The sequence below is a fragment of the Muscardinus avellanarius genome (assembly GCF_963383645.1).
Source record: "Muscardinus avellanarius genome assembly, chromosome: 14".
In the NCBI taxonomy this organism is placed as follows: Eukaryota; Metazoa; Chordata; class Mammalia; order Rodentia; family Gliridae; genus Muscardinus; species Muscardinus avellanarius.
In genome coordinates, this window is record NC_137800.1 from 90,179,243 (window position 1) to 90,320,004 (window position 140,762).

Consider the following 140,762-nt stretch of genomic DNA (forward strand, 5'->3'; position numbering starts at 1 on the left):
ACGCTACCAAAAGGAAATCATCTGTGGACCTGATGATGGGAAATCAAGAACAAAGGAGGTGCTGCTGACAAACCCGGAGGCTCCGCCACAGGTCTGCAGAAGGGACGGCTGGTCCCACAGACGGCGGAGGAGAAGAGATGTTTTCACACGATGGAAAGGCCCGGATGAGGTGACTTGGTGCTGGCAAACCGGCAACTACGAAGTGTCCTCCAGCGGCAAATGCTTTCGAAAGAGGGACTCGCTTGCCATTACTGTCCAGAGATAAAGTCCAATCGTTGTTTGCATTCAAATATAATCTGGAAAGCCCAGTGTGGTGGGCACACTTGTCATCCCAGCATTTGGGAGGCTGAGACAGGAGGATCACGGTTCACAGGCAGCCTCAGCTACTTAGTGAGACCCTCTGCAACTCAGTGAGACCCTGTTTCAAATAAAGAATAAAAAATAAAGCTGGGGATGTAGCTCAGAGGTAGAATGCCCTTGGATTTCATTCCCAGTATCACAACAACAAAAAAATGAGAAAGAAAGAAAGAAAGAAAGAAAGAAAGAAAGAAAGAAAGAAAGAAAGAGGAAGGAAGGAGTATAATCTGGATCTTGCCAGATGTGGTGGTACATGCCTGTAATCCCAGTACTTGGGAGGCTGAGACAGGAGGATCCCAGGTTCAAGGCCAGCCTCAGCAACTTAGCGAAGCCCTTGGCAACTTAGGGAGACCCTGTCTCAAAATGAAGAGGAGTAGTGATGTCGCTCCAAAGTAGAATGGATTCAATCCCCAGTACCAAAAAAAGTTAAAGTTAAAAAGTTAAAAATCATCGAGCCTTGGTTTTTGGCTTACACGTGCGCAGAAATACTACATTCCAATCCAGCTATTTAATGGCACGGTTGGTTCTGAAAGCACCATTGGAAGAGTTGTTGGGCTTCGTCGTTTCGTTTTTTGCTTTTTGTTCGTGGATCAATAATATCACCCGTTACTTTGAACTAATAAAATATAAGATTTCTGTAACTGCTTCCTTTATCAGAAAAAAAGAAAGTTAAGAACTGAATGCTTTTCTGTGAGATCGGGAGCAAGGCAGGATGTCTGCTTCACTGTCCAGCACGCTAGACGTGCGGCCACAGAGACGTGCCACTGGGGACAGAGGAAATAAAACGGTCTCCAGCAGAGACGTACCACTGGGGACAGGAAATAAAACGGTCTCCATTAGTAGACAGCATGGCTGTTCCTGTAAGAAACGTGAAGCCCACCCCCGAAGTCCCCAGAACTAGTAAGTGAGCCGAGGAGGTTATGGAGCGTGCGCTCAACACACACTCGGTCCTGTTTCTACACACTGGCCATGAACACTCGCAAAGTGCAAGGTATCCATGAGGGAAACAATAAATTCTGTTGTAAGAAATCAAAGATAACCGAAATAAACGGAGAGACACACCGGGCTCAGTGGAGCGAAATGTCAGCCCCTCCCAACTGCTCAGACTTAACTCGGTACCAACCAAAATCCCAGTGGGGTTTTTTATTCTTTACTTTTGGTAGTTTTAAACAAGCTGATTCTAAGTTATTAGGAGGCTGGTGGTGGTGCACGCCTGTCATAAGAGGACAGCCTCCACCACTTAGCACGGCCTTGTTTCAAAATAAAAAGGGCTGGGGTGTAGCTCAGAGGCTAGACGCCGCCGGGTTCAATCCCTAGCGCCAAAAATGAATAAACAAATCAAATTTACTCGGAAAGACCACAGAACTAAGATAGCCAAGACATGTTTTTGAAAAAGCGAAGTTGAAAGGTTCACACTGGACAACTTTAAGACTTAATAAAGGTACAGTAATAGGCACAGCAGCGCTGGCAAAGAGACGGCCATAGAGGCCAGTGCATCGGAAGAGAGAGCGCAGAAACACACGCACGAAATACCATCAGCTAATGGTGCGGGGACAAGCAGGCATCTATACATTAACAATAAAATTACCTCAGCCCAAACCCCACAGCTTACATAAAAACCAACTCAAAGCGAATCATGACTCTAAAGTTAAATATAAAACTGTAGGAATATAAGAAGAAAACACGAGAGAAAATCCTCACAGCTTGGAGGTAGGTAAAGATGGATTCCAGAAGAGCAGTTTATAAAAGAAAAGGTCTTCACGAACAGATTTCACCAACATCAAAATCTTTTACTCTGCCAAGGGCATGATTAAGAGGGCGCGCCGGGCGTGGTGGCGCTCGGCTGTCATCCGGTGCTTGGGGAGGCCGAGACAGGAGGATCGCAGGTCTGAGGCCAGTGTGCCGTACTCCGGCAAGACTCTGTTTCAAAATAAAGATAAATGGGGCTGAGGTGTGGCTCAGAGGAGAGGTAGACGCCCTGGGTTCAATCCCCGTCCCCCCCCACACACGTGATCACAGGTACTCCTCAAGACTTGATGCATCTCAGGGCACCGTCCTGCACGGCGTAGCCGGCCTCTGAGGGTTCTCCAGCCATGGAGAACAGGTGGGCAGGAGTCAGGGTGGAGGGGCCTGAGGAAGGACGGGGTGAGGGCTTCAGGAGCTGCAGGCATTGTGGCCGTGGTCACACCAGGCAATGCATGTGTTAAAACACAGGACTCAGTCGTGAGCACACAGCCACCCACCCTCCAAAGGACTCAGGGGTGTGTGTGTGTGTGTGTGCGTGCGCACGCACACATGCTCAAGATGGAACCCAGGAGCATTCTGCCTCTGAGCTACACTACCAGCCCTATTTTATTTTTATTTCAGGAGTCTGGCTAAGTTGCCCCATGCTGGCCTCCACCTGAAACACTCCTGTCTCAGCCTCCCAAGTACTGCGATTACAGGGGTGTGTCACCAGGCCCAGCTTACTACATACTGTTTTAAGATTTTTTTTTTTTTATTTGACCCTGTCACTCGCCTACTGAAACCCTCTGAGAGCCTCCCAGTGGTCTTGGACAAAGACCCCTCTCCTACAAGAGCTCCGGCCCACCTACGGGCCTGTGACCCCCTCTTCTGGTTCCTGAAAGGTAGTTGTTCTCTGCCCAGGCGGGGGCCCCTTTCCTATAGACTTTTTCTTTTCCTCCTGCAGCCAGCTTCTGTGAGTTTGAGAGAAGCGGTGTGTGAAGAGGCCCCCCTGGCTGTCCCCCACGCCACGCCCACCTCCCCGCGCCATTTGCCCCTGAGCTTGTACCATGCCAGGTGTGGTGGCCCTGCCTGTGATCCCAGTACTTGGGAGGCTGAGACAGGAAGGTAGCGGCTTCAAGGCCAGCCTTGGCAATTTAGCGAGATCCCCAAATCAAAATAAAATAGGGCTGGGAGTGTAGCTCGGAGGTCAAAAAAAATCAAACCCGGTGTTCAATCCCCAGGAGTGAAAAGAAAACTAGTCAGCCTCAAAACACATCCTTCACCAGAGGTCTTCAGCTCTGTGGGCCTCAAAGTCCCCGGGGCGCGGAGGGGGCACCAAAGAAAGCAGACCCGGGCGCCTGGACGGACGCAGGAGGTCTGGGCATCGGCATCCCCGCGGGGCGTGGCCTCTCGCCAGGCCCCGCCCCTCCCGCCGCCGGCCCCGCCCACCCAGTCGCAGGCCCCGCCCCTGGAGGGCGGTGGGCACCGCGCCCGCCGCCGTGCGGGGAGCGCCCGGCCCGCCCCTCTCCAGAAGCAATTGGAAACCTTTTCATTATTCCTTTGTGAGGAAAAGGAAAGCAGGGCTGATTTCCCTGCAGATGATTCTCCGGGGCGCCGGAGCGCACGGGAAATGGCAGGCCTGAGCGCGCCAGGCAATTTGCTGAATCTCAGCGCGGGCGGCGCCGCCTCTGCGCCCCGCCGGGCACCTGGACCCCGGGGGCAGCGCAGGGCGGGGGCTGAGCGCTGGCACCTGCCCGACCCCCGGCCCCCCAGCACCAGGGGCGGGCAGCGCCCAGACAAGCAACGGGGACGGCGCGGTGTAGATCCCCAGGCCGCGGCTGCGTCCCAAAGCAAGGGGAAGGGGGCGCAGTCGCCGAGAGGGGGCCTGGGCAGGCCTGGCCGGAGCCCTCCCCGACGGCCCACTTCCAGTAAAACAGCTGGCCGCAGCGGCCGCTTGTGATCCCCGCACTTTGTAGCCGGAGACAGGAGGATCGCAGGTTTGAGGCCAGCCTCAGCACTTTAGCAAGACCCTGGGCAACTTAGTGAGACCTGCTTCAAAATAACAAATGAAAGAAAGGCCTGGTGACCCACAGGCTTGTCACCCCAGGACTTGGGAGGTGGAGGATCGCAGGTTCAAGGACAGCCTCAGGGAGCAGTGAGACTCTCATCCACCTAGTGAGACCTCACTTCAAACATTAAATAGGACCGCGGGAGCAGCGTGGAGGCAGAATGCCCCGGGTTCTATCCCCGGTACCACACACGCAAGGCCCCTCCTGCCACCTGCTCACCGCCCCTTCCCCGTGCCGTCTCCGCCTTTGTTAGCGTCAGCTCTGCGTGGACAGGTCTTTGGGGTGGTCACTGAGGTGTCCCCGGCACCTAGGCAGACAGAGCACACGGCAGGTGCCCTCGCTGCTTGTCAGATGAATACCGGCCACGGCCAGGACTCCCGGGAGCCGCGCTGGCGCCCCCGCCCCGCGGCCTGGGGCTCAGACCGGCCCTCACCCCCAGAATCATTGCCTCAGTGCCCGCCTCAGCCTCTCCTGGTCTCCCTCTGGCTCTCCCAGCTGCACCTGTGGCCAGTTTGTGCCCCGTGGGCCACCCGGAGACCAAGGGCCTTCCGCTGTGCCCAGCTGGGCAGCACCCCCTCGCCGCCCCTCCTGTACCCCGTGAAGTAGGTACCTGGTCCCACTTCATTTATTTCTGTGGTGCTGGGAATTAAACCCAGGGGCATTCTACCTCAGAGCTACACTCCTAGCCCTTTATTTTTTATTTTGAAACAGAGTCGTGCTAAGTTGCTGAGGCCGGCCTCCAACCTGTGACCCTCCTGTCTCAGCCTCCCAAGTACTGGGATGACAGGTGCGTGCAGCTGCACCCCGCTCCCCACCCTGTTTTACAGGTGCCTTGCCTAAGAACGCCCAGGATGCCAGCCCCGCGAGTCCCAGGGAGCGCCCCTCCCCGAGCTCTCAGGCCTGGTTACTACTGCAGCTGTCCCCCGCACCCCCTTTTTCCTTCCCCCAGATCCCCACAGGTGGCTGTGGTTACCTGTAAGGGACAGGGAAGAAAGATTGCCCGCCGAGGTCCTGCCCTGGGCTGCTTATCCATGCCAGGGTAAGTCTCTGCCCCTCAGCGCCCCCATTACACGGATGAGCGGCCGGGCCGCAGGTTCAGCAGGGCTAATAAGCAGGATGGGCTCCCAGCAGGCCCCATTCCCTGAGACCATCTGGGGGGCCTGAGGTTCTGCTGCCCCCCCACCCAGGTGCCCCTGCCCAGGAGCCGCCCCCAGCCCCTGGGAGGGCAGGGGAAGCGAGAGAGGGCGGGGCGTGGGGGCGGCCGCCGTGTTTATTAATTTTCTGCCTCGGTGGGTCTGCCAGAGACCCAGAGCTGCCATCCAGTCTATTAAATAATTCTATCTGGGAAGAACCTGGCATGCGAGGGACCGTGCTGATGGGCCTTTAAAATTTAATTGCCGTGCTAAACGAGATTAGCCGTGGGGAGGCGGGCGGGGGAGGCATGAAAGGCTGGCTGTCACGGAGGGGGGGGCGGATAGCGGGGTCTGGCAGCCCTCGGCTCCCAGCCACACCCCCGACCCAGACCCAGAGGGCCCCACCTCCTCCTCCACAGCGCTGGACCCCCACTTCCCCTGCAGCCCCCACCCCTCCTCCATGGAGAGGGGCTCCAACCCCGGAAAAGGAAGGGGAAGGGCCCTTTGTGGTCCCCAGAAATGCAGGGCCGCCTGTCCACTGAGTTCTTTGGGTAACAATGTGACTAGACAATATTTTGAGAATTTGGGGGGGGGGGTCCTGGAGATGGAACCCAGGGGCATTCTACCTCCGAGCTACCCCCCCAGCCCTATTTTTTATTCTTTATTTTGAAACAGGGTCTCACTGAGTTGCAGAGGGCCCCCCTAAGTGCTGCCCTAAGTAGCTGAGGCTGGCTGCGAACCGCGATCCTCCTGTCTCAGCCTCCCGAGTACCGGGATGACACGCGCGCCCACCGCGCTGGGCTAGCGGAGCTCTTGCTGAAATGGAATCCATAGCAAATCGCAAGGTGTAAAACAAAAGTTCTATTCCGTGAGCGCACACTCACTCAAGTGCTGCCACGTGGGGACTGCTGCTCATGACAAGAAAACAGTCTGAAGGAGGTTCGATGCGATGCAAACAGGGCTGTTTCGTTGAATATAAAGAGAAACACGGGATTATCGGTGCCGGTTTCCATCCTACAGCAGGCTCGGCAGGCTCGGCCTCCGACCGGCCTCTGCCTTATGTGCGTGTTCGGCACTTTACTATTCGCACACAGCCCTTGCCCGCCCTGCCAGGCTGTTTCGAGGGCTGGGGATAGGGCTCAGTGGTCGAGGACCCTTGGGTTCAATCTCCAGTATAGCAAAAAAATTGTTTGAAGATTATAAATGGTATTGAGATTGAATTTTTTTTTTGTATGGTATTGGGAATGTAACCCAGGGGCTTCCTACCTCCGGGCTACACTCCCAGATCTATTTTACACTTTATTTGGAAACAGGGTCTCACTAAGTTGCTGAGAGCCTCACTAAGTAGCCGAGGCTGGCTTCGAACCCGTGCGATCCTCCTGTGTCAGCCTCCCAAGTACCGGGATTACAAGCGTGCCCACCGCGCCCGGCTTGCGTCAAGCATCTGTGAGCTCCAAAATACCTTTAGCGGGAGGGCCTTGGGGCTGCAGACGTGGCGTAGCGGCCAGCAGCTTAGTGACCGTATCTCATTTGGCGACTCGGCCCCTGAGCCAGGGGCCCTGCCCCTAAACCAGGTTACTCCTCCCCAAGGCTCAGACACACTCAGAGTTGGGAAGAAACTCACGCCATGCAGTCCAAAGCCATCTCCTGCAGGATTACTCCGTTCCCTCTGACGGCTAGCCTCCAGACTCTGCTGGAATACCCAGAGAGACGGGGCCCTCACCACTTCATGAGATAGGGGTCCTTGTCAGGCAGCCCACCTGCCGGCCATCTCTCTCTTTGAACCCCTGTCCTTATCAGAACGGGTGTAAGAATATTTACCCAGCGCGGCTGCACAGACGGAATGAGGTGGTGTGTGCCGGGCTCCAGGACGCTGAGTCGGCACATCCTACATGTCCAACGAGGTGGGGTCTCCAGGATGAGGTAGAATGGAAGAAATGAGATTTTAGGTAAGCCGGGCGTGGTGGCGCACACTTGTCATCCCAGCATTCATGAGGAGAAGACAGGAGGTTCGTGGTTCGCGGACAGCCTCAGCTACTTAGTGAGGCCCTTTGCAGCTCAGTGAGACCCTGTTTCAAAAAATAAAAAGACTAAAAAATAGGGCTGGGGATGGAGCTCGGAGGTAGAATGGCCCTGGGTTCCGTCCTCAGTAACACACACACACACACACACACACACACACACACACACACTAGATAAAACGTCCTGGGCTCTTCCCCTCCCTCCAGAAACCCTCATTCCTGATTGGTAGGCAGCTTAGGGCCAGTGGAAGGGGCTCTGTGTGTAGAGTGGGTAGGGGGCATGCGTATCACGCCCCAGGGAGCAAGGAGGCTCCAGGAGCTTTGCCAACCCCACCTCCACCTCACCCGCCACGGCCCCACCCCACTACCCCGGGCCTCATCTGTCTCCTCCTGTCACCCAGGCTGGAGCCTGCGGAGGAGACAGGGGGATTAAATCCCAGGCCGGCCCCCACCCCCGCGGAGGACCTGGTACTTCATTACCTGCCTGCCCAGCTGTCTGCGGCCATCGATCGGCCCTGGCCCCGGTGACCTCCGATCGATGGCCGCATGTTATTTACTGGATTCTGTCCTGAGCGGCTGGGAAGAGGGGAAGGCGCCAGGCAGAGCAACTGCGGCCTGAGCCGCCAGGGCGCGGAGCCCGGGTGGGGCAGGAAGGGGCGTTCTGGTGAAGGTCAGGGGTCCTGGGCACAGCTGAGGTCTCAGCCTTCCCTTTCTGGGCTTCTAGTATCCTCTATTAAAAAGGATTCGAGGAACCAGCAGGACTGACAAGCTGGGAGCCTGTAAGGAGCAGGGCAAGCCCGCGGAGGGCAGCGGCCCACAGAGCCTCCGCCTGCCCGTGCGCAGTGCCCTGGTCCCCCGGCTCCCGGAGGATGGAGCCCCGCTCATTCCACATAGAGGCTGTCCTCCACTCAGCCGTGCTCTGGGGGGCCGAGCTCCCCCTGCAAATCAGGCTGTAGGCTCAGGTTTGTGTACAATCCGTCAGGTCTGAGCGAGGCAGGATAAAAGAGACAGAAAAAACACACAGGAAGGAGACGGAAAGAGAAAGCAAGGACAATGGAACTTGAATGTGAAAGCCTGGGGCCAAATCCCAGGCCGTCCGCACAGCCGGGCCTCAGCCCCGCGGTTCAGAAGAACAAACAAGTCTACTATTACCCTGGGTGCCAGTGAGTGTCCTCAAAAGGGCATCTATCTACCATCTATCTACCATCTGTCTATCTATCTATCTATCTATCTACCATCTACCTTTTTTTGGTGCTGTAGATTGAACTCAGAAGCATTCTACCCCAGCCCTATTATATTTTTTACTTTGAAGCAGGGTCTCTCTAAGTAGCTGAGGCTGGCTTCGAACCTGTGATTCTTCTGTCTCGGCCTCCCAAGCGCGGGGATTACGAGACTGCCACCATGTCTGGCTAAAAGAGTATCTACTGATCAGGCCACAGAGACACAGAAAACATCCAGAAAGGGGGCTCGACTCTGTACTGGGAACTCACAGTTCCCGGGACTGTTAATTGTCCGATCTAGGAACAGTTACGCAGGAGAAATATCTGTTGATCAGAGGACGGAGGTCACAGTAACGGTGACCTCAGACAAGCACCAGGGCACGTGCCTGTCATCCAGTTACTTAGGAGGCTGAGACAGGAGGATCACGCAGGTTCGAAGCCAACCTCAGCACTCAGTGAGGCCCTTTGCAACTCAGTGAGACCCTGTTTCAAAATAAAGAATAAAAAATAGGGCTGGTGGGGGGTAGCTCGGAGGTAGAACGCCCCTGGGTTCCATCCCCAGTACCACACACACACACACACACACACACACACACACACACACACACACATTACTGAGGGCTTCACTGGGTTGCAAAGGCTGGCCTCAAACCTGAGGTCCTCCTGTCTCGGCCTCCCAAGTCCTGGGACCTCAAGTTTGCGCCACCACGCCCAGCTCGGTTTCTTGGATTAGTGAGAGTGAGGGTGTCTGTGTTCTTCACATCCAAAGAACCCGACAGTAGGTCCGGTTGGGAAGGGCGCTCCTCGGCAGTGGGCGCCCCGTGGTGTACGCAGGCGAGAAGGTACAAGGTGCTCTGGGGCGCGGGCTGGGGCAGACGGGGGAGGGGGCAGAGGGGCCGGCCGGTGTCCCTCGGAGGATACCGCAGGATAAGAGGCTGGAATGTGGAGGAACCGCCGCGCTCAGCTGTGGGTCGGGACAGACCAGCAGAGCCTGAGAGGGGCTGCAGGGCAGGGGCTGCGCTGGGGCAGAGGACCCAGGACCCCTGACACCCTGGACAACCGAGGGCTCTCGGAGCACTGGATTCTGGGGATTTGCCCATCTTTATACCAGAAACAGAGCGACTCCTCAATACACATTTATTAACGCATTCAAAATGATAATAAGCTCTGCTGGCGTTAACACAAGCAGTATACGTTTGTGGAAGATAGCTGTTTTGAAAACAAAAGACAGGCGAGTGGGATCTCTTTGCATTTTTGCAAATCTCCCAGATGTCTGGCTTATTAGCAGACGGCTAGGCGCTCCGTCTGCTTCTCCATGAACTCTCCCACATATGTTGTTTGGGTTGGGTGGATCAAGGAGATCTGGCCTCGCCCACATCTGGAGCCGGCCGAGGAGCCCTCCCGCCTTGACGGTCATTGTGGGCTCCTCTAATGTGCTGCATACATCAGACCTCAACACACGGGAGATTGTTGTTTTGTTTTGTTTTTGTGGCAGCAGGGATTGAACTCAGGGGCATTCTACCTCCAAGCTACACCTCTAGCCCTTTTTTAAAAAAATTGTTTTAGCCGGGCGTGGTGGGCACGCTTGTCATCCCAGCATTCGGGAGGCTGAGACCCGGAGGATCGCGGTTCGCGGACAGCCTCAGCTCTAGTGAGGCCCTCTGCAACTCAGTGAGACCCGGTTTCAAAATAAACAATAAAACATAGGGCAGGGGGTGTAGCTCAGAGGTAGAATGGCCCTGGGTTCCATCCCCAGACCTGCAAAGAAAAAAAAAAAGTTGTTTTGTTTTGAAAGAGGGTCTCGACAGGTCGCTGATAGTCTGACTAATGGCTGAGGCTGGCCTGGAATCTATGATTCTCCTGTCTCCGCCTCCCAGGAACTGGGATTACAGCTCAAATGGTAAATTCTCGAGGGTAACTTGCATCCTGGAATCTAAACACCTAACCAACTGCTCATATTCCGTTATATTAAAATCTCTGACTCTGTGCTGGGTGTGATGGTTAATGCCTATAATCTCAGCACCTGAGAACCTGAGACAGAAGGATCACAAATTCAAGGCCAGTCTCAGTAACTTAGCGAGACTGTAATCCCTGCATTCGGGAGGCTGAGACCGGAGGATCGCGGTTCCTGGCCAGCCTCAGCTGCTTAGTGAGGCCTCTGCAACTCAGTGAGACCCGGTTTCAAAAACAGGATAAAACATAGTGCTGGGGTGTAGCTCTGAGGCTGAATGCCCCTGCGTTCCACCCCCAGTACTGCAGTGAATAAATACATAAATAAAAATAAAGTAGAAATGGGGCTGTCCTTAGTAAGTTGCTGATGGTCTCATTAAGTTACTGAGGCTGGCCTCAGTCCTTTGATCCTCCTGTCTCAGCCTCCTAAGCGCCGGGATTACAGGCGTGCGTCACCAGCCTGGCTTCTGAAGGGATCTTTGACCCTTGATAATCATGCCTGCCTCGGCCACTCGGAAATGAAAGTCTTTTAAGGATGGGAAAGTCGGCAAGCTCATAGTAGCAGATAGCTTTCTGAAATTCAAATGATTGCTTGCAATTGCAAACGCTATCGCTGGCAACAAACACCGTCAGTTGTTTTCCTCGAAGAAACATTCTCTCTCCATCCATTTTCAAGGAAATGTCTGCCAAATACCCCAAAGCGAGGAACTGTGGCCGGTCCACAAGTGTTTTTGTTTTGTTTTTTTTCCTCAAGGACACTGGCGCTCCACGGGGGAGAAAATGGCAATTTCAGCTCACCGCTCCGTCTCCCAAGTGCCATCCTCCGAGACGATCGTCCTTCGGTGGGACTTGGTCTAGGACGCTCCGTGTTGTGCGACGTCTGGATACTTAGAAGACATGCGCTCAGCGATAGAGACTCAGCCAAGCTGATCACTTTTATTGGCTTAGCAAGGGCATGCTTGGTGAGACTGGCTCTATTTTGAAACCGGGTCTCACTGAGCCGCAGAGGGCCTCACTAAGTAGCCGAGGCTGTCCGCGAACCCCAACCCTCTGGTCTCAGCCTCACGAATGCTGGGAGCGTGCGCCACCACGCCCGCTGTTTTCCTTTTTTAAATTTTACTTTTGGTCCTGGGATTTGAATCTAGGGGTGTTAAACCTCAGAGCTATAGCCTATATATATGTTTTTTTGAAACAGGGTCTCGCTAAGCTGATGAGGTCCTCTCTAAAGTACCGCACGCTGGCCTCACACCTGTAAGCCTCCAATCTCAGCCTTCCAAGTACTAGGGTCCTAGGCATGCACCGCCCGGCTTGGCTTCTCTTTCCTTTCTGCCAGGTGTGTGGTGGTGAAGAACTCCAAGAACGTGGCCACCGCATCCTTGCGGTGAGGGTGGAGCCCGACAGACACGCAGGGCCAGTGTCAGCACTCTGAGCGCAGGCGTCTGGGTCATTGCGCCCGTTTCGCAGGTCGGGGGACTGAGGCCCAGAGCTGTCCCTCGCTTCACTGCCCCGCCTCTAGAGAGAAACACGCCGCCCTCCAGACGTGAGGCGGGGCAGTGATGGCTCTGCACGTCTGTGTGTGTGTGTGTGTGTGTGTGTGTGTGTGTGTGTGGTACTGGGATGGAACCCAGGGGCTTTCTACCTCCAGGCTACACTCCCAGACCCAATATAGATAGATAGATAGATAGATAGATAGATAGATAGATAGATAGATATAGATAGATATAGAGATAGATTTTTTTTTTTAAACAGGGTCTAAGTTGCTGAGAGCCTCACTAAGTAGCTGAGCTGGCTTTGAACCTGTGTAATCCTCCTGTCTCAGCCTCCCAAGTACTGGTATTAAAAGCGTGCGCCACCACGCCCAGCTGGCTCTCCACGCTTTTCTTTTTTTCTTTTTTCTTTTCAATATTGGGGATGGAAGCCATGGGCATTCTACCTCTGAGCTACACCCCCAGCCCTGTTTTTTTTTTATTATTATTATTCTTTATTTTGAAACAGGGTCTCACTGAGTTGCAGAGGGCCTCACTAAGTAGTAGCTGAGGCTGTCCGCGAACCGCGATCCTCCGGTCTCAGCCTCCCGAATGCTGGGATTTCAAGCGTGCCCACCATGCCCAGCTGGCTCTCCACGCTTCTAACCAGCCCTTCCCGTTCCACAAAGCTGGATACACAGGAACCTCGGGTGCCCTTAGAGGCAGCCAGCAGGTGTCCACATCTCCACGCTGTGCTGAGAGAGATAAGCCCCTGTGTGCCTGGGACTACAGTCCAGGTCTAGCAGGGCCCGGGACCCAAGGCTGCAGACAGCTGGAGAATGGCCCCAGCCCCCGGCAGCAGGGCTCAGCCTGGCCCTGGATTTCCTGCTGCTGGAAGCCCGGGTCACCGCCTTATCCAGAAGCAGCGCCCACGCCCTCTCCCGGAGCCCCAGGCTCTTGTGCGATCCTTCTGATTGCGCTGGGTGGCCTCGGGGCACTGTGCACCTCTCCTCGTGTAGCGGGCAGTGGTGGTGTGGGGCTCTTCTGACCTCCGTCCACCCCTCCGCGCTGTCCTGGAGCCTCCCCAGATTGGCTCTGCGCACCCCGGCCTCGCTCTGGCAGCAGTCTGACAGAATCAGTTAACACTCTCCTGTTTGCAGAGGCCCCTGGAGGCCCCCAGCTCATTTCCCCCCTCCCAGAATGGCAGAAAAGTAAATAACCGCCCCCTAGCCGCTCCAGCGTGTAAACAGTGCGGTGGGCTCTCCAGATCGCCCCCCAGCCGCACCGAAGACTGGCAGGTTTATCTGTGATTCATTCCCCATCGCCTCCCACTGCCCGCACCCCGTGCTGGGGGAAGGGCGCCCTGCCTGGGCTGTCGGGAAGCCTTCTGCACCGGCTACCTGGAGCCCCAGCGTCCCAGCCACACAGAGGACCTTGCAGAGGCTGAGGTGTGGGCAGGCCTGGGGTGCACAGTGAAGACAGATGTGCCCTGGCGCCAGCCGGGACCCGGGGCCCCTGTGTCCAGAGCGGCTCACACAGGAGCCGAATCCTGATGGGCGCCTCTGGGTCTCCTGTCCCCTCCCAGCCTCCCCAGAGTCCTCCGCCCTGCTCTAGAGCCCCTCCCGACTCGGCCCCCACCTTGCCCGCCCCACAGCGTCCACACCTCCCTGTTCTCCTGGGCAACATCCCCGTCTCACTCTGAGGGGCCCAGGCACCTCCTTTCCTGCCTTCGGGGCCCTCTGAGGTGTGGCTATCGGCAGACACAAGTGTGGGCAACCAAGGTCCTGGGGCCCCTGCCCCGAAGTCCAGCCGTCAGAAGTAACAGAGACAGGGTCCCGGCACAGCCGAGAGGGGCATGCTCACGCCCCCGCGCCCTCTGCCACTCTACTGTGGGGACGTGGGCGGAGGGTCTTGCCCAGTGACCCAGCTGGACCCAGGCCTTTGGGAGCCTCCGGGAGGACACGACTGCCGAGACCGGGATGCCTGCAGGGAGCCAGCCTCGACGCCAGCCCCCCCTGAGCTCTGTGCCACCGGAGCACTCCCTGCCACCTCGGAGGAGAAGCAAGCCCTACCTTAGAGAGCCACCCAGGTGGGTATTTAGAAAGCACACGTTCTTACTGTTGTTATGCTGCGACACTAGGCTTATTATTGTTACTAGTCTAAGGACAGTTCAAATCCAAGGGCGGCTTTCAGAGAAAGGTGTTGCCGGATGCACAGCCCCCCCCCCCAGCCCCCTGACTTGGAGGTGGGGGACAAGAGAGAGTGGAAATGTGACAGCGGGATGAGAGGCAAAATCTGGGAGGACAGCCGTCTGGGTCTGGGATCCGACAGCCGCCAGGGAGAATCGCCTAAGAAGATTAAGATTTGGTGTGTCAACATCACCGCGCGTCAGGAGGGTACCGAGGCCGGCTGATAACCTGCTGCAGGGCCAGATAAGAGCACTTGCCTCCAAATCCCCGGCCGGCTGGGAGGAGACCTGAGGGAGTTGTCTGGAGACAGAAATGGCAACTTGGAGCCCGGGCCCAGACACAAGTTGGGCCTGGTCCAGCCCTGCGGTGCAGGAGGCCGGGGCCGTGCGTGCGGAAGGCTCTGCCTAGGCCAGGACCAGCCTCGCCCAGGTCACCGACGGATCTCACTGCACAGACCAGGGGGCTCCTAGGTTCCCTGGAGGCTGGCAGGGGCCCCCGGCCTCATCCGTGGGAGCCCCCGAATCCCAGTTTGGTGAGCTCGCGTGCGCTGGGTCCCTGAGCTGCCGCCGCCGGGCCTGGCTTTCACAGACAGAGACTCCCATTGTCTCGTGTCTGTGACCGTCCACTCAGGCCCCTGCCATGAGACACGGAGCCTGTGTGCTAGCGAGAACTCACGGGGCTTCGCTGCGGGCGCAGGCAGCAGCCTCTGGTCTGGGTGGAGACTGGATGCTGAAGCCTTTGCGATTTGCTTTCTCCAGTAGGCACCGCGTGCACACGGTCCGTTTAAAAGGCACAGGGGTTAGTCATTAGGACCCCGCTGGACTGGAGCGCGGCCGCCGACTGACCGGCTAAAGCAAGGTGGCTGCTAACTTCTCTCCCGCAGGGACGTCTGAAGAGAGTGTGCGCAGAGCTCTCTGCTCCGCGAAGAACTCGGGGTCGGGGCCTCCTGCCTCCTGCCCCACCACCTCTGGGTCCCTCCATCATGGCCCGCAGAGGTGACGGAGGCAGCTACGTCGTCGGAGGAGGGAGCTCAAGTCACAGAAGGAAGACCAAAGGGCCGGCGCCCAGTCCTCCCTCTCCTCTCCTCTCCTCTCCTCTCCTCTCCTCTCCTCTCCTCTCCTCTCCTCTCCTCTCCTTCTCCCCCCTCCTCCCTCTCTATCTCTCTCTCTCCCTCTCTCCCTCTCTCCTTTCTTTCTCTCTCCTGTGTTTTTGTACTGGGGATTGAACCCAGGGCATTCTACCTCTGAGCTACACCCCCAGCCTTTTCATTTTTTATTTTTAAAACAAGATCTCTCTGAGTTGCCGAGGCTGGACTCAAACCTGCAACCTCCCACCTCAGCCTCCCAAGTGCTAGATTATAGGTGCGCACCACCCTGCCCTACTCCCAGGTGTCTTTTATTTCATTTTTTTCTGCCACTGGGGATTGAACTCAGGAGCATTCTACCTCCAAGTTACACTCTCAGACATTTTTTTCATTTTTATTTTGAAACACGTCTTGCTAGGTTGATAAGAGCCTCGCTACATGTTGAGTCTTGTCCTCAAGCCTGCGGTCCTCCTGTCTCAGCCTCCCAAGTACTGAAATACAGGCGTGGGCCACTCCACCTGACTTCAGTTGTCATTTTATTTTATTTTATTTTATTTTATTTTATTTTATTTTATTTTATTTTTGGTAGTACTGGGGTTCCTGGAAGCCCTTAACCTCTGGGCTACACTCTCAGACCTATTTCATATTTTTATTTGGAAACAGGGTCTCTTAAGCCAGTGCGGCTGGCTTCGAACCTGCGCCATCCTCCTGTCTCCGCCTCCCAAGCGCGGGGATGACGAGTGTGCGCCACCACGCCCGGCTTCAGTTGTCTTTTTAAAAGGAAAAGTTTTTAGAAGCTGCCATAAAATGATTCTATTCACGGTCCAGAGACCCGAACCTGATCATATAACTTCGCAAGGCTGTAAGGAAGCCTGGGAGATGAAGCCTTTCACCTGGGCCACCCTGTGCACAACCAAACATCCTGTCGCTGTGGGGGAGGGAAGGGTGGTCCACGATGCCGAGACGCGGCGAGGGTTCCCTGGGAGCCTTCGGGGCGCCAGGGCCTCCTGCACGGCGGCGGAGGGTGGATCACACAGACGTCTGCGGTTTCAGAGCTTATGGATGATCCACTTAGAATTTGTGCATTTCACTTCATGTAAATATTATCTCTACACATCTCTAAACAAACACACAAAAAGAACCGTAAATAAGCATCGGACGCTAGTTAATGAGGCGCGATCGGGGCGTCTAGGAGTGAAGCGAGCCGACGTCTGCAACTTACTCTGAATTCATCACAGTGTGACACGATGGACCCCGCGTGGTGACCAGGCCAGTGACCCCAGCACTGGGGAGGCTGAGACAGGAGGCCCACGGGCTTGAGGCCAATCTCAGCAACTCAGTGAGACCCTGTTTCAAATTGAAAAAAGTCAAAAGGGCCGGGGGTGTAGCTCGGAGACAGGATGCCCCTGGGTTCAAGTCCCAAAACCAAAAAAGAGCTGTCAGTATAATGTTTGGGGGCCCCCACCCCACCTCTAACCACCCAAAGTCTCCTTTCTGCTACTAGTATATTCCATCAGCACGGTCCAGCCACGGCAAAACACCCCGTGCAACAGCGGCCTTCGTGTGACGGAACACGGACCTGCTCCCTGGGCCTTCATTGAGGGAAAGCAAGTCCCAGGCCTGAGCCGCCCCAGGCCTCAAAGGCAGGGCCCTCTGCCCCTGCCCTGCCCCTGCCCCTCACCGCCGCGGCCAGACCCTCCCAGCTGGCCTTCTCTCCCTCCTCCCCTTCTTTTTAATACTGGGGGTTGAACCCAGGGGCAGTCTACCTCCAAGCTCCACCCCCAGCCCTATTTTTTTTTTATTTTGAAACAGGGTCTCGCTGAGTTGCAGAGGGCCTCATAAGTAGCTGAGGCTGGCCTTGAACCTGCGCTCCTCCTGTCTCAGCCTCCCAAGCGCTGGGATTACAGGCGCGCCCCTCGCGCCTGGCTTGATCCCCTCCTGAAGCCTCGCGCCGCTCAGGGCCTTATGAGACCCTCTGGGTCCCTCCAGAGCCACTCTTATCCCCCCACAGTTTAGGATCAAATAGGGTAGGGGTCCTTCGTTCCCCTTGGGCTCAGACTTTTTTTTAAATGTGTGCTGTATTGAGGATGGAACCTAGTGGCATCCTACCACCGAGCTACACTCCCCAAGTCAGAGTCAGTACCCTCCCCACCCCCGGGTTTCGCTAAATTGCTGGGGCTGGCTTCAAACTTGCGGTCCTTCTCTCAGCCTCTAAAGTACTGGGATTACAGGCTGCCTGGCAGGTCAAAAAAAAAAATTTTTTTTTTTTTTTTTTGGTGGTATTGGGGTTCCTGGAAGCCCTTCTACCTCCGGGCTACACTCCCAGACCTATTTTTACATTTTTATTTGGAAACAGGGTCTCCTAAGCCAGCGCGCGCGGCTGGCTTCGAACCTGCGCGATCCTCCTGTCTCCGCCTCCCAAGCGCGGGGATGACAAGCGTGCGCCACCACGCCTGGCAAATTTTTTTTTAAATGCTTTTTTTAAAGGGCTGGGGATCTAGCCCAGAGGTAGAATGCCCCTAGATTCAATCCTCAGTATTAGGGGGGATTTGCTGGTTTCCCATTTGGGATGGTCATCCACAGTCGCCCTCTGGCTGGTGCAAGCAGGACAAAGAAAACTACCATCTCACGGCCAGAATGTCAGAGACATTCCTTCTCTCTCTCTCTCTCTCTCTCTCTCTCTCTCTCTCTCTCTCTCTCACACACACACACACACACACACACACACACACACACACACACACACCGGCACCTGCTGGAGGAGGCAGAATGCCCCCGGGTTCCATCCTTAGTACCGCAAAAAAAAAAAGATGGCGCCCCAGAAACCTGCTTGGGCCAGGGGCTCCGCAGTGAAAGCCCCTCCCAGGGGCCCTAAAATGAAGTCCCCGGGGCCAGCTGCCCCAGGCCTTGGGGCGGGTGAACCCCAAGCCGCGAGCCGCCCTCCCTGGGCCAGTTAGTTCCCAGAGGTGCCTCCGCCTGCAAGACGCCCCGTAATAAGGGGTGAGTGTAAGGGTCAAATGAGATAAGACCGCAAGGTGCTTAGCCCGCGACACGTGCCATAAAAGTGTGTTTTAAATAAAAAGGAAAGTGCTTAGTAAAGTGTATTTGAAAATCGCTCTCTTCCCCGTGACTGTCATTAGAATGTGCGGGAGGCAAAGGCCTTGCCCCTCTAGTAAGAGGCTGAGGAGAAAGCGCCTCGCCCGCGGAAAAGTCGGTGATTAAGAAATAAAACTGGAGTTGCCAAGGGTTTAATTAGTTCCTTTTAGCATTTAAGGCCCAGGCGGTGGCCCCGGTGGCCAGCGGGGAGGGCCAGGCCTCGCCGCGGCCTCTTCCCAAGCTGAGCGGGGCCCAGGCCAGCACGGAGGGGCCCTGCTGGCTGGCTCCGACCTCGGCAGCTCCAGGCAAGGCGACCGGGCGCGAGGCCCGCAGGAGGGGTGGTGAGCTACACACGGGGCACTGAGAGGGAGCGGGGTCCCCAGGACCTGAAGCCAGCCAGCCAGGCCTCCGCCGAGCCGCCTCCCCTCCCTCCCTCTCTCTTTCTCTCTGTTCTGGGGTTTAGACCCAGGGCCTCTCTACCCGAGCCCCAGCCCTCTACCCTCCAGCCCTCTCTATTTTTTTCTTTTGAGACAGGGTCTCACTAAGTTGCCCACATTAGCCTCAAATCTGTGATCCTCTTGTCTCAGCCTCCCGAGTCACTGGGTTTCAGGTGTGCACCACTGCCCCAGCTCTGTTGTTGTTGGGCTGAGGATCAAGCCCCAGGGCGGTCTACCTCTGAGGCACACTCACCAGCCCCCCCCCTTTTTTTGGTGGTACTGGGGTTCCTGGAAGCCCTTCTATCTCGGGCTACACTCCCAGACCTATTTTTACATTTTTATTTGGAAACAAGGTCTCCTAAGCCAACGCGCGCGGCTGGCTTCGAACCTGCGCGATCCTCCTGTCTCTGCCTCCCAAGCGCGGGGATTACAAGCGTGCGCCACCACGCCCGGCTCACCAGCCCCCTTTAAAATGTTTATTTTGAGACAGGCGTGGTGGACACATTTGTAATCCCAGCATTTGGGAGGCTGAGACCAGAGGATCGTGGTTCGAGGACAGCCTCAGCTGCTTAGGGAGGCCCTCTGCAACTCAGTGAGACCCAGTTTCAAAATAAAGAATAAAAAACTGGGCAGGGGGTGTAGTTCGGAGGTCAAATGCCCCTGGGTTTCATCACCAGATCTGCAAAAAAAAAAAAAAAAAAAAATTTATCTTGAAAGCCAGGCATGGTGGTGCACGCTTGTAATCCCAGCATTCAGGAGGCTGAGACGGGAGGATTGTGGTTTGGGGACATTCTCAGCTACTTAGTGAGGCCCTCTACAACTCAGTGAGACCCTGTTTCAGAATAAAAATAGTGCTGGGGTGTAGCTCAGAGGTAGAACGCCCCTGGGTTCCACCCCCAGTACCACAACAAACAAACAAACAAACAAACAAACAAACAAACAGACCTGTGCTTGGTGCGGAGAGCCAAGCTGGGTCCCGGGTGTCTTGTTCCCTCTAGAGACCCTGCCCCCGCCTTGCTCCTCCTTTGGGGCGCCTCCTGGGGCGCCCTCCTGAAGGGCTAAGGCCAGCAAAACCCCTTACAAGTGGTCACAGGGATGGAACTTAATTCCCACCAGGTCTCAGAGCGCAGGGGTTGAAAGATAAGCAGGGCCACCGGGAGAAAGGACGGACGGGAGGGGCCAGGAGGGATGTGCGCCTCATGCGTGCCTCTGCTGCCGGGCACTCCCCGTGAGGTCTATGACTACGGTGCGCCAATCAAAAATAAAAATAAATTTAGAAAAAAAGAAATGATGGGCATGTCAGGGATGGCGTGTAGACTGTCCCCAGACCGCATGGCCGACCAGGCTGCCCCTCTGGAGCGGGACTTGGGTGCTGGGAGGGCCCTGGGGCGGGTCCTGCAGCGTCTCCCTCCGTCTTCCCTCTCCCCTGCTGCCGGGGGCTGATGGCAGCCTTTCTCTCCTCCCACCATCAGCCCCAAGGGCCTGCAGCCCCGGTTCCGCTCAGCAGCTGGTGCGAATGGACTATATGACTGGACTCTCCAGCCCATAAACAAATAAATCTTCCCAGAAACTGTGGTCGTCAGGTGTGTTGAACTAGGGCGGGGAGGAGGCCTCCCGGAGCAAGGTGGTCATAAATGGAGAGGTGGGCCGTGCTCCTGGGCTGGAGGACGACTGCTGGCCACGTGGCTCTCCCCTCCCCAAGACCACCTGTGGATTCCTCGGCATCCCCCCTGGGAATCCTGGCAGGTGTCAGCGGAAGCTGACAAGTCTGGTCTACCATAGGGCGAGGGGTGTGGCTCGTGGTGGGGCAGGTGCTTAGCAGGGCTGTGAGGCCCTGGGTTTGATCCCCGGCACCGGATAAAAGAAAATGTCCGTGAAAATCTAAAGGCCTAAAATAGCCAATCATGAAGAGCAATGGTGGAGGGCTCTGACAACACGATTTCACAATTTTCCGTAAAGCTTCAAGGATGAAAACATTGGGATACTGGTTTAAGAGCAAATAAGAAGCCGGGTGTGGTGGGCATGCGTGTCATCCCAGCATTCGGGAGGCTGAGACAGGAGGATCGCGGTTCGCGGACAGCCTCAGCTACTTGGTGAGGCCCTCTGCAACTCAGTGAGACCCGGTTTCAAAATAAAGAATAAATATAGGGCAGGGGGTATAGCTCGGAGGTCAAATGCCCCTGGGTTCCATCCCCAGACCCGCAAAAAAAAAGAGCAAATAAGATAAGAAATAAGCCATGTAAGGTAATAGAGAATACAAAACTAGGCCCACATATATAGGGCCAATTGATTTATAGCACAAACACCCGTGTGATTCAGTGCAGAAAGATTATCTTTTCCATAAATGGTGTTGGGCCAGTTGGGCCAATGTGAATAGACTTATATAGATATTACACACGGGAAGCTCGACTCCTCCCTCACACCCTCAACAGAAGCCAGGGCCTTGCACGCCGGGGCAAACACTGCCCCTGGGCCACAGCCTCCTGCAGCCTCCAAGGGTGACTCAGCGGGTCTGGAGCCAATGCCAGGGATAACAATACCCCATTGGACAAAAGCACAGGAGAATGTTTGCGACCCTGGAGGAACAAAGGACTCAAACACAGAGCAACGCCATCTGCTTAGGATGATGGGCAAATGGGTCTCCTTGAACTTAAAACGTCTGTTCCACAGAAGACACCCGTAAGAATGGGAAGGCCAGCTGTGGAGGAGAGGACACGGCCAACAGCAGAGGCCTCGAGCCGGGAACCCCAGCACTAGGGAGGCCGGGACCGCAGGATTACAGGTTCAAGGCCAGCCTCGGCAGCTTAGTGAGACCCTGTTTCAAAATAAAAAAATAAAAAGGGTTGGGGAGTGCAGCTCGGAGGTACAATGCCTGCTGGGTTCAATTCCCAGGACCACAGATAATAATAACAAAATAATAATAATAATAAGCCGGGCGCGGTGGCGCACTTGTCATCTCCGCTTGAAAGGCGGAGACAGGATCGCGCTGGTTCGGAGCCAGCCCCGCTGGCTTAAGAGACCCTGTTTCCAAATAAAAATATAAAATAGGTCTGGGAGTGTAGCCCAGAGGTAGAAGGGCCTCCAGGAACCCCAGGACCACCAAAATAAATACATAAAAGAAAAAGGAAAAAGAAAAAAATAAAGAAAAAAAAAGTTGTAGAGCGGCGGGACACTTGCACACGCTGGTGGGGATGAAGTGGAGGCAAAGGCTTCCGGACGTTTCCGGTCCCTCTACTACCCTTGGGCGACAGGCTCGGGACCCAGCAGCCCCTCTCCTAGGCATTCACTCAAGAGAAACCGCGGCGGCGGCGCCCTGCAGTCCCAGGTCTTGAGGCTGTTCTGAGTTCCCACGAGGGTGGAGGAGGGGTCCCGACATCACTCAGCACCATCGCCATCAGTTCAGGGGCTCCCCAACATGGTGGGGGGGCAGCCGGGGGGCGGGGCTTCTGCCGTCTCCATGGCTACGGGTGGGCTGCGGGAGGGGGCCGCTGCCGATTGATCTCAGCTCAGTCAGATTCAATCCAGAGGGAAAATGGATTTTTTAATGCGTCTATTAGCTGCTTTGAAAACGTAAATTGAGTTCAGGGGAGCCGAGCCGCCTTCAGAAAACAATTTGGTGTCTGCGGCACTGGGGGAGGGGCAGGGTCGCCGCTGGGGGGAGTCAGCCACCCAGCTGGAACCTGGGCTTGGGGAGGGTTGAGGAGGGGTCTTTGCGCCCCGCCATCCTGCCCCAGGGAGCTGGGGGCCAGATTTTGTACAGAAATGAGTAAATTATGCCCCCCCTCCAGCCTTCCCAGAGAGCCAGGGACGCAATCCCCAAGGACTTCCCGCATGAGGCGGCTTCTAAGGGGAAAACACACAGGGCGCTTTATAAGGCGCCCTCGCTGCCCCTGGCTCTAGTGCTCCTAGTGACAGCCTGGGGAGGCGGCTGGCACCCTCATACAGGACCCCCCTGCGGAGGGGAGGAGGCTGGTGAGGGCCAGGGAGGCTCAGAGGGAGGCAGAAGGAGGTAAAGGGGCAGGGTAACGGCCAGCCAAACACACAGTGGCTTCCCTCCATTGTCCTCTCTCGGCTGGAGCCCTCTTTGCATATGCAAATGAGTCCATCCTTCTGCAATTACACAGTAATCAGGAACAAATTACCTTCTTGCTGTTTACTTTCAACGTCCTTAATTAATCCGGTTATTAGACGATTAATGGAGCTTGTTTGGCGAGAAATTCATAGCAAGAATGGGTAAGGAGGTGTGTGCGGGGCGCGCGTCCACAAGCCAGGCTCCCCCGCCGCCCGCCATCCCGGCTTCCTCTGTGGGGCAGGAAGTAGCCCTTGCCGTCCCCAGGGTCCCTACAGAGCAGTCCTACTCTCTGAGTCCACAGCCAGCCCCAGACTGGCCCTGCCCTGCAAAAAGATGGCCCTCCCCCGAGCCGTGACCTCCCGGGGGCCCTGGGCCAGGGGTCACAGTTGGGCCCCACTCGCCAGGCCTGGGAACCACCTGGCCCAGCTGGAGGGAGCTGGAGATATTTTACCAGTACCAGCCTGAGCCCCACCTCTCGGGGGAACCCAGCCTCCTCGCTGGCCCCTTCCCCTGGTCGCTTCTGAGGGCCTTGGGGTCACTGGTAATCTGACTTTTTCTATCCAGCTGCATTTAAGACATCTTTTTTTTTTTTTGGGGGGGGGGGTTGCAGCTCAAATGTGATGTTTTTAGATCTGGAGTTTCTCCTTATTTACTCTGCTTAGAATTCTTTATGCTTTGGCCCGGCGTGGTGGGCACACTTGTAATCCCAGCATTCGGGAGCCTGAGACAGGAGGATCGCGGTTCACAGACAGCCTCAGCTACTTAGTGAGGCCCTCTGCAACTCAGTGAGACCCTGTTTCAAAATAAAGAATAAAAACTGGGGCTGGGGGTGTAGCTCGGAGGTGGAATGCCCCTGGGTTTCATCCCCAGCACTAAAAAATAAATAAGAAAAGAACTCGTTATGCTTCCTTTCCAGACCTTGTCTTTTTTTTTTTTTTTAACCATTTTTGAAAAATTCCTACTCAACATGGCAGATATCGCCTCACCCCTTTGTCTAGGTCTCTGGGCTTCCTAGGTGAACTCCTCATGGCTTTTTTTCTCTTGTTCCTATTTTTCCTAATGATTTCTTCAAAACTATTTTCCACTTCACTAACCATCTCTTCAGCTGTATCTAATATGATGTCTCGCCCTTCCGTTGGGCTTTACATTTCGATGTTATTATTTTCATTTCCGAACATATTTGTTCACTTTCCTAGTTGCCTAGTTTTCCTTATAGCCTCTCTGTTTCTTTAAGCATTTTAAACATCTTATTTTAAATAAATTAAGTGGACGCTGTCCGGACCCGATGGTTTCTAATCTTGTCTTGGAGGTCTCGTTCTGCCGTCTGGAGTTTCTGTCGGCTCATTTGGGACCGGTGGTTTCCTCCTGTGCTTTGTAAACGCAGGCGTAGCTGAGCTCTGTCCACGGGGGTCAGACGAGCAGAAGCTAGCTCTGTCCCAAGAGAATTTGTTTTTGGTTTTGATCTTTTTTTCTGCCAGCCAAGGAGACATTTGGTAAGGTCTAGAGACATTTTTTGGTTGTCACACGAGAGGAGGGAGATACAGCCGGCATCTAGTGGGTAGAGGCCCCACAGTGACCAGGACAATCCCCCAAAGGAAGAATCTCTTTTCCTCTAGGGGGCTTTGCTGAGGGTGGGCAGGAGGAGGTGGCGAGGATGACCTCGGCCCGGTGGTCCCGGGGCAGTTTCTGGTGGTCTGGTCAACCTTCGGGTCCTCAGGCTGACCCGGGCCTTTACTATCTGACCAGCAGATGAGCTGAGCGTGTCCTTAACTACAGGTTGTTTCTCAGGATACTGAGGGGTGAGCTAGAGGTGTGTGAGGACCCCTCAGTCCAGGGGTCCCCGGAGCAGCTTCTGGCCAGCTTTAGGGTGATTCCCGAGTGCCTCCTGGTGGCCTGGTCAACCTCAGGCCGATTGGAGTCCTCATTAGCTGGTTGACAGCTAAGCTGGAGTGTCCTAAATTACAGGTTTCTTGAAATATCCTGTCTTGTTATCGATGCACTGAGCAATTAGAGTTTCTTTTAGTTAACTCTAGGATCTAAGGTTTCCCAGGAATTTGGGAGGGTTGGGCCTGGTGAAGGCTGACTCTGGAGTAGAAGCTGAGGCCCTTAGTAGCTCCAGGGGTGTGTGTGTGTGTGTGTGTGTGTGTGTGTTACTGGGGATTAAACCCAGCAGCATTCTACCCCTGAGCTACACCCACAGCCCTAGTTTTATTTTTTATTTTGAAACTGGGTCTCACTGAGTTACGAAGGGCCTCACTAAGGAGCTGAGGCTGGCCGTGAACCGCCATCCTCCGGTCTCAGCCTCCCGAATGCTGGGATTACAAGCGTGCGCCACCACGCCCGGCGAGCTCCGGGTTCTTACATTAAAGTTCTGTTTTACTTTCCTTCCATCCGTCTCCGTCTCCCTCATCCCTTCTGTCCTCCATCACTAAGGCGCAGCCCTGGCCGCGTGCACTGCTCTGCCCCCTGGCAGGGTGCGGTGCGGCTGCAGGAAGTGATACGCTGGTCCCTACAGAGCTGAAGATCAAGACTGGCTAAGACCCTGCCATTTCCAAGAAACAGCCACATTCCTGACACAGCTCAAGGTTTATTTTATTTTATTTGTACTGAGGATTGAGCTGAGGAGTATTCTACCTCCAAGCTACACCCCCAGCCCTTTCTATTTTGAAACAAGGTCTTGCTAAGTTGCTGAGGGCCTCACTAAGTTGCTGAGGCTGGCCTCGAACCTGTGGTCCTCCTATCTCAGCCTCTGGAATTACAAGCATGCACCACCACATCCAGAGAGCTCAAGATTTCTTTGCATACAAAAATAGCCAGCGCCTAGATGAAGTAAAATTCACAGTGTCTGGAATCCAGTAAAAAGCTACGAGGCCTGGTGGTGCACGCGTGTGGTCATGGTACTTGGGAGGCTGAGACAGGAGGATCACAGGTTCAAGGGTAGCCTCAGCAGCTTAGGGGATCCTCAGTAACTCAGCAAGATTTTGTTTCAAAATAAAAAATTCTGAGGGTATAGATCAGAGGTAGAATGCCCCTGGGTTCCATATCCAGTCCCTCAGAAATAGAAAGGGGGAAAACTCGCAGTGCTTTTATGTTCCCTTTATACACTACTTTCTTTGAGATCACAAAGGCACATTATGTCCCTGTCTTTTGTCCCTCTTCGGCCTCCCCGCATCACAGGGCTTAAGCGAGTTCTATACTGAAAAAAAATGTGTGTGTGTGAGTGTGTGTGTGTGTGTGTGTGTGTGTGTTAATTACTGGGGAATTAAACCAAAAGGCATTCTACCTCTCTACATCCCCGGCCTGTTTTACTTTTTTTGTGTTGAAACAGGGTCTCGCTGAGTTGCTGAGGCTGGTCTTGAACCTGCTACCTTCCTATCTCAGCCTCCCAAACACTGGAATTACAGGCATGCACTACCACGCCCAGCTTAAAAATTAGGTTTTTTTTTTTAAGTATCTATATATTTTTTTAAAAATTACCAGGTATAGAAAGAAAGAGGAAAGTGTGGCCCGTAACGAGAAGAAAAAAAAAAAATCAATCGATCGAAACAACCCAGAAATGACACCTTTGTTGGAAGGAGGAGACGGGCTGTTTGAACAGTCGCGATAATTGTATTTCCTGCGTTCAAGGAGCTAGAGGGGAAAGATGAACATTTAACGAGAGATCTGGAAGATATTAAAAGACAAATCAAGTTTATAATGATGAGAACTGGAACGCGGAGACTTAAAAGAAAACGTACCGGAGACCATGAAGGGCCGCTGAGTGGTGCGAAGGGCAGGTGAGCGGCAGGAAAGACGCTGCAGTAGAAACAGCACAAAACGAAGCCAAGAAGAAAAGCGGCCCTCAAAAGAGCGCGCCGCGGGCTCCCGGCGCGTGTGGGTCTCCCCAGGACGGGAGCGGGCGCCTTGGGGACAAGGCTGAAGAAACACTGACCCCAGGTTCCCAAACACCACGGAAACCCTGTGCCCAGAGATCCCAGAGGCGCGAGCCCCGAGATCAAGACAGGCGGGAAAGCAGCGCCCGGCCTCGTGTCCAGACTCTTCAGGCCCCGCCAGAGCAGAGCAGGTGCAGCGCCGCCAGCCAGCACCCGGGAGGCCGGGGCAGGAGGAGCGCAGGCTCAAGGCCAGCTCTGAGCTCAGCACACCCTGCCCCGACAATACTTCATAGTAATAATAATAATAATTTAAGGGACTAGGAGTGGAGCTCAGAGTTAGAACGCCCTGGGAGATTCTAACTCTGTAGTCTGGGGGATTCGTCTCCAGTACTATGACTACTACTAATAATAATAATAAAAATGATAATAATAATAATAATAATAATAATAACTTAAAGGATTAGGAGTTAATAATAATAATAATTTTAAGGGACTAGGTGTGTAGCTCAAGGGGCATTCTAACTCTGTAGTACTGGGGATCAGTCTCTAGTACTACTATTACTACTACTAAACATTATAATAATAATTTTTTTATTGTGGTACTGGGGATGGAACCCAGGGGATTCTACCACCAAGCTAAACCCCAGCCCTATTTTTTATTTTATTTATTTACTTATTTAATGATTTATTTATTCTTGTTTATTTATTTATTGGAGGTACTAGGGGTGGAACCCAGAGGCTTTCTACCTCCGGGCTATACTCCCAGACCTATTTTATACTTTATTTGGAAACAGGGTCTCACTAAGTTGCTGAGAGCCTCACTCAGTAGCTGAGGCTGGCCTCGAACCTCCGCGATCCTCCTGTCTCAGCCTCCCAAGCGCGGGGACTACAAGAGTGCGCCACCACGCCCAGGTTATTCTTTATTTTGAAACAGGTCACGAGTTGCAGAGGCCTCACTAAGTAGCTGAGGCTGTCCGCAAACCGCGATCCTCCGGTCTCAGCCTCCCGAATGCTGGGATCACAAGCGTGCCCACCACGCCCGGCTGATAATAAAAATAATTTAAAGGGCTAGGAGTGTAGCTCAGAGTTAGAATGTCCCTGGGTTCAGTACTGGGTTCAGTCTCCAGTACTACTACTACTGCTAATAATAATAATAATAATAATAATAATAATAATAATAACAACAATAATTTCCTTAGATCAGACACTGTTTCAGATGCAGAAAGTGAAGCTCTGTAAGCCAGTGCTTACTCGGATGCCCTTGCCATGGTACCCTGGCAGACAAAGCCAGCGTCCCCAAGTCCAGACCTCCCGGCCTCCTGTGCCCGCCCCCTCACGCACTCCGCCACGCCAGGCAGGGGCTGGCAGCCGCCCTTATCCCAGGTCTCCACGCTCCTCTCCCTGCTGTCCCCAGGGCAACTTGCAAGCTCAGAAAGGAGAGTATTAGCAGGGCGTGGTGGTGCACACCCCCAACCCCAGTACTTGGGAGGCTGAGTTGGGAGGACTGCAGGTTCAAGGCCAGCCTCAGCAACTTAGTGAGGTTCTGTTTCAAAAGAAAAAGAAAAGGAAAAAGAAGGGGTAGTGGGAGAGACGGTGTTTCCAGGGCCTTCGGGGCCCGCCCTGCCGTCCCACGCTTTCAAGTGGATGGAGGGCGGCTGACCGGGCCGGGCGGGGCTCCTTGCGGGCCTCTAACCCCCTGGCCTCAGTTTCCCCCCTGTTCCTGTGCGTGTCCCAGGCGCTGGTTGCTCCTTGGGCCCCATGCAGCTGAGTTAGTTCTGTGTTTTCCTTAGCAGCAAGCACAAGCGTCAGTGTGCAGAGTCCCACTCTCCACAGGCCCCTCCCCATCCCCTCCTCCTCTTCCACCTCACAGGGAAGGGCCTGATTTGCATACTCAAGCCCCGCCCCTACTCCTTGTGGGCCCAGTTACCATAGCAACTGGCCCCAAAGCCTCTTCTCTGCCTCTGCTTCCTTTTTTCTGTACTGCTGGAAGCTGGCTGCTTACTCAGCTCTGAGAACTAGGGCTCGATTCCTCATTGCAAGGACAGAGAAAAATAAAAATAGGTCCAGAGAGAGAGAGCGACTTGCCCAGGAGTGCACAGCACAGCGCAGGGCCTTACCTAGAACCTGGGTCTCCCGATCCCACTGCAGGCGCCTGGCATCCCAGGAAGGAGGTAGTGGTCAGTCCCCACCCAGTGTCCAGCATGCCAGACCGTCCTCTCCCCAGGTCCTGGGGAGACCTTGGCGAGCTCCGGGGAAGAAACGACCCGCTGAGCTCTGGGCAGAGACTCGGAGACAGAGCTGGGTGCTGGGGAGAGGGGCACGCTAGGTAAGTCCCTCGGTGTCTAGCCTGGCTCCCTCCCACCCCCTACTCACTAAGTAGTGATTGCACCTGCCATGTTCCAGGTACTCTCTCTCTTTTTTCCCCCCTTGGGGCATTCTACCTCTGAGCTCCACCCCCAGCCCTATTTTTTATTTTTTACTTTGAAACAGGGTCTCACTGAGCTGCAAAAGGCCTCGCTAAGTAGCTGAGGCTGTCCGCGAACTGTGATCCTCCTGTCTCGGCCTCCCAAACGCTGGGATGACAAGCGTGCCCCGCCACGCTTGGCTTTTGCTCTTTATTTTGAAGCAGGGTCTCACTGAGTTGCAAAGGGCCTCACTAAATAGCTGAGGCTGGCTGCGAACCGCGATCCTCCTGTGTCAGCCCCCCAAGTGCTGGGATCAGGGGCAAGTGCTACCACGCCCGGCTCTACCAGGTACTCTCCTAGGCCCTGGGGTTCCTCTGCAGTCAAACAGGCTTAAAGTCCTGTCCTGGTGCGGGCTGACCTTGTGGCGGGGGTGAGGCCCAGCACACAGACTGAGTGGGAAGCTCGTTCAAAACTACTTTGCCGTCCCCGCCCCTCAGCTTCAGAATGGCTGGCATCATCACGTCTGACCGCAATAAGGTTGCCAGGGGGCTGCTGTGTTTTGAGTGGACATGCCTTTTCAGTGCAGAATGGGGGGGGGGGTCTGGAGGGGGTCTGGGGATGGAACCCAGGGGCATTCGACCTCCGAGCTACACCCCCTGCCCTATTTTTTATTCTTTATTTTGAAACAGTCTCACTGAGTTGCAGAGGGCCTCACTAAGGAGCTGAGGCTGTCCGCGAACCGCGATCCTCCGGTCTCAGCCTCCCGAATGCTGGGATGACAAGCTGTGCCACCACGCCCGGCTTTGGTGCAGAATTTTAAGCACAGAAGCTGGCCCCGAGAAGATGCTTTGGGGCGGTGGGCTCCTGACCCGCCCGTTGCCTGCAGCCCCCAGGCATGGAGAGTTAGGTATCAGAAGCACCAGGAGGATCAGCCAGCACTTCTCACACACGGATGCGTCTCCCGGTGCTTAAAGACAGCAGCCCTTCACCACTGGAGAGACAGAACCAGGGACCCGGGGAGAGCAGAGTCCAGGCAGTGGACTCTGAAGTGGAGAGTTTTATTTAACTCTTTATTACGGAAATTTCCCAGTATCAGCAGAAGGAGAACAATTATCAAGAATTCCCATGAGCCTGTTCTCAGGCCAAGAGTCGTCAAGTTATGAGCCCGCGTTCTGTTGACTGGGCTGCTAGGAGCCGTGTTACCAGGAACCAGGGCAGAGCGGCAGTAAGAGAGGCCGCCGGAGGGGCCGGCAGGACGTCCTGGACCCAGGGAGTTAGGAAGTCCCGGGGGAGCTGCACCCACAAAGGGGCTTCCAGGCCCCAGTGATGGGGGAGGAGGCGCCCGGCGCTGGAGCCAAGTCCTGCTTCCTGCCCCAGCCCCACCTCTGTTTTCTTCTTCTTCCTTCTTTCCCCTCTTACTTGTAATAAAAACATAATTACGGGGCTTTATAAAAAAAAAAAAAAGGCAAATTATGGTGACATGCTTTAATTATCCGCCGAGCAATGGCGGGCTGAATTACACAGGCAGGGCCTCGGAGGTTACCTAAAAATAAAGCAAGAAGCCTCATTAGAGGCTAATTGCTGCTTTTGCCAACCCAAGTGAGATTCTGGCACACACGCCATTCAGTGCTGGCTTGTCAGAGAAGGCCGAGCCCCGTGAGGCTCGGAGTGCCGGGGCGGTCCGGGCCAGGCAAGAGGGCAGGGAGGGGATCCTGGTTTCAGGAGGAGTACCTCAGTTTCCCCTCCATGCTCAGCCTGCAGATGGGAGCCGGGTTAGGGAGAGGGCGTGGTGGAGCCTCAGGGATGTGCACCTTCTCTGGGGCATCCCAGGCTCCTGGTGGGGCTGACGTGGTCCCCGGGGTCCCTGGAGCCTGGGCCCAGAGAGACGCAGGATGAGTGGGTTAGACCACCAGACGTGAGAACCTGGAGCCGCCCACCGAGCTGGAAGGGCTTGGCCCCTGACTCTGCAGCCGGCCTCGCAGGGCCCCCGAGATCTGCAAAGATGTCCCGTGTGTCCACGTGGCCTGGTGGCTCTTGGGTTCCTGCTCGGCCTGCTGCGGGAGCCCAAGACCGGCCCGTGAGTGGGCATCACGGCTCCCTCCTGGCTCCGACTCCACCAGCCCCGGGTCTGTTCCATGCCTGGCCCACTCACACCACACACCGTCCTGCCAGGGGGCTTTGAAAGCACGCTCAGCCTCCCCCGGAGCCCACGGAGTACGGGCCTCAGGGCACTGCCACCCTCTGCCCATCTTCCTTCCTTCCTTCCTTCCTTCCTTTCTTTTCCTTCTTTTTTTTTTTTTTTTTTTTTTTTTTTTGGTACTGGGGATTGCATCTAGGAGTGTTTAACTTTGAGCTATACCCCCAGCCTTTTTTTTTTTTTTTTTTTGCATACTGGAGATGGAACCCAGGGGCATTCTACCTCCGAGCTACACTCCCAGCCCTAATTTTTAGTCTTCATATTGGAACAGGGTCTCACTGAGTGGCGAAGGGCCTCACTAAGTAGCTGAGGCTCCTGTGAACCGCGATCCTCCTGGCTCAGCCTCCCTAAGTGCGCACCACTCCCCCCCAGGCCTTGTATTGCTTCTTTTTTATTTTGAAACAGGGTCTCACTAAGTTGCTGAGGGCCTCGCTAAGTTATTATAGCTGTCCTTTAACCCGCAGGCCTCCTGTCTCAGCCTCCCAAGGTCTGGGGTTACAGGCGTGTGCTACCACGCCCGACTTCCCTGGCCATCTTTTTTTTTTTTTTTTTTTGTGGTACTGGGGTTCCTGGAAACTCTTCTACCTCTGGGCTACACTCCCAGACACCTATTTTTTATATTTTTATTTGGAAACAGGGTCTCTTAAGCCAGCGAGGCTGGCTTCAAACCTGCGCGATCCTCCTATCTCCGCCTCCCAAGCGCAGAGATGACAAGCGTGCGCCACCACGCCCGGCCCTGGCCATCTTTTGGTCCCCGTCTTATAAAATATAACACCCTAAAGACTTTAACTCAGCAACTGGCTGCCTCTTTGGGGTGTCCCACGGGAACTCAGGCACTAATCTAGGGGTGAGCCGCCAAGTACAGCAGGAGGTACCAGCTTCCAGACAGAGAGCACAGCGCCAGCCTCACCCACCCCGAGCTGCTGAGCCCCTCTGCACACCTCGGGTACTGATGTCCACGTGCTCCACACCCGTATTCAAGGGCTCAGCCTCCCTACTTCCCACACGTCATGGCCGCGGTGATCTCCCTGTGGACCACCAGCTTGCATTTATGCTTCTCTCTATTTCTTTTGTGTGGCACTGCGGACTGAATGCGGGGCGCTCTGCCTCCGAGCCGCACCCCGGCACCACTTCACTTTTATTTGGAAGCAAGGTCTTCCTCCATCGCTACGGGTCTTGCTGAGTTGCTGAGGCTAGCCTGGAACCTGCCGTCCTTCTTCTCAGTCTCCCAAGCACTGGGATGACAGGCCTGCGCCACCGGCCCGACTCGTCAGCCTTTCTGTATTCAGTCCGGTTAGCCAGGCATGGTGGCGCACGCTTGTAGTCCCAGCATTTGGGAGGCGGAGGCAGGAGGACCGCGGCGGCTGCCCACCCAGGCCGCTGCCCCTGACTGGCTCTCTCAGCCTCCTCCCCACTGTGGACGCCACAAAGCTGACTCTGGCCTCTTCCCAGCCTCCTGCAGCCCCCCAAGTGCTGAGGGGAGCAGAGGGCAGCACCCCCCATTGGGGAGGGGTTCACGTCCTGGGCTGAGCTCCTGGTCAGGCCCCGGCCCAGCCAGCCTTGAACCTTTCTCAGAGCGGGGCGGGTAGCCCGGCTGGGGACTGCAGGTCACCCTCAGGGGCGAGCTGGCGCACCCCTCTTCTGAATCCAGAACCTGCCTGGCGGTTGGCCAGGGCCCCTCCAGTCCTTGGTCACCCGTCCTACACCCCTGGCAGCTGGCTGTGGGGCGGCGTCCTCACTGGGTCGCTGGCTCTGTAATTTCACCTGCAGGCCAGCCCCAGCTCTCCCGTTCCCTACCGCCGGCCTGGGGGCCCAGCTGCAGGGACACGTGGTGTCCACTCACACCGCTTGAGTCTAAACAGACGGACAGACGGATGGACATCACGCAGGCCCATCGAGGTCACCGGAGGGGCCCAGCAGAACGCGGCACTGAGGCCAGAACGGACGGGTACATGCATGGCGGGGGTGGGCCGCGAACCCACGAACCCGGCGGTGCACTCAGGCTCCCCGTGGACAGCGCCCCAGCGGGACCTGCGGGACACACCCACATCAGGGCCTGGAGACGAGGCTGCAGGGCTCCCTGGGCCCGATCCTGCCGAGGACAAGCTGGCTGGAGGGAGAGGAGGGTGAGGCAGGGTTATGGGGCAGTCCTGGGCGGGCAGAGAGGTGGGGCCGAAATGGTACCCACCTGCCAATGAGGGTGCTAATCCGAGTGTGTTTGTGTGTGCGTGCGTGCATGTGTGTGTGTTACTGGGGATGAAATCCAGGGGCATTCTGCCTTCAAGCTACTCTCCCGGCCCTATTTTTATTTTGAAACAGGATCTTAGTGGGTTGATGAGTTACACTACCTGTCTCAGCCTCCCAAGTACTGGGATTAAGAGCATGTGCCGCCACACCTGACCCACACCTGACCCTCATTCTGTTAAGGGCTCAGATCCTATGCCCTCGTGTTAATTCTGAATTAATCCTAATTAGCTCTCAAAGGCCCCCCTTTTTTATGGTACTGAGGATTAAACCCAGGGACATTCTAAAATCCTGCCCCCCCCCTTTTTTTAAACAGAGTCTCAGTAAGTTGCTGCGTCTCTGCTAAATAACTGGGGCTGGCCTCAAGCCTGACATCCTCCTGTCTCAGCCTCCCAAGTCCTTACAAGCGTGCGTCACCACACCCGGCTCGGTCAGGCCGTAAGCCCTTACCACCATCACTGAGCGAGAGCTTTTTAACAGGTGGACACGGGGGGACGGACATTCAGTCCCCAACTAGGGCCCCATTTACCTCCCTCACATAGGGACCATCAGTGCGATTTCTTGAATTTTCAGCGACATCCTTGCCCCTGAAACCCAGCTCCTCCCCACTCAAGGTCTCCACACCACCTCCTGCCACCCCAGCCCCGAATCCACCCCCAGGTCCTCCTCCCTCCAAGAGAGCTCCCCCGGGGCCCGGGGCCCTCCCCCACGGGGCCCTCGGAGGATGTGGAGCCCGGGTGCAAAACCATGTGTTTATTTTTATTAGAAATGTTCTTGGTATAAAAACAATCATGCGCTACACATTGTCATCAATAACCATCACCAAACACCCAGGCACTGAACTCCGTGTCAGCGGCGGCGGCGGGCGGGACACACGGCAGACGGGCGGGGCGCGGGCAGGCTTCGCAACACACTTGAGGGAGCTGTTTTTTTGTTCGGGCTTTTTTGTGTTTTGATTTTTTTTTTCTTTTTTTTTTTCCGCAACATGGAAGATTCGGTGGGTTGGGAAAGGGGCGAGCAGAGAGAATCCAGAGGGAATGTAGCCAAGGGGACAGAAAAGAAAATGCGTGAGAGGGGAGACCTGGGGGCGCAGAGGAGCCGGGAGGCGCGGGCGGGCGCAGGTCCTGAGGCAGGCAAGACGAAAACGGGGACGACCAGGAGGACAGCACTGCCAGGGAGAGAGACAGCCGGACAGAGATCAAAGAAGACAGGGATGGAGGCGGACTGAGAAGGTCACCAGCGGTCAGACAGAGGCTCGCTCCGCCCGCTGAGCCCCGGGAGCCGGGAGGGCGGCAGCGAGACGCAGGCTCTGGACGCAGGCTCTGGAGCTGCGGCTGTCTGTCGCTGGGCCTCCCGCTGCCGCCCACCGGTCGGTCCAGCGGGGCCGGGCTCGCTCTCCTCAGCACCAAGCCACACCCGGGACGGCCGTGCCCTCGGAGCGGCCCTGGCCCGACGCGCCGTCCACGGGAGTCGCTCACTAGATTGCGTGGTTGGTGTAGGTGACGTAGGTCTGTTTGGTGGCCAGGACTGGAAGGAGAGAGATGGGTAGCCAGGAGTCAGGGGTCGCCCTTCTTTTCTTTCTTTCTTTCTTTCTTTTTTTTTTTTTGTGTGTGTGCGGTACTGGAGATGGAACCCAGGGACATTCTACCTCCGAGCTACACCCCCAGCTCTATTTTTTATTCTTTATTTTGAAGCAGGGTCTCACTGAGTTGCAGAGGGCCTCACTAAGTAGCTGAGGCCGTCCATGAACTACGATCCTCCTGTCTCAGCCTCCCGAATGCTGGGATTACAAGCGTGCGCCACCACGCCTGGCTATTTTATTTTATTTTGTGGTGGCAGGGATTGAACCCAAGGCATTCTACCTTCGAGCTACACCCCCCAGCCCAATTTTCTTTCTTTTTTGGAAATAGGGTCTCATTAGGTTGATGAGAGTCTCACTGTAATCTTGGGAGGCGGAGACAGGAGGATCGCACTGGTTCGGAGCCAGCCTTGCTGGCTTAAGAGACCCCGTTTCCAAATAAAAATATAAAATAGGTCTGGGAGTGTAGCCCGGAGGTAGAAGGGCTTCCAGGAACCCCAGTACCACCAAAATAAATAAATAAATAAATAAATAAAGCAAAACATTGTTTAAGGGAAACACACCTTCTGGGCGAATACACATTAAGCATGCTAGGACGAGACCTAAGAAAGCGGGAGCAGGGACACAGGAGACAAGGGCCCCAGAGAAGGGCCTCCTGGCTGGAAACCAAGGCTGATCGAGCCCTCGCCCACGCCCAGGGAAAACGCAGGCACGGCACCCCGAGCCCTCTGAGCGGCCGCCCTTTCCAGCTCTCGGGGTCGCACCCTGAGTCTTGAGAGCGCCTGTCTGCCGCTGCTCTGGCCCTTACCCCATGACTGGGCGTAGGGTGGCACATCCGGGTATCTCCCGTTTCCTGGCCACAGCCCCGTGGCACCCTCCCCACCAGGCCCAGCCCCATGTCAGCTCCAAAGACAAATGATAAAAACCGCCCTCACGAGCGCCCCAGACCTCCAGAGCGTGCGCCTGGCAGCAGACCCACCAGGAGGCCCAGTGTCGTCCCACTTCACAGATGGGACACTGAGGCCAGAGGAGGGAGGCGCCAGGCCAGGCCTGCAGTTTTATTCTGTCCCGCCAGGGTGTAGGGTCCCCACAGTGGCCAGGAATCAAAGGCAAGACTGCTGCCCGGTGGGGGCTGGCTAGTGCAGAGGGAGGAAGCTGGAGAGGAAGACATCCCTGACCCTCTGTCAGCTCAGAAAAGGAAGCTCGTCTGCCGGCTGAGCTGGGGGCTTCTGGGCTGGAGAGGAGGAATGTGGGAAGAACACGCGCTGCTCTGCAAGGGGCCCCCGACCTTCTCTGTTTTCACGGGGCACGTGACTGCCAGTTCAGGGACTACGTGTACCAGCCTCCCTTGCAATCCTGGCACACGCCTGTAATCCCAGTACTTGGGAGGCTGAGACAGGAGGGTCAAAGGTTCAAAGACAGCCCCAGCAAATTAGCAAGACCCTGTTTCAAAATAAAAAATAAAAAGGTTAAGGATGTAGCTCAGAAGAGGAATGCCCCTGGGTTCAATCCCCAGTGTAAAATAATGATGATGATGGTGGTGGTGGTGGTGGCAGGGACCTGAGCCTCACACCTGCCCCACCCACCCTCTGGGTACTCTTAAGTTAAAGAGAAATAAACTTCTGTGTGATCGAGCCTCTCTGTTCCGGCCTGGGACCTCTCTGTCATAGCAACATAGCCAAGAGTCCACGGATACAAGCAGGGTCGCCGTGTCCCAGGAGGTCCGCCACCTGTGGGAGAAGCGACTGGCTGGGGATGCGGTAAGCCAGAGGAGGGCCAGCCACGGGCGGCGGGGAGGCTCAAGGCCGGAGTTCTGCTCAACCAAGGAAGACCTTTCTTCTGGCCAGGGCTGAGAGCGGAGCTGGCGGCCTTGCAAGGGCGTGAGCTGCTCTTTGCAGGAACAGTCAAGCAGAGAATAATCACTCGCCTCGAACTCTCTGCTGGGCCTCAGTCTCCCTGCCTGTAACAGGAGTGTGCAGAGTAGCCCCCTTTGCCTAGACTTCTTTTCCTGAGGGGGTGCCAACTCCTACCAACACCTCCATCACACCCAAACTCCCCGCAGTCAGAGGAAGATCTGACAGGCTGCTCTGTTAACTGTCCGCCTGCGGGCCAGGCTGGGGAGGAGCGTACCCCAGGGCTCCATCACCCCGGGCAAACTGACAAAACTGTTTCCAACCCTGTAAGACCCTTCGCTGACGCCTGGCTCGGAGGCGGAAGAAAACCCCCAGCAGCGGGGGCAGCCAAACCCCACATACTGCAGGGGACCCGAGAACGTGCCGGAGAGGACGGACGGCAGGCCCTTCTCCCTTGAAGTCTGCCCCGGGCACCCAGGCTCGTGGCAGGGCTCAACGGAAGCATCCCGCCAGCCGCCGGGAGACCTGCGGCTGGCCCTGGCCTCACCGCTGCGGGGGATCCCAGCACCTGCCATGGGGCCCATTGGTAGGTGGGGTGAGAGCCCTGCAGCTGGCGCTCAACCAAGGGGCAGATACCACCCTCTAACCCCTACAGAATGCTGGCCAGTGGGGAGGGACAACCAGAGCGAAAGGGACAGGACGGGGCCAGGAGCCACGGGAGCTCAGTGTGAGGACGGCCCCCAACCCGCCCCGACGGGCCCTCCCCGCAGACTTCCTAAAGCAGCTCAGATAGAAATTAGCTGGGTGGCTAAGGCGCCCGCTGACAGTCAGCCATTTGTCCCCCGTGTCTACGCGCCCAATCTGCCTGCGATCAGCCCCTCAATTATTTATTCTGTTGTTTGTTTAAAGATATGTGGCCTGCCAGTGACAGAGTGAAAAATGTGCCTGTTCCCCGGAGTGACACTCTCCACTCCCCGCCGCTCCCGCCTCCCTCCGGCTGGCTGTCCTGAGGACTAAAGGCCCGTGGTCGGTCACCCAGCTGAGCGGCGGTGCTGAGGAAGCCCCCATGCACAACCATGCCCCCTTCTCTGAGCAGGTGAGCGGCCAGCAGATACCGAGCGGACAATGTCAGGATGGTCCGTCAGAATCTCTGAGAATGGACCAGAACAGGTCCATTACTGTCACCCCGGGGCTACCACCCTCCCTCTGGGGGTCACGAGTTCAAAGGGGCACGGGGGAGGGGGCTGCACCCAGCACGCAGTGTCACCCTGAAGGAATGGGGCGCAGGAAGGGTGAATTCCCATGGGGAGGAGAGACACTGAGTCAGGTGACAGGAAGGGGGCTCTGCTCAGGACAGAAAGCCTTGGGGACTCTGGACATCCGGAAAGCCGGAGCTAGGGTCCTGTGAGGACCCTCTGCCCCTTCCCATCTTGACATGGAGGACCAGAAGACACCCCAAGGGAGCCCCAGGCCACAGGGGGTACCGGAGGAGGACTGGAGAGAGCCAGAGGTCAGTCAGGGTGGGGCACAGACCTTCCCCAAGGGGAAGGTGTGGAGCCGGGCGTGGCGGCGCACGCTTGTGATCCCAGCATTTGGGAGGCTGAGTCAGGAGGCTCGCCGTCTGTGGACAGCCTCAGCTACTGAGGCAGAAGCCCCTGGAGACAGGGGGTCTTCCCCCAACCGAAGCCCCCAAGGCTCTGCGACAGGAGAGGAGGTAAGGGAGCTGCCAGTCAACCACGTGGGCCACTTCCAGGGTAGGGCAGATGTGCGTGACCACAGCCCCACAGGGAGGACCAGGCCATGACCCAGAGCAGCGCAGTGAGGCCCCCGCAGGCTGGAGACCCGTCCTGACCCAGAGCGAGGCTCTATCCCTGAGGGGCCACCTGCTGGCTCTGCAGCCTGGGGGGCCTGGCCCTCATCTGTCTCCGCTGCCAGGCTGGAAGGTGGCAGGGAACAGGACCTGCCCGTGGGAAGGGTCCAAGAACTGGCACCCACTTTGCTGGTCCCCCCACCCATGTCCCCCTTCTCTCTGGAGGAAGCTATCCTGGCTGCGCCCACACTATCCCCAGCCAGCCCACCCCACAGACCAGGCCCTGACTCCCTCCTGAGACTTCCTGTTCTGAAACCCCCCCCCACCCTCAGCCCAAAGCCTAACTGTCCATGCCAGGCCTCCCGACGGCCCCGGGACACTGTGGGACCTGGGAACCTCAGCCTCTGTAGGTCCCAAGGCCCTGCCCGCCCCCCACTCATCTGTCCCGGAGGCCTAGGACCTGGGTCCCCATCTCTCCGGGCCCTGCTAGGGGGCTGCTGGACAAAGCCAAGCAAGGGTTACAGTGCGCTGGCACCGGCCCCCCAGTTACCAAAAGGCCAGTGGTGGAACCTCTGCACCACCCCGTCCTCCCCGGGGGGTTGGAAGGGCACAGGCTGGCTCGCGGATCCCAGGACAGGGAAATTTCAGGGTCTCTTGCCGCCAGCCCGCACCCAGCTCCCCATGGCCTCATCTCCGGAAGGGCGTGGCCAGAGCAGGGTTTGGGGAGACGCTGAAGGCTCTCGAAGCCACCAGGACACAGGACAGAAGGGGCTGGAACCTAGTGCCTCTCCCCAGGAGCTCACCTGTGACCTCTGCTCCTCCAGGGCTCCCCCAGGTGGGCGGGGCCCTGGTGGGCGGGGCCTGGCGGGCGGGGCGGGGCCGGGCACTCACCTGGGGCCTCCAGGTTCTCGCAGAGCTCAGACTTGGCCTCCCCGTTGGGACGGAAGTTGCCCTTCTGCGTGAACTTGTTGGACATGGCGGCGGCCGTGACGACGGCTTTGAGGCTGCGCTTGCGCTTGGGCACGTTCTGCTCCGGGTGGAAGAGGATGACGTACACCTTGGGCATGTAGAGCATTCCCAGGGACACGGAGGCGCTCAGGCTCACCGACACCGTCAGCGTCGTCGTCTGGATGTAGAGCTGCGGGCGGCGGGGAGGGCGTCAGGGCCAGGCCTGCGGCCGCGGGAGGGGCACCCGAGGGGACGGTCGGCCTGCCTCCTGCCTCCTCGCTTGCCCGGCCCGCCCGGGCTCAGGGCTTGGCGGGCGCCACCCTACAGGCTACCTGGGAGGCACCTTGAGGGCACCCCCTGGGACCACAGCGACCTCGGGAACAGTCCCCACGGGCCGCGGGTGCCCTGGAGTGACCGGGTGGAGGCGACCGCGGGCACCAGTGCCACCCAGCGCTGGGCAGACCCTCGGCGCGGCCGCGGCTCTGCATAGACGCGGCAGCCGTCAAAGCTCATTTCATGCTTGCGAGCGGCTCTAACAGTGACAGATGTTTAGCAAAATGAAAGCCCATTAATCTGGGTGTCGGATAATCCATTCTTCAATAGCGGGGCCTTCCAGGCAGGCCCACACGTCCCACCGCCCCCACCCGGGGCTCATCCCACTCCCCTGCCCCTCCTCTGGGTCTCAGGGGACCTTCTGCCCCCCAGCCAGGGCGGGGCCAGGGGAGGCCCGGTGCACCTCCCAGGTCCTGGGGTACAGAGGCAGGAAACACCCTGTCTCCAGACCCGCTGGCGCTCCCACCACAGGGATGCCCTTCACTTTGGTACCCAGACCAGCAGCATGGGACAAGGCTCTAGACTTGCTTCCTGAGGTCAGCTGGGCCCTGATCCCATCTGGAGGGCGAGGTGTGCCATCGTCAATCCCCTGCCCATGATCTGCCCCAGCCCCACAGCGCCATGCCATGCAGGAGCTGGAGGCCGCACTCACAGCGTCATACCCGGCTTCCTACGTGGCTGAGGGCAAGAGAAATGAGCTCTGGGGCCCAAGAGGAGCTGCTCCTCCAGGCCTGTTTTGCTTTTTTTTTTTTTTAGTACTGGGGATCTGGGGATGGAATCTGGAATCCAGGGGTATTTGACCTCTGAGCTACACCCCAGCCCTATTTTTTATTCTTTATTTGGAAACAAGGTGTCATTGAGTTGCAAAGGGCCTCACTAAATAAGCTGAGGCTGGCCATGAACTGCGATCCTCCTGTCTCAGCCTCCCGAATGCTGGGATTACAAGCGTGCACACCTTGCCCAGCCAAGCCTGTTTTCCCATCCCAAGCCTGTGGTCCCCAGGGCGGACAGCACGCCGCTGGCTGGTCATCACCACTGGACTGTGGAACAGCTGGGTCTCATTCGAGCGGGGGTTCCCTGAAGGTAGGGGCCATCTCTCCTTGCATGCTGGGCTTCCTGGGCATGGGGGGCAGCTGTTTATCAGCACCCTTTGCCCCCACCTTGCAGGTAGGGTGGCGTGCACCTGGGCCCGTGTGGAGTGGGTGGGACCAGGCACCGAGGCCCCTCTCTGGGCAGCGTGAACTCTGCGGGGGACACAGCCCCATGTGACCGGTCAGGGGCCTGGGCTCAGGTGCCACTCCACCCTGGCCCACTGTGGGTGCTGGCACTGCTCTGCTGAGAGGGCCTGCGCTTGGCCGAGTGCCCTGCCGTCGCCGCCATCTTGGATTCTGAATCTCCCTGGCACTGGGGCGCTTTGCCATCATTCCGCCGGGGCCCAGAAACTTTTCTGAAGACAAAATTCAGGAGGGGGATAAGCAAAGAGGCTCCTCTGCTGTGCTGGGGCCCAGCACGGGCCTCTGGGGCTCCGCTAGCCACCCCCAGCCTGAGGCAGGCCAGGGCACAGCAGGGCCGAGGCTGCACCTCAGCTCCCCTCCGCGCCCAGGTCCCGAGGTCCCCGCCTCCCAGCTGCCTCTGGATCAAGCTTTGTCTCTGGCCGTCCCTGTGCAGTGGTCATCAGGAAGTGGGGGCCCATGAGCCCTCGTCAGAACAGCAGTGGCCCCCCAGAACCTGGCAGGCACCCCTGAGTGTGGCAGCCAGGCAACAAGGTCTTACTAAATGGCTGAGGCTAGCCTTGAACCTGCGGTCCTCCTGTCCCAGCCTCCCTAGGTCTGGTATTACAGGTGTGCACCACCACACCCAGCAAGAAGAGGGTCTTCAAGGCAGGCAGAGTGCAGGGTGGCTCGCCCTCTGCCCATCGCCCATCTCCCAGCCCGCTGGTACCGACCTCTCAACATCCCTGCTCCCCGTGTGCAGGCCCCAGCCACATTCCGGCCTTCGCAGGAATCCTGCAGGAGACCTCACCAGCCACGTGGTCCCGGAGGAAAGGAGAGTTGCCAGCGCTGGGCTCATGGCACAGAAGGAGCAGCCGCATGTGTGAAGGGCACGTCTCTGGCTTTTGTGCTGGGCTGGGCGGGTGTGGGAGCCAGGACCCTGGGGTTGGGGGCTGAGGGCTCTGCCTGCTTCGGGTTTCTTCCCTGGCCACTCCCCAGTGGGGACTGAGATCCTTCAATTCTACAGACCAGATAAATGGACTTCCCCATACCCTGGCGGCCTCCACGGCCACGTCCTGCCAGAGCCCACAGGAGCAGGAACCCCAAGGAGAGGAGGAAGCCGCTCGGGACGGCTCAGGGTAATGCCACAGGGCTGCGGTGTTAAGCCCTGGAAATCGGGGCTAATGCTGGGAAATCCATCCGCCTGCTCACCAGAGCGGCACAGACAGCTCTACTCTGCGCCAGCACCCGCGCCAGGGGGACGGGCGCAGCTCAGCACAGCCCCCGGCGGCACACGAACCTCCTCCACTCACACACACTCAGCCACAGCTGCACACCCATCCCTCAGACACGCTCCTTCGTGCACGTGGACACAGACGCCTTCAAACACATCCACGCAGCCCTGCGCACACGCACTGAAGCCCACGCCCTCACGTCCCCACACCTGTGTGCAGTGTGCACACAACTAGCAGCTGCGAGCCCCTGGCACTAATGCTGCCACCCCACTCGGCATGAGGTGCCTCCGCCCGCGCGCACCCGGCAGCCACACCTGAAGCTTGCTCTGGGGCACATCCGGCTCTGGCGTGCCGGGGGCCCAGGTACAGCCCCGGGCTGCCCGGGCCTCTAAGAAGCCTGGGGCCAACCCTCAGGGACGTAAGAGCTCTTTTCTTTTTTCCATATTTGTGTGTGGTACAGGGGATTGAACCCAGAGGCGCACTACCTCCAAGCTACGCCCCAGCCCTATTCGTTCTGAGAAAGGGTCTTGCTAAATTACTGGGGCTGGCCTCAAATCTGTGATCCTCCTGTCTCAGCCTCCCAAGTACTAGGATTACAGGTATGGCGCCACGCCCGGCTTAGCATTTCTCTTCCCTTTGGAACTCCAAGAGGAGGAGAAGATATGCCACACCCCACGTCTGGGGCAGAGCTGGGCGCAATGGCCACGCGTTGGTGGGCCAGCCTGTGATGTGGCCTGGGCCTACTCCATCCCTCTCTAGGATTCTGGAGGGGTCACCTGGAAGGCCTGCAGGGGAGGGACCACAGCCCCAACTTACGATAAAGAAACAGACCACGGTGCCCGCTGGCCTGCCCAGACCTCACGGCCAGACACGAAGCTCAGAGCAGGAACCGGGGTCCCCAGTCCCCCCTGATGCCTGACTCCGTGACTTCCAGTCCATCAAGATAACCCCTCCCCAGTCATCCAGGCAGTGTCCAGATGGGGCCGAGGGTGCGTCTATGTGACCCTGGGGTGGGCAGACCTTCGGGCCAGGCCAGTAGCATGCAGAGACGGCCCCCGTGGGGCTCCAGCCCAGGAGGAAAGGGCCCCGGCGGGGCTCCCGGGCCTCGGGGCAGCCTGGGGCTGGCGAAAGAGGAAGCAAGTACCTTCCTTGTGGTACTTGTGAAGCAAGAACATTCTGTGTGACTCACTCCACACCGCAGAAGCTGTTGTCATTTGGATACAGAGCGCCCCAGAAAGAGTTCGTGTACTGGCAAAAATGTTCAAAGGTGATATCATTGAATCTGAGGGTTTCTGATCTCTTCAGTAAATCCATTAATTAAGGGACTTACTGGGTAGTAAGGTAAGAAGGTAGAGTGCGGCTGGAGGAATAGGTCAGACGGTGTGGCCTTGGGGACTGTGTGTGTGCGTGTCCCTTGCCCCCCGTCCTTTGACCTCTCTGCTTCCTGTTGCCATGCCCTGAGCTCCACAGACACGATCAAGCCTAACATGGACTGGACGAAATGTCTGAAATCTCCAGAACTGTGAACAAACAAATCTTCATCTAAGTTGCGGTCATCAGGTATGTGAGATCATAGCAGAGAGGATGCCGGCTGCAGCAGGGACCTGAGGGGGCCTGTGAAGGTGGACAGAGGAGGGAGAAGACACAGTGGCCCAGAGGAAGACTGGGCTGGCCACAGGGAGGGGAAGGGGGAGGCTAGAAAGAGCAGTGAATAAAAGGGGTTCAACATCCACAGCAGAGAGAGGAAGGGATGGGGGGGGATGGGAGGGACAGGCGAGGATGGAGAGAGAGAGGAAGAGAGGGAGGAGGGGAGGGGAAGAGGGAGAGGGCACAAAGAGGGAGGGGACAACGGGGAAGAAAGGGAGGGAAGAGACAGAGGGGCAGGCAAAGAGAAAGAGGGAGAGAGCAGGAAAAGCACAGAACCCAGAGAAAAAACTCGTAACTGGGGGACAGAAGGCAGAAGGAGGCGTCCCCCAAGCAGGGGGAGAAGCGGCCAGCCTGAGGAAGCCGGCCGCCCCGTCCTGCCCTGGCCACGCCCCTCAGCCAGCACCCACCTTGTCGGCCGACTGCGAGGTGCCAAAGAAGATGGGAATGAAGGCGAGCCAGACGATGCAGGTGGTGTACATGGTGAAGCCGATGGGCTTGGCCTCGTTGAAGGTCTCGGGCACGCCCCGCGTCTTGATGGCGTACACGGTGCAGGTGACCATGAGCAGCATGCTGTAGCCCAGCAGGCAGATGAGCGACAGGTCCGAGATGTCGCACTTGAGCACGCCCCTGGCGAAGCGGGGGTCGAGCGTCCGCTGGTCCTGGAAGTCCACCACCGAGTGGGAGGGGTCCACCACGAACCACACGCAGATGCCCAGCAGCTGCAGGGAGATGAGGCTGAAGGTGATGGCCAGCTGCGAGGCGGGGCTGATGAAGCGCGGGGCGCTGACGGAGCGCTTGCCCTGCTCGAAGATGCGGTAGATGCGGTTGGTCTTGGTGAGCAGGGCCGCGTAGCTGACGCTCATGCCGAGCCCCAGGAAGATCCGGCGCAGCGAGCAGGTGCCCAGGTCGGGCTCGGCGATCATGAGGAAGGTGGTGGCGTAGCACAGGAAGATGCCGGCCAGCAGCACGTAGCTCAGCTCGCGGCCCGAGGCCTTGACGATGGGCGTGTCGTTGTAGCGCACAAAGGTGACCACCACGAACAACGTGGCGGCGATGCCCACCACGGCCAAGAAGAGGGGCAGCACCGCCCAGGGCGAGTCCCACTCCAGCTTGATGATGGGGATGGGCCGGCAGCCCGTGCGGTTCTCGGTGGGCCGCATGTCGTAGGGACACGTCTTACAGGTGTAGCGGTCCACCTGGTACTGGTACCCCGTGCACGGCTCGCAGTGCCAGCAGCAGGGCATCCCCTTCACTACCTTTTTCCGCTCACCCGGCTGGCAGGGCAGGCTGCAGATGGAGCGGGGCAGCGGCTGCCCACTCCCCGGCCAGCGCATCCGCTCTATCTGGCAAGGACAGCACCGTGGGGCGGGTCTCAGGACGTGCCGCCAGTGCCCGGGCCAGCCCGCGGGGAAGCCCTGTTGCCCCACACCTGCATAGCCAAGTCGCCGGCTAAAAGCCCAGCTACCTGCACCCCACCAGAACTTACTGGATCTGACGGCTGGGTTTTTGTTGTTTTTTCTTTGGTTGTTTTTGTTTTTTGTGGTACTGGGGATGGAACCCAGGGGCATTCTACCTCTGAGCTACACCCCCAGCCCTGTTTTTCATTCTTTATTTTGAAACAGGGTCTCACTGAGTAAGGGCCTAAGTAGCTGATGCTGCCGCGAACCGCGATCCTCTGGTCTCTAGCTGGATTTATTTCTAATTGTACTAAGGACGGAGCCCAGTGGTTTTCTTCCTTTAAACTATTCGTTTTCAAATAGGGTCTCGCTAAGTTGCAGAGGGGCTCAGTCAGTAGCTAAGGCTGACCTCCAACCCGTGACCCTCCTGTCTCAGCCTTCCAAGTACTGGATTCCAGGCATGCACCATTACGACTGGCTGGACTTTTTTTGTGTGGTACTAGGGGTGGAACCTAGGGGCTTTTCTACCTCCAGGTTATACTTTCAGACCTCTTTTATACTTTATTTAGAAATAGAGTCTCACTAAGTTGCTGAGAGCCTCACTAAGTAGCTGAGGCTGCTTTGAACCTGTGCGATCCTCCTGTCTCAGCCTCCCAAGCACTGGGATGACAAGTGTGCGCCACCACGCCCGGCTGGATTTATTTTGTTATTATTTTATTTTTATAGTACCAGGAATTGAACCCAGGGGCTCTCTACCACTGAGTTGTATCCCCAACCCTTTTTATTTTTTATTTTTTTATTTTGAAACAGGGTCTTGCTAAGTTGCCAGGCCAGCGTGAAAGCTGTGATCCTCCTGTCTCGGCCTCCCAAGCACTGGTGATAATAGACATGTGTCACTGCACCCAGCTGCACAGCTGGACTTAAACAAGCTCCCCACACATGACTTAGAAATTACTAACCTAGGAGTCACCCGAGTGAATCCAAAACTCTCAAGACTCATATGGAGAAACTGAGTCCAGACAGCAGCAGTGATAACCTAGTATCACACAGGCCAGAGAGAACGCGGGAGCCCCGGCTCTAAGCCCCTCAGGCCTTGGGACCCGACACAATCAGCATCTCTGGGGCGCCTGTTAGGAATTCACACCTCAGCCCGCAGCCTCCCCACCCCGGCCCCACCCCACACGATGTCAGAGTGGGGCCGTGCTCCGCAGAGGCGGCACACAGAGATTTAATCAGAGAGCACTTCCTGTACCCGGGCTGGGTTTCCATACTTCCTGCTCTATATTAGTGCTACCCACAGCCCTGTCTCTGAAGATACAATCGCTGGGGGTGGAGAAGGCACGCAGGTGTTGTTGCACACCATTGGATATGTTACAATGTTCTGGAGAGTAAGCGAGCCCCCGGGAGCTGTGGGCGCTGGGCCGCTCGCTCCTGAGAAATGGCACCAGGATCTCAGAGCTGGAGAGGGTCGGGGGGGGGGGGGGGGGCCCTAAGCTGCCACCGAAGAGACAGCAGTGGCCGGTGCAGCAGTCCTGCTGGAACGAGGCCCAACGGTCCCCGGGCACTGTGTGCCTGCACGCTGCCTGGAGGGGTGGCCTACCCCCAGGACACAGGGTGGTAGTGCATGTTCTGGAAAATTCTGCAGTAGAGTAGAAAGGGTAGCAGAGGTGGGCAAGTCCTAGGGCCACACTTTTGTTGCTGGGGGGCAAAGAGCTGGACCCCTTAGGCCTTTGCTCACTGTCTGAGCCAGTGTTGGCCCCTAAGAGGCCATTTGGCCCATGCAGAGCGCCAATGGGAATGCTTGTAACAGTTGACTAGAAGGGAGGGTGGGACCTTGGGTTCATGGCCCTGCTGAGGCTGCAGCCCCCAGCGCAGGGCCGGCCCCTCGAGAGGGCCAGAGAGCCTCTGCAGGCTCACAGACGTGTTATGTAGCTAGATAGAAATGAGCAGAAGCTGGGCGTGGTGGTGCACACTTGGAATCCCAGTACTCGGGAGGCTGAGACAGGAGGATCCAGGTTCGCGGCCAGATTCAGCCACTTAGTGAGGCTCCCCACAACTTAGTGAGACCCTGTTTCAAAATAAAGAAGAAAAAAATAGGTCTGGGGGTGGAACTCGGAGGTAGGATGCCCCTGGGTTCAATCCCCAGTACCACAAAAGAAGGAAGGAAGGAGGGAGGGAGGGAAGGGAGGGAGGGGCCAGCAGGTGAGGGCAAGATGGGGGGGTCCCTGAGGGAAAGTGAGGCGCTGGTGAATGGGAATACAGGGCCTCTCTGCCTGGGGGCTAGAGAAGCCAGGCGCAGGAGGGGCCCTGCAGGGGAGAGCAGAGAGAGAGAGAGAGAGAGAGAGAGAGAGAGAGAGAGAGAGAGAGAGAGAGATTCCCCCGCATACACACGCAGGAGGGAGAGAGGTTTCCAGCCCCACAGGAGATGCACCACTGCTGCAGGCCACTCCAGGAAGCGGCCTGTCCCAGACCCTTCCTCTGGATCAGACCTCTAGAATTTAACCCGACCCTTTCTCTGGAATGTAACCGCTTGGTCACAGCCCTCTCTTAAAATGCATCCTGCTTCCCTAAAAAAACCTCTTAGCTGGATGTGGTGGCGCACGCTTGTCATCCCAGCATCGGGAGGCTGAGACGGGAGGATCACGTTTCACCGCCAGCCCCAGCTACTTAATGAGGCCCTCTGCAACTCAGTGAGACCCGGTTTTTAAACAAAGAATAAAAAAACAGGGCAGAGGTTGTAGCTCGGAGGTCAAATGCCCCTGGGTTCCATCCCCAGACCCACCCAAAAAATAAAAACCTCTTATGCCCCCCTATTTGGGCTTTTCTGTCTTGAAATCTTTCAGAAAAAAAAGCAAAAATTGAGGAAAAGATCGCTGGCCTAGACTAATTTATTTCTAGGAGACACTATCGCCCTGTAACAGGATAACCATGCCGGGCAACGAGCCCCTTGCTCTCGGCCCTGCAGCAAGACCCAGGCCAGGAAGCAACGCGTGTGGCCTTCCCCTGAGCTCCCAGAGCCTCGCCCACTGCCACCCCACAGCCGGGCACCCAGGAGGAGGTGGGAAGCCCCAGCGCCCCCCTGCACCTCCATCTGGGCCTTCAGGGCGGGGGAGGCAGGGCCGGCGGGTGGAGGGGCCCTGCACCCGCACCCACTGCCTTCAGCTACCCATCTGCAATGGCCTCACCCCGCCTGTTGTCTCTGCTCTGCATCCAGGATCCTGGCTACAGGAACAGCTCTGTTCCTGCCCTGGTGGGGCCCTGGAGTGTCCCTACGCCTCCCGGGGCAGGTGTCCTGGGCTATGGATTCTGGCTTAGAAAATGTCAGGGCTATGTAAGATCATGGTGGACAGGGCTTTGACTGGCTCAAGGGACTCCCTACTGGAACATTCCAGGAGACGCAGCTCTCCCTGGGGGCCTGGTGTCCTGCCTCTGGCAGCTAAAGTGTCACCCCACACCCCATGACCACCACCCGTCCCGCCCCCTCGCGGGACATAGGCCGAGGCCACAGGTGTTTCCCTTGGGAGTAGGGACAAGTCCTCTCTCCCCCCAGGTGCACCTTGATTTCCCAGCCGGGGACACCAAAGGCTCCAGGGAAAGCCACCACATCCCGGAGACAGTCTGTGAGCTGGAAGTGTGGCTAGGAGCACCCAGAAAAATGGCCGCCTTCTGATGTTGAACGGCCAGGGACACTCGAACGGCCCCCTCGCCACGGCCAGCACCAGAAACCCTCCAGCTCACCTGCATGCTCCACCTGAAGAGGATCCTCTGTCCCTCCTCACCCGCTTCACAAACGTGCCAAGCCCCTGGCCACTTGGGTTTGGGGGTGGGGCCCAGGGCCTCGGAGGTCTGGGAGGGGCCGGGGCTGGGGTGGACACCCGCTCTCCGTCCCTGCGGGCCTCCCTCTCCCGCTTACTCTGAGGTGCAGGTGGTCAGTCCAGGAACCGATGACCCTGTACTCAGCGGAGCCGTTGTGCAGCTGGTACTGGTAGATGTCGTAGCGCCCCGGCGCGTCTCCGTTCTCGTTGAAGGTCACCGGGTTTCCTGCAATGCCTGTCGGGAGGTCTATGCTGAGTCTTTACCCGGAGGCAGGAGGACATGGGCTCAGGGCAGAGACGTCGTGGGGGATGGACATCTTGGGGTTCTCACCCCTCGGGGATGTCTGGAAAGACCCCAGCGCCCCAGGACTCCTCCCCCGGGTGGGCCGGCCCGCCCCACGCCCCACCTGAGAAGTTGACGCTGCGGATGTACTTGAGCAGCTGCGTGCCGTCCACAGGGTCCATGCGAGGGCAGAGCCCCACGCGGCCGGGACACAGGTCCCGGTGCATGGCGTGCAGGGCGTGGCCCATGGCGTACACGGCGTCGATCACGAACTGCACCTTGCCCTCCTGCTCGTAGGACGAGTCCTGCCCGATGCGCTCCCGGTCTGCGGCGGGACAGCAGGCGGGGCGCCCGTGAGGACCTCACCCCTGTGCTCGGAGGCGCGGGACACCCAGCTCCTGCACACCTGGGGCTCCCGGCCCGAGCCCAGGGCTTGGTCCACCACCCCAGGAGATGCCTGGGGACACCCCAAGGGGGCCAGAGAGACCGCTGATGCCCCCATGGCAGACAGTCACCCCACCCGAGGGTGCCAACCTCACTCTAGGATGAGGTGGGTAAACCGAGGCACAGAGTCGCCGAGAGGCCGGTCTCAGATCACCTTCAGGACCCGTCACCGTTATCCCCGACCCCGCCTCCCACCTCATAACAACCTGCGCCCACAGCCAGGATGGCAGGACCTTCATTCTCAGCGCTAACCACGGCGGCTGACCAGAGCCCGGGGGTCTGACCTCCCGGCCACCGCTCCCCTCAGTGTCCACCCCACCCTGGCTCGCTGGCCCCGTGCAAGCTCCTGGGCCCCCAGAGGCCTCTGCAGCCTGAGGTGACAGAGGTCAGGGGGCAGGGGCCCTAACTAATCCCCCCAAAGAGGCAAGGTGCAGAAAACGCCTGCCGCAGGGTGGGTGGCCACCCCTTCTCATTCTGCTTGTGGTGTCAGCGGGGACTTCTGAGGTCCCTGGGCTGGAGCAACCCAGGACATCTTCCTGGAGGAGGAGGTCACTCTGGCCAGGGCCCACTGTGAGGGTGATAATAAGCAACCGTGGCTCCCAGCCCCTAGTGAGCACCTGCTGTATGCCAGGAGTGTGCAAGCTGGGTGTGTGTGGCTCTGGGAGTTGAACCCATGGGTGTTCTGCCTCTGAGCTATACCTCCAGCCCCATTTTATTTCAGTTTTTAAAATTTATTAATTTTTTGAGGTACTGGGGATGGAGCCCAGGGGCATTCTACCTCCAAGCTATACCCCAGCCCTATTTTTTATTCTTTATTTATGAAACAGGGTCTCACTGAGTTGCGGAGGGCCTCACTAAGTAGCTGAGGCTGGCCATGAACCACGATCCTCCAGTCTCAGCCTCCCGAATGCTGGGATTACAAGCGCGCACCACCACACCCAGCTCCCGTTTTATTTTGAGACAGAGTCTCACCAAGTTTACATAATGACCTCAAACCTGCAATCCTCCTGTCTCAGACTCCCAAATACTGGGGCGGCAGGGATAAGCCACCACACCCAACTTCTTTAGGAATTTTATTTATTTATTTATTTATTTAGTGGTTCTGGGGATGGAACCCAGGGGTTTTCTACCTCCATGCTACACCTCCAGACCTATTTTATATTTTATTTGGAAACAGGGTCTCACTAAACTGCTGAGAGCCCCACTGAGCTGACAAGGCTGGCTTAGAACCTGCGATCCTCCTGTCTCAGCCTTCCAAGTACTGGGATTACAAGCGTGCGCCACCACGCCCAGCTCTCTTTAGGAATTTTAACTCACCAGCTTCTGGCCACTGGGGCAGGGACTGAGCGGCCACCTGTTATAGAGATGGTGACGCTGAGAAACGCCGCGGGCAGGTGCAGAGCAGGGTCCGGACACAGTAGGCGGGCCCGAGCCTAGGCACTATGCCCGCCAGGGGCCTCGGGGTGAGGACACCGGAGATGAGCCCGGTCTCCCTCCCGGCCACAGCCTCTGCACACGCCACGGCTCACAGCTCCTCTCCAAGGCAGAAGAAAGCGGCCCTTAGAAGACCCTGCTTGGGCTGGGATGTGGCTCAGTGGCAAAGCACGTGCCTGGCAAGTGCACCGCCCTGTGTTAGATCCCCAGTCCAAAAATACAAAAACAAAAGACCCTCTTAAAAAATAAACTAAGAAGCCCCCGCTGGGGGGCTCGGGCCGCACCTCTGAGCCAGCTCCCCAGCAAATGTGGGTGAGGGGGTCGCGCGTGCGCCCAGCCCCATGGGCCTGAGCCCCCGTGTGGGACCACGTGGGGCTGGGAATGCCAGAGATGGCTGTGTCCATCCCCTGACCTGGACACCCCAGAGGCCGACCCGGGGATCTCCCCGCCTGACCCTTCACCAGGGAGGACAGTTGTCGCCGAGACCCCAGGATGTGGGTTGGCTGGGCTGTGGCGTGGGTCACCCCTCTACGGAGCTGGCCACTCAGTGGACTGTGCCAGCCAGGAGCCCACCATCCTTGGCCAAGTCTGGATAGCGAGTCACAGACTGGCGGGCATATGTCAAAACCAGGGATGTGAGGAGTCATGGCCTGGCCAGAGGGGACGTCTGCTCCAATGACATTTCAAATGTAAGAAAACTAAGGTCTGGAGAGGGAAGCCCAGGGGCCGAGGCCAGAGGGCTGGGCCTCCGAGGGACAGGAGGGGCACTCCTGCTGCCAGAGCCCGCCCCAGCGCCCCGGGGCCTTTGACCTGAGGCCTCGGGTGGGACGGATGCTGCTGGTTCTGCTAATAGGCTGCGCTCCTGGCTACGCTCCTTCTAGGTCAAGGCACACACAGCCCAGGGTGAAACGCAAACCCTCCAGCTTCGCCACCCTGCTGTCTAGTCCCAGGCCTCTGATCACAAGGTTCCCAGAGCCTGGAGAAAAAGAGAAGGAACAGGCCTGTCCCCAGAGGACAGCGGGAGAGAGGTGCCCCCCGGGAAGTCCTTGCTGCGGCCAGGGCCCAGCACAGCACCCGAAGCCCACCCCGTTCCCGCAGTCCAGCCCCACGCCTAGCACACGATTTTCTGCAGCTCTGCAGCACCTCAACTCATCTGGATGAGATAAATTATTAAGCAGGGATAGAGGGGAGAGGAGGCGGCTCTCTCCCAAGCGTCCATGCTGGTGTCCAAGCCGGCTGCCCTGCTGGTGAGACCCATTCCCCCACCCATTCTGCCTCTGCTCCCTGGTGCCCGGGGTCTCCCCCGAGGGTCCTGACCAGGCACCGATCCTGGGCACTCCGGCCTCCGGCTGGGCTCACAGAACCACCAGGGCTGTGCCGTAGTGTGGGCGCCCATAGGAGCGTCCTTCCCGAGGAAGCCCTCCCGCACCGTGGTGGCTCCCGTGGGAGGGCTGGGCCCGGGCCCTCGGCAGCCTGGCACCCCGCCCTCCTGAGGATCCGACCTGGTCTGGGGTGCCAGCTGGAGGCTTCTAGAGACTTCTTAGCATGCCTCCACCTCGACTGTCTCAAATCACCCCAGTTACAGATGAGACACCTGGGGTGCACCAGGCACGAGCACGCCCCCACAGACACACGCGCACACACACACACACACCTCAACGCAACACAAACACAGAGCACTCATGCCGCCTCAAGTCCCAGCCTCAGACTCCTGGCCCGGGACCCCCCCCCCCCCCGCGCCCACAGGACTTCACAGGGACAGACAAAATGTGCACTTAGGCCAAAGGATTTGAACTCAAACCAGGCAATCCATCATCTTCTATCTCTTTTTCTTTTTTCTTTCCTTTCTTTTTTCTTTTTCTTTCTTTCTTTCTTTTTTTTTTTTTTTTTTCCTGGTACTGGGAGGGACATTTTACCTCCAAGTCAAATTCCCAACCCTTTTTTATTTGTCACTTTGAAATAAGGTCTCAATAGGCTGCTGAGACTGGCCTTGAACCTGTGATCCTTCTGTCTCAACTTCCCAAGTACTGGGGTTACAGACTTGCCCACCAGCAGGGGCCGGTTCTAGCAGCCTTCACAGGGGACTTGCCCCTGCTCCCTGGGTCCCTGCCCCCATTTTCCGGCCAGCCTTCTAGAGGTGATGGGCTCCCTGTCCGCAGGTCTAGGGGAGGCAGGCGGCAGTGGAGGGAAGGGGCTCACGATATCCCCCGTGGCGGGCAGGTGGGACCCCAGCCCGGGCAGGCGGCTCCGGGAAGAGGCTCGCATGTCTGAGAGGAGAGCTAGGAGGTAAATCCCAGGCACACAGCACGGCGACAGCAGCAACAGTTTGAAGATGTCCTAATTGTGTCCCGGGGCACAGTGAGGCAGAGATGCGTTTGGCGCTGCCACGGGTGACAGCCAGCCCGGGACCCATCGGGGGAGGATTTTCTCCGTCAAAGCCTGGAGCTGTGGTTACTACGGTGACTGCAGCCTTTGTCTGCAGGTTGTAAATTGTAATTGAAATGAGTTTTCAAGGTTGAAATAATCAGAGTCCTCTTGTCCCCCCACCTCTCCACAATGCGCCGCCCAGGCACGATCCACCCGCGTACACGCGCAGACGCAGTCCTGAAGCAGCTTCCTGGAGTCAGGGTGCACACAACGGCCCCCCCAACGCGCACGCGCACACACACACACACACACACACACACACACACACATTTCCACTTCCACATGTGTGCAGCAGCAAATGCACAAACCTGTGTGCACCTACAGAAGTCTGTACACGCAAACACACCCAGACACAAGTATCCGTGTACACACATAGATGCCAATGTGGTGAACAGGGCCCAGGGCCAACGGAGTCATTCAGCGCCACCCACGAGCAGGTCCTGGCAAGGATGACGAGGCAGGTGTTGTACTTGGGAAGGGAGGCAGATAAAACCAGGCCAGGTCGGTCCCACTGGGGGCCTCCGGGAGACCGTGTGGGTGTGCCTCAGAGCTGCCCATCTGGGGAGCACCAAAGGGTAAGGAGCACTGGGGGCCGGGGAGCACTCACAGCACCTGTGTACACACCTGCAGGAGTGTGGCCATGCGCATCAACACGGTAAACCTGCGTTTACATGCAAATCCACAAATCTTGTGCCGGCATTATTCTTTATTTTGAAACCGGGTCTCAGTGAGTTGCAGAGGGCCTCACTAAGAAGCTGAGGCCGACCGCGAACCGCCATCCTCCCGTCTCAGCCTCCCAAGTGCTGGGATGACGAGCGCGCCCACCGCGCCCGGCTCACAGTCAGCCTCTTAATAAGTGCTGGTTGTTTTCTTGGTTGAACAAGTGTATGAAAAGTGGCATTGAAGGGCGGGCCCGGGTCCTCGAGGCACTGTGCGCCTGATGGACTCAGCCACCGTGAGCCCCTCGAACGCGTGCACAACTAGCGCACAGTAGGTGTTCCCAAACCCTGGCCTCCCTTCCTTCCCCCAAAGGCAGGCTGCCCGATTCCTTTGGGGATGATGTAGAAGTGGAAAGATCTCGCAAAGGGACGCAGAGAGGCTTGAGGCAGGACATCTCTGGAGCCTGCGGACCCAGGTTCAAGTCCCAGCACAACTACGTACTGTTAAAAAATACAGGGACAAGCCGGGCGTGGTGGGCACGCTTGTAACCCCAGCACTCGGGAGGCTGAGACCGGAGGATCGCGGTTCGCGGACAGCCTCAGCTACTTAGTGAGGCCCTCCGCAACTCAGTGAGACCCGGTTTCAAAATAAAGAATAAAAAATAGGGCAGGGGGTGTAGCTCGGAGGTCAAATGCCCCTGGATTACATCCCCAGACCTGCAAAAAAAAAAAAAAAAAATACAGGGACAAAGGGACACCGCTCGGCAGCAGGAACAGGCTTCAGCAGAACAGGCTTCACTGGGTAAAGCCTGGGGGAGCGCGTGACTGGGGAGCGCCCACGGGCGCCAGAAGCCGCCTCCTCACAGACCTGGGGCTTTCCCCAGGGTTGGGGGGAGCCGACAGAAGCAGTCGTGTATACTGCCGACTTGTGGGCTTGGAGTCGGACCAAGTTTAGTGACGTCCTTGGCTGGGAGGCAGGAGGACAGTTAGGGATGTGTCTCTGTATTCGCGCCATTTCCATTTCCTGGGTTTCTTTGTTCTCGGCTGTTTCTGTCCACAGTGCCTACCACCACGTGGGCAGATCCCTAACCTTTCTGTGTCTCGGTTTCCTTATCTGTGAAATGGGTTGCCGCAAAGATAAAATGCAAAACCCCAGGCCAGAGCTTGACAATTAATAAGTGCTATATCAATATCGGCCGTGTGCACCCTCCCATTTTTATTACTGTGGTTATTATGCTGTTAGCACGGGCCGGGTGACTGGCACCCGCTGGCACATCCCCAGCCATCCCGCACTGTCTGCCCTCCCCGAGCGCCCTGCCTCGGGGAGCAGCAGGCGGTGGATTTTTCCCTGTCTCCTCATAAACCCGGCCTTCCTCCGCTCAGCCATCACCTGGCTGGCAGCGCTGTCAAAAAGACGGATGCCACATCTGCCTTGTTTATGACTTTAATTCCCAAACCCGGCTCTGCTGGGAGAGGAGGAGGGAGACGCGCTCCCTCCCCGGGGCCTGGCAGGGCGGGGCGCCCCTCACAGTGACCCCGGTCTCGGTCTCGCAGGTGTGGGTGGTCCTGGCCTCGGCAGGTGCATCCTGCAGATTAGCACCTCCCCGTCCCTGGGAAGCCACGAGGGGCCCTGGGGGCTGGGCAGGGGTGGCAGGACCCCCTTACAGACAGGTCACCCGCCCAAGGTCACACGGCTGGAGCCTTGTCTTCAAGGGAATGTGTGCGCCAGTGTCGCCCTGCCCGCTCCTGCACCACCAGGCTCCAGCTGGGTCATCCATAGCTCCTCCTAGCCCATCCCCGCCACCACTGGGAGGCTGAGGTACCCCGGCCCGGTGTCCTCCGGGCTCAGCCCAACCGCTCACCGGCGAGTGAGTACAGCCCCAGTGGGTGACAGAGGGCTCCTCCATCCCTGTCCTTAGAGCCTGGGGGGACGGGGGCAGACTCTGGTGCTCACAACAGTAACATGCCTAGGGCCAGGGTTGTCCCTGCCCTCCTCCATCCCAAACAAGCTGACTCTTTCCCGCCCTGGCCCAGAGAGGTCAACTGAGGCAGCCCCTAGGGATGATGGCCTCTTCCCGTGTGTTGAGACTGCAGGACACACACGGGCCCACCCACCCTCTCGGAAGGTCACTGACACAGATCCCGGCGTGAGGGAGCACGCCTGCAATCCCAGGACTCGGCAGGCTGAGACAGAAAGATCACAGGTTCAAGGCTAGCCTAGGCAACTTAGCACAACCTTGTATCAAAATAAAAAGGGCTGGGATGTAGCTCAGAGGTATAATGCACCTAGATTCAATTCCTCAGGAAAGAAAGAAAGAAAGAAAGAAAGAAAGAAAGAAAGAAAGAAAGAAAGAAAGAAAGAAAGAAAGAGAGAGAGAGAAAGAAAGAAAGACGCACGTGGCCCCGCCAGAGGTGGTCTCGGGCAGGGCCGGCAGGGAGGGGAGCAGAGTGGGCAGCCCCCCAGCAGGTGAGGAGTCCACTCAATGGCTGGAATGTCCCGAGCAGGCCAGCACTGTGATGGGGAAGGTACCTCAGTTCCCCTCTGTCCAGCGGGTGCCACCCCGTGACAGTCTACACGGCCACCCTCCAGATGGCACCCTCTCCACTGGGATTCTGCACCACATAGGCGGGCCTGGCACAGCATGCCTGGCCCAGGCGCTCACCTGTCCAAATCCCACTTCTGCCGCTTCCTCTCTGCAGCAAGGACGACCACCCCCCACCCCCCAGCCCACCTCTTCACCGGCTTGAACCTCACAACTGCCGGGGAGGCGGGCAGTGAGCACCTGACACTCAGAGAACTTAAACACCCAGCTCAAAGTCACACAGCAGGGAGGAGGCAGAGCTCTCAGGCCATTAGGGCCTGCCCGGACCCTCCTCAGTGCCCCAGCCCAGCACCCGGCGTCTGCCAGGCCCCAGCTCACCCACACTCCTCCCCAGGGCGCCTGCCTCGCCTGCCCAGAGATGGGCCGGCGTGCCTCTGGTGCGGGGCCGCTGGAGGCCCTGAGCCTGGGCACAGGAAGGACCTGGCCAGCTGCCCAGTGCGTCTGTTGCTCCTGCCCACAGCCGTCCAAACGTCCTCGTCTGCCCGTCCTCTCTCCTACCACTCAAGTCCAGGCTTGCTACACTGCAGGACCCCCGGGCACTTTTGTAAAGTCCTGGAGTTTGGATGCACCCGGTACGAATTAAGTCAAGATGTCCAGGGGTGAGAGCTGGGGATCGGTATCCTTAAAGGTCAGAGCTGGGTATGGTGGCTGAGACAGAAGGCTGGTGGGTTGGAGGCCAGCCTCAGCAAGTTATTTATTTATTTGCAGCACTGGGGATAGAACCCAGGGGCATTCTACCTTCAAGCTACACCCCCAGCCCTATTTTTTATTCTTTTTTTTTGAAACAGGGTCTCACTAAGTTGCAAAGGGCCTCACTAAGTAGCTGAGGCTGGCCATGAACCATAATCCTCCTGTCTCAGCCTCCCAAATGCTGGGATTACAAGTGTGCGCCACCACGCCCAGCCCCTAGACTCAGCAATTTAGCAAGAGCCTGTTTCAAATAAAAAGGGCTAGAGGTGTAGTTCAGAGGTAGAATGTCCCTGGGATCAATCCCCAGTACCAAAGACAAAGAGAGAGAGAGAGAGAGAGAGAGAGAGAGAGAGAGAGAGAGAGAGGTGTACCTCAGATGATTCCATAAAGCTTGGGGGTCAGGGATCCAGCCCCACATATGCATTAAAATGATCTAGAGAAGCTAGGTGCAGTGACGCAGGCACCCTGTTTCACAAAAAAATAAAATAAAAAGGGCTAGAGGTGCAGCTCAGAGGCAAAATGCCCAGGGTTCAATACCCAGTACAGAAAAGAAAAAAAAAAATGCTGGACATGGTGGCGCACGCTTGTAACCCCAGCATTTGAGAGGCTGAGACAGGAGAATTGTGGTTCGTGGCCAGCCTCAGCTACTTAGCGAGGCCCTTTGCAACTCAGTGAGACCCTGTTTCAAAATAAAGAAAAAAAAAATAGGGCTGAGGGTGTAGCTCGGAGGTAGAAGGCCCCTGGGTTCCATTCCCAGTACTGCAAAAAAAGATAAAATAAAAAGAAAGAAAGAAAAAAACACTAGGAGCAAAACCCCGCCCAGGCCCCGCCCCCAAGGCGTGTCCGGTTGCATGGGAGCTTGATGGTTTTAAGAGCTCCCCAGGTGATTCTAATGCAGTCAGGCTGCAGAGCCACCCGGTTCCAGCTCGGAGTGCGCCTCCATTAGCGCCCCCCTTCCTTCCGGAGGCACCCTGGGCCGGCTCACCACCAATCCCATTCACAGCCGAGCGAGCAGAGCCCAAGAGGCCACAGCGCACCTCCGGCTGGCCGCACGGTTCTCTGCAGAACCCTGCTCTGGGATGTCAGGGCGTGGGGGCACACGCCTGCAGTCCTAGTACTCGGGAGGCTGAGACGGGAGGGTCACAGGTTCACGGCCTGGCCGGCCTCAGCAACCTACTCTGGTCTCCTCCCTCCCGACCAGTCTGACATAGGGCTGCTGCAGAGGGCCGCGGACGGGGCCCCGGGGTCTGGAGCCTGGACAGAGCCTACGGGCTGACCAAGGCCTTCTCTCCTCCCGCCCCTAGACAAAACAGGCTGACTTCAGACTGCCGGATCCCGGCTGCACGGCCTAGGCTCTGGTCGGGAGGCTCTAGTGTCCCTCCCGCCCCCAGGGCCGCCCTCCCCTGCTCCATCCCCCCCACACCAGCTCGGATCGCTTTTGAAAATAAAAGGGGGCGCTCTCAATGATTACACCAGAACAGGAGTGAGGGGAGCACGGCCACCCGCCAGGCGGCCTCCGCCCCGTGCCAGGCTTAATGTGCTTCCCCCGCCTCTGGAGTGGAGACTGACACTCGGCCTCTCCGACTCCCCGCTTCCTCATCTACAAGAGCAGCCTCGTAAGGCTTCTACCGTTATGAAAGTTGAACGAGATGGCGTCCGTGAGGGATCTGGAGTGCAGCCGGTGCGTAATAACAGTGGTCTTCAGGGGTCATCCTCTCACCCAGGAGCGTACAGGCCTCCATAACAGGCACGCACGCGTCCCTTCTCGCTTAAGCATGCACATATGCAGTTACACACACACGCATGTGCACACGCATACACCCACACACACTGCACACCAGGCACGGCGGGCCCTGCCGTGTGCGTGTTGTCCCCAGGAGATACCAGTCCGGTGGCCGGAGCCCTGCGGGGCTCCACCCCATTCCCCACCCCGCGCCCACCTGGCCAGCTCCCTCCTCCCACCGTCTGTCAAGGACGGGCTGCCTGTGCTCAAGGCACCTGGGGCTGCATGGATGGAGCTCATTTGTCCAGGTGGCCCTCCCCAGGCTAGCTGCCCCGCGAGCCCACAAGGCCCACCCAGTGTATCTACATAGCACACCACAGGGCCTGGAGCTCAGCCTCAGATCCCACTCCGCCTGCAGCTGGGACCCCGGGTCGCTCCGCTACCTCCTGGGGCCTCCAGGATCCCACCTGCAAAACGGACGGTCGCTGTCCCCCTGGCGGGGCTCCTCTTTCTCTGTGGGCGCGGTCCCCGCCAGAGGGCTCCCTGGCCGCCTCCGAGCACGGCTCCCCGCACCCACGCGCTCCCACTTTTTCCTATCTTGTGTCTACTGCACATTTCCCTTCTGACATAGTCTATAATTTATTTATCTTGTTTATCATCTGTCTCTCCATTAGAATAAAAACTCCAGGAGAACCCTGACTCTTTCCTGCGCTATCTCCACGATCCTTAGGACAGGGCCGGGCAGTCCTGAGAGACAAGTCGTGTTTGTGAGTGACTGAGGGAGGGGACCCGAGGAGTGAAGAGTGGTTTCTGTAGAGTCCAGACCGCTGTGTGTCACGATTGCACGTGGGACAGGTGGGGTCAGTGCAGTCCTGTGGGCCAGCTCTAGGGAGGTGCAGATGAACCCAGAGGCGCTGACTTACACCCCAAGAGGGCACAGTGGTTTCTAAGACCCTAGGCCCTCCCACCTCCAGGCCTCTCTGCCCAGCACCCTAACTGGCTGAGGCCCCGCCCCACATGCCCAACTCCACCCCTGGGCTGCTAACTCCGCCCCCAGGCACCAGCCACCTCCTGCCCAGGAGACTGCCCAGAGCCGAGCTCGCTCTCTATCTATCTATCTATCTATCTATCTATCTATCTCCCTTCTCTGCTCTCCTCTAAGCTTCTGCCCTAGAATTACTGGGGTTCAGGGCCCATATTCCAGGCCCCGCCCAGGCCCCGCCCTCTCACGCCCCGCCCACCCCAGCTCCGCGTCGCGCATGCTCACTGGTGCACTTCTTGAGGTGGCTGCCCTTCTTGAGCGCATGGCGGCTCAGCTTGCAGTGGAAGTTGTCCTCCCAGAACTCGGCAAACCAGATGTTGCGCCGGTTGTTGTCCAGCGTGCGGCTGGAGAAGTAGCGGTCGAAGCCTGGGGGGATCCGGGTGTCAGGGCCGCGCCCGCCCTCCGGCCGCTTTCCCCACCCGAGGGAGAGGGCGCACCCTCCACCGGGCGCTCGGGCGCGCTCATTTACTCGGAACGAGCTGGACTGGGCCGGGGCTAGTCGTGGCGAGGACGTCCCGGCCCTGAGTCACGGGCGTGCTAAGGAACAGCCGGCCTCGTGGGGAAGGAGCCGCCTGGGGCCCCGGGATGAGACCTCAGGATGAGGCCTGGCCAGAGGGGTCCTGCGGACGGGCCTGGACCCTCCCCCTTCTGGGCCAAGCGTCCCCGGCACCGGCCACCAACGGAAGCCCCTCTGTCCCTCCTCGCCCCTGGGCTGGGAGTGAGCTGTGTGGGACGGCCCAAAGCTCAAGGGCGCCCAGGAGTGCTGAGCACCCTGTCCACAGACGGCTAGGTGGGCACCACGGGGTGCCAGCGCTGCGGAGCACTGCTGGGCTGAGGGAGGACGACCTGGCACAGCCGGGCTTCTCTGCCTCTGCAGGGTGGGGTCATCCTTCCTTCTGGGGGGCTGCCCTGTGCACTGAAGGACACTGGGGGACGCGGGCACCCTTGCCCCCTAGCTGTGACAACCAAAACATCTCCCGGCATGGACACGTATCCCCTGGGGCAAAACCAACAGCCGGTTCAAAGCTTTCTCTGATGTTCCAGAGGGAAAGGTCCTGCTCCGGCATGTCCTGGGTCCACACCTTAGCTCTGCCCGCCCTGCAGGGGTGTCCCTTGACTAAATGTGGGTGGGGTTCGTCTAGGCCTGCTGGGGAGACCCCAAGAGGTGGCTTGGCATCTGTAGGCACCAATAAGCCAAGCTATTATCACTGTGGCTTGGGGTGAAGATGGAGGTGTGGAAACTTCCACTCTGCCCCAGGGTGAAGAGAGGACACGGCCGTGACCTTGGCATGTGTCCTTCGCAGGCCTCCATCAACGCTGGCCTCTCAACAGAGGACAGAAAAGGAATGGCCCAGGGGGCCTGCCTCCCACCGCGAGACCGAGAGGCCCCGCCAACCCAGGCCATTAGTGGGAACCCCACGCCGGGCGCCTTGCAAGCTTCCAACCATGGTTTGTCCCTACCCACGGTGACAGTGGGTTTCACACCAGAGGCAGGGGCGCGGGGCAGAGCTAGATCTGCCATCCGAGACCCAAGAGGCTGGGCACGCTCGGCGCCCTCTCGCACAGCCGGCCGGGGGCGCTGCGCCCCCTCTTCTAGCAGACGACTCTCGCCTCTTGGGTCCCAGATGGGAGACGGGTGGGATGATACGGGGTGAAGGGGAATGCGTGCCGCACCTCCCACGCCCACAAGTGTGTGCAGAGAGGAAAGGCCCTGGATCTGCGCTCCAGTTCTGCTGTGTGGAGTGTGGACGGAGAGGCCTCCCGGCCCACAGCCCTCGCCCCAGACACGAGAGACTGCAGACCAAGGCGGCGGCCAGGAAAGGCTCCAGGAGGGGTCGACAGCCTGGGGTGCGCTGATGGGGTCCCGCCGGCCACGCCTACCTCGTACAGACACCCTCTTGGGGAGGATGGTGACGGCGCCCTCGGCCACCTCCTCCAGGCGCAGCACTGGCGTGCTCTTGGAACCCCAGCTGTCGGAGCCCATCCAGAAGAAGTGGCCCGTCTGGTTGGCCCTGCGCGCCGCCTCCAGGACGCGCCTGCGGGAACACACACCAGGCCCCCGTGTCTAGCCGCGCCTGCGGACACCCGCCTCCCAGCCTCCGCCTGACCCACACCAGCCAGCGCGGTTCCCGGGCCCACACGCCCCTCGGGGCACCACACCTGTCTCCCCTGCCCTGCATCTGATTCAGGCCCCAGAATCCATCACAGCCCCGTCCTCTCTCACACGTGAGCCAAGCTTCCAGGCACGATGCCGTACCCACGCTGATGCCCCTCACCAACACCTGTGCGCCCACTCTGCGTGGTCCCCACCGTGCATGGCACCCCGCAGCAGTGTCCTCTCCACCACCACCCCCGCCCAAATCCAGGTCCTTCCAAGAGCTCCCACGTCCTGTCCAGCTTGGAACAGGGGCCCGGGTCGCCAGATGCTCACCTCCCCTCGTGCTTCTGATTGGAGAGGTAATGGGGACTGGACCCATGGCCATTCTACCCCCAGCCCTCTTTCTGTTTTTATTTTGAAACAGAGTCTAAGGCTGAGGCCAGCTTCCAACCTGCAATCCTCCTGTCTCAGCCTCCCAAGCACTGAGATTACAGGCAGTGCCACCACCACCACCCCCCAGGCCTCCTGGACAGTGGTCTTCACTAAACCAGGGGCTGTGGGCCAGCGTGGGGCCAAGGAGCACCCAGGGTGCCCTGTCTGTGCTTCAGGACTCCCTCAGCCTGGCTCCTGGGGGGGGGGGGAGGGATGCCCTCCCCGCCCTGTCCTCCAGGGCCAGGGTGCAGGTGGTACTGGCTTGTGCAGGGGGCGGCCAGCTGGGGCAGGAGGAGCCGGGGCTGGTGCCCAGAGGCTGCCCCGGAGCTGCCCCTGGCCCATCCTGCCCACCCGCCCTCCTTGCCCTCCCCAGCTTCTACACACACACACACACACACACACACACACACACACACACACACTTCTGCTCCCTCTCCTGGCAGCCCCACCTCGGCATCCACTAATGGACGGCGGGCTGCTCCCAGCACCCACAACCTGCTAATACCACCTGCATCCGGCTGGCCCACAGAACCAGGCTCCCGCCCCCACATCCCCACAAAGTCACCTGGGTTTATTTTTACTTCTCTTTGCTTCTGAAAATGCATGTGGATTTCCAGAAAGGACCCTGCCCCCCAGCACACTGCCCGCAGCCCACACTGCAGCCTTCCTCCCCGTCGTCCTCCCCCGCATGGGGCCCATCTGAGCTGAAGTGTCCCGAGAGCAGCAGGCCTAAGGCGGTGCAAAGCTGGGTGGGCGCGGGGAGTGAGGGGTGCCCGGCTTTGCCCAGGGAACGGGAGTGGGAGCAGGGACCAGGGACGCGCGGCTCAGAGGGGCCCCGAGGCAGATGCCCGCAACCTGGATCATCTGGAGGCAGAATGGAGGGCCTGTATGCCGTAAGGGGTCAGGAGCTGCCTCTGCTCACGCTTGGGGTACACAGTGAGCCCTGAGGACCCGTCCTGCCGCCTCTCCCCGCCTGAGAAGCCCCATCAGAGCTGGTCTTTCCTGGTTTCGGGCCTCTCTGATCACCCAGGTCACCCCCCTCCATCCTTCCAGTGACCCGGAAGTGTCCCTGAGGGGTTACCTACGTCACTGCAAATCAAGAGTCTGGCATGGGGTTGTGTGTGTGTGTGTGTGTGTGTGTGTGTGTGTGCGCGCGCGCGCGCTATTGTTGTTGTTGTTGTTACTGGGAATTGAACCCAGGAACATTTGACCTCTGAGCTCCACACCCCCTGGCCCTATTTAATTTTTTATTTTGAAACAGGGTCTCCCTAGGTTGCCAAGAGTCTTGCTCTGCTGCTGAGGCTGAGACCTCCCCTATCTCAGCCTCCCCAGTACTGGGATTACAGGCGTGCACCACCACGCCTGGCTCAGCAGGAGATCAGCATGAGATCTATACCAAAAGGGGAAGAAAAGGTTTGAAAGAACAGGTTCCATGCAGCCATGGTGGCCCATGCTTGTTATCCCAGTCCTTGGGAGGATGAGACAGGAGGACCACAGTTCGCCAACAGCCTCAGCTACTTAGTGAGGCCCTCCCCAATTCAGTGAAACCCTGTTTCAAAATTAAAAATAAAAAATAGGGCTGGGAATGTCACCTGGAGGTAGAATGCCCCTGGGTTCAACCCTCAGTTCTGCAAAAAGAAAAAAGAAAAAATCTAGGTGGGTCTGGTCTCAAGCCAGAAGCTTAGCCTCCCCATTAAGTTACACTTGGGGCGGGGGGAGGCAGGATGGGTGCAGAAACAGCGCCCCATTAGCAGCGGGCTGTGTCCAGCCTGAGGGGCAGGCTCGTCTAGGAAGGCTCCAGCAGGACAAGGCCCCTCCTGGCACTTGCCCCCACCGTTACCTGATGTCGTCCTCGTTGGCAAAGATGATGACCGCCCTGGCGTTGGAGGTCTCCAGGAGACGCCGGATGATCTTGTCAAACTCGCCTGTCTTGGGCTCCCGTGGGATCTTCACTGACTGGGCAATGCACACGCCCCCTGCGGGACAGTCTCTGCTCAGTGGGGGTCAGCAGGGAGCCCCATTCTCCATACACGCTGCCCGCGGTCCCCAGCCTGACCCTCGACCCCTGGGCCCAAGTCTCAAGCCAAGCAGGAGGCCACAGCATGGTCACTTAAGTCCCTGGGCTCCGTTTCCCTCCACAGCAGCTCGAGGCCCTCGGGCTTTGTGCTTGGAAGCCAGACTGCCTGGGTTCAAATCTCTATTCTGAGACTCACTGCCGCACCGCCCCGGGCCAGGTTCCACGCAGATAATAAGACGACTGGCCCCAGCGGGTGGTTATAAAGTGAGTTAATGCCCATTAACACGGTAACGCCAGGCATTCACATCCCCCCGGACCTTCCAGTACAAAAGCATTTGTGGACAGTTTATGTCATAAGCCGCATCCGAGGGTCCAGGGAAAGCGGGGCCTTAGGAGGCCAGCCCTCGGCCACGGCGCTCTGCCTCCCGGAGCCCCTGCTGCGTAGTCAGGGTCCAGGGACGGCGCGTGGGGTCCATCTACAGAATCCAGACCCTCTACCTCGCCTCTCCCACCCCAGGTCCCCTCAAAACAGTGTCTTTCCCAGGCCAGACAACGCCTCCCACCACCTCTGCCTTGGCCAGGTCCCTGCTGCTGTGGACAACATCCACGGTGCAGGGGGCCAGGGGCCACCGCCCAGCCCCAGGGGGAAATGGTGGGAGGGCGCTGGGGGACGGGCAGGGAGGCGCCATCTAAGAGAAGCTGCTCACAGCTGTGACACCCAGCTGAGCCTCCCAGGGCAGGTGTGAGCACCCAGAGGGGACAGCAATGGCCGGGGGGCAGCTCCTCGCTGGGCCTGAAGCCATAGGACGCACGTACGTACGCTCGCACGCAGCTCCTCGAGGATCTCCTAGACACCCAAGCACCAGAGTACCAGAAAGGAGCCCGGTCTCCAGGATCTAGGGGCAGGGAGGAGCCAGAGCCCTGAGGCCGGGCTGTGGTCCCTCCAGTCACCAGCAGGCCAGCCACCGGGAGCAGCCTGCTGCCCAGGGCACTGGCTGCGTGCGCTAATGGCAGCGGGCCGCGCTCAGCCCCCAGCTGACCCCTCCATATGGTTTCTCTCCCGCTAGAAAGTGGGCCAAGTATGGCATTTCTCCCCCCATCTGGGGAGGCAGATGGACAAGAGGAAGAGGCTGGCCGGAGGGGAGCCGGCCACCTGGCTCCGGGAGGGAGAGGCGGAAGGAGGGAGGCCGGAGCTAACTGGTCTGGAGAAGGGAGAAGCTGTCAGGTTCCGTCTTTTTCTGGTGTGGCTTCTCTCAGAGGACACACGTGCTGGCGCCCCTGGCACCTCAGGGCGTGTCCCACACCCTCAACCTCACCAGTGAGAGTATGAGGTGCCCCGGGCCGGCTCGGCGAGGTCACGAGGTCCTGAGACACCCACGGCGCGCTCCAGGAGGGCTGGGTGTTCTCACGACTCCAAGAAGAAGCTGGCAGGCACGGGGCATCTCTGCAGGTGGCAGGCACCACTGCCTGCAAATCTTACGTAGGACCGGCTCATCTGAGATCATCAGAGCGGCTCCCCAAGGTCACAAACACAGTCAGGGACGGAGCGAGGGTTTGCGCTCTGGCCACTGGCTCCGGGGCCACTTTCAGCCAGTCGTGTGGGGAAGGGACTGGGTGTGGGGTCAGAGGAGCCCCCAGGGTCCAGAACATGCACACATGCGGTGTGAGTACCCACTAGCAGCGCCTGCCCCCGAGACAAGGACCCGAGGGCCGCGGGGGGCCTCTGCCCTGCTGCCAGGGCCAAGGGGACCGACCAGGCTGGCCTCCAAGACAGCTCCTGGCAGAGGCCAGCCTCTGCCTCCACTGCTCACGGTCCCGCCACAGCCAGAGAGGCCTGGAGTGGCCCCGGAGAAACAAGCCCCACCCAAGCCTGGTACCTCCCGGGCCCCGGGCTAGGGCAGGCGCTGACATCCCCATCTTGGAAACTGAGGCTCAGCGGGGCCGAACAGCCCAACCACGGTCAGGCAGCCAGTGGGCACAAGGGGAAGCCTTCCCCAGGCAGAGAGGCCCACTCCTGCGGCCCCTCCCAGCCCTGGAAGGCCCCTCCCGTGTCACCCCCAGCTGGGAAGGGATTCCCCCACCGTCTCCATCCACAATAAAAGGGCAGTTGGGTGTGGGGGTGCACGCCTGCAATCCTACTGGGGAGGCTGAGACCGGAGGACGGCAAGTTCAAGGCCAGCCTCGCAACTTACCAAGACCCTCAGCAACTTAATGAGACCCTGCCTCAAAAGAACAAGGGTTAGGACTGAAGTTTAGAGGTGGAACGCTCTTGGGTTCAAGCCCCCATATAAAAAATAAAAGGGGAGGCCGGGCGTGGTGGCGCACACTTGTAATCCCCGCGCTTGGGAGGCAGAGACAGGAGGATCGCGCAGGTTCGAAGCCAGCCACGCGCGTGCTGGCTTATGAGACCCTGTTTCTAAATATAAAATGTAAAAAAAGAGGTCTGGGAGTGTAGCCCGGAGGTAGAAGGGCTTCCAGGAACCCCAGTACCACCAAAATAAATAAATAAATAAATAAATAAATAAATAAAAAATAAAAGGGAAGCATTTTTTTTTGAGGTACTGGGGATGGAACCCAGTGGCATTCTACCTCCGAGCTACACCATCGGCCCTATTTTTTATTCTTTATTTGGAAACAGGATCTCACTGAGTTGCATTAAAGCCTCACTAAGCAGCTGAGGCTGTCCTCGAACCTTGATCCTCCTGTCTCAGCCTCCCAAATGCTGTGATGACAAGCGTGCGCCACCACGCCTGGCTAAAGGGAAGCATTTCTGGCACCAGGACCTTTTCCACAGACAGCCGCTCAGGCGGGGCACACACATGCACGGCACACACACCAGGCTGCACAATCCAGTGCTCCCTGCCCAGCCAAGAGCCACGGCCTGGGAACCTGACTGACACCCCGGGGCACCCTGTGAGCCCCTCTGCACCCCACACCCTCGCCCTCCAGGCTGTCTTACCAAATGCTAAGGATCCCTGAGTCCCTGTGATAAAACAAAGGCCCGCAGAGCTGTCTGAGAGCAAGCCGGGCCCGTCCCTGGCAAGCAGAGGGCCGTGGGGACGAAGAGGCCCGTTGTTCGGGTCCCAGCCCTCTTGATGAGCCCGCCACCCACTCCCCAGCCCCTGACTCCCGGCCTCTGGCCAGAACGCACCTGCCATGTGCCAGCCGCCTGGCCAACTGCGCCAGGGCCTCTGCTTGCCCGGCCAGGGCGGGAAGCCACAGTCACTTGCCAAAAACAGCCTAATACATGGAGGCTGCGGGCCCTCCGTGTCCTGCCCGCCCAGGCTGGATGGAACGCCAACAGCCGAGGCCAGAGAGGGACGGGGCCGCCAGGGGCACACAGAAGCTGGACCGAGCCGCCGGGGGTCAGGACGCCGAGGAGCTGGCCTCTGGCTCTCGGGCTCCTCCCGGCCTCTCCCACACCGTCCATCTCCCGGGGCATTCCCTGGTCCTCGGCCCCAGCCCTCAGCTGCTGGGTCTGTCAGAACTCTTTGGGGAGTGCAGAGCCGCGGGGGACATCTAGTCCACAGCAGAGGCTAAGCTGTGGTGTGCGCACAGTGGCTGTGACGCAGTTAAGATTAACACGGGGTCTTACGTCTTCAAAGCAGATGAACTAGGAGGAGCCAGGCGTGGTGGCACCGGGGAAGCTGAGACTGGAGGACCGCAGGCTCGAGGCCAGCCTCAGCAAGGTAGCGAGACCCCGTTTCAAAAATAAAATAGGAGCCGGGTATGGTGGCACACGTTTGTAATCCCAGCATTTGGGAGGCTGAGACAGGAGGATCGCGGTTCACAGCCTCAGCTACTTAGCGAGGCCCTTCGCCATTCAGTTTCAAAAATAAAAAGACTAAAAAATAGGGCTGGGGTTTAGCTCAGAGGTAGAATGCCCTTGGGTTCCATCCCCAGTACCACAAACAAACAAACAAATAAATAAATAAATAAATAGGAAGCCAGATGTGGTGGCTCATGCTTGTAAACCCAGTACTTGGGAAGCTGAGACAGGAGGATCACAGGTTTGAAGTCAGCCTCAGCAGCTTAATGAGGCTCTCATCAACTTAGTGAGACCCTGTTTCCAAATTAAATATAAAATATAGGTCTGGGAGTGTAGCCCAGTGGCAGAAGGCCCCTGGGTTCCATCCCCAGTACCACAAAAAATTAATAAACTAAAACAGGAGCTGGGGGTGGCAGCACACGCTTGTAATCCCAGTACTTGAGAGGCTGAGACAGGAGGATCAAAGGTTCATGGCCAGCCTCAGCTACTTAGTGAGGCCCTGCTTCAAAATAAAGAATAAAAAAGAGGGCTGAGGGTATAGGCCAGAGGTAGAATGCCCCTACGTTCAATCCTAGCACCACAAAAAATAAAACAAAATAGGGTTGGGGGTAGTAGCCCAGAGGCAGAACGCCCCTAGGTTCAAACCCCAGTGCCACACACTAAGTAAATAAATAAATATGAGCCAGGTGCGGTGGGCACGCTTGTCATCCCGGCATTCGGGAGGCTGAGACAGGAGGATCGCGGTTCGCGGACAGCCTCAGCGACTTAGTGAGGCCCTCTGCAACTCAGTGAGACCCGGTTTCAAAATAAAGAATAAAAAACTGGGCAGGGGGTGTAGCTCGGAGGTTGAATGCCCCTGAGTTCCATCCCCAGACCCGCGAAAAATAAATAATAAATAAATAAATAAATAAAGCAAGCTGCATTGGATCTGTGCGTGATGGATCTTCATTCCCCACAGGCAGGGCCTGATCAACATGTCCATTTATTTATTTATTTATTTAGGGTGGTACTGGGGGTAGAACCCAGGGGCTTTCTACCTCTGGGCTATACTCCCAGACCCATTTTATATTTTATCTGGAAACAGGGTCTCACTGAGTTGCCGAGGGCCTCACTAAGTAGCTGAGGCTGGCTTCGAACCCGTGCGATCCTCCTGTCTCGGCCTCCCGAGCGCGGGGATGACAAGCGTGCCCCCCGCGCCCGGCTGACATGTCCATTTATTAATCCATTCTCCCTCTTGTGTGTGTGTGGTACTGGGGATTGGACTTGTGAGCTCCCCCACTGCCCCATTTCACCTATTTGGCAACAGGATCTCGCTAGGCTGATGAGAGCCCTACTGCTTTCTGAGGCTGTCCTCGAACCTGCGACCCTCCTGTCTCAGCCTCCCAAGTCCTGGGATCACAGGTGCGCACAGCACGCCCGGCTCTCATTCTTCCTTTCTCATTCACTCACGCACTCATCCTGGTTCTGGACACTGAACGCAGGGCATTCTACCTCCACGCTCCACTCCCAGCCTACATAACGTTTGTATTTATGGATTTGCTTTTGCAGAGCCAGGGAAAGGCAGCAGGGCTCCCGTGCAGGGGAGCGGTCCCCGAAAGGGCCGCTGGGCTCCGGTGCTCACGCTGGGCCTGGGTGGTTTCTACTTTGAGGCAGGGTCTCGCTAGGTTGCTGAGGCTGGCCTCAAACCTGTGGCCCTCATATCGCAGCCTCCCAAATCCTGGAGTTACAGGCCTGTGCCATCACACCTGGCCCTTCCTTTATTCATCTGAAAAGCGTCCTGCTCGGTTTCTGACAGTTTTTAAAGTTGGTCCCATAATTTGGCTATGGTGAACGCTGCTGCTATAACCGCGGCTACATCAGTACCATGAGAGTTTCTAACTTTAATTCTTTTTGGAAAAAAAAACCCCGATGAGAGGTGTAGCTGGGGGTATGATGGTTTGGCTCCTCATTCTGGAAACCTCCCTACTGATCTCCACAGTGATTGGGCCGATTCTCCCTCCCATCAGCAGTACAGAAGAGCTCCTGTTTCCCACATTCGTGTTTTGTTTTGTTTTTCTGGTACTGGGGATGGAACCCAGGGGCATTCCACCTCCAAGCTACACCCCCAGCCCTAGTTTTTATTCTTTATTTTGAAGCAGGGTCTCACTGAATTACAGAGAGCCTCACTAAGTAGCTGAAGCTATGCACACCTCTAATCCCAGTACTTAGGAGGCTGAGACAGGAGGATCATAGGTTCAAGGTTAGCCTCTGCGGCCTCGTGAGGCCCTATGCAAGATAACGAGATCCTGTTTCCAAATAAAAACATAAACAGGGCTGGGCAGGGGAGGAGGGTAGGTAAAATGTGCCTGGGTTCAATCCCCAGTACCACCAACAAAAACAAAAAAATAGAAATGTTAACAAGTAAGCCCCAGGCTCACAGCTGGGAAGCGAGACCAGGAGGGACGAGATTCTCAGAACAAGTGCCAGGGGACAGCGGCCCTCGGCTCCAGCACACGACAGCCCTGGACGGAGCTCTCGCAGGTACGCTGCGGGCTAAGCCGAGGCCCCGGCACACCACCCTCCCGCAGGCCCAGTATGGATCCAGAGCCGCGGTGTCCACTGAGAGCGGTCGCGTGGTTGGTGCCCGGGACACAGTGAAGGGACCGAGCCCTGCGCCCACCAGCCAGCGCCCTGGGTGAGAACAGGCTGTTAGCACCACTCAGAGTGGGAGCACTGAGGACAGAGCCCGGTGAGGGAGGCCGCTGGCGGCACCTCTCCATCCTTGCCTGGGGCCAGGGAATGGGAAACCGTTTGCTGATCAGCAGATGCGGTTTCCTGCTCCCCTCTGGCTGGGGCTGTCCTGCCTGGGGCATCTCTGCCTGGCCTTCAGTTCCAGGGACCTGGGTTCGCACAGTGTGATTCTGGACCTCCTCCCTCCAGCCCCAGGCAGGCAGCCCCACCACGCCTGGTCCTTTCCCGTCCTCACGCCCCCAGCCCTGCCACACAAGTCCAACCTGCCACCCATGACCTGTGAGGCCCCCCGCAGGCTGCCCCAGAGGCTGTCCTAAAGGCGCCCCCAAGGGTGGGATGCATCCATCCTGGCCTGGCCCCCAGGGAGGCTCCTCCAGCCCTAGGTGAGGGCCGCCCTCAGCTCAGCATCCCTGTCTCCCTCTCTCCCAAAGCTTCCTCAAATCCCTTCATCCTCTCTCCTGCCCTGGCCAGGGCCTGTGGCGGGACACCTGGCTGCTGGCAGCACGGAGACCAGGCCGCATATCCACAGCTCTCAGTGGGACCCTGGCTCAGCCCTTGCTCCTGCCCAGGCCCTGATGGTCTCCTGCGCCCAGGCTGCTGGCCCCGCCCCACACGGCGCCCCAGATGGGGCTGCGGACAAGGGAGGACAGCAAGCCGCCAGCTCTCTCTGTTCTCTGCAGGAACAGCAGGGCCGGCCCTCCCCCTCAGCCGCGGGGCCGAGGAGAGGTGCTCCCCTCCCTCCCTTCCCTCCCCTCCCCTCCTCTCCTCTTCTCTCCTTTTTTAAAAATCCTCTTAAGCAAACCCTAGGACAGCCAGGTCAGGAGGGGGCGCGCCGCACCGAGGTCGTGGGCCACAGGCAGGGAGGGCTCCCCGCAGAGAGGCGCGACAGAGGGGCACCAGGCCCTCAGGTGGAGCGATCTTCCCCTAAATGAAGGGGGGAACCAATGGATTCCAGGGGGCAGAAGTTGAGATGGGAGTACACCCAGACATGCATCACCCCACATACACCACGCACGGACATGTGCACACCACACGAGAACACATGCAGCCACATATATACCACACACAGACACACTAGGGAGACACAGACAGGCACACGTGCACCCCACGCCATCTCAGCCTCACAGCCTCCCCACCCCAGCAGGACCTTGGCCTCCAACCCAACCAGAGTTCTCCACCACCAGCCTCAGCCAGCTCCGTCCTTCCTGCTTCTCCATCTGCCCAACCCGGGGCCTGAGGCCTCCACCTCCTCCCCAGCAGATACCCTGGCTCCTCCTCAATCAGAACATGGGGTGAAGCAGGCCTGGAATTCCAGTACTTGAGAGGCTGGGACAAAAGGATCGCAGGTTCGAGGCCAGCCTCAGCAAGTAGTAAGATTCTCATCAACCTAGAAAGACCATGTTTCAAAAATAAAAATCGGGCTGGGGTATAGTTTGGAGGTAGAATGCCCCTGGGTTCCATCCCCAGTACCAAAAAAAAAAAAAAAAGATAAAGAAAAACCCACACATGGCTGCCGCTGGGCTCTCACGCCCCTCTGCCCCTCTGCCCCTCTCCATACCCCTCCACGGCTGCCTCCCACCCTCTACCTGTGCTGTGGTCAGGTCTGCCCTGCATCTGCCTCAGGGAGAGGGCCAAGGCGGATTGCAGGAGCCCCTCCAAGGGGAGAATGTGCCTTCCTCAGCCCACCCCCCGGGCCGGCAGCACGCCGGGCACACAGGAGGCACGCGGTCAATAATTCCAAACTGGTCCTAATTTCCAGCGATGTCCGCTGCCCACTTCGGCCAGGCCCCTGGGAGAGGACCCGGCAGGGGCTGCAGCAGAGAGCGCCACGTGGTGCCTAGGCACAGGGACGATGGCCTGGCCAGCGCCACGCCCCAGCAAGGCCTGAGCTCAGGCGGGCGGGCCGGGCCGGGCTCAGGGGCGGCTGCCGGGCCTGCGGTTTGGCCGGAGGCGCAGCGGCTGCAGGCGGGATGAAATATTTAGGCGCACACTTCCCCAGGGGAAGGAAAATGACCAGAGAAGTGAGCTGTGGGGCTGTGACTGCGCAGCAGCCAGGCTGCCACGGACTGAGGCCTGCAGGGAGCTCTGCGCAGCCTCGTCCCTCCTCCTCGGGCCAGGCGGGGCGAGGGGCGGCCCAAAGACAACCCCGGGCGCCAGGCCTGTCAGAACCCGCACCATGGGACAGGGTGACCCCCTCGGCCGCCAGGCCCCACTTCTGGGCGGACTCCCACAGTGATGGAGGACCAAGCCTCCGGTGGTGGGCGGGCTCCACCCATCGGCCCTGGGTGGCCAGGGGCCCCCCTCCCACAGTCTAAGGCCAGGGGCCCCCCTCCCACAGTCGGCCCCACCCTGGCTGGCTGCCTGGGACTTGGGTCAGTAGCTGCTCAAAGAACAGTGTCGGGCGCTCAGGCACAGACCTGAGCTTTGAGCTAGAGAAGGATCACTCTCCCTCCAGAACTGCCCTGGGCTCCCGCAGCCCAGGGGCGTAGAGTCCTGGAGCCCAAAGCTGGGGCCGACTGGGCCAGACCTGGGCGTAGAGAAGCAGGGTCCGGGCAGGGAGGTCACCATCCTTCCTGCTGAGCTGCCGAGGGATCAGATCGGCAGCATCTGCTGTGTTCTCAGCATTCTGGCGGCACAGGTTTGCCTAGTGTGGGACTTTCCTGCCTGGCATCACAAAGGACATCCTGGAAATCCGGGCGCTAAATATTAATAAGGGCCCACGCTGCGATCACGCAAGGTGCCCCACAAGCCAGGCTCAATCTCAGTGCTCAGGAGGCTGAGACAGGAGGATCGCAGGTTCAAGGCCAGTCTCAGCAATTTACAGAGACCCTCAGCAATTCAGCAAGACCATGTTTTCAAAATTAAAAAAAAAAAAAAAGAAGAAGCGGGGCCTGGTGGCGCACACTTGTAATCCCAGCCTTTGGGAAGTGGAGACCGGAGGACTGCGGTTCGCAGACAGCCTCAGCTACTTAGCAAGGAACTATGCAACTCAGTGAGACCCTGTTTCAAAAAATAATAATAATAAAAAGACTAAAAAATAGGGCTGGGGGTATAGCTCAGAGGTACAATGCTCCTGGGCCCCATCCCTGGTACCACAAAAAAATAAAAATAAAAAATAAATTTAAAAAAATTTTAAGTGGCTAGGGGTGTAGCTCAGGGACAGAGTCCGTGGGTTCCATCCCCCCCACTAATAAATCAAAATAGTACCCTACATATTCCCAAACACCCCTAGGGGCAGGAAGGGACTACCCGGTGTGGACAGCTCCTTTCTGACCTAAACCAGGACCCAGGAGGGACGCTCACTTGACCAAGGCTGCCCAGCAGCTGCCAGGCGCCTCTCCCAGCTGGCTCAGGAGCCCCAGAGAGCTGGATGCCCAGGGCAGGTGCAGCCTGACCCCTCAGTCCTACCCCCGCCCCCACCAACCTCCTCACCGGCCAACACCAGCCCAGCGCGTCCTATGAACCCCGGTCAGCCCAGCCAGACCCCCAACTCTCCACTGGGCCTGGTTACTCCTCTCCCCAGGACCAAGCCCAAACTCCTGGCTTGGCCCTGGGGAGCCAAGCCAATAGTTCGCCCGCATTATCTCCTTAGCCCCCCAACCCCGTCAACTCATGTCCTGAGTGCCGTGACCATTCTACAGAGAGAAAACCAAGCCCCAACCCAGAGCCCAGCATGCACTGCGGCCCCTGGCCACCCTCTGCTCCCTCCCCTCCTGCTTTCTGTTTCTCTGTGCCACCCTCAGCGTGACTCAGCAAGCTGCTCCTTCTCTGAATTTAAAGCAGGTGTGAGCCGGGCGTGGCGGCGCACGCTTGTGATCCCAGCATTCGGGAGGCTGAGACCAGAGGACCGCGGTTCGAGGACAGCCTCAGCTACTTAGTGAGGCCCTCTGCAACTCAGTGAGGCCCTGTTTCAAAATATAAAGAATAAAAACTAGGGCTTGGGGTGTAGCTCAGAGGTAGAATGTCCCTGGGTTCCATTCCCGGGACTGCAAAAAAATGAATAAATAAAGTGGGTGTGGGTGTGAGCCTGGGAGACAGCAGCCCCCTGCCCAGCTCCCCTCCCCTCCCTCCTCTCCTCCTGCTCCCCCACCCCCAGGCCTATCTTTGCTTTCCTCTGGCTCATTCAAAATGAAAATTGGCGTAGAATAGTAATATGACGGCTGTGGGTCTCATGCGTGGACGTGGGGAGCCGAGGCCTTGAGCAGCGCCCCCACCCTCGGCCCTCTCCAAAGCCACCAGTGTTTGTCATTCTTAAAATAAGCAGCAAAGACCGCAATCACCCCTGCTACGAGAGCCCGGGAGGCCCGTCCGCCCGGCCAGGGACACGGACGGCCTGCGGTGTGCGCAGTGCCGGGCGGCCACCGGCTCAGGGGCCCACACCTACCTGAGGTCCTGTCCCACCTCAGCCCCTGAGGCAGCCCGCTCCCCACCCCGCTCGACCCCCTGCCTCCCCACAAGCACAGTGTGGTCCTGGCTGTACTCAGATCTGCCTTGTCCCAAACACGGTTTGTAGCTGTGGCCAGAAATAAATGCATGTGGATAAAGAATAAATTGAGCCGGATGTGGTGGCGCGCCTGTAATCCCAGTGCTTGGGAGGCTGAGACAGGAGGTCGGAGGACAGACAACCTTAGCAAAGTAGTTGGGCTCTTACCAACCTAGGGAGACCCTGTTTCCAAATAAAACAGGAGTCGGGGTACAGCTTGGAGGTAGAATGCCCCTACGTTCAATCCCCAGTACAAATATATAAATATTTTTGCAGTACTGGGTTGGAACCCAGGGGCGTTCTACCTCCAAGCTGCGCTCTCAGACTTATTTTTTATTATTTATATTGAAACAGGGTCTCACTGAGATGCAGAGGGCCTCACAAAGTGGCTGAGGCTGTCTGCGAACCCGAATCCTCCCGTCTCAGCCTCCCGAATGCTGGGATGACAAGCGTGCGCCACCATGCCTGACTACAAATACATACATACATATATATATATATATTGTGTGTGTGTAGTAATGGGGTTCCTGGAAGCCCTTCTATCTCCGGGCTACTAGACCTATTTTATATTATTTTTAATTTGGAAACAGGGTCTCTTAAGCCAGCGAGCCTGGCTCCGAACCAGCGCGATCCTCCTGTCTCCGCCTCCCAAGCGCAGGGATTACAAGTGTGCGCCACCACGCCCGGCTATATAAATATTTTAAAAGTTGATGACATGTGTGCTTATATATCCTCTCAAGTCTTGTATTCCAATGTGATATATGATTACAATGCACCAATAAAAATAAATTTAAAAAAAAAAAATATATATATATATATATAGAAAATACGATTGGGGGTATAGCTCGGAGGTAGATTGCCCCTGGGTTCCATCCCCAGTACCACAAAACAAAACAAAAAACAAGCCCCCCTCAAAACTTAATGGGAAATACTGATTTCATTGTGGATATTAAATGCTGAAATTATAAAAAAAATAATAATAAAGACTGTTTTTAAGCATTTATTGTTAAAAAAAAAAAAGTTGATGAGGGCCGGGCGTGGTGGCACACACTTGTAATCCCCAGGCTTGGGAGGCAGAGACAGGAGGATCACGCAGGTTCGAAGCCAGCCACAAGCACTGGCTTAGGAGACCCTGTTTCCAAACAAAAATGTAAAAATAGGTCTGGAGTGTAGCCCGGAGGTAGAAGGGCTTCCAGGAACCCCAGTACCACCAAAAAAAAAAAAAAAAAAAAAAGTTGATGACAGAATTGAGGGGAAGGCCGCATGTTTAAGAAGCCAGGGTCCACTCTGCACCAAGCCCCAGCCAGCCAGAGCTCCTAGAAGGCCACCCCGCAGACCCGCTATCCGCGGTGCTGACCCCAACAGCCCCGGGCATCGCCTGCCTACGAGGTGACCTCATTCTCTATGCAAGCCCAGAGCAGGCCCTATGGACTCGGGCTGCAAAGTGAACCCAAATATGTCCCTTCTTACCACCCTCACCCCTGGTGCAAACCACCACCTCTGACTGGACGGCCCCTGAGCAGCCCCCAGCCCACCCCCTGCACAGAGCCCGGGTGGGGGTCTCACAAACCCAAGCCTGTCCATGGCCCTCCTCTACTCGCAACATCCAGTGACTCCTACATGGCTCTGCACAAAAGCCAAAGTCCTCGCAGCAGCCTGCAGGCCCCACACGATCTGCCCCCCACAAACACCAGGCAGGCTCCACCCCAGGGCCTTTGCCCTTGCTAGTGCTCTGCCTGGACCCCCAGGTCTCCCCCAAGTCTCCACCTGGCTCATCCCTCAGTGCGTCTGGGGCTCCATCTAGAGCCACCTCTGCAGAAAGGCAGGGCCAGCGTCTCGGGGGTCCACCCTGATGGAGACCTGGAGTGGCAGGTCTCCCCTGCCATTCCCCTGCCGCACCTTCATAACTAGGTCTACCCTCGCTCTGAGTCATATTAAGTAGTTCTGTAGTAAGCCAGGCACAGTGGTGCAGGCCTGTAATCCCAGGCCTGCAGACGCTGAGATAGGAGGACAGAGCTGAGGCCAGCCTCAGCAACTTAATGAGACCCTGTTTCAAAATAAAAAGGCAGGGAATATAGCCCAGAGGTAGAACACAGCTGGGTTCAATCCCCAGTACAGAAGAAGAGGGAAGAAAGGAGGAGGGGGGGGAGGGGGGGAGGAGGAGGAGGAGGAGGAGGAGGAGGAGGAGGAGAGGAGGAGGAGGAGGAGCGGGGCAGAGCGCCACACACCTCAATCCCGGTAGGTAGTCCAGAGGTGGAGACAGGACAATCACAGATTCAAGGCCAGCCTCTGCAATTTAATGAGATCCTGTTTCAAAATAAAAAATAAGAGCCAGGCACGGTGGTGCACCCTTGTAATCCCAGCATTTGGGAGGCTGAGACAGGAGGATCACAGTTGAGGACAGCCTCAGCTACTTAGCAAGTTCCTTTGCAACTCAGTGAGACCCTGTTTCAAAATAAAGACTAAAAAATAGGGCTGGGGTGGAGCTAGGGGGTAGAATGCCCCTGGGTTCCATCCTCAGTACCACACACACACAAAAAAAAAATAGGCCGAGTGTGGTGGCGCCCACTTGTAATCCCAGCTTTCAGGAGGCTGAGACAGAGGATCATCATGGTTCACAGACAGCCTCAGCTACTTAGTGCAGCCCTCTGCAACTCAGTGAGAGCCGGTTTCAAAATAAAGAATAATAAAAGGCAGGGGGTGGAGCTCGGAGATCGAATGCCCCTGGGTTCCACCCCAGACCCTCAAAATAAATAAATAATTAAATAAATAAAATAAATAAATAAATTATATATAATATAAAATTATATATAATTATATAAATAAATTAATTAATTAATTAATTAAATAAAATAGGACTGGGTCGTAGCTCAGAAGTAGAGTACCTCTGGGTTCAATTCCCAGAATCCCCCCCCCAATTTTGGAAGTGTTCTGTATTGAATTACCCACTGTAAAACGCCTCTGGCTCTCTCCCCAAATCAGAGTCACGCACTCTCCCTCCCCGGCCCTCGGTCAAGGGTCATCACGGGCTGTACAGCTGCCCGGTCCACCGCGTTGTGCCCGGTACCTGGGCTCAGTGCCCGGCACACGGTGGGTGGTCAATAAATATTTATGCTGCAGGTGAAGGAATCACCCGTACAAAGGCGAAGGATGGATGGGCTGAAGGACAGACAGAAGGATGCCTCTGGCCCTCCTCCCAGCACATGCCCCGGCCCCGCTCAGTGTAGCCCCAACCCCAACCTTCTGAGCCGCGGAGAGCCAAGAGCGCGGGCCGCCAGGGGACTTGGCCACACGGGGGTCTCAAGCAGCGTGGTCGTCCAGACCCTCCGCTCCTCCCTCTCCCTCTCTCCCTCTCCCTGGGAAGCGGTGGTCGCCTCCATTCCTGCTTCCAACAGCAGCCCACCTCCTCCTCCCCTGCTCCGTGCAGAGCCGGGTGCAGGGGCCACAGAGAACACCGGTGCCGAGTGGCCACCAAGACCCGGGATTCCAAACGCCACAGAGAGGAATCCTGTGCGCATGGCTCCTGCTGGGCGTGGGCGCACGCTTGTCATCCCAGCTCAGGAGGCTGAGACTGGAGGATCGCGGTTCACAGACAGCCTCAGCTACTTGACAAGGCCCTTTGCAACCCAACGAGACCCCGTTTCAAAAATTAAGACTGAAAAATAGGGCTGGCGTGTAGCAGAGTTACAATGCCCCTGGGTTCCATCCCCAGTGCAAAAACAAAAAAATGTCTCCCGAGGGAGGCTGGGAAGAACTTGTTGCCCCCTGTCTCCAAGGAAAGGGATGTGAATTCAGAGCCCAGGAAGCTCAGCCTGGACCTGGTCCTTCTGCTGTTCCAGGTCAGCCCAGAGGCCACGGGAGGGAGGGCGGGGGGGCGGACGAGCGCTCCCGGCTGATAGGCCTGGACTGGCAGCCCAGCCCAGCCCGGGAGCCAGGGGGAGGCTGCAGGGCCCCACGACGCCAGCCCTGGGGACTCAAAAAATCAAGAGACATCAGCGCCCTGCCACTGGCCAGAGCAGCAGAGAATCAAAGCAGACAGGCGAAGTCCCTGGGGCGGGCAGGGCGCGGCCAGGGTTCATCTTCCTTACCCGATGGGACTGACCGGGGCAATCACCACGCCGTCACATTAGTGCAGACACCTTGCCAATCTCCATGCGCACCCCAGCTGGCGTGGGGCCGCCTGGTGGGTCAGCAGGGGGCGCCCTGCCAGATCCACTTAATTTCTGCCCCTCTCCGGATGACAGGAGGGAAGACACGCCAGGGCTTTGGTTGGGGATGGCTGGTTGGTACCCTGAAACGGCAGTGGGCTGGCTGCCTGGCAGGACCCGCTACCCTCCCCCATCCCCGCAGAAGGGAGGTCAGAGGGCAGATGCGGGCTGCCCGGCCCCTGCCCTGGGGCAGCCACTGGGACAGTCAGAGGACACCCCTGAGAAGCTGCTCAGAACGTCCAGCTAGCCAGGCAGGGTGACGCCTGCCTGTAATCCCCTGGGAGGCTGAGACAGGAGGCTCACAGGTTCGAAGCCAGCCTCAGCAACGGAGTGAGACCGTTTCAAACTTAAAAAATAATAAAAATAAAAAGAGCCAGGGGTGTAGCGTGAAGAGAGAATGCCCCTGGGTTCAATCCCCAGTACAAATAAATAAATAAACAAATAAATAAATAAATAAGCTGCCCAGCACTCAGAAACACTAAGCAAAAGTCCACATAGTACCCACACTTCTGCCTCTGCAGGCTCAAGAGCCAACCTGAGCCAAGCATCTCGGGCCCTGCTGGAGGGAGGCAGGGGGCTGGGGAGGGGGCTGGGCACAGAGCCTCTGCCAGCAGTGAGGACGCCTCAGCAGGAGCTCAGGCACCTCCCCAAGTGCCAACATTTTTCAAAATGCAGAATGGCCCTGAGAGGGGCCTCCTTGGGCCCATGCGTGGTGCTCCTGTGCTCTGCCTCCCAGGCCTCCCCGGGCCCCTTCTGCCCTGGGCTTTCCAATCCCCAGGCATTTTATTTTATTTTATTTTATTTTATTTTATTTTATTTTATTTTATGTAGTGAGGATTGAACTCAGGGGTATTCTATATCTGAGCTACACCCAAACCTTCTTTATTTTTTATTTTGAAACAGGGTCTCTCTTAAGTTGCTGAGGCTGGCCTGGAATCTGCGCTCCTCTGGTCTCGGCCTCCCAAGTCCTGGGATTACAGGGGCGTGCCATCGAGTGCCCCACCGCAGGCCCTTGCTCTTGCCCCCCCACCTGGCCCGCCCTTCCTGCCTCCGCATGGCCCTCGCTGGGCTCTCTGGGCTGGGGCTTGCGGCCTGGTGCGCTCCCCCCTTCAACCGCAGCAGCCCCATGTCCTATACTTGCCACCTAAGTAAACAGACGGCTCTACCTCAGAGCACTGTGCAGGCCGGGGCTGGGTCCACCTGTCACTCCTCCAGGCCTGAGTGGGGCCCATGGCCAACCTCCTCCCTTGCACCATGGCTGAGTATCCAGCACGTGCAAAATAAATCCATGAAGCCCGGGTCAGCTAGGACATTACGGTGGGGCTGCCCGTCTCCCGGGAAAGAGAGGAGAGGAAGCAAAGCCCACACACATCCTGAAGACAGGAGTCCTGAGGTCTCCCGCACCTGGGAAAGGGCTCTGTCCTCCAGTTAGGAGAGGGTGGGCAGCCGAGAACTCTACCCAGAGACGCCTCACTCGCCGATGCCTCCGCTGTCAGCCCCAGCCTGGCCTCACAAGCTGGGACAGCAACCTCTCAGGCCTGGCGTGGACAGAGGGCTAAGGAAACGATTGTGGGAACCGGACGTGGTGGGCACGCGTGTAATCCCAGCATTCTGGAAGCTGAGACCGGAGGATGGCGGTTCGCGGACAGCCTCCGCTACTTAGGGAGGCCCCTTGCAACTCAGTGAGACCCTGTTTCAAAATAAAGAATAAAAAAATAGGGCTGTGGGTGTCACTCAGAGGTAGAAATCCCCTGGGTTCCATCCCCAGTACCACACACAAAAAAATTAAGAATAAAAAACAAGGCTGGGGTATAGCTCAGAGGTAGAATGCCCCTGGGTTCAATCCCTAGTTCCATAAATAAATAAATAATAAGCCTGGGGGTATATCTCAGTGATAGAATGCCCCAGGTTCAATCCTCAGTGCCACAGAAAAGTAAAATTAATTAATTATTAATTAATTAGAAGGGCTAGGGAGTGGCAGGTAGCTCAGAGGAAGAATGCCCCATGTTTGATTCCCAGTACCAAAAAATGAAAAAATAAAAAGGGTAGTGTGCCTCTGACTGTAATCCTCAGTGTCACACACACACACACACACACACACACACACACACACACACAGCAAGAAAGAGAAGAGAGAAGACAAGAAAAAAGAAAATAAAGACTGTACATGGAAGAGTCCCGGCTAGGGCAGGCCGACTTCCCGGGGTGGAGGATGGGGTCAGGGAGCCTAGGGGGCTGCAGAGGGCACAGGCAGGCCAGAGTCCACCCCAGGGGCTCCTGGATCCCAGCAGGTACCCAGAGACCAGCCTCCCTGTCTGGTTCCCAGAAGCCCAGCTCTCCCCAGCCGGCAGGCTCCTCCTCTCCTCCCCCGGCAGGCTGCACCCCTTTACAGCCAGGACAGGGGAGCCCGGAGCCTCCCAGCCCTGCAGCGTGGCCCGTGGCCCGGGCCTCCCTCCTGAGCCTCCTGAGCTGGCCAGCCCTGGCTCCCCTCTGCGCTGCCAAAGACCATCAGAATACGGAGCCAGAGGGAGGTTGGCGCAGCTGACTCCGCCACAGGTGTCTCCAGAATATCAGTGGGGACGCGGGCCGCAGGAGGGATGTCCTCCGAGCAGCAGGCCTGACCCAGCTCCTCCCTCCACACCACGCCCAGAGAGGCCCCTGGTTCCCAGTCTCTGGACACACCCCAGGGAGACTGGGGGGCCGTGTTCTTCCCCCTCGCACCAGGGGTGGGGCAGCTCAGCAGCCAGAGAGGCCATCTGCTGGAGCCTGCTGCCTTCCAGCTGGAAGCTCCTTAACCTCTCTGAGCCTCGGCTTGGCCCCCCGAGAACTAGTAAGTTAAATGCATGAGCCACGTAGCAGGGCCTGTCCACAGGAGGATCCCGCCCCTGCTACCTGAGATCACCAACGCTCCAGCCACACACTGGGGCCCTGGGCGCGACACCCATGTGTCCTGTGACCTCGGGCCCCCAAACCTCCCCACCCTTGGCTTTCCTCGCTTGTGAAATGGGGGCGCTACGGAGGCTCACACTGGGGCCCCAGGAACACCGGCAGGCTGAAGGGCGTCTACAAGCTGACACTCCAGCCCCCAGGCCCTGAGAGCAGAAGACAGGAGACATGTCCGCCCCCTTGCCGCCGGTCTCCCTCTGCCTGCCGGTACCTTATCCGGGAGCACAGGCGGCGCTCTGCAGGCCCACTCCCAGCCCCGGCTGGGTACAGGGGCGAGAAGGAGGGCCTCGCGGGGACGAGGGAGGCCTGGCCCGGCGATGGGCCCTCAACACAGCAACACAGATGAGTCACGCACACACACAGGGAGAGAGCTACACTGGGCCTGCTCACAGGTGTGTCCACGATCCAGACATTCACACACGCACCCCCGTGCACACACGCGCACACCTGCGTCTCATCCTGCCCTGCACCCTTGGGGACTCACCGCAGAGCCCTCCTGCCGCCAGACCCATGGCCTGGCCCTCCATGGTTTTGATTTTTGTTTTGTTTTGTTTTTTGATACTAGGGATGGAACCTAAGGGCATTGGCCTCCCAGCTACATCCCCTGCCCTAGTTTTTATTCTTTATTTGGAAGCAGGGTCTCACTGAGCTGCAAAGGGCCTCACTAAGTAGCTGAGGCTGTCCGCGATCCTCCTGTCTCAGCCTCCTGAACGCTGGGATTACAAGCGTGCGCCCCACGCCTCGCTCTGGGCTCCCCTTAAGCCCTGTGTCAATGTCCCAGCGAGCACCGGGCCAGCCCAGGGGCCACCGGAGAAGACAAAGCTAGTTCCTATCCCAGCTCCCCCCTGCTGTGGCTGTGTGACCTCAGGAGAGACACTTCTCCCCTCTGGCCTATTTCCTCACCTATAAGATGGTCGTGATCAGCCAGGCATGGTGGCAAACCCTCGGAATCCTAGTAACTAGGAGGCTGAGAACAGGAGGATCGCAGTTTTGAGGACAGCCTCAGCTAGTGAGACTCTCATCAACCAAGTGAGACCCTGTTTCAAAATAAAAACAAAATAGGAGCCGGGCGTGGTGGCACACTGTAATCCCAGCACTCGGGAGGCTGAGACAGGAGGATTGCGGTTCACAGACAGCCTCAGCTACTGAGTGAGGCCCTCTGCAACTCAGTGAGACTCTGCTTCAAAATAAAGAATAAAAAATTGGACTGGGGGGTGTAGCTTACAGGAAGAATGCTCCTGGGTTCAATCCCCAGCACCAAAAAAAAAATAGGGTTGGGGGTGTAGCTCAAAGGTAGAATACCCCTGGGTTCAATCCCTAATACTGCAAATATATATATAGGATATAGGACTGGGGTGCATCTTGGAGGGAGAATGCCCCTGGGTTCAGTGTCCAGTATCAAAAACATAAGAAGCTGCTCTGGGCCTGCTCCTCCCCAGGGCCCGGAGCCCAGCCCCGAGGCGGCCGGGACCTGCGCGCCCCGACGCGCACCCCACGCACCCCAGACTCCCGTCCGAGCGCCGGCCCCCCGCCTGCCCCACGCTCTCGGAGCAACTCACAGATGATTTATGCTTCAGAGGACGAATCAATACAACATATGGCCAAAGACACCTTTAATCTTTCGCAGGGATTAGGCTACAAGGTGCAGCGGCCTCTCTCTACCAGCCGTTCAATTCTGATTTCAATTTGGCCAGCTGGGGCGCAGCTTTCTCTCCCTTCTTCCCACTCACCCAAAGACGTTCCCCCAAGTCAAATTTCATGGGGGGGGGGGGACCTGGATGCTCAGGCAGCGGGGCGGCCAGGCAGGCCCCAGGGCCCCACTCCAGGCACCGGGGACTCGAGAGGACGGCTGGACAGACGTGCAGACCTATGCGGACGGCAGACTGCGAGGGCAGGCACAGTCGCTGGCTCTTGGGGGTTTTCTGTTTTGTTTTTTCTTTTTTTGCAGTACTGGGGATGGGACCCAGGGACATTCTACCTCCAAGCTACACACCCAGACCCATTTTTTATTCTTTATTTGGAAACAAGGTCTCATTGAGTTGCAAAGGGCGTCACTAAGTAGCTAAGGCTGTCCATGAACTGTGATCCTCCAGTCTCAGCCTCCCAGATGCTGGGATTACAAGCTTGCGCCACCACACCCAGCTGCAAGGTCCTTTTTAAAAGTCTTAAGCGGGCCAGGTGTGGTGGCGCACACTTGTAATCCCCGCGCTTGGGAGGCTGAGACAGGAGGATCACACAGGTTCGAAGCCAGCCTTAGTTACTTAATGAGGCTCTCGGCAACTTACTGAGACCCTGTTTCCAAACAAAGTATAAAATAGGTCTGGGGAGTATAGCCCGGAAGTGGAAAGCCCCTGGGTTCCACTCTCAGTAAAACAAAAGAAAAAATGTCTTAAGTGGGCTTTAGAGTATGTGTGTGAGTGTGTGTGTGTGTGTGTGTGTGTGTGTGTGTGTTATTGGGGATTGCACTCAGGGGCACTCACTCTGCCACTGAACTACACCCCCGACCCTTCTTTATTTTGAGACAGGGTCTCACTGAGTTGCTGAGAGCCTCGCTAAGTTGCCGAGGCCAGCCTTGAACCTGCGCCACTCCTGTGTCACAGCTTGGGCCTCCACACCTGCGACGCAGGCTTTTTTCCTGATGCCCCAGCACCTGACTGGATGCTTGTAGAAAGTTCAAACCAATCTTACCTTCAGCCAAACATGATGCCCAAACCCATGTCTCTCTCATCCCTCAGGGTGTGCGTGTGTGCGTGTGCGTGCACGTGAGCACGTGTGCGTGCACGTGAGCACATGGTAGAGACGCCCCAGCACTCACACCAAGGCTGGTCGTGGGTCTCACTGGGGCCAGTGGGTCAGAGCAGTGGAGCGCTCTGGAGCCCGCTCAAGTCCCTTCCCCTCTCCTGAGATGCTGTGTGACCAGGTGGTTCTCAGCAACCTCTCTGTGCCCTGGCTTCCTCCGCTATGAAACAGGACGCGCTGCCCTAGCTCAGGGGCAGGGAGGGCTGCAGCGGCAGGTGCTGGGTCCGCAGGGGGCTCTGGGGGGGGGGGGGCAGCTCCCGGGTCTCCTAGGGCGGACACCGATCAGGGCTGGTCGCTAAGACGCTGAGCCCTCTGTCCCTTGGCCCCCCCATCCTGCAGAGGTGGTGCCCTAACAGATGAGGCCAGAGGCTTGTTGGGGAAGGGGAAGAGGGAGGTGCGGGTGTCCCCCAGCAACAGGGAAAGGGCGCAGGGCGCCGACCGACCGCCAGCCTGCCTGGAGGTGGCCTGGAGTGCCGCTCCCACCAAAGCCACCACCCGCCCCTTCACCGGCTGCAGGCTCCCAAGTGGCCTTAGCTGCACAATTAAAGGGGCTTAGCTGAGATTTACAGCAGGATTATGCCGCGAGTGTCAGCGACGCCAGCCTCCGGCCACTCTGCGTTCCTCAGAAAAAGCAATTCGAGCCCGGGGGCCGCACAGGTATAAATATACAGACTCCGGAGCCCAAGGTCAGGCAGCAGGGGAGCTGCCTGGAGATGGGCCTTGGGAGAGGAGGGAGGGGCAGAGCGCTGGGGCCTGCGGCCGAGCGGCTGGGCCTTGGCTCATGCTGGCCCGGGCCGGCTCTCTCTGTGCCGAGTCAGAGCTGTCCATGGAGGCGTTAGCTCTAGCTCTGGGGGATCCCGACAGCTTCATCCTGCTCTGAGGAGCAATTTAGAGACTTGATAAGCTTCATGAGGAGGCGGCCACCCCTCCCTGGAGACAGAGGGGAGCCCTCACACGGACGCCCGCCCCGCCAGCTCAGCAGCGAGCCCACCCACCAGTGTGCGGCGGGACCGCAGTCCATCTGCGCCTGCCCTCCGACGGCTCGGTTTTAGGGGCTCCAAATCCCCCCTCTAGCAACCTTGGGGGTCCCGACACCCCCTTAAACAAGGCCCGTGCGTGCCGCCTCTTTCCTGCAACACCCACCGCCTCTCAGGGCGGCCATGTCTGAACAAGGCCCGCGGGGCCCAGAGCTCCTTCCCGCGCACCACCCGGAGGCCGCCCGCCGACTCACCGTCCTCGCGGGACTTCTGGACGAAGGCCTCCACGCCGCTCTCTCCGTAGCTGCCCTCCGAGGCCAGCGTGGACACGTAGTTCCACTTGAGGGCGCGGACGATGTCCACCATGGCCTGGGCCTGGTACGTGTCCGAGGGCACCACGCGGGAGAAGAAGTCATAGCGGCTGTTGTCACTGAGGTCCGCGGCGGTGGAGGCGTAGCTGATCTGAGGGATCTGGGGGTGAGAGGGACCGCTCATGGGGGGCAGCGAGCACCCACCCTGCGCGCACCGCCCTCCCGGAACACTGCCTGCTCCTGCCTGGGGCCAGGAGCCGGAGACTCTGGCAGGACAGGCCCTAGAACCCCTTGATGGGGCAGCACACACATGCATGTACACGTGTGCACACACACAGCCCAGGAGCCTCTGGGTGCCTCAGTGTACAGAGAGAGCCAGAAAATCCCAGCCCCGGAGATCATACCCAGACAGGCAGAGGGTTCAGCCTTCAGCTAAGGGTGGGGGATGTGGGTGCTGAAGGGGGCCCTGAGTCTGGCCCAGGTTTGGTCCCAGTTTGGTGACAGCCCCTCTGGTCACCCCCCAGCTAACTCTGTCCCCAAAGTTCCCTCTGGGCTCAGGCTCCTCCCTCCCGCCCAGCCCAGAGGAGACAGCCCAGCACTCTGCTCCCAGCCCCGGCAATTCAGCAAGGGCCGCAGCAACTCAGTGAGACCCCGTCCCCCAATAAAAAATTAAAAAATACAGCTGGGGATATAGCTTGGAGGTAGAATGCCCCTGGGTTCAAGACCTTGTGCCAAAAACAAAGGAAAGAAGGAAAAGAAATGAATGCACGCCCAACCCATGGTGTGACTGCCCATTCTACACTGGACAAATATTTCTAGTTTTCTGTCTTCCCGGTCCATACGACATCACAACTCCCTGCCCCTGGAGGCTGTCGGGGCCACACGACAAGCCCTGCTCAAAGCTAGGAGCAGGAAATGCACACCACTTCTAAGCCGCAGCGAGGGACTGCAGGTGCAAAGCCCTGCGGGGGACGTGTCCCCTCTGCTACTGTGACCAGCAAGACTCCAGCCGGCCTGGCCCCCGAGGCGGTGAGGCAGGGCACTCAGCCGGCCTGTGCACACAGGAACATAGCGAGTACTGAGTGCGTGTTCCTGTGAGCCACGGAGGTGTGCGGGCTGGTTGTTACTGCAGCAGCACCTATCCTGCACTGGCCAATACGGCAGCAACACCAGGCTGTTGCTCTGTCTGTCTGTCTGGGACAGCCAGGAATGACTGGTTTATTCCACCTGAGAGCCAGGCTGCCTCAGGCTCACACTCACCACAGGGTGGCTGGGATGAACTGAACTGAATTCACACAGGTGCCGTGGCGCACACCTGTAATCCCAGTACTTGGGACGCTGAGACAGGAAAATCCCAGATTCAAGGCCAGCCTCAGCAACTTAGTGAGATTCTACCATAAAAAATAAAAAAGAAGCCGGGCGCGGTGGCGCATGATTATAATCCCCGCACTTGGGAGGCTGAGACAGGAGGATCGCGCGGGTTTGAAGCCAGCCTCAGCTACTTAGTGAGGCTCTCAACAACTTAGTGAGACACTGTTTCCAAATAAAATATAAAATAGATCTGGGAGTGTAGCCCGGAGGTAGAAAGCCTCTGGGTTCCACCCCCAGTACCAAACCAAAAAAAAATTAAATTTTAAAAATTAAAAAAAAGGCCGGGCGTAGTGGCGCACGCTTGTAATCCCCACACTTGGGAGGCTGAGACAGGAGGATCGCACAGGTTCGAAGCCAGCCTCAGCTACTTAGTGAGGCTCTCAGCAACATAGTAAGACCCTGTTTGTAATAAAATAGAAAATAGGTCTGGGAGTATAGCCCGGAGGTAGAAAGCCTCTGGGTTCCACCCCCAGTACCACCAAAAAAAAGAAAAAAAAAAATTTTAAAAAAGCCAGGCATGGTGGTGTGCACTTGTAATCCCCGCACTTGGGAGGCGGAGACAGGAGGATCACGCAGGTTCGAAGCCAGCCGTGCTGGCTTAAGAGACCCTATTTCCAAATAAAAATAGAAAATAGGTCTGGGAGTGTAGCCCGGAGGTAGAAGGGTTTCCAGGAACCCCAGTACCACCAAAAATATAAAAATTAAAAATTAAAATTAATAAAAATTAAAAATTTTTTAAAAATTTAAAAAGAGCTGGGGTGTAACTCAGAGGTAGAATCCCCCTAAGCTCAACCTCAGATATCAAGAAAAGACAAAAAAGTTCATACACACACACACACACACACACACACACACACAGCATAACTAACATTTATTAGAAGTGCCAAGAACTGTGCTAAGTGGTCTTAATAAACCTTGACACCTTCAATCTTGTGATGATACTAGGAAATTGGTCTTCCAATTCTCCCCCATTTTCCTGAAATCCAGGCACAGAGAGGTTTAGTAACCCACCTGAGGTCACACAGCCAGGATGTGAACCCAGGGGACTCACTCAAGGGTTCATGCTACTGACTTCTATGTGCGCCTGAGCCCCCCCTTGCAAGGGGGGCTTGCACACACACAAACACACACACACACAAGAGCAATGCCAGCGGTCTCCAGTGATCAGGGAGGCCCTGGGGCAGCCTGGGGACAGCGTGGGGACCGGCACTTCCTCTCCTCCGCAGCGCCCAGCTCGGGCTGTCACCCGGGGCTGAAGTGGCCCATCTGTCTCCAGCCCACAGGATGGGCCCGGTTGGGGGCCAGGGCCCCAGGGAGTTGTGTAAATGGTCCTGCTTTGAGCAACGGCTAATTTATAAACATAATTATTAATTTCATGCTTATCGTATGCAAACCTCTGTCTCCCAGACGAGATGGAATTGATTTAATTAGAAATTCCATCATCAAGACTCTTGGATCCGAGTTTTTAATTAGGATCACCAACCCCACCCGAGGCTGCCGAGGAGGCCCAGCCCCTGGCTTCCTGCTCCCAGGACACGCAGCCGGGCGTGCGGGCTCCTTCTGAGCGCCCTCGCCCTCGTCAGGGTCCTGGACCCGAGCCAGCCACGACTGGCCTCAACTTCCTGCAGAATTCCCAGAGCTGCCTGCCTTCCCGGGCCGAGAGCTCCTGAAAGGCCCTTTCCAGCTCCGCTCAGAGCGCTCCATCAAGAACCCCAACGCTTGGAATTTCAGCCTTTTTGTTTTTGAAACCGGGTCTCACTGAGTTGCAAAGGGCCTCGCTATGCTAGCAGCTGAGGCTGTCCGCGAACCGCGATCCTCTGGTCCCAGCCTCCCGAATGCTGGGATTACAAGCGTGTGCCACCACGCCCAGCCAACACTTGGAATTTTAAAAAAGCGTTTTCAGACATGTGGCCTCTGACCTCATCCCAACCCATGACTGCCTTGGGCCCGCCGACGGCTTCCATCCGCCAGTCCACCTCTTGGCCTGAACACACCAGGTGCACTCTGACCCAGGGCCTTTGCACAGGCCAGCCCTGATGTCTGACACCTTCCCTCAGACAACCACGCGGTTCCTTCCCTCTCCCTCCCTCAACAGGCCCGTCTCCGGGAGGCCTGCCCTCACCACCCTGGGGGCTTTGTTCTGGGGTTTAACTCTGGAATATTCTATTCCTGAGCTACATCTCTGGCCCTATCTTTTAGTGTGTGTGTGTGTGTGTGTGTGTGTGTGTGTGTGTGTGTGTGTGTGTTGCTGGGGACTGAGCTCAGGGGCATTCTATTTCTGAGCTATACCCCCAGCCAAATTTTATTTTTTATTTAGAAACGGGAGTCTCGCTAAGTTGCTGAGGCTGGCCTTGAACCTGTGATCCTCCTGTCTCAGCCTCCCAAGTCCTAGGATGACAGGCCTGGCTCCTAATGGCATTTATTATCCATTACCACCCTAATACATCAGCTCAGGGACTTGGTGTTACTCCCCACGTGTCCTGGGGACCAGGCAGGGGCTCGGTGAGCAGAGGGGACATTTCATTCCCTCCGACACCAGCCCATGGGTCAAGCTCCCTGGTGCCACAGTACCTGAACAGGACACAAGGACAGGGCTGGCACCTCGGGGCCTCCAAGGACACGCTCTGCCTGGGCCAAGCCCCAGCGTGCCCACGGTAAGTAGGCCACCCCCGCCCGAGGGCGACGTCGGGGCCTGTGCCGCGTCCTGCGTCCCCTCCCCGGGCCGGCCGACCTCCTAGCAGGAGTGCAAGTGGGCGGACACCCGGATGAATTTCCAGACCTGCTCTGAATTATGTTTTCTGGAAAAGAGACAGACAGCAGGCAGGCAACGGACCTTGGAACAAATATTTCCCCCAAGGGCGCGCTTTCAGCCCCTCCTCTCGCCTTTCAAATGTTCCGTGTTTTCTTAAGAGCCCAGAACAGAGCCCCCACCCATCACCACCCCAGGGGCCGGGTGCTGGGGAGCCACCTGCTCGGGCTGGCAGGTAAGAGCAGGGCGCGGGCGGGGAACGGCGCGGGCCCACACCTAACAAGAGCCTCAAATCAGCACTTGTCCTATTTCATAAGCGAATGTAGATCAATAAATTACACTCACTTCTGCAGGTTTACACGCCGGCTCGGCACCTTGTCAAGAGCCGCGGGGGCGGCGGCCGGTGGGTGAGGGTGGGGGCCGGGCCCGCCCCAGGGCCACAGCGCCCTCACCCCCTATCCAAGGAGGCTCCGAGACATGCCCAGAGGGGAGGCAGGCGCCGCGTGACGGCAAGTGGCCAGCCTTTCAGACCTCCGTCTCCTGTCAACTCAGCACCACAAGGACCTGAGCTCTGTCACACCGACTGGGAGGTTGAAGACAAGAATGAGTGTTAAAGCAGTGTGCAAAACGCCAGGCAGGTGGTGCACGCCCGTGACCCAGGACGTGGGAGGCTGAGATGGGGGATCACAGTTTGCGGACAGCCTCAGCTATTTAGTGAGGCCCTCTGCCCGCTTCGCCCCAGGAGGAACGAGGCGGGAATCGGGAGTCCTCGCCCTGGCCGTGCCCCGTGCCCCTGGCACACTGCTGCAAGCCCTAAACCTCAGCCTCTCGGCGCCTGGACAGCTGAGTGCTAATGAGCCCTGCCGGCGCCAGGTGAGGACGGAGGAGGGCCCGCCACAAACGGGAGAGACCTGCAAAGGCCTCCTCCACGAAGCCCAGATCCGCCCCAAGGACCTCGGAGGTATCGGTAACGACACCCCAAGTACCCCCGACCGACCGTGGCCAGCCCCAGGGAAATGAACCACAGCGCCCGCCCAGCGCGCACCAGGTCACGTTAATGGGCAGCACCATGTGTAATATATTGCCTGGTATTAATATAATATGATATAATGGGATGTGTTAACATTATTGAACACATGAGCCGATAAAAGTCACATCACCATCGCTCCATGTAATTTACAGCCAGGCTGGCCGCCCAGTGAGCCGCAGACGCCAGCGCTGGGCCGTGGGGGCCTCCGCTGCGGGAGGGGAGCAGCCACCCCAGGGACCTCGGGGTCCCCTGGGTCCTGGAGGCTCCTCCTCGGCCATGCCTGCCTCCTGCCCTGGGGCTCTGGCTCTCCACACCCTGGGGTGCGGCCAGCCATCTCCAGGCTCCAGGGACCCCCTAGAGTACGAGTTCTCGCCAGGGTGCGCACCTAACAGGCGAGGCAGAGCTGTGCCCCACCTCCAGGTGCCCGTCCGGCGCCCGCTCCCCTGGCCACCTACTGACGTGTGACTCAGCAGGCCTAAAGCCAGGCCCCGGGCCCAGGGCCTCCGGACACCCTTCGGGGCCAGGCGGAGGTGGGCACCCTCGGCCGCTGAGGCCAAGCTACGGACGCCCAGGCGCAGGCTGTGGGGCTCAGCCGATGGCGCGGGGGCCAGGGAAGAGACATGCGCGCACAGAGCCCAGGACCCGGCCAGCCACCAGCCAGCGGGCCGCGTGCACTGCCAGGACCAGCACACACACACTCCCGTGCCCATCACACCCACTCCACACGCACCCGGTGCACACACACATGTAGGCACACAGGGAAACATAGCGAGTCACACCAAATACACACACGGGACACAGGTGTGCACATACACATGGGCACTCTCTGGTCACACACAAGGGGCTTTCCTGCACACACTCACAGGATTCATGCCATGTACACACATATACACACATATACACACCACGCACATACATACACGAGCCGTATACATACACGCCACGCACATATATGCACACCATGTACATACATATACCCATGCACACATTCACACCATGAACACATACACACCTGCTGTGCGGTGTGCACACGTGTGTACACCGTATGTACACCGTATGTACACCGTAGTGCACGTGCCTGAGCATATGTACACACCGTGTACGCACTGTGTACAAACAAACTATGCACACACATAGACACTGCACACACACTGCACACCCACATGCACACTGCCCACATGCAGACCCAGGACAGGCGACGGCACAGGCAGAGTATCTGGGGCATACCCCGCCGCTGCCCGCCCTCTGCCCACCAGCATCTGGGCTCACGCTGACGCCCTCTGCGCCCACCGCGGGTGGGGGTAGCTTTCCAGCCAGAGGGAGAGCTGGCTGGCAAGGGCGGAGAGAGGGCAGAGGGAGCCTGGGGCCAGCAGGCAGGCGGGCGGTGAGCCGGGCAGCGGGCTGGTGGGCCATCGAAGCAGCCAGCGCCAGGCCCTGGCCAGCTCCGCTGAGGCCTGGGTGCCTGCCACAGCACGGGTGAGCCGGCGCCCTGCCCTCTCTCCGGGCACTTGGCGCTGCGGGCAGGGCACTTCCTGGTTGCCTAGACCTTGCGGCAGGCCTGGGCCACGAGGCCCTCAGCAAGGCCTGGAGGTGGGGAGGCCTCCTGGTCACCCCAAGTCGCATCTAAACAACCACAGGGGGGGCCTCCCCGGGGACACTCCTGCCCAGGGAGGGGAGAGCCGCGTTTGTAATTTGTTTTAATAATCCTGCCGAACGGAGAGAAGATTAACAAATGAGAGAGCAGCTAGAAATTAATCAAACTTCTCCCTGTCCATTCCCCCACCTTCCATCTTAATGAAGGTTATTTATCCAACGAGTGATAAAACACGGAATTAAATTAAACAGGCCCTTCTTTGCCCGCCCTCCCCGCCCTGGGGAGGCCGTCCCCACTACAGCTCTATAAGCTGCCTGAGCCGGCCGCCATGGCGACCTGGTGCCGGCCAAAGGCTCCCCAGAAGGCCCCCCGCCGGTGCCTTCTCTGTTTGGGGGTCTCCACCAGCTCTGCCCCCAGGCCAAAGTGAAGCTAGCCGAGCGCCCGACCTGTGGCTGGGCCTCATCTGACGCGTGCGCGGTTGCCGCCAGTGCCCACGCCAGCCCCCAAAGGGACACCTCTGTCCTGATGTGCTTTACTGCCAGGCAAAGGGAGACTCTGAAGGGACCCTGGGCAGGGTCCAACTAGCGGTGACCAAAGTCCTAGCTTTTTTTTTTTTAATGTGGGAGGGGGTGGTTGGGGACAGAACTCAAGGGCATTCCACCTCTGAGCGACACCCTTAACCCCTCTCCCCCTTTTTTGCGGTACTGGGGATGGAACCCAGGGGCATTCCTCTGAGCTACACCCCCAGCCCTATTTTTTTTTTTTTGTCTTTTTATTTTTGAAACAAGGCCTCACTAAGTTGCAAAGGGCCTGCTAAGTAACTAAGGCTGCCCTCGAACCACAATCCTCTGGTCTCCCCCTCCTGAATGCTGGGATTACAAGCGTGCGCCACCACACCCGGCTTTTATTTTTTATTTTGGAACCAGGTCTCATAGGTTGCTGAGAGTCTTGGTAAATTGCTGAAGCTGGCCTTGAACCTGAGATCCTCCTGTCTCAGCCTCCCAAGTACTGAGAGTATACGTACCCAGCTTAAAAGTTCCACCTGAGCCAGGCGTGTTGGGCACACTTGTCATCCCAGCATTTGGGAGGCTGAGACAGGAGGATCGCGGCCTCAGCTACTTAGTGAGGCCCTCCGCAACTCAGTGAGACCGTTTCAAAATAAAGAATAAAAAATAGGGCTGGGGGTGTAGCACAGAGGTAGAATGCACCTGGGCTCCATCCCCAGTACCACAAAAATATATATACACCTATATATATACACCAACTATCTGATGTATGAACGGATGGATGAGTGACGTCTCTACGCTTGCGCGGGCGTCATTTGGGCCCCCACGTCCGCCAGTCTGGACTGTTCCGTCAGTCTCCTGATCGCTCTCTCGGCCTCCAGCCTCACCCTGCAACTGACCCCCCACTCCACACCCAAAGGATTCTTTCCAACCAGGGCACCCCCTTGCAGGATCAAGCCCAGACTGGCCCCGCCCCACCCTTTCCACCGCCTGACCTCCCCCCACCACCCTGTGGCAGCCCACCAGACGGCCAAGGTGCTGTCCATACCCATCCTCTGCGGGGAGCACCAACGTGCTCCTACGGGACGCCAGCCGCCTCCTCCAGGAAGCCACCCGTGCACACACACCTGCTCAGAACCGCCCGCCCCTCCCCTGAGCGCCCAGATCCCATCCCTCGACCACAGCCCTCGCCCCAACTCGAGCAGTGCTAATCACGTGCACCTCGCATCTCCCAGCCCAGGAGGGGCCCGGCTGTATCTGCGCCGGCACTGTCTCCCTCCCTACCACCTGCTCTGGTATCTTGCACAAACTTGGAGCCATAAATATTTGCTGAATCAAAAGGAGTGGATTGAGCCAGGCGTGGTGGGCGCGCTTGTCATCCCAGCATTCAGGAGACTGAGACCGGAGGATCGCGGTGTGCTGACAGCTCAGCTCCTTAGTGAGGCCCTCCACAACTTAGTGAGACCCTGTTTCAAAAAAAGAATAAAAAATATGGCAAGGGGTGTAGCTTGGAGATCGAATACCCCTGGGTTCCATCCCCAGACCCGCAAAAAAAGAAAAAATTAATAAATAATAGGGCTAGGGGGATAGCTCAGAGGTAAAATGCCCCTGGGTTCTATCTCCAGTACTGCAAAAAAAAAAAAAAAAAAAGGGAGCCGGCCAGCACACAGCCCAGGAGCATGCCCAGTGAAGGTCACTGCCTGGGGTCGCTGGCATTCCAGGCTGCTCTGAGGACAAATGGGCCTTTCAGTGCAGTGCCACTCAACCTCCACGCAGGCAGCAGCGGCCCGCGGCCCGCTGGCCTCTCCTGGGGGTGGCGGAGGAGGAGATCAACTCGCCAGGGTGGAGAGGTGGCTTGGGGCCTTGTTTAAATGCAGTGCCAGGCCCGGTCCAGCCCCCAGCCTGGACAGGAGCGCCTGGCCTGCCCAGTGGCTTGTGCATGCGAGCCCGCGTGTGGCCGCCCCATGGGCGAGGACACAGGGACAACCCAGCCACCACTGAATTATTTATTTCATACATTGTTAGCGCAGTGGAGAGAGCAACCGTGTCTCCAGGCTTCAATTAAAATATCAAGCCACCCGCACCGTCTGCCCAGCCACATGCCTCGCTCCCATCAAAACTGGCAGGGGGGACGCCCAGGCGCTGCCACCCAGCAAGATCCCGTTTCAGCACCGTGGACAGCGGCCCCGATCCCGCAGTAGACTCCAACCCAGGGACTGCCCCAGACGCCCTGCAACCCTTTCAGGCCTCTCAAAGACCACTTAGTAAATCAATGGCCTGAAAGAGCCTTTCCAGCTTCCCAGAGGGGCCCTGGGCAAGCCTTGCTGGGAGGGCTCTGGGCCCAACTCCAACCTCCACCCGCTCCCAGCCTCCCTAAAACACCACAGCGCATGGCTGTAAGGCAGGAACTCCAGGCTCTCACCTGGACGGCTCGGGACAGGTCACAACACCCCCTGGGCACCCCGTTTCACCCAGAGAACGCAAACACACCGAACCCGGGCCTGGTGGCGCACACCTGTCCTCCCAGGACTTGGGAGGCTGAGACAGGAGGACTGCAGTTTCAAGGCCCACTTCAGCAACTTAGTGAGGCCTTCAGCAACCTAGGGAGACCTGGTTTCTAAATTTTAAAAAACGAAGCCAGGCGTGGTGGCCCACGCTCATAAACCCAGTACTTGGGAGGCTGAGACAGGAGGATCACAGGTTTGCCGCCAGGCTCAGATGCTTAGTAAGGCCCTCCGCAACTTAGAGAGGTCCTGTTTCAAAATAAAAAATAGGGCTGGGGGTGTAGCTTGGAGATAGAATGCCCCTGAGTTCAATCCCCAGTACTACTACTACTACTAATAATAATAATAATAATAATAATAATAACAATATATTAATAATAAATTTAAAAACTAAAGAATAGCTGGGCATGGTGGGCATGCTTGTAATCCCAGCATTCGGGCGGCTGGACCAGAGGACCGCGGTTCACGGACAGCCTCAGCTACTTAGTGAGGCCCTCTGCAACTCAGTGAGACCCGGTTTCAAAATAAAGAATAAAAAATAGGGCAGGGGGTGTAGCTCAGAGATCAAATGCCCCTGAGTTCCATCCCCAGACCCGCAAAAAATAAATAAATAAATAAATAAATAAATAAATAAATAAATATTAAAAAACAGGGCTGGCTACGCCGGGCATGGTGGTGCACGCTTGTCATCTCCGCACTTGGGAGGCAGAGACAGGAGGATCGCGCAGGTTCGAAGCCAGCCGCGCGCGCTGGCTTATGAGACCCTGTTTCCAAATAAAAAAGTATAAAAAATAGGTCTGGGAGTGTAGCCCGGAGGTAGAAGGGCTTCCAGGAACCCCAGTACCACCAAAAAAAAAAAAAAAAAACGGGGCTGGGAGCCTGGCGTGGTGTTGCACACTTGTCATCCCCGCGCTTGGGAGGCAGAGACAGGAGGATCGCGCAGGTTCGAAGCCAGCCTCGCTGGCTTAAGAAACCCTGTTTCCAAATAAAAATATAAAATATGTCTGGGAATGTAGCTCGGAGGTAGAAAGGTTTCCGGGAACCCCAGTACCACCAAAAAAAAAAAAAAAAAAAAATAGGGCTGAGGGTGTAGCTCGGAGGTAGAATGCCCCTGGGTTCCATCCCCAGTACTGCAAAAATATAAAATTAAATAAAACTAAAAAACAAAAAGGGCTGAGGATGTAACTCAAAGGTAGAATGGCCCTGAGTTCAATCCACAGTACTAAAAAGAGGAAAAAGAAAATAGAAATGTCAGGGGACAGGCTGAGCTGTCCAGGCACCAATGCAATCAACACAAAGGAATTCTGAAGAGGCGTCAGCCAGGCCAGGAGAGCGCTGTAATGGCGTACAAGTGGGTCTCTGTGGCCTGGCAGCCCCTCCGCCAACCTGGAAATCCCAGATCCTGGGGCACTGACCAAGGTTGACAGTGGGGCTGACGGGTCTTCCAGAGCCGGCTAGGTCGCAAGCTAACTGGGTCACTCGCGAGATTTACTCCGACGGCCCCCGGACAAGACTGCGAGGCTTGGTGGAGTTCAGTGGGCGAGGTGCCACGCGCATGCCGCCGAGTGAAAACGCGCCGGGGCCGGGTGCACAGGGGCTTCCACCACCTGGGCACAGGCCTCAGTTTCCCTGCTCTGCAGAGGGGCTGGTGGCGCAGACTCCCATGCTGGAGACCCAGCAGATAAACTGCATGGAACTCCTGGCACACACCAATGCATGAATTCAACCACCGCTTTTAATGAGCACCTACTATGTTCTGGGTACTGTAGACCCAAGCGGGGGAGGAGAGAGGCACAAGCCTGCCTGTGCAGCGGATGCCCCAGAGGCTCGTGCCACCTGTCAGGGTGGCAGAAGATCAGCGCTCAGGATGGGCCCCGAGCCGGGTGTGGTGACGCATGCCCGGAATCTCAGTTCTAGGAGGATCGCAGGTTCGAAGCCAGCCTTGGCAACTTAGTAAGGCCCTCCACAACACAGTGAGACCCTGTTGCAAAATAAAGAATAAAAAATAGAGCTGCGGCCAGGTGTGGTGGGGCACGCTTATAATTCCAGCATTCAAGAGATGGAGACGGGAGGATCGCGGTTCGCAGACAGCCTCAGCTACTTAGTGAGGCCCTGCGCAACTCAGCGAGACCCTGTTTCAAAAAATATAAAGACTAGCCGGGCGTGGTGGTGCACACTTGTAATCCCCGCGCTTGGGAGGCTGAGACAGGAGGATCTCACAGGTTCGAAGCCAGCCTCAGCTACTTAGTGAGGCTCTCAGCAACTTAGTGAGACCCTGTTTCCAAATAAAATATAAAATAGGTCTGAGAGTATAGCCCAGAGGTGGAAAGCCTCTGGGTTCCACCCCCAGTACTACCAAAAAATAAAATAAAATAAAATAACTAAAAAATAGGGCTGGGGGTGTCACTTGTAAGTAGAATGCCCCTGGGTTCCATCCCCAGTACCACAAAATAATAATAATAATAATTAATAATTAATAATAATGATAATTATAATAATAATAATAATAAGAGCTGGGCGTGGTGGTGCGTACTTGTAATCCCCAGTACTTGGGAGGCTGAAACTGGAGGATCACGGCCAGCCTCAGCGACTTACTGAGGCTCTCAGCAACTTAGGGAGACCCTGTTTCCAAATAAAAAATAAAATCAGGCTGAGGGTATAACTCAGAGGCTCCATCCCCAGCACCACAAAACACAAGAGCAAAAGATGAGGCTCCCGGCGCAGGTTTCCAAAGCGAAGAAAGGCGACAAGAAGAAACCGTCTCTGGGAATAAGGCTGCCGCTCCTTCTCACGCACCCTATAAGCCAGCAATTTCACCCAAAATACACACACACACACACACACACACACACACACACACACACGAGAAACGAGCACTTACAGCCACTGGAAGCACATTCACAAATATTCAGAACAGCTTAATTCATAATAGCCGAACTCTGGGTTTAGCCCAAATGTCTAGCAGTAGCAGCAGCAGAATAAATAAATGATGAACTCCAAACATCGCCACAGTGGAATAGTACAGAACAATGAAAAAGGCATGCCAGCTCCGCACCCAGCCGGGGACGGCCCGAGTCCTGGCTGACGACACGCACAGAGGAAGAAGAGGCTCCCGTGCTTCCTGGAGGCGCAGCCCACGCCGCCACGCCGCCTGGCCGACCAAGGGGCCCAGGGACTCCTGGAACCCTGAAAAGCTTCTCTGTTCCTGGACATATGATGCTCGCCTTTATAAGGGCTGGTCAAGGGGCCACCTGAAAGGTGGGGGTTCCCTGCGTCTAAGCTGTACCTCAATTATTTTTAAGATATAAAGAACAGAAAGGGGACAGAAGCCAAGGTGGTGGCGCACGCCTGTGACCCTGGTATTCGGGAGGCTGAGACAGGAGGATCTGGATTCCAGGCCAGCCTCCACAACTTAGTGAGGCCCCGTTTCAAAATACGAAGAAAAAAATCAGACTGGGGTGGAGCTCAGAGGTAGGTTCCATCCCCAGCACCACAAGAAATAAACAAAAAACAAAATAAAAAATAAAATAGGAAGCCAGGCGTGGTGGCGCACGCTTGTCATCCCAGCATTGGGGAGGCTGAGACCAGAGGATCGCGGTTCGCGGACAGCCTCAGCGACTTAGTGAGGCCCTCTGCAACTCAGTGAGACCCGGCTTCAAAATAAAGAATAAAAAATAAGGCTGGGGGTGTAGCTCGGAGGTCGAATGCCCCTGGGTTCCATCCCCAGTACTGGAAACATTAAATAAAATAGGGCTGGGGTGCAGCGCAGGGTAGAACACCCCGGGTTCAATTCCCAGTCATGAAAAGAAAGTGGGGTACAGCAGTCTTCAGGGCAGCTTCTTAGGGACCGTCAGACGCAGATCAGCAATGGCCGGCGGGGACTAGACAGTCGGGAAATGGAGCAGAAGTGGCAGGGCCGGAGGAGGGACCCGAGAGGAGTATGAGGCTGCTGGGCCAGGCCCTAAGGCTGCCGAGACCCCAGGGGCTCCCGCCTCTGCCTCCCCGGCCCGCCATGCACGCACCTGCCCGCAGTGAGCGGCACTGGGGGGCCTCTCCCTCCTGCCAGCCTCGCCCCGGCCCACCCCCCTCAGCCAACATTCTCCCTTTAAACCCCTGAGCCAGCCGGGCGCGGTGGGCACGCTTGTCATCCCCGCGCTTGGGAGGCGGAGACAGGAGGATCGCGCAGGTTCGAAGCCAGCCGCGCGCGCTGGCTTAGGAGACCCTGTTTCCAAATAAAAATGTGAAAATAGGTCTGGGAGTGTAGCCCGGAGGTAGAAGGGCTTCCAGGAACCCCAGTACCACCAAAAAAAAAAAAAAAAAAAAATCCCTGAGCTTACTTTCCAGGGCTCTGGGGCCTTCAACCTGCGCAGGCCTGACTCCCCAGGCTCCATGCCCGCACTCCAGCTGAGCACGTCCCTCGGGCCCCCACATCCCACGCCCACGGCGCCGCCAGGGACACCTGATTCTGCCTCCTACACTCCTCCTGCCCGCCCGCCCGCCCGCACGGGGAGCTCACCTGAACACCTGTCTCTCCCACGATAACCGCTCCAATTAAGCAGGCCGCCTCCCGCTCCCCGCCACCTGGCCCCGCAGGCTGCGCTGTCTTGGCTTCTCATGGGGGGCCAGGCCCCTGGAGATGCTCTGTGGCAGGAGCCCTGGACCCCCATTCCACGAGCCTCAATCGGCGAGTCGCACATCAGTGATGTCGGCCCCCGGCAGGCCGTTACACAGCCACCGAACACCCGGTCTCAAAGACTGCTTAAGGACATCGGGAAACGTTCCCTGCTTAACTCTGCTGCACAGTGGCTACAGGCCTGCCCGTGTCGTGACCCCGGCCGATAAACCGCACAGGAGGGCTGCGAGGGGCGCGCAGACCGACCGAGGTGGTCGCCCTGGACAGCGGGGTAATCGAGCAGTCTTTATTGCCTTCTTTATGGCTGTTTTCTTCCCAAACCGCAGCCAACACGTCGACTCTCACAAGCACAACAAGAGTCAGGGGAGCTTGTCCTCCCAGCACTTGGGAGGCTGAGCCCAGAGGATCGTGGTTCACGGACAGCCTCGGCTACTGAGGCCCTCCGCAACTGAGTGAGACCCTGTCTCAAAATAAGGAATTAAAAATAGGGCTGGGGGTGTAGCTTGGAGGTAGAATGGCCCTGGGTTCCATCCCCAGTGCTGAGAAAAAAAAAAAAAAGAGTCAGGCACTTGGAGCCACGCTCAAGCCCAGGCACCCGAGCTCCCAGTGACAGAAGGCTGATCTGAGATCTGACCCCGACTTTCAATGGCCGCCCAAGGCCCCGCCCCAAGGACCACTGAGCCCACAGCACCTGCGCTGCCAGGTGTGCGGCCGGGCGCTGGCTCTACACCTGTGCCTGGCTGTGTGGCCACCGCGCCGTAACATCTCTGGGCCCCAGTTTCTCATCTGGAAAACAGGGCGGTGGCTGTCCTGAGCACTGTGTAGGCTGTACGGAACCACCAAGCAGTGACTGCCAAAGACTGTCTGAGGGGCCGGGCATGGTGGCCACGCTTGTAATCCCCGCACTTGGGAGGCAGAAACAGGAGAATCACATAGGTTTGAAGCCAGCCTCTCTGGCTTAAGAGACCCTGTTTCCAAATAAAAATATATATTTTTAAAAAATAGGTCTGGGAGTAGAAGGTAGAAGAGGTAGAAGGGAGAAGAGGAGAAGGGTTCCATCTTCAGTACCACCAAAAAAAAAAAACTGTCTAGAGGGAACCTGGGTCCTCTCTGGCCGTTCTCTGCCGAGCCTGTGTCCCCACCATGCTTTTTTTTTTTTTTTGCTTTGCTGTACTGGGGGTGGAACCCAGGGGCATTCCACCTTCCAGCAACACCCACAGCCCTATTTTTTATTTTTTAGTCTTTATTTTGAAACAGGGTCTCACTGAGTTGCAAAGGGCCTCGCTAAGTAGCTGAGGCTGTCCATAAACCGTGATCCTCCTGTCTCAGCCTCCCGAGTGCTGGGATTACAAGTGTGCACCACCACGTCCAGCTCCCACCACACTCTTTAGAAATGCCCGAAAGCCACTAACAACAGATACCTGAGAGTCTTAAAAGCCACAGACTGTGTTCAGGGGCTGAACCCCAAGGTGCACGTTAAAAAATACATGCTTGTAGTAAGGACTGAACCTAGGGGCATCCCACCTCTGAGCTATACCCCATCCCTTTTAATTTTTCAGTTTTTGAAAAAGGGTCTTGCTAAGTAGCTAAGACTGGCCTCAATCTTACCATCCTCCCGTCTTAGCCTCCCAAGCACTGGGATTACAGGCATGTGCCACTGCGCCCAGCTAATGCCATAATTTAAAGGAATACCAGGCTCCCCAACCACAGCCAGGCTGCTGGATAAGGCCCACTCAAGAGAGAGGCGTGCGCGCGCGCGCGCGCGTGTGTGTGTGTGTGTGTGTGTGTGTGTGTGGTACTGGGGGTGGAACCCAGGGGCTTTCTACCTCCGGGCTATACTCCCAGACCTATTTTATACTTTATTTGGAAACAGGGTCTCACTAGCTGAGGCTGGCTTCAAACCTGTGCGATCCTCCTGTCTCAACCTCCCAAGTGCGGGGATTACAACCGTGTGCCACCCTGCCCAACAAGAGGGGTATCTTTAAAGGAGACCCTCTCAGGCACCAGGCGTGGTGGCGCACGCTTGTAATCCCAGCATTCGGGAGGCTGAGACCGAAGGATCGCAGTTCACGGACAGCCTCAGATACTTAGTGAGGCCCTCTGCAACTCAGTGAGACCGTTTCAAAATAAAGAATAAAAACTAGGGCAGAGGGTGTAGCTCAGAGGTAGAATGCCCCTGGGTTCCAGCCCCAGACCCGCAAAAAAAGAAAAAAAGGAGACCTTCTTCGCCATGGCACACACAGCGTCCCCCAGGAGCCTTGGAGGGCACGGGGCGGCTGGGGGCAGGCGCGGGTGCCCCCCCTGGTTGGGTCTGTTGGTCCTAACTGATGTCATGTCTGTGACCCCGGATACTTAGGACCATCTTAGGAAACCACTTAAGCGATCTAAAATAATCAAAGTACTTGGAAGGCACTTAACATTTTCTCACGCCTCAGACTTCCCAGAAAGCCCCTTCCAGCTGCAACCAGGCCCAGAGCCACCACCGCAGGGAGGTGGTCGCCGGCCACACCCAGCAAGCGCAGCCCCCTTGGCTGTACCCCTGAGCCTGAGGCTCCCGGCGGGCCAGCGGCCTCCACACACAAACAGGACACCCAGGCCTCTGCACGCGCTGCCCTCCCCTGGGGGCCCCGCAGCAGGCCAGAGCCCCTCGACCAGGCTGCTCGTGGCCCTGGAGTGTCCACAGCCACCAGGACCCTCCCCAAGACCCCGCCCCCACCTGACAGACAAGGACACCGAGGCTCAGAGAGACCCGGCAACGTCCCCCAAGCCCCACAGCAAGGGTCAGCAGCCAGAGGAGACTGTGGTGTCTCCCAGGGCTGGTCCAGGAGAGCCCCAGGGGCTTGAGGCAAGAGTCCATGTCCTGAAGGATTGCACGGGCCCAGGCACCTTGGGAAAACCCGGGTTTTAACAGCCCCCATAGAAGGAGAAGGGCAGCCTTGGAAAGCAGACAGTGTCCCTGGAAAAGTCAGGAGGCTTCTTCCCAGCAGCCCACGACCCCTCTACTGGTCTTCCCGGGCACTGGGAGACACTGGCAAAGGCATCTGTAACACCAGAAAGATCCTGGGGGACTAGTAGGTGGCTACAGCAAGAGAATTACTAAGTAAGTGCACAGAAGGAGAGGCCACAGTGGAGCACTATGCAGCCAAGAAAAGGGACACAATAAACCACGGGGCAACAAGACACAAGTGAAGCGACCAAGCGGAATGTGCACAATATGGTTCCTTTTATCACGCTTAAGACACACGAAACCAAGCCGGGCGCGGTGACGCCTGTGATCCCAGTGCTCAGGAAGTTGAGACGGGAGCGTCACAGGTTCACGGCCAGCCCAGGGACTTAGTGAGACCCTCGGCACTTAGGGAGACACTGTTTCAAAATCAAAATAAAGCTGGGCGTGGTGGGCACACTTGTCATCCCAGCACTCGGGAGGCTGAGACCGGAGGATCGAGGTTCGCGGACAGCCTCAGCTGCTTAGTGAGGCTCTGCAGCTCAGGGAGACCCGGCTTCAAAATAAAGACTAAAAAATAGGGCAGGAGGTGTAGCTCGGAGGTGGAATGCCCCTGGGTTCCATCCCCAGTACAGGAAGGAAGGAAGGAGGAAAGTTATTCTGCCAAATGCAGTGGCGAATGCCTGTCGTCCCAGTACTTGGTTGGGAAGCTGAAACAGGAGGATCATAAGTTCAAGGCCAGCCTCAGCAAAGTAAAAAAGACTGGGGGTGTTCCTTGGAGGTAAAATATCTTTGGGTTCAATCCCTAGTACCACACAAAAAAGAAAACACACACACGCACACACGCACACACGCGCACAGTCATTCTGGGTGGCTGGGCAAAGCTTTGCTACAGGGAGCGGGGAGGAGAGGGAAGGGTCCCACACCGGGCAGTGACGGTCTGGGGCCAAAGTGTGTGGAGCGTCGCGTCCAGGATGGCGGAGCTGCGGCGGGCGTGTGCTGCCGGAGGCCGCGGGGCCTGCCAGTCCTCTGGCCTGGGCGCCGGCTGTCTTTAAGCGCGATGGGCAGTCGTGTAGATAGACCCTCAAAGATTCCACAAACCCCCAACACTGGTCCTCAACACAGGTCCCCGTTCCCCCAGGCGCCTCGGCTGGGCCCAGCGCCTGGCCAGGCCGCGGGGCACGGGGTGGGGGCCTGCCGCCTGTGCCCTCCCGCGCCCACCCCGTGACAGCGAGAAGCGCTCCTCACCGAGCCGAGCTGGCCGCACGGCAGGAAGACACTGAGGCCCGGCAGATGGCGGACTCTCCGGGATCAGCCTCAAAGGTCACCGGCTGTCGCTGCCCGGCTCCCACCTCTTCCGCCCCAGTGGAGTCGCTCACGCTGACTAAGGCCCAGCTACAAGCCGGGCAGTGACATTTCCTGTGGGCTGACTGTGTGCCAGGCACCGTGCTGGGCTTGCTCAGACCTTAATTTTTTTTTGCCCGCCCTATTTTATCTTTTATTTGGAAACAGGGTCTCACTGAGTTGCAGAGACTAAATTGCTGAGGCTGGCCTAGAACCTCAGCCTCCCAAGTGCTAGAATTATTTTTTTTATGGTACCGGGGATCGAACCTAGGGGCATTCTACCTCTGAGCTATACCCCTACTCCTATTATATTATTTTTCTTTTTTTTATGGTACTGGGAAGAAACCCAGGGACATTCTACTTCCAAGCTACAGCCCCAGCCCTATTTTTTATTCTTTATTTTGAAACAGGGTCTCACTGAGTTGCAAAGGGCCTCACTAAGTAGCTGAGGCCGTCCATGAACCACGATCCTCCTGTCCCAGCCTCCCGAGTGCTGGGATTACAAGCGTGCACCCCCACGCCCGGCCAAACCTTAACTGTTAATTATCATCACCTGACCTACTATGAGGCCATTATCATTCTCATTTTTTTTTTTTTTTTGCGGGTCTGGGAATGGAATCCAGGGGCATTCTACCTCCGAGCTACACCCCCTGCCCAATTTTTCATTCTTTATTTTGAAACAGGGTCTCACTGAGTTACGGAGGGCCTCACTAAGTAGCTGAGGCTATCCGCGAACCGCGATCCTCCAGGTCTCAGCCTCCTGAATGCTGGGATTACAAGTGTGCCCACCACGCCTGGCTTCATTCTCATTTTTAAATGAGGAAACTGAAGCAGAAAAAAAAGGTCAAGAGGCCCAGGCGATCTGTCTCCGGGATCCTTCACACCACCAGGCCGTGCACCGCCCCACTCCCTTTTCTGAGCCTCACTACATTTTCTGTGTTACAAGATGGACCAGAAACCAAAGAAATGATTCTGGATCCTCCTCAGGGCCTGCATGCCGCTCCTTTCACCCCCAGTACTGGCTGTTCTCAGGAAGCGATCTTACTGGCTCGGTCATACTGGGGTGCCTGAGGGGTAAGTAGAGGCAGGGAGCTTCTGGTGGCTCAGGGGTATGGATCCAGCCTGGCTCCAGAGCCTGGCCGTCCCCACAGCGTGGCGCCCAGGCACGCGCCCCGGCTCCAGGGTACCCTGCCCCCGACTTCAGCCCACCTACCTGGGCGCCTGGGTCCTGGAGCAGGGTTTGGAGCCAGGAGGTCAGGGCCCTACGTCATCCCAGCTGTGAACCCCAGAGCCAGGGCTACTGGCCCCAAAGCAGGCCAGGGGTCCAGCCTCACCTCCCAAGCCCCCAGCGTGCCACCGCTGAGCCAGGGCTCACCCCGGCAGCCTCCACCCCTGCAGGCAGGAGCTGGCCCCTCCCAGCGCTAACTGGATGGTGAGCTCTGCTCTGCCATGGTTCCAGCTGCACCTCATTACCATCCTCCAGGCTGGAAATCCTCCCCAGCCCATCCTCCCCAAAAACTGGACACCGGAAGTCCTCCTTGGGAGAGGAAAAGCCACAGACAGTCACAGCCTCTGGCGCCAAGTTCCCACGGGGTCAGGAGCAGCGACATCCTGGGAAACAGGCTCCTGATATGCAGCGCCCGCCCGGCCTCTTCCCACAAAGTTCAGTGTTTTTGTAAAAACACTTTTTACACTAAAAAAAGGTTTTTTGTTTTTGTTTTGTGTTACTGGGGATGGAACCCAGAGGCATTCTACCTCCAAGCGACACCCCCAGCCCTATTTTATTCTTTATTTTGAAACAGGGTCTCACTAAGTTGCAGAGGGCCTCACTAAGCAGCTGAGGCCGGCTGCGAACCCGGATCCTCCTGTCTCAGCCTCCCCAGAACCGGGAATACAAGCGTGCGCCACCACGCCCAGCTCTGCAAACAGCTTTTAAGTTTCTCACCCAGACTTTCATTTGTACCGGAGGTTTAATTATTGAGGAAGCCTGGAACATTCACACTGGAGAGTCCAGAGAATGCAGGCCACAGCCTTCAGCTCCTTCCTCCGCTCCCCTCCCCAGCACACCCCTCTGTCCCACCCCCACCCCCAGCGCCGGGTCCTGTCCTATCTCACTCACTCAAGAAGCCCAGGGGCCTCCCCCCACCCAGCCCGCCGCACCCCTGCATCGGACCAAACTCAGGCCGGGCAGCCACACACCTGGCCAGATGAGTTAGAGGAAGCGGTGGCCTGGGGCTGCCTGCCGCAGGGGCCAGCCCTCCCCATCCCAGAAGCCACAGCCCACCGCCTGTCTGGGGCTAGGAGCACCTCATTCCCAGGACAGGCTCTGAAACCTAATGCCCAGAGGGACCATTCTTGCAAGCCCTTTTATTTTTATTTCTTTTTTTTTTCTTTCTCTTTTATTTTTTTGGGGGGGATAACGGGGACTAAACCCAGGGGCATTCTACCTCTCAGCTACACTCCCGGTCCTTTTTGGGTTTTTGTTTGTTTTTGCAGTACCGGGGATGGAACCCAGGGGCATTCTATCTTTGAGCTGCACCCCCAGCCCTATTTTTTTTATTATTTTTTATTTTTTATTTATTTTATTTTATTTTATTTTATTTTTTGGTGGTACTGGGGGTGGAACCCAGAGGCTTTCTACCTCCAGGCTATACTCCCAGACCTATTTTCTTTTTCTTTTTCTTTTTCTTTTTTTTGTGGGTCTGGGGATGGAAGCCAGGGGCATTTGACCTCCAAGCTACACCCCCCGCCCTATTTTTTATTCTTTATTTTGAAACCGGGTCTCACTGAGTTACAAAGGGCCTCACTAAGTAGCTGAGGCTATCCGCGAACCGCGATCCTCCAGGTCTCAGCCTCCCGAATGCTGGGATTACAAGCGTGTGCCACCACGCCCGGCTGCCCAGACCTATTTTCTATTTTATTTGAAGACAGGGTCTCACTAAGTTGCTGAGAGCCTCACTAAGTAGCTGAGGCTGGCTTTGAACCTGTGTGATCCTCCTGTCTCAGCCTCCCAAGCGCGGGGATTACAAGCGTGCGCCACGGCGCCCGGCTTTTATTCTTTTTGTGTGTATGTGTGGTACTGGGGTTCCTGGAAGCCCTTCTACTTCCGGGCTACGCTCCCAGACCTATTTTATATTTTTATTTGGAAACAGGGTCTCTTAAGCCACCGCAGCTGGCTTCGAACCTGCACGATTCTCCTGTCTCTGCCTCCCAAGTGCGGGGATTACAAGCGTGTGCCACCACGCCCGGCCTTATTCTTTATTTTGAAACCAGGTCTCACTAAGTAACTGAAGCTGTCCGCGAACTGCGATCCTCCTGTCTCGGCCCCCGAGCGCTGCAGTTCAGGTGCGCGCCACCGCGCCGGCTTCTCTTGAGCCTCTGTGTGTCAAGTAACCTCCACCTGTCAGCCACCTGCGAGCCTGTCCCGTCTCCCCATAAAGAGAGTCCTCACCCCCCAAGAGGGAGGGACGGCCACTGATGCCACAGCTCCAAGGCCAGGCCAGGTGGTTTCACCGTCTTTCTAGGAGACTCAGAGTCTTTTGGAAACACAAAAGTTATTTAATACAAAGCCCAGGTGGGGGTGGGGGTGGCGCACACTTGTCATCCCCGCGCTTGGGAGGCTGAGACAGGAGGATCACACAGGTTCAGCCTCAGCTACTGAGTGAGGCTCTCGGCAACTTAGTAAGACCCTATTTCCAAGTCAAAAAAATAAAATAAAATAGGTCTGGCAGTGTAACCTGGAGGTAAAAGGCCCCTGGGTTCCATCCCCAGTACCACCAAAAAAAATTTTTAAATTATGCTTTCATCTGGAACATCAAGTGAAACCAACAGTCCAGGGCAACGCCCCACCCTGGAGGGCCACGTGGTAGCGAGGGTCACTCCTGCGCAGTGTGCCGGGAGAGCGAAGCTGTAGGGCCACTGAGGCTAAGCCCCAGCCCCGAGGAGCAACTCAGCCTCCTTCCCTGCCTCCCCACCAGCCTCCGAGCCTACACCTCCTCCCCAGTCCCTCAGCCTCCATTACTGCCCCAGCCCCCGAGAGCCCCGAGTGCTGGTACAACCACCGCAGTTGGGTAAAGGGACCCAGAAAGGGCCCAGGCGAGAGGGGCTGCCTCAGCCCTTCCCACCCTGCAAGGAGTCCAGCAGCCTGTCCAGGTCCTCTGCCTGGAGACCGAGAGGAGAGGGGCTAGCAGGGCCTGGGAGGCTGAGGCTGGGCAAGGGAGGGAGCCAGTGGCTTCCTCTGGGCCCCCTCCCCCTTCTCTTCCCCTCCAGGTTCACACAGACGCGCGCGCGTGCACCGAGCCAGCGAGGCGGGCTCCGAGAGGGAGACGGGCACATAATTATTGGTAAAACGCTTGTAATGTTTTTCTCTCTACCCGGTAGCTTTCAGTTGTTTTAGCAGCTTAGCGAAGCACTTGGCTCCAATTGAATTGCAAATCAGCAGCTCTTGCCCCGGGAAGAGAGGAAGTGGAGGGGGCAGGGCGGGGTTCCAGGAGGAAAAGGAGAAAGGTGCACCGGAGGGAGGGAAGGAACCGGGAGGGGAGTGAGGGGGCCGGGTTCAGGGCCCAGCGCCCGAGCCCGAGCACCTCCTCGTCCGCGGGCTCCGCGCGGGCTCCGCAGCCCCACACCCTCCCACAAAAACGAGGACATGTTCCCTATCTGTAATCACAGGCTGGGCGGGAGGGCCACCAGGGGCTTCCTCAACTACCCAGAAGAAAAACAGCTCTTTCTTGGGAATTGCAATTATTTGAAAACAATGTCAAAACAAAAGTCCTGCCTCTTCTCCCTGGCAGCCTGCAGCCGTTCCGAGCGCCAGGGCTCTCTTTATCTGTCTGCCCTTCCGTCTATCTATCCGCACGTCTATCTTTTCATCCGTCTGTCTCCCTGTCCCCTCCTCCCTGGTTCGCTGCTCCCGGGGAGGGGCGGCCATAGCCCAGCGGCTCCTTCAGCACCGCGGACAGCGCCACGGCGCGTCCCTCTGCCCAGGCCCACCCCAGCCCCAGAGCGCCCACTCCCTCGGGCGGGAAAAGAGGAGGGAGGCGCCGGCCTCGCCGGGCACTCACCTTGAAGAGGCGCAGGATGTTGGCCACCATGATTGAGACGGAGCTGCCGGAAGCGCCCACGACGCCCACCACGCGCTCCGGCTTGGTGATGATGGGCGGGCCGCCGCTGCCGCAGCGGACCTCCGTGCCGTCCTTCTCGATGAGCGCCTGCACAAAGGTCAGGGACTGCTCCAGGGCATGGGTGTCCCTCGAGCAGGTGTCCAGAATGCGGGCGCCCAGCGTGATGTTGGGCAGCAGGTCCGGGTCGTTGTTGATGCGGTCCAGAGCAAACAGCATGGCCTCGAGCCGATGGATGCCCTTTTCTTTCTTGAGTTCTCCGCAGGCCTTGCCCTCTGAGCCCCTGCCATGCACGGGGAACAGGCCCCCCAGCGTGATGTCCCCATCTATGCGGATGGAGTTCATGTGGGGGTGGCCCTTGGGCTTCCCCAGGGAGGAGGGCACCCAGGGGCCGTAAAGGCTAAGGAGTAGGCAGAGGGGCAGCCGGGCCCACCACCAGCCCCAGCCTCTCTTTCCAGGCATCTCGGAGCTCCTTAGAGACCCATGGATGGCGGGCCCACTCCTAGCCCTGGCAGGCCCCCGGTCCCACGGCCCGGGCATGCATGGGCAGGGCCACTTCAGCGGCTGGGCGGCCAAGGGTGGCCTGCGGGGCGAGGCATGTCGGAGTGCTCTCCTGCCTCCTCCTGGTCACCCGGGCAGCACTCAGTGGTCCACGCAGTCCAGGCCCACAGGCAGCAGGGAGCAGCCGGGGCTGCAGGAGGGCCCTGACCCCGGTCCCTGCGTCCTGCAGGCCCGATCTCCGTGGATGACCGTGAACAGGGAGGAGCTCCTAGCCTGGCGTATCCTGGCATCAAGGAGAGGAAGGCTCCGATCCTCTCCTCCGGCTGACCTGAGAAAGAGAGAGAGAGAGAGAGAGAGAGAGAGAGAGAGAGAGAGAGAGAGAGTCAAAAGCAAGTCCAAAGAAGACATTAGCTGTTCTGATCTCTCCTCAGGAGCCTGCGAGGGGGGATGCTGGAGGTTACCGCCAAAGACTCCATAAATCTCTGCCTGGTTTCCTCCTAGCTGCGGCTCCACTCTGGTTGAAATGGGAGGTCTTGGGGCAGAAATTAGGCCACATTTGAAGTCTTCCCAAGGCCTGTGCCCACTGCCATTGGAGGCCCAGGCATCAGAGAACACGCTCCCCAGGAACAGCAGGAGCGGGCTGGGGAGGGAGGGGGAGCCCTTCCTCACACACCCACAGACAGATCTCAAGAAACCAGGTCCAACCCCATCATAGAGATGAGGACCGCAGGGCCGGGGAGAATGGGGGCACACGCAGCAAAAGGCCCCAAAGCACTGGCTTCCCAGGCCCTGGCTCTGGAACCGAGTCTCTTTGGAGATTCAGAGACAAGGAAGACAAGAAAGCCCCCCCAAAAAAAGAAATCAGCCAGAGATCATGGGGTGCATGCCTATAATCCCAGTACTTGGGAAGCTGAGACAGGAGGATGGCAGGATCGAGGCCAGTCTCAGCAACTTGGCAAGACCCTGTTTCAAAATCAAAAGGGCTGGGGAAGCCGGGCGTGGTGGCGCACGCTTGTAATCCCCGCGCTTGGGAGGCTGAGACAGGAGGATCGCACAGGCTCAAAGCCAGCCTCAGCTACTGAGTGAGGCTCTCAGCAACTTAGTGAGAGCCTGTTTCCAAATAAAATATAAAATAGGTCTGGGAGTGTAGCCCAAAGGTAGAAAAGCCTCTGGTTTCCACCCCCAGTACCACCAAAAAAAAAAGGGGGCGCTGGGGGAAGCCGGGCATCGTGGCGCACATTTGTAATCCCAGTATTTGGGAGGCTGAGACCGGAGGATTGCTGTTCATGGACAGCCGGCTACTTAGTGAGGCCCTCTGCAACTCAGTGAGACCCTGTTTCAAAATAAAGAATAAAAAATAGGGCAGTGGGTATAGCTTGGAGGTCAAGCCTAGGTTCCATCCCCAGACGCACAAAAAAAAGGGGGTCTGGGGGGTGTAGCCCAGAGGTAGAATGTCCCTGGGCTCAATCCCCAGTGCCATAAAAAAAGAAGGAAGGCAGGCAGGCAGGCAGGCAGCTCCTGAGGCCATGATAGGCCACTGGAGCCCAGACAGCGCTGCTTGCCCCCCCTAGGTGGGGGGAGGCCAGGAAGCAGTGGGGTTGCCGGGGGTCTCGGTTCTCCTCCTGAATGGGGGCATGCAAGGCAGACCCTCCAGTCCCACCCCAGCTGCACAGCCGCCCCGCAGGGTACGCCGTCCCTCCGGCCCCCTGGCTTTCGCGCCCCTCCCTCTGCGAGCAGGGCTCAGGTTACGGCCAGAGCGACTGCACATTATTATCATCGTCATTATTATTGTTGTTGTGATTAAATATTTATCTGCAGGGTAGAGGAGAGAACACCGGCTCTCCCCATTTCACTGCTAATTTGAGCTAATTTCCCCTGGGGTTCCTTCCCTCACCCCAGTCGGTCTCTCTGCTCAGAGCCAGTGCCCCCCCATCAGCTAGGAAGCGGTGGGGGTGCGGGGGTGAGCCCAGTCAGGACCCTTCCCCACCCACTTGTCAAATGCAAACTGGCGAGCCGCTTGTCCATTTCGTGCCTCTGTTTCCCCCAGGAAGCTGAAAGCGGAGCCTGAGTTTGGGTTGGAAGGTCCCCCAGAGATGAGGCCAGCCTCAGCTCCTGGACTTCTCCAACACCGGGGGCCTCCTCTCCCTTCCGGCTGCTTCATCAAAACGCTCCCTCCGCATTAGCTCCTGAGAGGCCAAGAATATGGCAGCTAACCCCCGTGCCCCATCCTGCAAGTGTGCCATGGCCAGAATGGACTGCACAACTCTCCCAACGCCACACAGCAAATCAAGGCATGTCCAGGTCTCAACGCCAGCACCAGTCCCACGAGGGAGCCCTGGAAAGTCTCATACCCCACCAGACTTCTCTCTCCAGGGTCCAGCTACCTGGGCGGCGGGCCAGGGCCAAGCCAGGGTTTTTAGGAGCCATTAAAATACGGGGGGGGGGGGGGGTCGGGCGTGGTGGCGCACGCTTGTCATCCCAGCATTCAGGAGGGTAAGACAGGAGGATCGCGGTTCATGGCCAGCCTCAGCTACTTAGGGAGGCCCTTTGCAACTCAGTGAGACCTTGTTTCAAAATTAAGAAGAGAAGATAGAACAGGGGGTATAGTTCAGAGGTAGAATGCCCCTGGGTTCCATCCCAAGTACTAAAAAAAAAAAAATTTAAAGAAGCCAGGCATGGTGGTACATGCTTGTAATCTCGGTACCTGGAAGACTGAGACAGGAGGATCACAGGTTCAAAGCCAGCCTCAGCAACTTAGTGAGGCCCTCAGCAACCTAGTAAAACTCCGTTTCCAAATAAGATCTAAAATCGGACTAGGGTGTAGTTGGCAGTACACCAAAAATAAAAAATACAGGGTGTAGGGGACTCTACCTGCTCGGAGCTGTAGCACCGTCCGGTGCATGAGTTTACCAGCTCCCTTTTGCAGATGCAGCTAGAAGAAGCAGGACGAGGTAGCTGTTGCAGTACTAGGCCTTACAGAAAAGAGACCGTGGAGAAGCCCACGAGGTCAGGCACAGCCCCTTGGCCCTCGGGTGAGTCGGAGCACAGGCCAGCGTGGGGCCAGACGTTCCAATATCACCATGGGGACAGTCGCGCAGGACCCCCGCGCGGGCAGGGCTGAGACGCTGAACTCCCTGCTGGGGGCGGAGCACCTGAGCAGGGACTCAAGGCCTGTCCACTGATCCTACCCCCGGGGAAATCACAGCCAACGGCCGCCCCGCCGCACCAGGCCCGGCCCCGGCTCTGTGCACTCCTCCTGCTGAGCCCCGGGAGCAGGCTGTGCGTGTGCGTGGGCACGTGCGCGTGGCACTGGGGATGGAACCCAGGGGCATCTACTTCTGAGCTACACCCCCAGTCCAGGACCTCACTAAGTTGCAGAGTCTCACTCTTCTACTGCTAAGGCTGGCCTCAAACCTGCAAGCTTCCTGTCTCAGCCTCCCAAGTAGCGGCGGTAATGGCGTGCACCGCCATGCCGGCTAAGGGTGGGTCTTTATCCCCTCACAAATGAAGCACTCAAGAGACAGCCCAGGGACGCGGGGCCTGCGGGCCGCCCACCCCGCCGCTCCACTGCGAGGGCCAGCGCAGTGCCCAGGCCTGCGGTGGGGCGCTCCAGGGCTCAGGACTGGCGCCCAGAACTTCCAAATGGAGGCGCTCTCGGCATCAGGGCTGAGTGTGCGGCGCATGCACAGTGGGGTAGACAGCCAGAAGGCCGACGCACGCTGGCTTCTGACAGCCATGCCTTGCTCAGGCTTCCAGATCTTTCCTGCGGGCTCCATGCTGGCTTCTCCCTGAGGCCTGAGTACATCTGGGCTGAGGACTTGCTTGTGCACACACACACACACGCACGCGCGCACACACACACACACCAGGGGAGACCGGGGGCCACGTGGGAAGGAGGCCTCAGATAGGGGGACCCTGGCGCCCACAAGCTTGGGACCTGGCTCCCCGTGGCCCCTGGCCCTGCCCAAGCAGGTCAGACCTCCCCCCCAGGACATGCCCCGCAGGTCCCACCCTGCCTCAGCCCCAGGGGCCGTCTTTACTGAGCTCCTCCGGAGAGCTGGGCAAACCGCTGCCTCTTTTAGCCTCCCTCCTTCCTTTGATCATGTAACAGGAGCAAGGGAAAAGTAAAAATACCCTGCATGAAAGGCGGGGCGCCCTGCTCCCCCGCACGCAGCCTCCACCTCTGCCCCCCTGCACAGCCTGGGAGGGGCCTCTGGGACCTCCTCGCCCCATGCAGGACCCGCCACCACCCACTGCCAGAGAGCCAGACGGGCTCACACCTGGGGGGCACCCGAGGCCTCCTCCACGTGAAACCCCCTCCCTTCCTCCTGAAGGGAAGGCAGCCAGGGGAGGGGGCCGTCTCTCCACATATCAACGCTCCACCGCATTTTCCAGAACGTTCTCCCGGGTGATGGGTTTCAGAGGGGAAGCCGGGGCAGCTGCAGGCCCCCCTTTCCCAGGACCACAGGCGGCCACGCCAGCTGAGGCCACTCTGGCGTCCCAGGGCCTGTGGCGAGGCCGGAGCAGGGCTCGACCATGGTCTCCCCGCGCTCCACAGGCCACAGAGCGGCTCCCAGCCCCCACCACCCCAAGAACTGCCAGATTTACTCAGCCTCTGATTATTCTTCACTGAGCTGCTTCTTCCAAACCCAACGAAAGAGAACAAAACCCAAGCGCTGGAATAAAAAGTGAAGAAATGGAGGGGACAGCCACCTCGTGTTGCTCCAGGGCTTGGGCCAGGCCGAGACACGGGGGTCTGGCCGGGATGCCAGCACAGGGGCTGCTCGGGAGGCTGAGGCTGCGGCTGCAGGTTGGAGGCCTGGGCAACTTAGCAACTCTGTCTCAAAACAAAAATTAAAGTGGAAGCCGGGCGTGGTGGCGCAGGCTTGTCATCCCCGCACTCAGAAGGCTGAGACCAGAGGACCGCGGTTCGCAGACAGCCTCAGCTGCTTAGTGAGGCCCTCTGCAAGTCAGTGAGACCCTGTTTCCAAATTTAAATGACTAAAACATAGGGCAGGGGGTGTAGCTCAGAGGCACAATGCCCAGGGTTCCATCTCCAAAGTAGGGCTGGGAGGCAGCTCAGTGGTAGCCTTCCCCTGGGTTCACCCCAGGGGCGGGGCAGCCAGGCCAGGAGCGACTTCACTCCCTTTCTGGAGTCCTCCCTGCTGAAGACCCCCGGTCAGCATAACCCTATGTTTGTGCCCACCCCACCGCCTCCGCTGTCCCCAGTCACCCTGGCCTGCCCAGCCCGGGTGCTCAGGCATCTCAGGGCAATGGGGAAGGTGCCAGGGGGGGTTCCCGTCCCTGCTCCCAAATGGGATGAGGAGGCCTTGCCTTCCCTTCCCCCGGCCTCTCTCGGCCACCTGCTATTTGCTGCTGGACAGTCCGCCCCAGGGACCTGAGTCCAGACCCCACAGGGCCCCATGAAGCACTCCCATCTCCCACCCTCGCCCCAGCAGTAGTGGAGGACAAGGAATGGGAGGGAAGGCGGCTCCTGGCCATCTCGCGGCCACCTGCGCCCACTTACAGGAGCCTATGGAGAAGCCCCCTCCCAGGGAGTGGCTCAGGAGGAGAGCGGCAGGCAACCTCGGACCAACCAGCTAAGAGGAGACCTCTGCGAACCTCCACCAGCCAGGGCCGGCCAGGGCGCCTTCTTTTCTTCTCTCCCCAAAGGGGCATTCTACCTCCAAGCTGCACCCCAGCCCTCTTTTTTATTCTTTATTTTGAAACCGGGTCTCACTGAGTTGCAGAGGGCCTCACTAAGTAGCTGAGGCTGTCTGCGAAACACGATCCTCCTGTCTCAGCCTCCCGAATGCTGGGGTTATAAACGTGTGCCACCACGCCCGGCTCTTCTCTTTTTTTATCTTAATTTTTTTTTTAATGGAGATGGAAAACAGGGGCATTCTACCTCTGAGCTACACCCCCGACCCTATCTTTTATTCCCTATTTTTTGAAACAGGATCTCACTGAGTTGCAAAGGGCCTCATCAAGTAGCTGAGGCAGACTGTGAACCATGATCCTCCTGTCTCAGCCTCTGGAATGCTGGGATGACAAGCGTGCGCCACCACGCCCAGCTAATCTTAATTTTTATGTAAATATTTGGTACCAGGGACTGAACCCTGGGACGTTCTACCCTCCAGCTACATCCCCAACCCTATTTTAGCTTTTATTTTGAGGCAGGGTCTTGCGAAGGCCCCCTTGTTATTCTCCTGTCTCAGCCTCCCATGTTCTGAGACTGTAGGTGTGCGCCACTGAGCCGCCTGGCTTCCGGGTCTCCTCCTGATAAGCCAGGAGGGCACCGTGGGTGTCTCTGGCTCCACACCCCCTCCCTGGGCCCCTGAGCTGCTCAGCTCACCAGCACAGACTGGGAGCCCTCACAAGTTCCCAAACCAGACTGCATTCACCAACCCCCCCTCCTGTTCTGCCACAGGTCTGACTCAGGGTGAGTAGCTCTGTGCTGAGTACTGTGTGCTAGACTGCAATAGAGAGAGGAGGGGGAGGGAGGCAGGGAGGAAGGCGGGATGCCTTAGCTTGAGGTAGTGGAAACAGGGAATTTGGGAGGGGGGGGTCCTGGGGATTGAACCCAAGTGCAGTCTACCTCCAAGCTATACTCCCAGCCCCCTTTTTTTTAAGTTGGAAACAAGGTCTCCCTAAATGGCTAAGGTCTTGCTAAGTTGCTGAGGCTGGCCTTGAACCTGCAGTCCTCCTGTCTCAGCCTCCCAAGGACTGCCCTCCTCCAATCTCTGACTCCCTCCCTTGAAGTAGTAGGGGATCCCGCCTCCTCCAGGACACTGATTATTCAATTCCCTTATCTCCTGCCCGTGCAGCTAATGCCACAGACACTTGACACCAGGACCTGAGAGCACATTAGTGACGTGTGTGACCAGCACCCTCCATCTCTGCGTCCCCTGAGCCTGTCCAAGGCCCGGAAAGCAGAAAATGCCCAATAAGTGACAGGCAGAGCCAAGTGCCTGCCCAGAGCCCGCACTGCGGCCCCCCGAGCCGCAGCCTGGAGCAGGGTCCACGCAATTTCCAGTCCTCGGAAGAGGCCATGCTCTGTGTTCGTACAACCCTGTGGTGTGGTCGGGCCTAAGCTCCCTCCCTCCTGCCATGACTACTCGACCATTCAGTGTGGCTTTCAAATGTGGGCTGAGCACCTGCCCCGCTCTGGGGGTGAGACAGATACACACAGCAAGAGAGACGCAATCAGAGGCGGCCGCAGCGCGCCTAAAACCCCAGGACTTGGCAGGAGGACCGGGGATTCAAGGCCAGCCTCAGCAATGCCACAAGGGTCCTCAGCAACTCAGCAAGACCCAGTTTCAAAATAAAGAAAATAAAATAGGGCTAGGAGTATAGCTCGGAGGTAGACTGCCCCTGGTCCCAACCCCCAGTACCACCAATAAATAAATAAATAAATAAATACACGCAAGCTGGAAGTGTGTGAGCCCCGCAGCTATCCAGGAGAAGGTGGAGCACTTGTGTTAGGAAAGTGGCATATCAGGAGGGTGAGGAGATGAGCCAGGGAATAGCCCAGCAGCACAGGTGGGACCCGGGGCCACTGTGGGGATGGAGTCCTGAGGGGCTCCCCGGGGCTGCGGGCAGAGACCGGGCAGGGACTCCAGACGAGAGAAACGCGCAGCCCGGAGGGCAGCCGCCTCTGCAGGCCTCCCCTGTCCCCGCAGTTGAGACCAGCCTCAGGAGGTGCTCTGCAGCGACAAGGCTGAGCCTGGGACCCCGACACCGGGCTGCTCCTGGAGCCCAGCGCCGAGGCCTAGCTACCTGGGCCCCCACCGGCCTCCTCCCCCCTGGAAAGTGGGGGCCTGGCTTGGCCCGTCCACATCCACAGGCCACACAGTGGGGAGGAACAGTGATGACCTCTGAGCCAAGTCCCCTCCGAAGCCCCGGAATCAGGTCAAGTCCCGATCTTCCTTTCTACATTTCTACCTCAAAATAACACTGTGGCAATTGCAGTGTTTTTACTAGAAGTCCTGCCCCGACCAGGAAGCGGGTCCGGGGGCTGGTTTCTGTCGCCCTACGGACAGCAGGGAGACACAGGGAGTGTGGGGAGCCAGGTGGAACCCCGAGAGGCCCGGAGGAGCGGCCGGCTGGGCCCCGCTGGCCCCTGGCTGTCACCTCGGCCAGCACGGCCCGGGTCTTTTCCAGGGGACCCAGTGGCTTAACTAAACGGCTGTCACTTGGCCCCCAAATGGCACAGGCACCATTAGAGCCGGTCACTTCCCAGTCACCGCAGATAATATCTACCTTAATTGAATGGGGCCCCGATAACACCATTATGCACCGCATTTCCCAATTTATTTAGTACACGTGCGTACACATATATTTATGCCTCGCTGCTGCCCCGAGATTGCTCGATGGCGAGGTTAATAATAAAGCATGTCGACGGGAGTCGTGGGCTCTAATAAGGGGTGATTTTTGCCATCCTGTGGCTCCCCTTATCTAGATAAGCATCACCTACGTGCTGCCGAAGAATCACGCAGGGAGAGAGAGGTGGGGAGTAGGGTCCCCAGAGCAGGACTGAGGGCACGCTGGCCAGGAATGGGGACCCCCCCCCCAGCCCAGGGAGGGAGGGAGGGAGAGAACAGAGCCAGCGGCCAGAGGGAGCCTGAGACTCACACAGGAGCCCCGCAGGCGCAGGACCAGATGAAAACCAGGCAGCCTGCACCCGGCGGGCCAAAGACAACGACACCTCTCAGCCTGTCCTGGCTAACTAGGACAGAGTTGACACTCGAGAAAACAAGCCTCCCAGCTCTCCCAGGAGTGGGTGGGAGTGACAGCCAGCTGGTGTGCCCTGCTCCTTGTCCGGAGCCCTCAGGGCAAGCCCCTGGCTAGCTCCCACCCTCTGTGGGCCCAGCTCTCCCCCCACCCCCCCAAGAGCGGCTGCCGCTCTGCACAATCCAGCCAACCGCCAGCGGGCCCAGCTGCCCAGGCTGCGGGGGGCAGGGGGGAGTTGGGTTGTTGGGCCGGCAGAGGAGGACAGCAGGGGTGGGCAGATGTCTTGGGGTGGGCGGTAATTAGGGGCTGCCGGCTCCACACTTGTCAAGGGGACAGGACGTGTCTACTGGCTATAATTAAAAGCTCAAGAGTCCGTGGGTCCTGCTACCCTCTCTTCCTGCCAGCTGTGCCCGGCAGCAGTGCTGGTCTGGGTGTGAACAAGCACACCTGGGCTTGGGCCGAGGGGTGGGGCTGCTCAGCCCTCCCAGGCCTGGGCCGGGCCTGACCCTTCCAGCTGGCACAGGGCTCGATCCCAGGCTGGCTCCCTGTTTCTCCCAGAGACCTCCTGTGTCCAACCTAAGGAACCTGAAACCAGATGTGGGTCGGAGGAGGAGGAGGAGGAGGAGGAGGAGGAGGAGGAGGAGGAGGAGGAGGAGGAGCGGCCTATGGCTTGGCCACTGAGGCTGGGAAAGCAGCTCAACTCCTGACAGACACACTCCCGCGGCCCCTGGGCCTGTCCCTCCAGCAATCCTTTGGGCTGAGTAAGCACTGCTGGCTTCTGGGGGCTTTGGGGGGTACTTTGTTCCTGGGAAGCCAGCAATGTTGGCAGGCAGGTAAGCTTAAGTCTGGAAGGAGTCAGAGGTCAGCGAATTCCCAGGTGTGCAAGCACGTCCATCCCAGGACTGGGCAAGGCTCCAGGGCACCACCTCCAAAAGCCCCCACCCTCAAAGGACAGGACCCTGACTGGCCAGAGGGCCGTCCAAGAAGCCGTCCTCTGAGGGGCAGGAGATGACAGGCAAGGGCTCTGACCCCTCCCCAGCACAGCCCGGGGCCTGCCCGGGAGGGGTGACATGCCTGTTGGGGGGGGTCTCCTGCTGGCCCCTCTGCGGGATCTACCTTTGCACCCAGGGGCACTGGCTGCTCGCGGTAGCTCTCCTGAGTGCCCAGGGGAAGGGGGCAGGCCCTGGACCCATCCCGGGACTGGGGAGATGCAGGAAAGGGTCTGGCCCTCCATCGCAGGCTGCCCCGGGACCAGGCGGGCACCGCGGGGGGCCCTGGAGCCCCGGGCTCCCCGCCCACGGGAGGCCCCCTCACCCCAGCTCGGAGGGGGCCACGATGGGAACACCCCTCTCCCTCCCCATCACCTCACACGACTCCCGGACTCACAGGGACTCCGGGCTCCCCGCGCTGGCCGGGCAGGGGGCGCCCCTGGAGCCCCGCAGCCTGGGGGCGGGGGCGTCGCTCGGCCGCTCGGGACGCCCCGCCGCTGCCCCGCCGGCACCCACTGCCCGAGCCCGAGCCGCGCCGTGCGGGGGCGGCCTCGCTGCGGGCGGGGCTGGGTGCGGGCCGGGTCGGGCAAGAGCCCCCAGACCCGGCGCGGAGCCCCCGGCCTCGCGGAGCCCCCGGCCCCCGCGCCACTCACTCCCCAGGACCGCACTCACCGCCGTGCCGGGTGCGGGGTGCGCTGACCGGCCGGGTGCTCTGATCGGCTGGGTGCGGGGTGGCCGGGTGCGCTGACCAGCCGGGTGCGCGGTGGCCGGTGCGCGGTGGCCAGCCGGGTGCGGGGTGGCCGGGTGCGGTGACCGGACGGGTGCGGTGACCGGCCGGGTGCGGTGGCCAGCCGGGTGCGGTGACCGGCCGGGTGCTCTGATCGGCCGGGTGCGGCGTGGCCGGGTGCGGTGACCGGCCGGGTGCGGTGGCCAGCCGGGTGCGGGCGCCGGAGCCGCAGCGGCAGCGGCAGCAGCGGGAACTGAGCGGCGCGAGCGGCCGCGGCGGCGGAGGGCGGAGGGCGGGGGGGGGCGCTCCGCAGCCCGGCGCCGCCCCCAGCCCGCGAGCCCGCCGAGCCCTGCGCCCTGCGTCACGGCCGCAGCCCGCGCGCCGGTGCCCGCGCCGCCTCCCCTCCCGCCCGCAGCTCGGGCTCGGCGACCACCGGGGAAACCGAGGCACGAGGGCTCCGCAGCCGCGCCTCCCGCCCGCAGGGGGCGCCACGCCCCCCCCCCCCCCGCGCCCGGACCCGGGCGGAGGGCGTAACAGGTGTCCCGGCCAGAGCCGCCGGGCTCCCTCCCCCAGGCCCGCAAAGAAGGGCTCGGGCGCGACCGTCCCGAAAAGTGGGACGAGGACGAAGAGGGGGCGCGCGGAAGCCGGGCGGGGGCTCGCCCGCCACCCAGCACTCGGGAGGCCGCGGCAGGAGGCTCGAGGCTCCCGGCCGGCCTCCGCTCCTTAGTGAGGCCCTTTGCAACTCGGCAAGAGCTGTTTCAAATAGAGACTAGAAAACCGGGCTGGGGGTGTCGCTGGGAGGTAGAGTGCCCTGGGTCCCATCTCCAGTACCGCAAAATAAGAAAGCGGGGACAGACGAAACAGGGCCCCGGCCTGGCTTTAGCACAGCACGTCCAATTCAGCGCAAAACCTACCCCCCCCCCCGGCCCGATTTTATGTTTTTATTTTGAAACAGGGTCTGGTTGAGAGCCTCCCTACATTGCTGAGGCTGGCCTTGAACCTGCAATCCTTCCGTCTCAGCCTCCCAAGTATCAGGCTGATGGGGGGGGGGGGGGAGGCAGCACCACAGCCAGCCAGGGGGCTGGCTACCTTCTGCTTGGCTGTGCGGAGGTCTGGGGACACTCAGGTACCCTCCAGACCCAACCCCTAATTTCAGAAGAGAGCCCCGTTTATAAGTCAGAGGAGCAGCTGGAGAGTCGGAATAGCAGGACTCAGCCCCCCCTGGTCGGCCTCTCCCTCCACGCTCCCCCAGACTTGCTCAGCGGTGCCTCCTCCAGCACTCCACACACGGGCCACTTCTATTCACCGTCTTTTATCCAGCCCCACACCTGAGCTCAAGGAGGGTGTGGTGAAGCCAGGTGTGGTGGCACACACCTATAATCTCAGTACTCGAGAAGCTGAGACTGGAGGATCACAGGTTCGAGACCAGCTTCGGGAACCTAGCAAGGCCCTCCGCAACTTAGTGAGATCCTGTTTCAAAATAAAAGATAAGCCGGGCGTGGTGGCGCACGCTTGCAATCCCCGCGCTTGGGAGGCAGAGACAGGAGGATCCCGCAGGTTCGAAGCCAGCCGCGCGCGCTGGCTTAGGAGACCCTGTTTCCAAACAAAAATGTAAAAGTAGGCCTGGGAGTGTAGCCCGGAGGTAGAAGGGCTTCCAGGAACCCCAGTACCACCACCAAAAAAAAATAATAATAATAAATAAAAAATAAAAAAAATAAAAGATAAGCCGGGCGTGGTGGCGCACACTTGTAACCCCAGCATTCGGGAGGCTGAGACGGGAGGATCACGGTTCGCAACAGCCTCAGCTACTTAGCCAGGCCCTTTGCAACTCAGTGAACCCCTGTTTCAAAATAAAGAATAAAAAATAGGGCTGGGGTGTAGCTCAGAGACAGAATGCCCCTGGGTTCCAGCCCCAGTACCAAGAAGAAAAAAGAGAGAGAGAGAGAGAGGAAAGCACGTGTAACAGCGCCTCGTGCTGTGTCTAGTACTAGAAGTGAGGGCCACAGCAATTTTTAACACAGGACATAATCTTACAGAGGAATACTTGTACATTATATGTTGTACAATAAATGGATGGATGGATGGATTCAACTAAAAATAACATAGGCCCTGGGTTTTTTTTGTTTTGTTTTGGTTTTTGTTTTGCAGTACTGGGGATGGAACCCAGCCACACCCCCAGCTCTGTTTTTTATTCTTGATTTTGAAACAGGGCCTCACTGAGTTGCAGAGGGCCGCACTAAGTAGCCGAGGCTGGCCGCGAACCGCGATCCTCCTGTCTCAGCCTCCCGAGTGCTGGGATGACAAGTCCTGGTTTATTGAGCGGCAAAACTAAGGCAGCTGCCCTCCCTCCCCTGCCCCAGGGTGGCCTTCACTCTGGTGCCCTCAGCCTGCCCCCACCCCCACGGCTGTGCGGCAGAAGGCTGGCCAGGCGGTATTTCTCAGGGGTTAAAAAAAGAAATCCTGTTGTGAGGCAGATGGCTGAGTTTGTGGACCCGTCCAGTGCGCAGGTTCCGGGCCCGGGCCTGGCACCACCCCGGCCCCCAGAGCTGGGTGCCTGGGCCCCTGGGCCTGGCTCCGGCCAGCTTCTGCAGCCGGGGCACCAGTTCTTCCTCTTTTTCTCTTCCTGATACTGAAGACTGAAAACAGGTACGTTCTACCACTGAGAAACGTACACCCTCAGCCTTTTTTTTTTTTTTTTTTTTTTTGAGGTCCTGGGGATGGAACCCAGGGGCATTCTACCTCCGAGCTACACCCCAGCCCTACTGTTTATTCTTTATTTTGAAACAGGGTCTCACTGAGTTGCAGAGGGCCTCACTAAGTAGCTGAGGCTGTCCTCAAACCACAATCCTCCTGTCTCAGCCTCCCGAATGCTGGGATTACAAGCGTGTCCACCACGCCCAGCTTTTATTTTTTAATTTGAAACAGGGTGTCACTAAGTTGCAGAGGCTGGCTGGTGATCCTCCTGCCTTAGCCTCCCAAGTGGTTAGGATGACAGGCCTGCACCCCAGCTCGGCCTTCTTTGCCTGTCTCATTCTCTCTCTCCTGGGTCCTGGCTGACTTGACTTGCCATTGATACAGACAGGCAGACAGACAGAGGCATACAACCACAAGGAGCTTCTCCCGCCCTGGGCGTGCTGGGGACGCCCACTGTGGTCACACAGAAGCCAGGACTTCAGAGTCACAGGGCTGGGCCGTGGCCCGAATTCCAACTGCGGGCCTCAGCAGCCACGCCCTCAAGGGCCCCGCCTATGGGATGGGATGGGGGGCTGCGGGAGGTGGCCCCAGCCTTGGAGCACTGACTTCCTCAGCAGTGAGAACAGGCTGGGCCGGGGTCTCTCTAAGGACTCCAGAACTGAGCTGAGTCTCACTTTGAAAATTTCACAGGAAGCCGGGCGGTGTGGTGGCACAAGCTTGGAATCTCAGTACTTGGGAGGCTGAGACAGGAGGATCGCGGTTCTCAGACAGCCTCAGCTACTTAGTGAGGCCCTTTGCAACTCAGGGAGACCTGTTTCAAAATAAAAACTCAAAAATAGGGCAGGGGTGTAGCGCGAAGGTAGAATGCCCCTGGGTTCCATCCCCAGCACTGCAAGAAGAAAGAAAGCGTCCAGGAGCACTCAGCGGGCAGCCCCTGAAGCTGGGTCGCGGAGCTGGGCGCCCGTCTCCCGAGCCCCTCGTAGGGCACCAAGCAAAGAGTGGCCTTGCAGGGAGGGGTCGCTGCAGTGGGACCCCCCAGGGGTAACAGCTGAGAAGAGCAGAGAGGGACAGGGAGCGGTGGGGCGCAGAGCCAGGTGGAGTGCCTGGACTCTCCGGGGGTGGGGGGCTGAGACCACGCCGAGCAGACAGAGGTGCTCAATAAATGTTTAATAGCTAAAGGAACAGGTGACTGACCCCTCCAGAGAGACTCCTCCTCCTGGGTTTCCATCTTCACCTCTTCCCCGCTCTCTTTTCTTTTCTTTCTTTTTTTATTTTTTGCAGTGCTGGGGATGGAACCCAGGGGCATTCTACCTCCGAATGACACCCTCAGCCCTATTTTTTATTCTTTATTTTGAAACAGGGTCTCACTGAGTAGCAAAGGGCCCCACTAAGCAGGAGCTGAGGCTGGCTGCGAACCACGATCCTCCAGTCTCAGCCTCCCGAGTGCTGGGATGACAGGCGTGTGCCCCCACACCCGGTTCACTCTCTCTTTTTTTCTTCAGACTCAGGATTTTCCAGCCCTTTTGCCACGCTGCAATTTAAAATTACTTATCTCCATATTCTCTCTCTCTCTCTCTCTCTCTCTCTCTCTCTCTCTCTCTCTGCCTGCATGTCCAGGGGCTGTCAGCTTCCAGCCAGATGTCATTAGGATGGATGTCACAAGCCCGGACGTCAAAATACAATTAACATTTAAAAGTCCCTCCCGCTGCAGCCCGGGAGGCCGCCTGCTCCTGGCTTTGAATGGCAGGGCTCTGGGTGCCCAGGGAGCAGCCAGGTGAAGAGGCAGGCGGCACAGCCACCCAGCTGGCCCGGAGAGGCGGGGAGCCCCACCGGCCAGTCCTGCTCAGACCCTCGCCATCCTCCTGCCTGACACCACCGCGCTCCCTGGGCCTCATGGGCCGCCCGCTGTCCACAGTGCTCAGGCCCCTCCGGCGTGTCTCCCGAGCTCCCTGAACAGTCAAGTGCGTGCTGTGCGCACCGGCTCCCAGGGACATGCTGGGGATAAGAAAGAAGGCAGATGTGTGGAGGCTTTCCCGGCGCCAGGGGCCCTATGAGTGGGCTTTAGATTGTGCCTGCCAGCTCCCGTCCTCCATGCTGGCCCCAGGCCCTTGGGCCGGTGGGACAAGGGCCACTCAGCCTAGCTGGTTGGCTAAAGGTGGCATTGGGAACCCCAATGTCTCCCCAACCACACCAGCCTTGGGGCTCCCAGGCAGCAGGAGGAAGGAAAGCCTGGTGTCGGGGGACACCCAGAGAGTTGGGAAGGCAGGGGCTGGAAGGACTCCTGGGCCTCAGCTGGCGGAACCTCCAGGAGCACGGATGCACGGGCTCTTGCAACTGAGGGGTCTCCAGCACCCACACGGGGCACCAGGGAGAGGAGGCTGTAACAGAGGAGCCAGCGTCACTGTTCAGCCCGAGCGGAGACCCCCCAGGCTGCCCGGGCCCACGCCAGAGCCCCGGGAGTCCCAGGCTGGCACTTATGCAAACAGCCCCAGCCCCCCACGGCGTTCTCACTCCCCCTGAACCGCCTCTCCGCGATCCAGCCACTGCACAGACCCCCAAAGAGGACAAAGCCGCGCTGGGGAAGGAAAGCCCACACCCGCCAGCGCCTACCCTCGCGGACTGCATTTTAATGACGTTTGATTGGATCGGATGCGCTTTTAATTCCCTCCTGGGACACCAGAAGGAGGAGGGTAGAAAAGAATCTTTAATTCATCAAACTGAAATATTAATAGACTTGCAGCCAGCTGGAATGGGGTGCGAGGCCCCCATGGTGGTGGGCGAGGGGACAGGCAGGAGGTGGGCCGGCCTCTGCAGGGCCGGGTGGGCTGGGTGTGGCGACGGGAGGAGGGGGCCTCCAGCACTGGCTGGGGGTCAGGTGCTCCTCTGAGTCACCATGAAAGGGCAGGACCAACCTGGACCACCGGGCTGGAGGGGCCAGGGTGTGATTCCATCCCACACGCGCGGGCACAGAGACCCGAGCCTGAGGTCCCATTGCTGGTGTGACCTGCAGAACTCACCTGGGAAGGGAGAAGGGCCCGGGCAGAGGCCTGCCCGCTCAGTCTGCACCCACACTGAGGCCCCTGGCCCCTCCACACCTCCCCCTCTGTCCCTGCTCTGTGCCCTGCACCTCCCCTTCCCCAGCCCGAAGCCCTGCCCATCTCAAGGTCCAGCTTCAGCACCGTTGATACAGAAGTGCTGCAATTTTGTTTTTGCGGGTCTGGGGTGGAGCCCAGGGGCATTCCACCTCCGAGCCACACCCCAGCCCTATTTTTTATTCTTTTTTTTTTTTTTTTTTTGTGGTACTAGGGGTAGAACCCAGAGGCTCTGGACTATACTCCCAGACTTTTTTTATATTTTATTTGGAAACAGGGTCTCACTAAGTTGCTGAGAGCCTCACTAAGTAGCTGAGGCTGGCTTCGAACCTGCGTGATCCTCCTGTCTCAGCCTCCCAAGCGTGGGGATTACAAGCGTGCGCCACCACGCCCGGCTCTTATTCTTTATTTTGAAACAGGGTCTCTCTGAGTTGCAGAGGGCCTCACTGAGTAGTTGAGGCTGGCTTCGCACCTGCGTAATCCTCCTGTCTCAGCCTCCCGAATACTGGGATTACAAGTGTGTGCCACCACACCCGGCTAACCGCCGCAGTTCACTGGCACGCCGGTCTCCTTGGTCCTGCGGGTTCCAGGCGGCACGGGTGGATGGATGTGTGGCAGACAGACCAGTGGCCAGACAGGCGGACGGCTGATCCTGCCCCCTTCCGCCCACCAAGTTTGGAACAGAAGGCTGCGTAGAGCGCTGGAGTACAGAGATGAGGTCAGCCTGCGGCAGGGTGGACACCCTGGCCTGCGCAGGCGGGCCCTGCTGCTCCAGGATGATAACCCATTCGAGCACCCCAAATGCAGGGGGATCCCCTCTCGGTTGCCCCAGGTTGGCAGGGGCGCAAGGAGCCTCCTTCAAGAGAGCACACCAGGCCTGGCGAAGTGGCACACACCTGTAGTCCTAGCACTTGGGAAACTGAGATAGGAGGACCACTGGTTCCAGGTCAGCCTCGGCAACTTAGCAAGATCCTGCTTCCAAATAAAATAATAAAAACAAAATAAGGCTGGGGTGTATCTCAGAGGTGGAATGCCACTGGGTTCAATCCCCAGCGCCACAAAGAAAAGAAAGAAAGAAAAGAGGGAGGGAAGAAAGAGAAAGGGAGGGAGGGAGGAGAAAGGAAGAAGAGAAAAAAAAGAAAGGCGCGCGCGCCGCACCTGCCGGGCTCCCCAGCGCGGGCCGGCAGCGCCGCCCGGTGGCGGGTCGCGGTCACTGCACGCAGGCCGGGCCGTTTCACCTGAGCGGCGGCGGGAGGAGGCCGCGGGGGCGGCAGGGCCTATTTCGGGGCTGCTTCCCAGATGGGCCGCCGCCCCCAGACTCGTGCGCCGCAGCTCACCTGCTCTGCGAGGGGAGGGCGCCTTCGGGTGCACCCACGCGCGCCCGCGGGATCCGAGGGCGCCAGGAGGCCGCAGGGGAGCCCTGGATTCCCGGGGGAGGTGGGGTGCGATGGGGGCGCCCAAGGGCGTGGCCAGCAGGACGCTCGCACCTTTGGGTCCCGCTCTGGAGCCTGGGGTGGGGTGGGGGCGGGCCCATGTTAGCTCCGAGCTACCGCCCCAGCGCCATTTTATGCCCTATTTTGAAATAGCCTCACTAAATTGCTGAGGCTGTTCTCAGACGTGATTCTCCCGTCCCACCTGCTGGGATTACAGGTGTGCACCGCCACTCCTGGCCCTCCTCACCCTCCTCCTCCTCGTCCTCCTCGTGCGCTGGGGACTGAGGCCTTCTACCTCCGAGCTAGACCCCCGGCCCTGTTTGACTTACTTGGAAACAGGGTCTTGCTAAACTGCTGAGGCTGGCCTGGAACCTGCGATCTTCCTAAGTCTCCCAAGTACCGGGATTCCAGGTGTGCGCTGCCATGGGGGCCCCGGGCGCTTTAAAAATCCCCAGTGACCAGGGCACACCCCAGCTCCCGAGCGGGGCTCCACCGTCCTGGGGAGCGCGGAGCACAACTGTCTGTCCCTGGGAGCCAGGTGCCTCCGGCTGGTGTGGACGAGACCGTGACAGGGGAGGCCTCTCCTCAACACAGCCCCAGAGGGACACAGGATGGCCCCATCTTGACATGTCCAGGGAGGGTGCCAGGGAACAGAGGTCCCACCTCCTGGCCGTCTGCCCAGGCAAGCCACGGCCCCACACCGAGAGAAGTCGCCCACAATACGCGCATCAGCCACGTGCCGTGGCTTTGGGGCTTTCCTGGGGGTTGAACCCAGGAACAGTCTACCTCCAGGCTGCACCCCCAGCCCTTTTCCGCTGTTGTTGCTTTTCAGCTTGGGGGATTTGTTCGTTTGTTTTGAAGCACGCCCTTCCTAGGGATACAGCCCAGAGCTTTTTATTTTTGTTTTGAAGCAGGGCCTTGTTCTGTTGCTGGGGGTTTTGCTGAATCGCTGAGCCTGGTCCCCCGTCTCAGGCTCCCAGTTACTGAGATTGCAGGCTTGCAGCACCACCGCGGCCTCCCCAGCCCTTGCCCAAGCGGGCCTTGAATGTGTGATCCTCCTGCCTCAGCCTCCCCGTGAGCTGGGACTACACGTGTGTGCCACCGAGTCCGGCTACTCATATTTTTCCCAAGAGTACAGCCGTGTTCTCCCAGGGCCCCAGCGCTGGGGACCAAAGGCCGGATTGCAGGGCCGGGCAGGCGGGCAGGCAGGCCGCGAGAGCGCCCTTTCAGCATCGCAAGTGCAGATGGCCTGTGTGGACCCAGAGGGACTGAAGTTCTGGCGCCCCTCGGCCTCCCTCCTCCAGGTCCCGCCGGGCTCTAAGTGCATTACCGCCCGCTCCATCCCCAGTGTTACAAAAGATGAGGAGGAGGAGCAGGTCTGAGAGGTCCGAGGCACCTCAGCCTCTCAGGGCTGCCTCCGATGCTGGACAAGGAAAATGGAAAATAGTTCAGCGTGACCTGAAAAGAGCAGACGCATCCGTACAGCCTACCACTGGGAGCCGGGCGCGGCGGGCGCGCTCGTCATCCCTCGGGAGGCTGAGACCGGAGGATCGCGGTCATGGCCAGCCTCAGCTACTTAGTGAGGCCTCTGCAACTTAGTGACACCCTGTTTCAAAATAAAGAATAAAAAATGGGGCTAGGGTGCAGCTCAGAGGTCAAATGCCCCAGGGTCCCATCCCCAGAACCAAAAAGAACCAAAAAAAAATAAAATGTGCATGATGGCACAGGCCTATGAACCTAGTTCTTTTTTTTTTTTTTTTTTTTTTTTTGTGGTACTGGGGTGGAACCCAGGGGCTTTTCTACCTCTGAGCTATACTTACAGACTATTTTATACTTTATTTGGAAACAGGGTCTCACTAAGTTGCTGAGAGCCTCACTAAGTAAATGAGGCTGGCTTCCAACCTGTGCGATCCTCCTGTCTCAGCCTCTTTTTTTTTTTTTTTTTTGGTGGTACTGGGGTTCCTGGAAGCCCTTCTACCTCCGGGCTACACTCCCAAACCTATTTTTGCATTTTTATTTGGAAACAGGGTCTCCTAGGCCAGCGCGCGGGGCTAGCTTCGAACCTGCGCGATCCTCCTGTCTCAGCCTCCCAAGCGCGGGGATGACAAGCGTGCGCCACCACGCCCGGCTCTTATTCTGTTTTTTGTTTTTGTTTTTGTTTTTGTTTTTGTTTTTTGCGGGTCTGGGGATGGAACCCAGGAGCTTTTGACCTCTGAGCTACACCCCCTGCCCTATTTTTTATTATTTATTTTGAAACCGGGTCTCACTGAGTTGTGGAGGGCCTCGCTAAAAGTAGCTGAGGCTGTCCCCGAACCGCGATCCTCCAGGTCTCAGCCTCCCGAATGCTGGGATGACAAGCGTGCGCCACCACGCCCGGCTCTTATTCTTTATATTTTGAAACAAGGTCTCACTGAGTTGTAAAGTACCTCAAAAAAAAAATTAAAATTTGTAGAGCCGGGCGTGGTGGCGCACGCTTGTCATCCCAGCATTCGGGAGGCTGAGACCGGAGGATCGTGGTTCGCGGACAGCCTCAGCTACTTAGTGAGGCCCTCTGCAACTCAGTGAGACCCTGTTTCAAAATGAAGAATAAAGCCGGGCGTGGTGGCGCACGCTTGTAATCCCTGCGCTTGGGAGGCGGAGACAGGAGGATCGTGCTGGTTCGGAGCCAGCCTCGCTGGTTTAATAGACCCTGTTTCAAAAATAATAATAATAATAATAATAATAATAATAATAATAGGTCTGGGAGTATAGCCCGGAGGTAGAAGGGCTTCCAGGAACTAGCTCGGAGGTCAAATGCCTCTGGGTTCCATCTCCAGACCCACAAAAAAATTTTTTGTAGAAATAATCTAATAATTTCTGGCTTTTTTTTTTTTTTTTTTTGCAGTATGGGGATGGAGCCCAGAGCATTCTACCTCCAAGCTACACCCCAGCCCTATTTTTTATCCTTTATTTTGAAACAGGGTCTTACTAAGTTGCAGATGGCCTAAGTAGCTGAGGCTGGCCTCAAATCTACAATCCTCCTCTCTCAGCCTCCCAAGTACTGTGATTACAGGCATATAACACCATTCCCAGCTTGTTTTTTAATCTTTGAAACAGGGTCTCTCCAGGTTGTCAAAGGTCTCCCTGGTTTGAGGAGGCTGTCCTGGAACCTGTGATCTCCCGTCTTGGTCTCCCAAGTACTGGGATTACAGGTATGCACCACCACACAGGGAGGGGAACGCAGCTCAGACACGGTCCGCTATGCGGGGTGAACCCGGGATGCCCTGGGACCCGGCCCGGGGCGTCAGGGAGTGCTCAAGCCTGCTGCGGCACACTGGGTTTTCTCTGGCCCCTGCCTCAGACCACAGCAGGCTCACACTCGGCCGGGGCTTGGTCCTAGGAGCTTGGACGCTCAGAGTGTACCTGTCCCCTCTCAGCCTGTGGCCCGAGTGGGAGGGGCGTCCAAGCTTGCTTCTGGAGGCAGGGAGGCCAGCAGGAGGCTGTTGCAGTAGCCCAAAGAGTGGAGGTGCCCACTGCCTAGAGGTACAGGAGCAGGAAGAGCCTGCAGAGACCACGGGGCCACCAGCCAGCTCGGGAGACGGCCCCGGCTAGAGCGTGTGTGGCTGGGCCAAGACGCCGGCCACCGGGCCGGTGTTGGTCTCTGCCGGGGACATGGGAAAAGGAACGGGGCCGGGGTCCCGCCGGGGGAAGGCTCTGGAACCCCTGGCCAATGTCTTGACACATCTCGGGATGGCAGGGTGCAGAATCTCTTTCCCAGCCCAGCAGGAGAAGCCACAGAGGACGACTTCCTCCTCACGGGAGTCCACAGGGCGTCCTGGCCTGGGGGCGGTGCGGTCCCCACAGCCAGCCCAGCGCTCCCTGACGCTGTGGGGGCCTCCAGCGCCTACCACCCGAGGAGGCAGGTTTCCTGGGATGCCGGAGCGGCGGGCAGGACACCAGGGCCCTGGATCCTGCAGTCACCTACTACCTGGGACTTCCATAGAGAAGTGGGATGTCTCCCTCGCTGGGCCTCGAGGGAGCCGGAGACTGAAGGAGCTATGGGCCCCAGGCTGTCAGCCGAGCCGTGGGGAGGCAGGGAGGCTGGGGTCAGGTGACCAGGGACCTGCGGGCCTCCCTCCACCTCCACCTGCAGGGACCACAGACCACGGGCCACGGGAGACGCTCAGGGTGCAGGAGTGCCGGGGTAGAGCCGGCGTGATGGCGCACACTTGTAATCCCAGCACTGGGGAGGCTGAGACAGGAGGGTCGCGGTTCAGCTACTTAGGCCCTCTGCAACTCAGTGAGACCCTGTTTCAGAATAAAGAATGAAAAAGTAGGGCTGGGGGTGTAGCTTGGAGGTAGAATGCCCCTGGGTTCTATGCCCAGTACCACAAAAAAAGGGGTGCTGGGGTGGGCATGGGTGGCCCTGCCCGGCGAACATGCACAGGCAGGTACTGACACCCCTCCCCCAGGACAGAAGCCCATCTCCCAAGGAGTCCCTCTGCAGAGCTGAAGGTCAGACTCGCGCAGGCCAGCAGAGGGCGCGCCCACTCCCCTCTGGCGGCCTCCAGGTGATGGGGGCTCCTTTCCTCCTTACAGGGCCTGGGAAGCTTCCGGAAGGTGTGCAGGTATGGCAGGACGAGGCAGGAGGTAACCGGCCACATACTGAGTACCTCCGGTCTAGACTCTGGCTGCTGTGATCAATTCCTCACAACAGCCCTTTCAGGGAAACCTTTTTTTTGAGGCTGGAGATTGAACCTATAGGCGTTCTGCCTCCGATCTACATCCCCAGCCCTATTTTATTTTTAATTTTGAAATAGGGTCTTGTTAGGTTTGTGAGAGTCTAACTACTCACTTAGCCTGTCCTCGAACCTGCGATCGTCCTGTCTCAGCCTCCCAAGCCCTAACATGCTGGGTGAACACCGAGCACACCTGGTTTTGTGGCCTGCCCTGGGCACTTCGTAGGCACGTACCTGTAATTCTAGTATTGGGGAGGCTGAGACAGGACAGTCACAAGTTGGAGGCCATTCTTAGCAACTCAGTGAGACCCTGTTTCAAAATAAAAAATAAAGAGCTGGAACTGGGTATGGTGGGCACACTTGTAATCCCCGCGTTCCAAAGGCTGAGACAGGACAATTACAGTTCGCAGACAGCCTCAGCTATATTTATTTATTTATTTATTTATTTATTTTATTTATGCAGGTCTGGGGGTAGAACCCAGGGGCATTTGATCTCTGAGCAACACCCCTTGCCCTATTTTTTATTTTTTATTTTGAAATAGGGTCTAAGTTACGAAGGGCCTCACTAAGTAGCTGAAGCTGTCCATGAACCGTGATCCTCCGGTCTGTCTCCCAAATGCTGGGATTATAAGCGTGTGCCACCACACCCGGCTTCAGTCTCGGCTACTTAGTGAGGCCCTCTGCAACTCAGTGAGACCCTGTTTCAAAATAGATAATAAAGCCAGGCTTGGTGGCACATGCTTGTAATCCCAGCATTTGAGAAGCTGACACAGGAGGATCATAGTTCGCGGACAGCCTCAGCTATTTAGTGAGGCCCTCTGCAACTCAGTGAGACCCTGTTTCAAAATGAAGAATAAAAAACAGGGCAGGGTGTGTTGCTCGGAGGTAGAATGCCCCTGGGTTCCATCCCCAGGACCACACACACACAAAAAAAAAAAAAAAAAAAATAGGGGTGGGGTGGAGCTCAGAGGTAGAAGTCTCCTGAGTTCCATCCCTAGTACCACACAAAAAAAGGTAGAATGCTCCTGGGTTCCATACCCAGTACCAGAAATAAATAAATAAATAAATAAATAAATAAATAAATAAATAAATAAATAAATAGATAGCCGGGCATGGTGGCGCACACTTGGAATCCCAGCATTCGGAACACTGGGACAGGAGGATCGTGGTCACAGCCAGCCCCAGCTACTTAGTGAGGCCCTCTGCAACTGAGTGAAACCCTGTTTCAAAAATAAGGAATAGGGCCGGCTGTGGTAGCGCAGGTTTGTAATCCCTGCGTGTGGGAGGTGGAGACAGGAGGATGGCGCAGGTTCAAAGCCAGCCTCGCTGGCTTAAGAGACACTGTCTCCAAATAAAAATATGAAATAGGTCTGGGAGTGTAGCCCGGAGGTAGAAGGGCTTCCAGGAACCACAAAGAAGGAAGGAAGGAAGGAAGGAAGGAAGGAAGGAAGGAAGGAAGGAAGGAAGGAAGGAAGGAAGGAAGGAAAACAGGGCTGGGGTGTAGCTGAGAGGTGAATGCCCCTGGCTTCCGTCCCTGGTCACTCGGGCTGGGGGCTGAGGCCCTCAGCGGAGGGCGCCCGCCTGGCACGAGCGAGGCCCTGGTTTATTTTTCATCAGAGATAATGGAGAGGGCTGGACAGGAGCGCCGAGCGCGCAGCTGCCCGGCGCCCTGGACAGCACCCAGGCGGAGCTGAGACCGGGGACAGGGACCGCCGGAGCTGCGCAGTGGGAGGTTGATTCTGCGGAAAGACCAGTTAAGCTGGCGGGCCTCGCTAGACCGACCAGGGAGGTCGCTAGACCGCAGAGAGGGGACGGCGAGGCCGGGAAGCCCCGGAGGACAGAGGACGGCCGGCCGCCACCTGCGGGAAGCGCTCCTCAGGGCTCTTGTCACCCCAGTGCTGGGGAGGCTGAGACCGGAGGACCACGGTTCAAGGACAGCCTCAGCCACTCAGTGCCTCAAGACCCGGTTTTAAAATAAAGAATAAAGCCGGGCGTGGTGGCGCACGCTTGTAATCCCAGCAACTGGGAGGTCTGGGAGTATAGCCCGGAGGTAGAAAGCCTCCGGGTTCCACCCCAGTATCACCAAAAAAAAAAAGGACCATGATCTTCCAGTCTCCACCTCCTGAATGCTGGGATTACAAGCGTGTGCACCACGTCCAGCTGAATGCGTGCTATTTAAGCGTTTTGGTCTTCTGTCTCTTATTTATTTATTTATTTATTTATTTATTTATTTATTTATTGCAGTACTAGGGATGGAACCCAGGGGAATTCTACTTCCAAGCTACTCCCCCAGCCCTATATTCTTGTCTTTTTATTTTTTTGCGGGTCTGGAGATGGAACCCAGAGGCATTTGACCTCCGAGATATACCCCCTACCCAAATTTTCATTCTTTCTTTATTTTCTTTAATTTATTTTTATTTATTTAGGTGGTACTGGGGGTGGAATCCAGAGGCTTTCTATCCTGGGCTATACTCCCAGACCTTTTTTTTTAATATATTTTATTTGGAAACAGGGTCTCACTAAGTTGCTGAGAGCCTCACTAAGTAGCTGAGGCTGGCTTTGAACCTGCGCGATCCTCCTGTCTCAGCCTCCCAAGAGCGGGGACCACCACGCCCGGCTGATCATGGTTCTCTGACAGCCTCAGCTACTTAGCAAGACCTTCACAACTCAGTGAGACCCTGTCTCAAAAACAAAAAGATTAAAAAATAGGGTTGGGGGTGGAACTCAGAGATAGAATGCCCCTGGGTTCCATCCCCGGTACCAAAAAAAAAAAAAAAAAATTAAGCTAAATAAAAAAGACACGCATTCAGTCCAGGCACAGCGGCACACACCTGTAACCCCAGCCACTTAGGAGGCCAAGGCAGGAGGATCATAGATTCAAGGCCAGCTAGTAACTTAGCAAGATCCCATCTCAAAATAAAACAAAAGAGCCCAAAGGCCGGCCCGGACTCGGCCCAGTGACCCCATGCGCCCGCCGCGGTGCAGAGCAGGTGCCGCGCCGGCCGCGACCACGCGGGGGCGCCGGGACGCCGCGCTGGACCGCGGAGCAGCCGGGCCTCGGTCCACGCGGCCAGGGCCAGGGCGGCCAGGGCGCGCCGCGTGTCCCCGCGCCCCAGGCCGGCTCGCCTGGCTCGGTGCACCCCGCCGCTCTGGGTTAGAATTGTATTTACTTATTTACTTTTCTATTTATTTTGAGGGGTACTGGGGATGGAACCCAGGGGAATCCTACTTCTGAGCTAGCTATACCCCAGTTTTTTGTTCTTTTTTTTTTTTTTGCGGATCTGGGGATGGAACCCAGGGGCATTCAACCTCCGAGCTACACCCCTGCCCTATTTTTTATTCTTTATTTAGAAACAGGGTCTCACTGACTTGCAGAGGGCTTCACTAAGGAGCTGAGGCTGTCTGTCTGCGAACCTCAATCCTCCTGTCTCAGCCCGGCTTGTGTGTGTGTGTGTGTGTGTGTGTGTGTGTGTGTGTGTGTGTGTGTGTGTGTGTGTGTGTGTGTGTGTGTGTATGGTACTAGGGTTCTTGGAAACCCCTCTACCACCGGGCTACACTCCCAGACCTATTTTATACTTTTTTATTTTTGGAAACAGGGTCTCTTAAGCCAGCACGGCTGGCTTCAAACCTGCTCGATCCTCCTGTCCCCACCTCCCAAGCTCGTGTTTTTCATTTTTTTTGTTTGTTTGTTTGTTTTGTTTTGGTGGTACTGGGGGTGGAACCCAGAGGCTTTCTACCTCCAGGCTATACTCCCAGACCCATTTTATATTTTATTTGGAAACAGGGTCTCACTAAGTTGCTGAGAGCCTCACTCAGTAGCTGAGGCTGGCTTCGAACCTGTGCGATCCTCCTGTCTCAGCCTCCCAAGAGCAGGGATTACAAGCATGCGCCACCACGCCAACACGGCTTGTGTTTTTCATTTTTAAATAGGGTCTAAGTTGCCAAGGCCAGTCTTGAACCTTTGGGGCCTCCTGCCTTGGCCTCAGGGGCACTGGGATTACTGGGATGCACCACATGCTCAGCAGGGACATTTTTTGTTTGTTTGTTTGTTTGTTTGTTTGTTTGTTTGTTTGGTGGTACTGGGGTTCCTGGAAGCCCTTCTACCTCCGGGCTACAGTCCCAGACCATTTTATATTTTTAATTGGAAACAGGGTGGCTTCGAACCTGCACGATCCTCCTGTCTCTGCCTCCCAAGCGCGGGGATTACAAGTGTGCCCACCACGCCCGGCAGCAGGGACAAATTTTAAAACAGTAAGAGCCAACTAAGAGCAAGTCGTGCTGAGCGTGGTGGCGCCCACCTGAAACGCTGGCACTTGGGAGGCTGAGACAGGAGGATCGCAGGTTCCCAGCCAGCCTCAGCTACTTAGCGAGGCTCTCATCAACCTAGTGAGATCCTGTTTCAAAAATAAAGAATATCAGGGCATGGTGGCGCACACTTGTAATACCAGGATTTGGGAGGCAGAGACCAGAGGATCGTAGTTCGAAGACAGCCTCAGCTACTTAGTGAGGTCCTTTGCAACTCAGGGAGACCCTGTTTCAAAATAAAGAATTAAAAATAGGGCAGGGGGGTGTAGCTCAGAGGTCGAATGCCCCTGGGTTCCATCCCCAGTATAAGTAAATAAATAAATAAGAAATTAAATCGAGCTGGGATATCACTTGGGAGTAGACTGCCTTGGGTTTAATCCCCGGTACCAAAAAAGTAAAGAAATAAATGAAAGCTAGTCTGCTCCTTATTATCACTGCACATGAGGAATTCCAAAATAATGCTCTGGCCCCGATGGCTTCAGACCTCAGCAACTGTTTCAGTTGCTGTTGATTTTTAAGAAATTCTATTTGAGGTTCAAATGAACACATTTTTATTACTCTAATAAGCGCTGCGTTCTTCTGGAAGCTCCTTGGGACAGTTCTCGTCCTGCCTTGACAGCTGCTGCAGGATCGCTCCGGCCGCGGGCTGCTGTGGAGTTTCTGCACCCTGCCCCGTAGCCATGAACCGCCTTGCATTTAGGGGGGGGGGGGGCTGGATAAGCACTTGGGAGCAGAGCTTTAGGTGACCACTGGAGGGTTTATTTGCTTCAACTTTTCAACTGGAGCAGGGGGCGGTGGTATATACCTGTAAACCAGTACTTGGGAGGCTGAGGCAGGAGGATGGCAGGTTGGAGGCCAGCCACAGCAACTTAATGAGACCTTGCTTCAAACTAAAAGATAAGCCAGGCATGGTGGCTCACACTTGTAACCCCAGCATTTGGGAGGCTGAGACGGGAGGATCGCAGTTCGTGGCCAGCCTCAGCTACTTAGTGAGGCCCTTTGCAACTCAATGAGACCCTGTTTCAAAATAAAGAATAAATAGTTCGGAGGTCAAATGCCCCTGGGTTCCATCCCCAGTATCACAAAAAAAAAAACGAGTGCCACGGTGGACATTTATAATCCCAGTACTTGGGAGGCTGAGCTAGGAGGATCACAGGTTCTTGGCCAGCCTCAGCTTACTTAGTGGCCCTATTTCAAAATAGAAATTAAATGAAAAGGGCTGGGAGTGTAGCTCAGAAGTAAAATGCCCTCAGTACCACAAAAATAAATAAATAAAGGTAAAATGTGTGTGTGGGGGGGGTGGCTTAGAGGTGGAATGCTTCTGGGTTCGACCCCCAGGGCTAAAAATAGCGGCATGGAGCTCAGGGTGACTCCAGGGCCTCCGGGTCTGGTGAGGACCAGAAGAGGCTCCAGGTGAGGGAGCCCGGCCTCAGGGTGCGGCTGGGCTTGTGGCTGACAGATGTTTTGTGGATCCTTGACAGGACTCAGGGCCCTTGGCAGCGGTGGCACAGGTTGGGGAAGCTTTCTGAGAGGCTGGCCCCAAGCCCACCGCTCTGCTCCCTGAGCCAGCTGAAGGGGGAGCCCCTCAGCCTGTCCCTCTCAAATCCTCAAGTCATGGAAAGCCGGGCGTGGTGGGCACGCTTGTCATCCCCGCGCTCGGGAGGCTGAGACAGGAGGATCGCGCAGGTTCGAAGCCAGCCTCAGCTACTGAGTGAGGCTCTCAGCAACCTAGTGAGACCCTGTTTCCAGATAAAATATAAAGTAGGACTGGGAGTAGAGCCTGGAGGTAGAACAGCCCCTGGGTTCCACCCCCAGTGCCATAGACACAAAAAAAATCCTCAAGTCACTCCCCTCCCAATTAACTTCAAACTTTATTAATTCAATCTTTCTTAAATTCAAACCATTTATTCATTCATTTATGTTTATACTGAGGATAGAACTCAGGGGCATTCTAGCTCTGAGCTGCCCTTAGTCCTTTAGTCCTTTGGGGTTTATTTTGAAATAGGGAGAGCTGAGCACAGTAGTGCAGGCTTGAATTAGAAAGACTGTTTCAGCCGGGCGTGGTGGCGCACGCTTGTCATCCCCGCGCTTGGGAGGCTGAGACAGGAGGATCGCATGGGTTCGAAGCCAGCCTCAGCTACTGAGTGAGGCTCTCAGCAACTTTGCGAGACCCTGTTTCCAAATAAAATATAAAGTAGGACTGGGAGTATAGCCCGGAGGTAGTGTTTCAAACTAAAAAAAATAAAATAGGGCTGGGGGTATTAATTCAGATGTAGAATATGCGTGAGTTCGATCCCCAGTACCAAAAAATACTATCATAGTTTGCTGTTTTATGTAT

General features: G+C 57.7%; 1 protein-coding gene across 4 annotated transcripts; it reads right to left on the reverse strand.

Annotated features, from left to right (window-relative positions):
- Window positions 1-30,612: 30,612 nt before the first annotated feature.
- On the reverse strand, window positions 30,613-111,694 carry GRM4 (glutamate metabotropic receptor 4; the record flags this gene model as incomplete). 4 transcript variants are annotated; one of them, XM_080710944.1, is made up of 10 exons in its annotated part: window positions 35,015-35,064; window positions 39,671-39,917; window positions 44,561-45,496; window positions 49,464-49,600; window positions 49,773-49,973; window positions 60,896-61,036; window positions 62,552-62,706; window positions 65,041-65,176; window positions 87,384-87,600; window positions 111,176-111,694. In XM_080710944.1, the coding sequence occupies 10 exons, from the start codon at window positions 111,692-111,694 to the stop codon at window positions 35,015-35,017; spliced, it is 2,739 nt and encodes a 912-aa protein (XP_080567070.1). The 4 variants fall into 4 exon arrangements, with proteins under 4 accessions (XP_080567072.1, XP_080567070.1, XP_080567069.1 ...); XM_080710943.1 differs by having other exon boundaries at window positions 49,464-49,617; window positions 49,766-49,973; XM_080710946.1 differs by lacking the exons at window positions 35,015-35,064; window positions 39,671-39,917 and adding an exon at window positions 30,613-30,639.
- Between the last annotated feature and the right edge of the window lie 29,068 nt (window positions 111,695-140,762).